This window comes from Oncorhynchus kisutch, linkage group LG10 (assembly GCF_002021735.2).
Source record: "Oncorhynchus kisutch isolate 150728-3 linkage group LG10, Okis_V2, whole genome shotgun sequence".
Lineage (NCBI taxonomy): Eukaryota > Metazoa > Chordata > Actinopteri > Salmoniformes > Salmonidae > Oncorhynchus > Oncorhynchus kisutch.
In genome coordinates this window covers 65,700,497-65,840,257 of record NC_034183.2, presented here as the reverse complement: position 1 = coordinate 65,840,257, position 139,761 = coordinate 65,700,497, and the positions used below count along the sequence as shown (strand labels likewise).

General features: G+C 42.4%; 12 protein-coding genes, 1 long non-coding RNA gene and 1 pseudogene across 22 annotated transcripts; 9 read left to right on the top strand and 5 right to left on the bottom strand.

Annotated features, from left to right (window-relative positions):
* Positions 1-7,972: 7,972 nt before the first annotated feature.
* Positions 7,973-21,736, top strand: LOC109885312 (TBC1 domain family member 10A). Of its 2 annotated transcripts, none has more exons than XM_031834801.1 (10): positions 7,973-8,441; positions 9,660-10,805; positions 15,008-15,107; positions 15,199-15,306; positions 15,976-16,082; positions 16,215-16,329; positions 16,469-16,534; positions 16,610-16,799; positions 16,879-17,033; positions 17,693-20,929. In XM_031834801.1, the coding sequence occupies exons 2-10, from the start codon at positions 9,679-9,681 to the stop codon at positions 18,575-18,577; spliced, it is 2,853 nt and encodes a 950-aa protein (XP_031690661.1). In that variant the 5' UTR covers positions 7,973-8,441; positions 9,660-9,678; the 3' UTR covers positions 18,578-20,929. The 2 variants fall into 2 exon arrangements, with proteins under 2 accessions (XP_031690661.1, XP_031690660.1); XM_031834800.1 differs by having other exon boundaries at positions 8,017-8,441; positions 9,660-10,814; positions 17,693-21,736.
* A 306-nt stretch (positions 21,737-22,042) lies between these two features.
* LOC116375923 (myosin regulatory light chain 2, skeletal muscle isoform type 2) lies at positions 22,043-26,714 on the bottom strand. Its single transcript, XM_031834802.1, has 7 exons — positions 26,499-26,714; positions 25,690-25,788; positions 24,003-24,078; positions 23,539-23,643; positions 23,253-23,331; positions 23,098-23,146; positions 22,043-23,001 (listed from the first exon to the last, which is right to left on the bottom strand). The coding sequence occupies exons 1-7, from the start codon at positions 26,499-26,501 to the stop codon at positions 22,900-22,902; spliced, it is 513 nt and encodes a 170-aa protein (XP_031690662.1). The 5' UTR covers positions 26,502-26,714; the 3' UTR covers positions 22,043-22,899.
* An 8,311-nt stretch (positions 26,715-35,025) lies between these two features.
* Positions 35,026-39,611, bottom strand: LOC109897419 (sesquipedalian-1-like; annotated as a pseudogene).
* An 86-nt stretch (positions 39,612-39,697) lies between these two features.
* LOC109898734 (CD2 antigen cytoplasmic tail-binding protein 2-like) lies at positions 39,698-42,634 on the top strand. 4 transcript variants are annotated; one of them, XM_031834799.1, is made up of 7 exons: positions 39,698-39,738; positions 40,274-40,349; positions 40,563-40,695; positions 41,042-41,199; positions 41,285-41,864; positions 41,980-42,065; positions 42,317-42,634. In XM_031834799.1, exons 2-7 carry the CDS (start codon positions 40,275-40,277, stop codon positions 42,425-42,427), a joined length of 1,143 nt encoding a protein of 380 aa, XP_031690659.1. In that variant the 5' UTR covers positions 39,698-39,738; position 40,274; the 3' UTR covers positions 42,428-42,634. The 4 variants fall into 4 exon arrangements, with proteins under 4 accessions (XP_031690659.1, XP_020349422.2, XP_020349421.2 ...); XM_020493833.2 differs by having other exon boundaries at positions 39,715-39,803; XM_020493832.2 differs by having other exon boundaries at positions 39,737-40,067.
* A 390-nt stretch (positions 42,635-43,024) lies between these two features.
* On the top strand, positions 43,025-54,582 carry prr14 (proline rich 14). Of its 2 annotated transcripts, none has more exons than XM_031834796.1 (10): positions 43,025-43,161; positions 43,907-44,076; positions 44,219-44,363; positions 44,460-44,531; positions 46,397-46,440; positions 48,313-51,672; positions 51,764-51,920; positions 52,044-52,156; positions 52,279-52,347; positions 52,475-54,582. In XM_031834796.1, exons 2-10 carry the CDS (start codon positions 43,979-43,981, stop codon positions 52,797-52,799), a joined length of 4,383 nt encoding a protein of 1,460 aa, XP_031690656.1. In that variant the 5' UTR covers positions 43,025-43,161; positions 43,907-43,978; the 3' UTR covers positions 52,800-54,582. The 2 variants fall into 2 exon arrangements, with proteins under 2 accessions (XP_031690656.1, XP_031690655.1); XM_031834795.1 differs by having other exon boundaries at positions 43,026-43,161; positions 43,971-44,076; positions 52,475-54,570.
* LOC116375922 (uncharacterized) lies at positions 54,061-57,652 on the bottom strand. Its single transcript, XR_004211337.1, has 3 exons — positions 57,309-57,652; positions 55,812-56,047; positions 54,061-55,197 (listed from the first exon to the last, which is right to left on the bottom strand). It is a non-coding gene; the product is annotated as an uncharacterized LOC116375922 (long non-coding RNA).
* Positions 57,653-57,737: 85 nt separating this feature from the next.
* Positions 57,738-70,151, top strand: rusf1 (RUS family member 1). The gene is made up of 16 exons (XM_031834797.1): positions 57,738-58,292; positions 58,784-58,980; positions 59,067-59,231; positions 63,504-63,581; positions 63,724-63,838; positions 63,919-63,964; positions 64,046-64,078; positions 64,166-64,271; positions 64,470-64,571; positions 64,701-64,771; positions 64,897-65,081; positions 65,189-65,246; positions 65,338-65,402; positions 65,555-65,701; positions 65,818-65,883; positions 69,697-70,151. The coding sequence occupies exons 3-16, from the start codon at positions 59,097-59,099 to the stop codon at positions 69,780-69,782; spliced, it is 1,293 nt and encodes a 430-aa protein (XP_031690657.1). The 5' UTR covers positions 57,738-58,292; positions 58,784-58,980; positions 59,067-59,096; the 3' UTR covers positions 69,783-70,151.
* A 6,122-nt stretch (positions 70,152-76,273) lies between these two features.
* Positions 76,274-82,964, top strand: LOC116375960 (THAP domain-containing protein 2-like). The gene is made up of 3 exons (XM_031834991.1): positions 76,274-76,374; positions 80,970-81,168; positions 82,758-82,964. Exons 1-3 carry the CDS (start codon positions 76,274-76,276, stop codon positions 82,962-82,964), a joined length of 507 nt encoding a protein of 168 aa, XP_031690851.1.
* An 18,080-nt stretch (positions 82,965-101,044) lies between these two features.
* On the top strand, positions 101,045-105,583 carry LOC109897418 (uncharacterized). Of its 2 annotated transcripts, XM_031834794.1 has the most exons (12): positions 101,045-101,253; positions 101,665-101,866; positions 102,002-102,034; positions 102,249-102,367; positions 102,506-102,614; positions 102,734-102,772; positions 102,866-102,919; positions 103,091-103,324; positions 103,476-103,582; positions 103,663-103,828; positions 103,928-104,006; positions 104,561-105,583. In XM_031834794.1, the coding sequence occupies exons 1-12, from the start codon at positions 101,186-101,188 to the stop codon at positions 105,301-105,303; spliced, it is 1,953 nt and encodes a 650-aa protein (XP_031690654.1). In that variant the 5' UTR covers positions 101,045-101,185; the 3' UTR covers positions 105,304-105,583. The 2 variants fall into 2 exon arrangements, with proteins under 2 accessions (XP_031690654.1, XP_031690653.1); XM_031834793.1 differs by having other exon boundaries at positions 101,076-101,253; positions 103,663-104,006.
* Positions 105,584-106,960: 1,377 nt separating this feature from the next.
* LOC109898730 (elongin-B) lies at positions 106,961-110,884 on the top strand. Its single transcript, XM_020493830.2, has 4 exons — positions 106,961-107,367; positions 108,767-108,901; positions 109,199-109,307; positions 109,563-110,884. Exons 1-4 carry the CDS (start codon positions 107,365-107,367, stop codon positions 109,673-109,675), a joined length of 360 nt encoding a protein of 119 aa, XP_020349419.1. The 5' UTR covers positions 106,961-107,364; the 3' UTR covers positions 109,676-110,884.
* Positions 110,885-112,194: 1,310 nt separating this feature from the next.
* On the top strand, positions 112,195-114,739 carry LOC116375921 (uncharacterized). Its single transcript, XM_031834791.1, has 3 exons — positions 112,195-112,935; positions 113,069-113,309; positions 113,761-114,739. The coding sequence occupies exons 1-3, from the start codon at positions 112,648-112,650 to the stop codon at positions 113,991-113,993; spliced, it is 762 nt and encodes a 253-aa protein (XP_031690651.1). The 5' UTR covers positions 112,195-112,647; the 3' UTR covers positions 113,994-114,739.
* LOC109898728 (uncharacterized) lies at positions 114,476-116,246 on the bottom strand. The gene is made up of 2 exons (XM_020493827.2): positions 115,738-116,246; positions 114,476-115,492 (listed from the first exon to the last, which is right to left on the bottom strand). Exons 1-2 carry the CDS (start codon positions 115,826-115,828, stop codon positions 114,891-114,893), a joined length of 693 nt encoding a protein of 230 aa, XP_020349416.1. The 5' UTR covers positions 115,829-116,246; the 3' UTR covers positions 114,476-114,890.
* Positions 116,247-116,251: 5 nt separating this feature from the next.
* On the top strand, positions 116,252-123,787 carry LOC109897417 (armadillo repeat-containing protein 5). Of its 4 annotated transcripts, none has more exons than XM_031834787.1 (8): positions 116,252-116,552; positions 116,763-117,268; positions 117,400-117,430; positions 117,518-117,628; positions 119,112-120,006; positions 120,268-121,304; positions 121,408-121,540; positions 121,634-123,787. In XM_031834787.1, the coding sequence occupies exons 2-8, from the start codon at positions 116,861-116,863 to the stop codon at positions 123,123-123,125; spliced, it is 4,107 nt and encodes a 1,368-aa protein (XP_031690647.1). In that variant the 5' UTR covers positions 116,252-116,552; positions 116,763-116,860; the 3' UTR covers positions 123,126-123,787. The 4 variants fall into 4 exon arrangements, with proteins under 4 accessions (XP_031690647.1, XP_031690648.1, XP_031690649.1 ...); XM_031834788.1 differs by having other exon boundaries at positions 116,254-116,577; XM_031834789.1 differs by having other exon boundaries at positions 116,263-116,577; positions 116,803-117,268.
* A 341-nt stretch (positions 123,788-124,128) lies between these two features.
* On the bottom strand, positions 124,129-125,870 carry LOC109898727 (cytochrome c oxidase subunit 6A, mitochondrial). Its single transcript, XM_031834792.1, has 4 exons — positions 125,739-125,870; positions 125,097-125,174; positions 124,553-124,695; positions 124,129-124,396 (listed from the first exon to the last, which is right to left on the bottom strand). The coding sequence occupies exons 2-4, from the start codon at positions 125,170-125,172 to the stop codon at positions 124,307-124,309; spliced, it is 309 nt and encodes a 102-aa protein (XP_031690652.1). The 5' UTR covers positions 125,173-125,174; positions 125,739-125,870; the 3' UTR covers positions 124,129-124,306.
* Between the last annotated feature and the right edge of the window lie 13,891 nt (positions 125,871-139,761).

The following is a 139,761-nucleotide window of genomic DNA, read 5'->3' as shown; positions in this document are numbered from 1 at the left end:
TCCTACTCTATGACATGTCTGGAAGTCCCCCGTTGGATTGGTTTCTCCATAGCAATCTTCTAAATATTTACACATGCAGTAAGAGCGGTGCTGGAGCTGGATCCATGAGGTTGGATCCATGAGGTTGGATCCATGACCGTTTTATTTTGGCAAAGCCTGGCTGGATCCATAACAATTGAGTAAGGCTTTATGACTTCCAAACCCTACCAAACACACAGTATTTGTACATTGTACCACTGTGAATATCAAATACATATATTATTACTGACTACAATGTATTTGTAGAATGATGTATCACAATAGATACTTAATTGATAATGTACATTATTTTAATACTTATGATTGGAATGTAAAAAAGGTATTTCTGTAAGTCTGTCTGTCTCTCTGTCAGTCAATTGTGTCAACCCACAGTTTCCGGGGGTTGACCAAACTGGCACACCGGGCATGTGCCCGGGGCCCCGACCTCGAGGTGTAAACCCTGGATTGATGATGCTATGTATTGGCCATTGAAAGACTTTGACGCCACCGGTTGGCCATATTGGCACTCCCCAGTAGGAGCAGTCCTCCATAGGAATGAATGAATTTGTACAGTATTTACATTCATTGTATCAAGGGCAAAATGACATGTATTTAAGTGTTTCTTTTGTAATGGAGACAGTAACAATAGTAATCTCAAAAAATGCAACTTTAAGTAAAATGTTTTTATATATACACTACATGATCAAAAGTATTTGATTGTCGAAAATCTCATTCCAAAATCATGGGCATTAAAATGGATTTGGTCCCCACATGGCTGTTATAACAGCCTCCACTCTTCTTGGAAAGGCTTTCCACTAGATGTTGGAACTTTGCTATGGGGACTTGCTTCCATTCAGCCACAAGAGCATTAGCAAGGTCGGGCACCGATGTTGGGCGATTTGGCCTGGCTCGCAGTCCGCGTTGCAATTCATCACAAAGATGTTCTATTGGTTGAGGTCAGGGATCTGTGCAGGCCAGTCAAGTTCTTCCACACCGATCTCGACAAACCATTTCTGTGTGCCACAAAGTTGGAAGCTCAAAATCATCTAGAATGTCATTGTATGCTGTAGCGTTAAGATTTTCCTTTACTGGAACTTAGGGGCGTAGGTGGAACTATGAAAAACAGCCCCAGACCATTATTCCTCCTCCACCAAACTTTACAGTTGGCACTATGCATTCAGGCAGGTAGCGTTCTCCTGGTATTCACCAAACCCAGATTCGTCTGTCGGACTGACAGATGGTGAAGCGTGATTCATCGCTCCAGAGAACGCGTTTCCACTGCTCTGGAGTCCAATGGCGGCGAGGTTTACACCACTTCAGACAACGCTGGCATTACATATGGTAATCTTAGGCTTGTGTGCGGCTGCTCGGCCATGGAAACCCATTTCATGAACTCCCAATGAACAGTTCTTGTGCTGACGTTGCTTCCAGAGGCAGTTTGGAACTTGGCAGTAAGTGCTGCAATCGAGGACAGAAGTTTTTATGTGCTGCATGATTCAGCACTCGGCGGTCCCGTTCTTTGCTAGCTTGAGTGGCCTATCACTTTGCAGCTGAGCCGTTGTTGCTCCTAGACGTTTCCACTTCACAATAACAGCAGTTACAGTTGACCAGGGCAGTTTGAGCAGGACAGACATTTGACGAACTGACTTGTTGTAAAGGTGCCTATGACGTTGCCACGTTGAAAGTAACTGAGCTCTTCAGCACGGTCCATTCAACTGACACTGTTTGTCTATGGAGATTGCATGACTGTGTGCTCAATTTTATATACCTGTCAGTAACAGGTGGGGCTGAAATATCTGAATCAACTAATTTGAAAAGGTGTCCAGTTACTTTTGGCAAGGTAGTGTATTTATTTATTTTTTAGCTCACATAATATAATTTAGAAGTATGGAATAAGGTGTCTGTAATAAAATAAATGTGGCAAAAACGAATGTAAATATTTTTTACAATGGTGAGAGGGTGCCAAGATGGAGGCAAGGTGGCTTCAACACAGCGCTCCCTATAACTCATCTAGTGTATATTTAAATCATTGTGTACAACAGCTGATGAACCTAACAGTGGAAAACTGAAAAAATGTGTTCAGGGTTATTTCCTGACAGTTTCTGGTTGAAAATACAATCTACCCAGGACCTAATCTGCAGGTCACCCAATACCTTTTTTGCACTATTGGTTAGAGCCTGTAAGTAATGATTTCATTGTAAGGTCTACTACACCTGTTGTATTCAGCGCACGTGACAAATAAACTTTGATTTGATTTTAGGTTTGAATGAGTTTCAACTTGTCTGGTGATATCACCAGTGCCAAAAGAAACTGTATTTGAATTCCATAATTTTGAACTTGAACTTACATTTGAATGTTATAGCTTAGAATTTGTAATGCACAAATGTAATCATAGAATTCATAATATGAACTGAATTGAATGAATATTGCATTACATTTTAAAATAAAATTTCAATTTTATTGAATATTCAAATTCAATATTTAGCTAGCTTTCCATTTTCCCATTTTTTTTGGGGCCCCAAATGCGTTAGTCTGGCCCTGCTCAGTTTGTTTTAGATTTTGTTAAAGGCCCAATGCAGTCGTTTTTATATCAATATCAAATCATTTCTGGGTAACGATTAAGTACCTTACTGTAATATATTTCCATAAAAATTGCGTTTAAGCAAAAAAATATTCCTCAAGCAAGAATTTAAAAGACACTACACAAGCTCTTCCCTGGAAGCTGCCTAGGTCCAGGAACACATAGCGACTATGGTGACCTCGGAAATGGCAAGAGAAACAAAATGGAGGAACACATGGAACACAATGTTTAAAACACATTAATTACACATCCTTTACATTCTCTCTAACCTCATTATGTCAATGGTGTGTCCTAGTTACAAGCCAGAGTGAGTCATTGTAGAGAAAACATGTGAAGTTACCATGGAGATTACACAGATGTTGTTTTTCAATGCAGAACTATGCAACCATGTTGTTATTATGGAAACATTTGGTCAGACTCCACAATCAAAGTAAATACTTCCAGCTCTAGTGGTGGAACCGAACACTGTGAGGGTAGAGAGCCAGAGGGACGTTACAGTTGTGTCACAACAGCGGTGTAGCCTCTTTTTTATACAATTTCAGTCGTGCAAAGAGAGAATGCTCTAAACCACATAAGCTTGAAAGGGAAGAATGAGGGGAAGACTTATGAAAGAAGGAGAGGCTACCCAGTAACCAGGGAGTTCCCTTGTAAACAGTCAGGGATTCCATCCTACTCTATGACATGTCTGGGTGTCCCCCGTTGGATTGGTTTCTCCATAGCAATCTTCTAAATATTTATACATGCAAATACTATGGCTTATTTATTGCCTTACCTCCTCACGCCATTTGCACACACTGTATATAGACTTTTTTTCTGTTGTGTTATTGACTGTACGCTTGTTTATTCCATGTGTAACTCTGTGTTGTTGTTTGTGTCGCACTGCTTTGTAGTTGTAAATGAGAACTTGTTCTCAACTGGTCTACCTGGATAAATAAAGGTGAGCTTTACTCAGAGAGTTGTAAGTGGCTGGGTTGGATCAATGACAATAACAATTGAGTAACGCTTATGACTTCCAAACCCTACCATGTACACAATAGAATGAAAGGAACATCAAACGCATGGAAACCACTTGTTTGACTCCGTTACGTTAATTTAATTTCCAGCTATTACAACGTACCCGTCCTCCTATAACTCTTCCCACCAGCCTCCTCTGTTGTGCATGGTACTACTGTGGATGTCAAATGTACAGTGCATCTGGAAAGTATTCAGATCCCTTCCCTTTTTCCACATTTTGTTACATTACAGCCTTATTCTAAAATTGATTAAATACTTTCCCACCCTCATCAATCTACACACAATACCCCATAATGACAAAGCAAAATCAGATTTTTTAAATATTGTGCACATTTATTAAAAATGAAAAATACCTTATTTACATAAGTATTCAACATTTTGTACGAGACTCGAAATTGAGCTAAGCTGCATCTTATTTCCATTGATCATCCTTGAGATGTTTCTACAACTTGATTGGAGTCCACCTGGGGTAAATTCAATTGATTGGCCATGGTTTGGAAACGCACACACCTGTCAATATAAGGTCCCACAATTCACAGTGCATGTCAGAGCAAAAACCAAGCCATGAGGTCGAAGGAATTGTCCGAGACAGGATTGTGTCAATGCACAGATCTGGGAAAGGGTACCAAAAGACTGCTGAGCCATAAGACTGCTGAACAATTAATAAAATGGCCGCCCGGACTATTTACATTGACCCCCCCATTGTTTTTACACTGCTGCTACTCGCTGTTTATTATCTATGCATAATCACTTTACCCAGTCCTACATGTACAAATGACCTCGACTAACCTGTACCCCCGCACATTGACTTGGTACCTGTGCCCGTGCCCCCTGTATATAGCCTCGTAATTGTTATGTAATCTTACTGTGTTACTTTTTATGAAAATTGTACATTAGTTTATTGAGCAAATATTTTCTTAACTCTATTTCTTGTACTGCATTGTTGGTTTGTAAGTAAGCAAGCCAATAGCGTGTAACGCTGTCATCAAGGCAAAAGGTGGCTACTTTGAAAAATCTTAAATATAACATATTTTAATTTGTTTAACACTTTTTTGGTTACTACATGATTCCATATGTGCTATTTAATAGTTTTGATATCTTCACTATTATTCTACAATGTAGAAAATAGTACAAATAAAGACAAACCCTTGAATGAGTAGGTGTGTACAAAATTTGGACTGGTACTGTATATTTACCATATCCTTGTTCAGCCACGACTCATGGAAACATAGAGTATTACAGGATAATACATTACGACAATATATTTGTAGAATGATGTATCATAATGCATACTTCGCCAATAATGTACATTATGTTCATAGTAATGATTGGAACTGAAAAGTCAGTCAATTGGCAACACGGAGTTTGTTTTACAACGTGTTACAGTTTTTCTCAATTGCTAAAACACAATTTCTGAAACCTTGCTTCATTTCCTGAAAACTTTAAACACAAAACCTCATCTTCAAGCACTATTTACATAACCTCTGACTCCTCTCGCAAAATGAAACATTCGCCTCAAAACAGTTTTACTTGTGTTCAAAATCAAACACGGCTCTCAAATCATAATCAAAGTGATCAAAATGATATACACTCACAAGCAGTCAGTAAACAATACACCGAAAAATAGAAAACACATTGTTCAAAACATACAATTCTCAGGGAGAAGTACATTTTTAATCTAAAAAAATATTCATATTTTCCGTCATTGTCTTTTGATGAACGAAAACATGTTCTATCATAGTAGCTCAAAATTGATCAAAAATTACTACTCTGCTTTGCACTTTGCAATTTTGTTTTTTGTTCTTCCTCCTCCTTGTACCCCTATTTTTACAGTACTGTACCCTGCATCTCACAAACTTGTCCTTTGTCTCTGTGATACTGTCATTCTTGTTCTTTGTTGATATGAACCTGCAACCAGTCAAAATCTATTGAGCAGTCAGTACTGTTAATAAATGGAAAGCACAATGTTCAGGGCCATACAATTTGTCCATTGTACAGTATACAGCCTACAATGCACTGTAATACAGTATACAATACTAAAAGGGACAAAAATCAAAGGAGTAAACATGTGATCAATGTGCTTCTTCTTGTCTTTGGGCTTGGTCAGGCCAGAGCACTTCGTCGACATCACAAGCAATATTGTCCCTCCTGAGGCAACGGGGGAAGAAGCCTCTTGTGTGCCGTATCCAGCCCTGACATGATTCCTCACCTATATCACCACAGGCTAAATCCATGGCTTGCAGCACATTTACTCTGGTGTAGGGTTGTCTATCATACACTTTCCATATCCAAGAGGAGAAAAACTCCTCAATCGGATTCAGGAAAGGCGAGTATGGAGGGAGGTACAAGTTCATAAACTGCTCATTGATGTTAAACCATTCCCTTACCTGAGCAGCTCGGTGAAAACTGACATTGTCCCACACTATCACATAGGTGGGAATGGGATTCTCATTTAGCTCTTGACCCTGCTGCTCTTGAACCTGCTGCTCAAATAAAATATCTCTTAGATTGGCAATAAATCTTAGAAGGTGCTGGGTGTTATATGGCCCGAGTGTAACATGGTGATGTAAAACACCATGGTTGCTGATAGCAGCACAGATTGTGACATTGCCACCTCTTTGACCAGGGACTTCAACAATGGCCCGCTGTCCAATCGTGTTTCGGCCTCTCCTTCTCCTCTTTGTTAGATTGAAGCCTGCTTCATCAACAAAGATGAACTCATGGGGTCTGTCCAAGGATTCCAAGTCAAATAGTGTCTGTGAAGAAATACAATATACTGTATGTAGGATTCGTACAGAAGTCGTACAGAGACAGTGCTATACCGTAGAGTACAACTAGGCTTCTGATTCACATACATTGTATGTACTGAAGAGTAATGTCATTCACATGGTATGTGTTAGTACTGGAGACAATCTGGATTACAGTAAATGTTTCTGAATGTACACTTACTTGCACATACTGAGCTCGCAGTTCTTTCACCCTTGGTGAGTTGCGCTCAAAAGGTACTCTGTATACTTGTTTCATTCGCATCCTGTTACGATGGAGGACACGGTCAATTGTGGAAATGCTCACACTGTCGATTCCCTGGAAGTGTGTGTTGTCTTGTATCACTCGTTCCTGGATTTCTCTGAGTCTTATTGCATTATCTTGAAGGACCATGCCAACTATAACTATAACGGCCTCTTGCTCCCGAGTGAATATAGCTGTCCTTCCACCTGCATGTGGCAGCCTTGCAATTCTACAAAAGACGTTGTGCAGAAACAAAACATATTCATGCAGTACAATAAATACAGTGATTAACTTTACAAATGTCTATTGAAACAGCTGCATATAGTGTAGTACAGTAAATTTGCAATTACAAAAATACAGTAGTATCCTGTACCTGTTCTCTTCTCTGAATGTCCTTACTATGGTGGATACAGAAAATCAGCTCAAATTGGGTTGCACTTTAAGTCCTGCTTCCCTCATTGTCAGTTCATGGACAAGAACATGGTCTAGAACTATTGCTCGAATTTCATCAGATATTTCCACTCTTTGTCTTCCTCTTCCTCTTCGTCCTCCTCGTCCTCTTTCTTGCCCTCCTCATCCTCTTCCTCCTCGTCGCCCACCTCACATACGCACTCGTCCTCGTATTTCTCCTTCCCACCTTCAACAACCTGTTTGCTTTCTGAACTGGCTTATATTGGTTGTGTCGTATAATTTGAAACAGGTTAAATCAATTTTGAGTGGTTGTGTTCAATCAATGACATGTATTCTCTATTTGTATTTGATTGTTGCCACTTGTGTTTACCAGTATGGATGACATGTGCATTAGAGTGCAGAATGTGTTTTGAGAATGAGAATGTGTTTAGAGTTTTGCTGAAAAGTCTAAGTGATATCTGCAAATTGTGTTTTACCATGTGAAATGGTTTAAGGTATTGACAACAGACTGCATAATTAGCTAAATGAGTCCAGGCAACTGAGAACTTTGTTCGGCCAATGGGTTTTAGTGTTTTAGCAATCGAGAAAACTGTAATATCTTATGCCACCTACTGGTCTCATTCTGGTCTTAAAGTCTTGTGCTACCTGCTGTTAAATCGTGGAGATGTTGGTATAATTCTAAAAAGTAATGGCCTTATACCAACAGCAGAGGGAAGCAGAGTACTGAAAGACAGCGACAATCCGGTAAATGTTTGCTACCGTGAAAAAACGGAGGTTAGTTTAGTTCAATCAAACGGTGCATATACAAATTTAACAACATATTTGAAAATGAAAGATTATTTGAGACAAATACTATCTACTTAGTTCTAGTTTAACCTGATATTATTATTTTCTTTGCCACTCGTGTTGACAGATGGTCCCGATTATGCCTATACGTGTGAGTGCCCGATCGCACTAACAGGAGCGCGCACGTGGCTGTCAGCAGAAGGAAATGCAGGCGATTTGTGCTAAATGTCTAACAGTAGTACGACCACACTGATTGTGAAGGACAGTTTGGAAGAAAGGAATACCATTTGGTCGTAAAATGATATACATTTGTAAGATTTAAACTCTCTGCAGTTATGTCAGAGAGTAACCCAAACAGACAGCTAGGTTAACAACACTCGCCTAACATCATTAGCCAGCAAGCTAACTAACTAGCTAGCTAGTTTTGGGGGACATTGCGCCTCCTAACCTGCTCAGCCGTTGTCTATTTATTTTCCCTTTGTTGCCTGGACAGTCCAGCTTCTCATTGTCGTGCTTTCATTGAACTGAGGAGCTTAGCGGACCGGAACTGTGGGGGGCCCGCGGACAAACCCCCTACCCTGGGCGTCCAGGCGGACGGATCACGTAGACACGCAGGCCGTGGGTAAGTTTACACGAGAGGGTTTATATCGAGGGAAGCGGATGGGCAAGGCCGTGGACCCAATGGTCAGGCAGGGCCCCAACGTCAGGGAGGGGAGTGGACCACTAGAAAACGAAGATGCCTGTTTGGCAACAATATAATTTTCCTGTGGTTGAATTAGGAAGTTGTGTTGCTTTGAATGAGGCCTCGAGAAGATATGAAAACACAATCGTTCGTTTTTAGGTAGCTATAGTAGCTAGGTAGTTAGCGTGTTGGCTGACGCGAGTTAGCAAACCAACCTGCTTAGATCAGCGAAATATAAATATAATATTGTCCGTAATCTTGGTAGAAGAAATAAGGTACTGTATCGGTGGTTGCTAGCGAAGGTAATTTTGTCTGACTGTTGTGTTTGTTAGTGCATGCACTTGATAGTGTTTGTGGCCACACCTGAGATGATCGTTAGGGCCAGGCAGTCTTTTGAATGAATGTATTCTACAATGTATTTGAATTGTAGACATGTCATTGTCAACATCCAGCTCTGTAGATTGTCCGTGAATGTTCAGTGTTCGATGACACTGGATAGATATTGGGCAAAAATGAAGAGGTGGGTTTGGGTATAGTAAATAACACAGGTCAAATCATCATATTGAACAACATTAAGTGAAACCTCAGATAGACATGCATAATTCTACCTGTTACTGTATTGTGGAGATGGTGCTTGTTGAAAATACCCCAATAGGCAATAATTCGAAAAATCCAAACCCATGTCCACTAACTAAATATCAAATAGAAGACAAAGAGTAGGAGGTAGGTGTGTAATGAATGGCCAATGTCCTCTTTCAGATATAGGGAACTGTGTTTGTTTAATTTTAGCTGGTTTTCATTGTCTGTTATTAGAATCTTCCCCACTGTTCAAAACTGCAATTCCACCAATATAGTAGCCAGTAAAACTTTGGGCATTAGCCTATCTTGCAAATAATGTCCATGATTTTGAAATATACAACCAACTTCTTCATTTAACATTGTGGAAGCAAAGACTTTGTTTTTTTGTGAAAAACTTGTCTGAAAAGTGTGGGGCAGGGACTGATGGCCTCAGTATTATTTATTATCACCAGTCCAACATAATTTACTCTAATACACTATGGAAATGTGGAGAGGTTGTTTCCATGTGATCATGATTAAGAGTTTTGTTAACTTTGGTTTCTCATGAAACCTTTCTGTCTTGTCTTCCCATCTGTCAAGGAGAAAATAAGGAGGCGCCATGGCCGAAATCTCCGCCCTAATCCCCTCATCTCCAGCTATAGGTGACACACATGCTGCCCCCTCCTTCCCCATACCCTCTACTGCCCCCCCTCCTCCCAGCAGCACTACTAAGGAGAACCCAATCCCCAAGTCCTCTCTGTACGGTGACAAAGCTTCTCTGACATTAACTGTACCAGGAGAGACGCTTCCTTCTCACCCTCCTTCTCCCAAGTCTCCCAAGAGAGGGGGGAGAGGACCTCCACCGAGTCCCCCCAAACGCGTCTCATCAGCGTTAACTCCAGAGACTCCAGTGCCCCCACCTCTAATACCCCCAGAGAGACCTGCCCCCTTACCTGTAATAGCCCTAGATACTCCTGCCATCCCACCGGTAGATGTAGCATTGTGGCAGAGGGAGGGAGTAAAGGAGACATACATGGGGGCAGGGGCCAGCCCAGTGTTGGCTGTAAAGCAGGAAGTGAGTAACCCAGGGGGCAAGGAGCTGTTGAATGCCCCCTCAGAGGGCCCTACACAGGCCCACAGTGAGCAAGAGGTACCAGGGGTAACACAGCAGACTACCAGCCCCTCCTCCTGTCTTAATCTCACCCCTAATCTCTACCCCAGTGTTCATGTCACTGTGAACACTAATCCTGCTACTGATTATGCTCAGCCTCAGTCTATGGTGGAATCTCCCCCTCCTCCTGCCCCCACTTACACTCCCCCTCCTCCAGACTCCACCCAAGCAGCTGCAGCCCCTGAAGCACAAAATCATCAGCCACCAGAAGAAAGCCAAAACCCTCACCCAAACCCTCCCAAACTGGACACCCCCAGCCTGTCTCCCATACCTGAGACCTCAAGCCAATCTCCCAGAAGGGCAGAGCTACCCAACACCCCCTCCAGAGCAGGGCACCCCAGCCCCCCAGTGATCCAGGAACCTGTCTCCCTCTCCCTGCCCTACCCCAGAGTCCCAGCCCCAGACACCCTCAGCTACTTGGAGTCAGCCAGCATGATGTCAGGGACCCTGGAGTCTCTGTCTGGCCTGGGGGAGGATGGAAGCTCTATCGGGTCAGACTCAGAGATCAACGGCCTGGCTGTCAGACGCACTGACAAATATGGCTTCCTCGGCGGGACCCAGTACAGCGAGGGCAGGTGGGCATGGTAAAACAAAAACACACCCTCACTCTATGCACACACCCATGTAAAATACACATCTATTGTGTCTTCACTCTGACTGTAGATGGGCAATTACACTGGTTTGTTTTTTTCTCTCTTAAAGAAAATTCTAATTGTCACATTGCCCGACTACAACAGTTGTAGTAGACCTTACCGTAAAATGCTTACTTACTAGTCCTTAACCAGTGCAGAGTAAAATTGAAAAAAAGCTAAACATTTGTTAAATAAACTATAGGAAAAATAGTAACACAATAAAATAACTATAATGAGGTTATATACAAAGGGTACCGAGTCAATTTGCAGGGGTATGAGGTAATATGTACATAGGTAGGGGTAAAGTGACTGCATAGATCTAAACAGAGGGTAGCAGAAGCATAGTGGGAGGGGATATGTGTGTGTGTTGGAATGTCAGTGTAGTATGTGTGAGTGTATGGTTGAGTCCAGTGAGTGTACATAGTCTGTGCAAAAACGTATAATTAACAAAAGGTGGTCAATGCAAATACTCTGGGTAGCCATTTGATTAACTGTTAAGCAGTCTTATGGCTTGGGGGTAGAAGCTGTTATGGAGCTTTTTGGTCCCAGACTTGGTGCTCCAGTACTGCTTGCCGTGCGGTAACAGAACTCTATGACTTAGGGGGCTGGAGTCTTTGACAATCAACCGTCTTTCCTGGCTTGGTTATCTTCTCCGAGTCACCCATCTTGCCCAAGTGATCTCTCCCTCCCCACCCTTTCTGTCCAGTCTTCCCTATATCCACTCTAAACTTATCGGTCTGTCCTTCATCTCTCCTTTGTGTGACTCAGATAGATAGTGCTGAGAGCGCTTTTGTGACACAATATGTACTGACTGTGCCTCGCCCAGCCACTAATTTCCCTCTCCTCCTGGAGAACGTATCTTGCCCCTCCCCTCGGACAGTCTCTCTAAGTGCACTTCCTCCTCTGTTTTATTGATTTAGTTTGGTATTGATTAAGCCTGTTCCCCTTCAGGGTCGTTATCAAAGGGTGTCTGTGTGTGAGAGAGTAGTGCAGGACAGAAATATTGTAAATGAGCATATAATATGAAGTATAATATAAATCTGTAGATGAGTATTCCTTTTAAAGAATCTCAGGTCGCACAGCTTCCATTTAAAACAACTCTTGCTCCTGTTTGAAATCTACTGAATGAACATGACCCTGTGGCTGCATCCAATCTTAGGATATCCGTATATAGATGAGCAGGTTTTTAAAAATCCAGAACAAAAATGTGTTAAGTGGTGGGCATGGCAGGGGTCGTGACAATGGGCACAGTCAGCCCGTCAGTGGGGCTGAATTTTAGAGGCCCCCAATTTTTTTTATATTTTTAAGACAATTTCCTGCATTTCTCCAAACTTCTCCATGGCACTGAGATACATTTTTGCTGTTTTAAATCTATTTTCCTGCAATTCTACATATTCTGCCTTGGAGCTGAGAACCTTGGAGCTGAATTACCTGCAATTCTATGCATTTTGCCATTTCTAATGCTGTGTTCTTTTGCTCAAACATAAAAACAAAGTTGATACTGTTCAATTAATTGTTTTTGTAATTTTAGCTTTTATTTAGCTAATGTTAGTTCTCAAAGATTCTATTCTAAAAAATAATATAGATAATATGAGGTCTATTATCTTTTCTACGTACTTTGTAGAGGAATGTTTAGAGAGGGGTAAAGAAAGATTTTGTTTTGGGCCCCAGGCAGGTATTAACCATGCTGAAAGGAAAAGAGTAGGATAGAGTACCACTACCAGATCCACACACATCAGCAGAAGAGACTGCCTAGAGTGTAGCCTGTTTTCCAGATAGCCAGTGGAGAGAAAAGATAAGACACCATATAAAACACATGTCACAGCACAGGGGTAACACAACCAATAATAATGGCAGAGCAATTTAAAGACAACTTCATAGAAACAATTGACAAATAAGAGCCCAGTCATCAACATTAGATGATTTGCAATATTCTGCATTACCTCAGAGGGGGGCGGTATGAATGGGTGTGTGGAGTGTGTGTTCATAGACAATACAAAGAAGGCCTTAAAATGCCTAAAAATCTTCTTGGCCAAATGTAAATGGTCCCACACAAAATCAATACAGTTCAAACTACAATAAACAATAACTCTCACGCAAACTCCCTTTAACTAAAATGTCACACCAAATATGACTGGCAGGGGACTAATAGTCCAACGACACTGAACATCTCAAGGAGCATCTAAAAAGAGATTCTGCTGCAGTAAAAGGCACAGGAGCGATAGAGGGGGTGGGGGTGGGGGTGCTTGCAGTTACACTGTCTGTCTGATACACATAATGGTTTGTTTTTCAAAGCTTCGCAAACAATGTTGTTACTACTCCATGCGAACAATGACAGGAGCGGTCCCAAAAGATTACAGCCACGACCTAGAGCGGTAACACCAGTGATCGACTTAAACACTTTACAACTAAGCATGCTGAAAATGAACAATACTTCTGCAGAGTTGCACACACTGTCAAACTTCCGCGCCAACTGAGAACTCTTCACAGAGAGCCGGAAGAGCTATCGTTATTTTCTCCTTCCTGACTGCTGATGCGCTCTTAAAGTTGCAGGGTATGGTGAAGGCTCCGTGCAGGATTTTGCCAAAGCCTGTAGAAACAGAGAGGATGCAGGTTTTGGCAGGTTCAGATTTCTCCTACACTAAACCAGGGAAGTCCCCCTCCAAGAAGAGCTCCTGCAGGTGTTGTTTTTGCCTCCTCTGCAGTAGGGTAGCAGGGCTTTAGGTCAACAACATGCACTGTCCTGACATCTTCCCAAGTGTCCTCCAAACAGACTAAGTAGTTCACCGGCCCCAACTGCTGCACCACACAGTATGGATCTTTCCATCTTGAAACTAGCTTGACAATGGACTGTTTGGAAGCCTTTGACAGATGATAACAGACCCAGACATGAGACTGTGGTGGGAAACTCTCGTCTATGTTTGTCATAGTTTCTGACCTGTCGTTGTTTGGCTTTGATTCTGCTGGCCTCCACTCTGGCTAGCAATGTGTGGTGCTGTTGGACTGCATCAAATGCTGGGCAGTCAGGTGAAATGTTGGAACTTTGCAAGATTCAGTCCATCTGACACCAGAAATCTACTGGACTACGGATTTCAGTGCAAAGCAAAACTCAGGAAGATGCTGATCCCACCTTGTGTGCTGACCCCCCCCCCCCCTCGAATGAGGCAATCATCTCCTTCAAGGTGCGGTTTACCCTCTCGGTCAGGTTGGTCTGAGGATGGTAGGCTGTGGTCAGTTGCCAGCTACACCCCAGTAGGTACTGAGCTCTTTGTAGATTCCTGATATGAACTGCGGACCTCGGTCAGAGAATTTGGTCTGGAATCCGGAATCTGGTAAAGACCCCTCTTCGAGGAATTAGAGCAATGGCGGATGCAGTGGCTTTGCGGAGGGGAAACGACTCCAACCAATGTGTGTGGTAGTCCACTACCACCAATAAAAATTCATTCCCAGTTGGGAGGAAAAGGTCCCATGAGGTAAATTCCCAGCACTCCATTGGGATGGTTCACCATGTCTGCTGCAGTTTCCAGGTATGTCTGCCAATGTCTGGTTTGTATTTCTGGCAGACTTCCCACTGTGTACGAACTTCTTGGTATCAACCCGTAAGCCTGGCCAGTAAGCCACCTCCTGTAATCTTCGGTAGGTCTTGTAAACTCCAAGATGGCCACACATGGGGTTGGCATGATAAGCTTGGATCATTTGGTCAGTCAATGTAGAGGGGATGAAGACGTGGTAATGGGTGCTATGTATTCCATCTCCTCTTGGAGTCTTCTTCAGACAGACTTGTGGATCACCATGAGGGCGGCATCATTCTGCTGTGCTCTCCACACACTCTGATCATCCAGAGGAAAGGAATCATCCAGACACTTAGCACCAGTGGAAGTGCTGCCCAATGGAGGACAAACATTGGCAGTCTCAGTAATCTGATCTGGTTTAAGTCCTTTACGTTGACAGTGGAAACGTTTTTCCATCCTGAAAATATATTTCAATTATATATAAAAAATAATAATTAGGTGCCCTGCCCAAGGATTTCAATGGCAGAAAAATCCCTGGAAAGCAATAAATACACTGTCTTACATGCCCAGTGTGGTTGACATGCATGTGTGTCTTGGTGTTTATGTTGTTAACTCTTTCTCCATGTGTTACAGTGATAAGGACATCAGAGTTGATGTAGCACGGCAGAGAGAGCTGAAATGGCTGGACATGTTCAACAATTGGGACAAATGGGTCTCAAGACGCTTCCAAAAGGTACTTACATCTGGCTATGTATGGTATGAGATTGTATATCTATTACATACATTGTATGTGAGTATAACATAAGTGTATGTGTGTGTTCCAGGTGAAGTTGCGCTGTAGGAAGGGGATCCCCTCTTCTCTCAGGGCTAAAGCCTGGCAGCTGCTCTCCAACAGCAAGGAGCTCCTGGACTCCAACCCCGGCAAGTTTGAGGTACTGCCACTAACCCACACCCTTTCTGTCTTCATACTCACACTTCCACTATGCAAAACATGTCTATTGTGAAGCAGACACTCAAAGACTAACTCTGCCTATGTACTCTTCACCCATTCAAATCCGAGGCCATCATTCCTACAGCCTCTATTTAGGGTCATTGTAGTCCAACTGTATTTAGGGTCATTGTAGTCCAACTGTATTTAGGGTCATTGTAGTCCAACTGTATTTAGGGTCATTGTAGTCCAAATGTCACTAATCAAAAGAACATATTTGAGTACAGAAGTTCTTCAGTGACCTCTAGGTAGACAGACTAACTGGAACAGAAGTTAATGCGATGGGGAGGAGTTGTGGCTCGTTCGACCAGTTAGATCTCCAGGGGTGTTTATTAGGGGGCGCAGAGACCTCCCCAGCTCTAAGCCTCTTATCCTGGGCAGTAATCCAGCCTGACTGGGTCTACCTCCACAGACCTGGGGGTCTGGACAGATCATATCAGATAAACCCTTTTTCCTTCCCTTTCTCTGCTTTCACTCTGACACAGACATGCTTTGTTAAAGGCCTAGTTATACTCAGTCCTGTTCCATATTATGCTGCTCCAACTAGATATGTTGCTTTAAAGTTGCTCAATTAGAAATGATCTGAACATTTCTTTCTCCTTAATCTCTGTAGGAGTTGGAGAGGGAGCAGGGAGACCCTAAATGGTTGGACATTATAGAGAAGGACCTGCATAGACAGTTCCCCTTCCATGAGATGTTTGCTGCTCGCGGTGGACACGGGTAAATGACCATGCTTTACTGATGTATAATAGGATTTGTTCAGTCCATGTAGAGCACACTGACATGTACAATAAAAATGTACTTTGAGTGCATGTGTGCTAACTGTCTGTTCTCTTCTGGTGTGGCCTCCAGGCAGCAGGATCTGTACCGGGTGCTGAAAGCCTACACAGTGTACAGACCTGAAGAGGGATACTGCCAGGCCCAGGCCCCGGTGGCTGCTGTCCTGCTCATGCACATGCCTGCAGAGGTGAGGGGCTGCTGAGGGACACAGAGAGGGAGGGGGACTGTGGAGGAAACTGGGAATGGGAACAATGTTCTAGAATGATGAAGTAGTGGGATGGGGCTAGGTGTTCATAATGTGGTATGTGTATATTCCCAACTTGCAGCATGCCTTCTGGTGTCTGGTGCAGATCTGTGAGACGTACCTGCCTGGATATTATAGTGCTGGATTGGTGAGTAAATGAACAAACACACACACACACTGTATCTTCTTCGGTGTACACTGAGCCGACTCATCATTCTTTTAGGAAGCAATCCAGTTGGATGGAGAGATCTTCTTCTCTCTGCTACGTCGTGTCTGTCCCATGGCCTACCGTCACCTGAAGAAGTTTAAGATAGACCCCATTCTCTACATGACCGAGTGGTTCATGTGTGTCTTTTCACGCACCCTGCCGTGGTCCTGTGTGCTACGTGTGTGGGACATGTTCTTCTGTGAGGGTAAGACACATAGACACACACACACACACAGTGCACATGATGCTGTGGCTAACTATTAGCTAACTGTGCTGTTTTCTAGGAGTGAAGATAGTGTTCCGTGTGGGTCTTGTGCTGCTCAAGCAGATGCTTGGCTCGGTGGATAAACTGCGGGAGGTCCAGGGCATGTACGAAACCATGGAGCGCCTCCGGAACATCCCACCTGAGTCTGTCAGAGAGGACCTATTGGTGCAGGAGGTGAGACTGTAAACAGTCTCATAAAGTAAAAGATTGCCCGTCTCCTCGGTCCTCCTTCACCTGATGTCAGCGTTTTTTATTTATTTATTTATTTTACCTTTATTTAACCAGGTAGGCAAGTTGAGAACAAGTTCTCATTTACAATTGCGACCTGGCCAAGATAAAGCAAAGCAGTTCGACAGATAAAACGACACAGAGTTGCACATGGAGTAAAAACAAACATACAGTCAATAATGCAGTATAAACAAGTCTATATACAATGTGAGCAAATGAGGTGAGAAGGGAGGTAAAGGCAAAAAAGGCCATGATGGCAAAGTAAATACAATATAGCAAGTAAAATACTGGAATGGTAGTTTTGCAATGGAAGAATGTGCAAAGTAGAAATAAAAAAATAATGGGGCGCAAAGGAGCAAAATAAATAAATAAATTAATTAAAATTAAATTGGTTGGTGTGTGGGTGGTGATAACGAAGGGCTGGAGATAAAGCAGGGGAGTCTGACCGCGAGCCTGCCCAGCCTCCAACAGACATACATGTGTTCTCTAAACATACTCCTACTCTGACTCATTGACACGAGTCAAATGAGTCAACTGACGTTTCACTGTCTGTGTGTCTAAATCTGGTTTGATGACTTCCTCTGTATGTCTCTGTCTGTGTGTAGGTGGTGTCCCTGGCGGTGACCGAGGCTCTGATCGAGAGGGAGTGCAGTATTCAGGTAAGGAAGTGGAGGGAGTCCAGGGGCGAACTGACCCACCAGCCTGTCCGACGGCTCCACGGGACACGGGACATCCACGAGCACAAGCGTCGGGCCTCCGCCATCAGCTCCGGGGGTAGCTTCTCCTTCCTGGGGTCCATCCCCCCTCCAGGGCCCCTCAGGGCCTCCTCCAGCCTGCTCTCCCTCCCCGGCTTCCGCAAGTCCAAAACCCCCTTCCGTTCTCAGAAGATGGGCTCCTTCTCTGGGGCCTCTGGGATGGAGGCCATGCAGCGACAGAACCCCTCAGCGGCAGCTTCAAGCCCACCCAGAGGCCCCGCCCACAAACCACCCATGTCTAGTGGCTCTGTAGCTAGGGCGCCTGCCTCTCAGAGTCCTTTGGTTGGGTCTGGTCCAGGCCCCTCTGGCCCAGCCCAGACCTCAGCACAGAGCCAGCCTGGTGCATCAGCCCCAGTACACCATACACCACCAAACACCCTCTCCCCCAAAGTTACTTCCGAGCAGATCACACTCACCATCCCATCACCCACCGCTAACAACACACCTCTGCCCCCGTTCCCAGACGGAGGGAGAGGAGGAGCAGCAGCAGCTACAGGAGGAGAGGATGACAGGAAGAAGAAGAGGAGCAAGGAAGACAAGAAGAAAGAGAAGGAGGAGGAGAAGAGGAAAGAGAAGGAGAAGAAGAAGGACAAAGCAGACAAGGAGAGCCAGAAGAAGGAGAAGGAGCGGGCAGAGAAAGAGAAGAAAAAGGAGAAAGGGGGGAAGAAGAAGGACAGAGGGGGAGGAGAGACAGAGGAGAAGAATGGAGCCACAGCACCAAGAGATTCGGCCTAGTTTCTCCTGTTTTCCTTCAGAAAGAAAACGGAGAAGGAAAAAAAGAGGACATGGAAACAAAAGACCCCCAGAAGTAGAACGAGAGAGAGAAAAGGAGAAGGCCTCCTGTATAGTGCATCTTGAGGACTACATATAGTCAGGAGACATCTGGATCATGGTTTTATTAGCACCCCAGGGGTCATGCCCCCCCCTATACAACCCCCCCCCCATGCTTTCTTCATCAATGAGTTTGAAAAATTAAGATGGGACACGTTTCCTTTTGCAACTGGAGAATTGTCTGTGTGGTTCACAATGAATCTCCCAAGATCACACAACTGTTTTCTCATTTAGTTTATTATTTTATTTAGTTTTTATCAGACTATAGCTGGTGGACAGACAAGCCGTTGGACATAGAGTAGGTGGGAGTTATAGATTGGGTGTAAATAGAACATCCTAAATCCATGTAGGACCCTTGAGTCGTTCCCCATAATGCCCTGTCATGTCCAGTTTGTGGTCAGATGTCCAACCGGAATGCCTGCAGATAAAAGTAAACAATTTAAAAAATATCTCAAACCCAGGCACTGAAGACTGTGATTGCTGGTAGTACTATGGTATTTGGATGTCTGGGAGGACCTATTTATTGTAGTGTTAAGTGTTGTGTGAGTGTGTGCCTTAGTAGCGTAGTGAGCTGAGTTACCGTTCAATATTGCCACCCAGTTTCTCTGCTCTTTCTCTCATGTCTTTGTCTTCTTTTTGAGTTGCTTGTTTTCTCCCCCCTTTCTCTCATCTCTTGATCTCTAGTCCTCTGACCAGTGACTAGAGGTAAATGGAGAGATATACACTGCGATAGGGAGGGTTGGTAAGGAGAGGGAGAAATGAACATGACATTCTGAGCCTTGACAGACAGACATGCATGGATCAGGATGGCACCTCCCTAACAACACGAAGTGATTTAATTTTAGAATGTTTTTTCCAAGTTTCTCTTGAGTATGTTTATAGTGGGAGATGATAATAGATACTGGTAGTTCAGTGAGGGAGGGTCCTTCTGCATTCAATGACAACTCTGAATCTGCCCGTCAGACCAAATGTCCATCTATTGTTTTTCTGCTTGTGATAAATTAAATAATATATATTTTATTTAGCCAAATAGTAATAAGGGTGAGGCTTTTAGTAAATTAACCCATTGGAATGTGATCTATTTAGAGTGATTTGAGAAACTTAAGTTGACCACTCCTGTTTGGTAGGTAGGTAGGTTGTTGAATCTCATCTGGATAGTTCATAGAGAATGATAGAGGCCTCTAGTGGCCAAAGGGCTGTTTTAGCATGAGCAGGGCCATGAGGGCTTCCACCATTTGAATGTAGTCAACATGGTGGGACTTCCAACTTCATTGACCGATCCCTACTGGTGACCCTGTTGAAGTCGTGCAACCAGGACATCAGGAGGGATCAGCCAATCGGGAAGAAGAAAATTGACTACTTTGAAATGGAGATTGCCTCAATGAAGCTGTCACAGATGCCATAATGGCACGGATACAATGATGAGGCCTATTTCCATCTCTATGGGATAGTTTCACCTCTTACACCTGCGCCTTTAGGACCCATAGGAAGCCACTTGGTGCTGGGCGGGTCAGGCTTGCCAATGTAGCATTAACCTCTGAACTCTGACCTTCGGGCTATGATGTATTTATGTACAAAGTTGGTTAATTTAATCAGATATTATATATGTATTCTTTATTTTGGATCTGACTGCTATTTTTCTATGCGAGTAAAGGACACCTGGTTAACTGGAAGGATGGCTGGCGATGTGAAGCCCAGTTTGAGGATAATGTTAAGTATTGTTTTTTTTAGATACTGGTATGGCTGTTTTGATTTCATTATTGCACATTTGTCCTCATCTTCTAAGATAACAAATCCTGTTTGTCATTTCATATTTCAAGTTTACTGTGGTAGCTATGGATAATGTTAGGTCCACAATTCTCCATTTACCTTATTACAGTATTAAACCTGAGAGTGATTGAAGAACAGGGGAATGACCATCAACCGATGAACTAAGATTCACATGAGTATTTTAGATATGACATAATTTGAGTGAGCCGAAGGTCATAAAGTACTGTATAAGAAACTGGGAGGCATTTAGTCAACTCTGACAAGGGTTATAAATTGAAGATCTGAAGTTGTCTGTCTTTGTCACGCTAGTATGTTGTAACCAACCACCATGATGTTTTGATAACTCCCTAACCCACTCACACACAGTGTTATGTAACGTATCTATACTGTACATTAGATGGATAGTGTCGGTTAGTTACTGTAACACCATTCCTTGGTGGAAACCGTTGATTCTCTTAACACTCATTCTCTGTACTGTTTTTGTAGGAGAGGAGGGTCTTTAGTGTAATCGTAGCCAAAATGTCCTTTTTGTTCACTATTTGTCTTTTTCCCCAACTCATGTTATTTTTTTAAGCCCATGCTTTCCCCCACTTTTTGCTTTCCGTCTTCTCAGAATCACTTGGATCAGAGTAGAGTCGGCGAAGATGACTTGAACATGTTTATGCAAACCTTACTGTTCACAAAAAATGTTGTCAAACAGCAGCACTGACGGCCAGAAATGCCACTGCTGAGATCAGTAGTTTTCATGGCAATAATTAGAAGTTGGAGAACCCTGAGAATGCTACAGAACCAATCAGGATAGAGCAATATTTCTCCAAGCAGGCCCTGGCTTCATCCAATTGGGTAGGCTCCTTAAGGTCCTCAATTCTATGTTGAGTCATCAAGAGGTTGTGACAGTCATCCTGTCATTGCTCCCAAACTGATCTTGATCTGGAATCAGTCCTCATGCCTGAAATAGCCAGGATGAGTCAACAGAGACACTTAGGTCCTGAGTGCATTTCTGCATTGGTCCTGAAATCCTTGAGCTTGATTGCTTTTAATCGAGAGTGTCCCACTGATTAGATTTTTTTAAAGGTTGTTGCTGTTATGTTTTTCTATTTTGTCATGGTTTCTCCCCAACTGTATGTCTTTTGTTGTTTTAAGTTTACATGGAATTGTTATTGGTGGAAAAATAAAATCCTAGATAATGAAATGCATTCCTTAACTGCAGAAAATCTACACATGATGTATTTCATTAATAATGATAATGACAGTTGTGATGAATAATAAACCATAATATATTAAAGAACCCTGCTCTGCCTTGCATTCTTGTTTCATATTGATTTAGCCTGCATTCTCCCAATGAGCTGTGCATGAAAATGTTATTCCATTCTGGAAAAACTTCATATTTCAGACAATCTATCGTCCAGCAGGGGGCAGTAAAGATGTATGAATGCTGTCTTTACAAATGGGCCTAGTCTGCGGATAAGATTTTGGTGGTGTCTCGGACAATTTGTATTTCTTCCCCCAATGCACACAGCACAGGAAATACACCCACACCAGCCCTGTTGTTTCTCAATCCCACTCTACCAGAACCACTCATGAACAGAGACACTAGTGTACAAAAGATAAGAGCTTTTATTCACAGTTAGTCCCTTTTATTCGTTACAGAGGAGTTTCTGGCAGACTAAAGCTAGTCCAGGTGCAGAAAACAAAGGAGCTTATAGAAAACAAAGAGGTAGAACTAAAGGAGGAAAGGGAGGAGGGAAAGGAGGTGAAGACGAGTTTTCTTTGGGTCCTTTCTCTTCTCTCGAGCAGCCTTTCACTTCTTGAGAAAAACGTAGCCGTCACTTTAAGGAGACTATGTTTTTCTCTAGCCTCATTCCTTCTTAGAATATCTCTTATTTTCCCACCTTATCTACAGGAGATAACATCTACAATATTTATAGAACGATATCCCTCTGTTTGGTTTATTTGCCCACCTGAGGGTTAAATTAAGGGGGAGTGAAAGGACTTCCAGGTCTAACCTCTGAGCTGTTGCAGCCGAGGCAAAGACTGGTGCTCCTTTTCACCTTGGGGTTTACACATCCATACCACAGCAGTGGAATACGACTTGCTGTGTGCATTTCTTCTAACAGAGAGACTGGGGAAACAACCAATGATAGGAGTAAGAGATGAAAAGGAGGAAGAGGTTTAAGGGAAGGGAAAGCGGATGAGAAAGGGTGGAGATGTTAAAAGATAATTTTTATTGAAAATAATCCCATATCCCCACGAACAAACATAGACACCCATGAGCACCCGCTCTCACACAAATGTCTTGAGTGGAGACGAGTCTTTTAGAGAATTTGTGTGAGTGAGAGACAGAGCACATGAGTACACATAAAGAGAAGGAAGGTATGAGAGAATAGAAGGAAGAAGAGAGGAGCAGGAAGGTAGAATGGCAAGGGAGGCTGTTTTCTTTTCTTCTGTCTGTTTCATTACTCCTCCTTCTCCTCTCCGTGTGTGATGACGTAGCAGATTTGCTTGTAGTCTACGTTGCCGGCCACATCTGGGGGGAAGGCAGCCCACAGGTTCTTCATCTGAGGGGAGGAGAAGGAGGGTCAGCCACTCGCCAAGTCAAGGGACAACGAGAGATCAGGATGATATTCAAACTGAATGATTAGAAATGTATTCACCTCCTCTGCAGAGAACCTGTCGCACTGAGTGGTCAGGAGCTCCTGAAGGCTAGAGAGAGAGGGAGACAAAGTCAGAAACATTCATGAAGCTGTGGATTCTGTTATGGAGTGCACTCATTACTACAACTTTAAAATAAGGAAGGAAATATTCTCACAAATCCTTCTTGATGAAACCGGTAGCATCGGGGTCCAGGACCTTGAAAGCACTAACGATGACATCCTCGGGATCAGCCCCTGAGACACACAAAGCGTCAGTCAGGCATGTTACACTGGCAGCAAGACACATGCAATGTCCTCAGATATGGAAGTGTACTTAGAAAGCCACTAACACTTTGAAGCGATTATAACAAGTTAGACAGTGAGCCTAACAGAGTCAAATGAAGAAATTAGGAGATGTGCAATAGAAATAAAGCAAGCAAGTACAGTGAGTTATAGACCCACCCTTGAGCTTCTCTCCGAACATGGTGAGGAAGACGGTGAAGTTGATGGGGCCGCTGGCCTCCTTGACCATGGCTTCCAGCTCCTCATTCTTCACATTCAACTGGCCTACAGAGCAGGGAGGCAGTGGAGGTTAGCAAGCACCATTATATATATATCTCTCTCTCTCTCTCTCTCTCTCTCTCTCTCTCTCTCTCTCTCTCTCTCTCTCTCTCTCTCTCTCTCTCTCACGCACACACACACACACACACACACACACACACACACACACACACACACACACACACACACACACACACACACACACACACACACACACACACACACACACACACACACACACACACACACACATATACAGTATATATAGGACATTGTGGACATACTAAGGGACACTTTTAATAGAGACAAGTCAGTCACATATGTCCTCAGAATCTTAAAAGGTCTTAAATGTAACCCTTGCTCACCCATTGAGGCCAGCACGTCCCTCAAGTCATCCTTGCTGATGATACCGTCTCTGTTCTGGTCAATGATTGTGAAAGCCTGAGAAGGAGGGAGGGAAGAAGTGAGGAAGACAGATAATGTCTGGCATGACATGAACACCAGTCACCAGAGTCTGCCAAGTTGTCATCCCCAGTGGGACATGGAGGAGGGGGGGTTCAGTCCTGTGTGTAATGGAACATGGAGGAGGGGGGGTTCAGTCCTGTGCGTAGTAGGACGTGGAGAAGGAGGGGTTCAGTCCTGTGTGTAGTGGGACATGGAGGAGGGGGGGTTCAGTCCTGTGCGTAGTGGGACGTGAGTAGCATGTGCACTCCATACAACTTAGAGACACCTCTGTCAACTATGGTCATTTAAGTGTCAGGTGCTGCCTATTTATGTCACGATGCTATGTAACCCTTGTTAGGCGAGACCTAAAAAGAACAGAAGAAATTTAAATTCTTACACCTTCATTTAGGGAGAGCTCATTAAGTTACACCTGTTAAATCCTTCTTCCACTGTCCCAGCCTGTCTCTGGACCTCATCTCTTACGTCTATGAAACCCAAGAGGACCCCCATGGTTGATCTTGAACTTAAAAAAGCCGCTGGTAATCCATCTTCCTGACTCACACACATGCACACACTCCCCCCATCCTTACAAAGTGTTAAGACTGTCCCAATGATGATATCAGACATTCCCCAAGTGATACTTAAGAAGTCTGTATCACTTACAGCAGCAAGAATTCCCTCCGTCAAATCTGTGCCCATATCCCTTGACAACACTTTTGAAAACACATACTATCATATACAATCTCCCACCTACTGCCAGATCCCTATTTCCTGACCTTATCCATCCTTCCATACACACAGTATCCTTCCCTACACTCCTTCCACTTTCTACCCTCCGTCTTTCATCTACACACCGTTCACCTCTCCGACCTTCCTCTCCTCATAAACAGGTACACTAACCTGCCTTCCAAACTCTAGACCTTATCAGAAGCTCAAGAAGGTGCCCCCCCCACCTCTTCTGTCCCCCTCTGTCCCCACCTGTTCTCACCCTGTCCACCCCCCATCCCCCCAAGTCACCCCCCATTCATCCCCGCCCCCCTCACTGCCCTTCCCTTCTCCTCTGTGTGCAGAGTGCCAGCCAGGGCCCAGTTGTCCTGCCAAACTTAAACATGCAGCCCTCAGCAGCAGAGGACTTAAGATGAGAGGTTGAGTAACAGCTGAAGGCTCAGACGAGAGGAAGTCCTGGAGAGCTTCAAAAGGTTACAGAAACTTCAGAGCTTCTCCTCATGACATTCTTTGCTTTTTTAAGTTGGGAGAGGGGGGGGGGGGGTTGACAAAATAGCTACTGCACTGAGAATTTACCAATCAGAGGCCAGCCACCTAAATCTAAATTGGGGTTCGCTCCTTTAATGAAACAAGGAAAACAGTACACCATGATTGACTCATGATTATAACAGTGTCAATTTAGCCGCTGTGCCTGTCTGTTTCAGTGTTAGCAACTATTTCAGCCACTCTACAGCAGAATTAGGTTACAATGAAACTGACTGGTGGCCAGACTAGAGTCACTTACTCTCAGCCCAGATAGGGAGTTGAAAGGAAATCTATCCCATTGACATTTTAAGGTGTAAAAGTGATGAGGTGTTGCATAGTGTGTTAAGAAATCCTCACCTCCTTGTACTCCTGGATCTGGCTCTGCTCAAACATGGAGAACACGTTGGAGGAACCTCCCTCTGCTGCTGCTCCCCTCCTCTTGGCCTTCTTGGGTGCCTGAAGGACAAACACATCAACTGCTTAACAACGGGACCTTCTAGGTCTGTTCATCCTGCAGCTTTAGCCCTCAGGAGGCCAATTAGTGACCTTTGACTTCAGTGTCAAGCTGTTCCTGGTCAGCGACAGGTGAAAGGATGTCCTTGTGTGTAGGTCCAGTACACTGTTCCGTCCGCCATCTAGCATCTGCTATCTAGCTTTGACTATCAGTGTGATGTGGGGTGAATATGTGTGGTCCACCATTAAATCCTGCCACTATGTCTTAAATGTAGTTTAACATCCCTTACTACCTAGCTCTTGAAATGTTCTCAAATCAGTTAAGGAACATTCTTTCTCTGGCTCAGGACAGAGGAGGATGTTTTTGAATGTGGATGTAATAAAACATTAATTTTCCTCAGGTAGCTAACCTTTTACAGCATGTTTTATATAAATGTTGTTAATAAAGTGTTAACAAAATGTTTAGATCCTGTGAATGATATTGTATATCCAGGAACAGCTTTACACAAAATGTCTAAAAATGTCACCACCCAAAAAAGTATAGTTGAGTTTTAAAAAGTTGTTCCATAATTTATTTTTAGTCTAGCAAAAAAGCTTAAAATAGAAAAACAAGAAAATCTGGGAATGCTGTGTTGTTCCTGGAGGTTCCCATCAACAGCACACAGAGTAGTGGACAGGTAAGCAGTCAGAAAGTCAGGACCGGTGTTACTCACCATCTCGAGACGGTATGTATGGAGGTTTGGATGGTCAACAAGAGAAGAGACTGATGTGAAGCCGCATTAAACCCCTATCCTCGGGGGCTTATATACCTCTGTAGACCGCGCTAACTTTAGCCACAGCCTCAAGTTTGGATTTGTAGAGGCAGAGAGAGGGAGAGAGGGAGAGAGAGGGATGAGTTTGAAGCAAAAGTTAAGCGACAGGCAGAATGAGGGACAAGCTATCACCTTACAGGAGATCAGAAATAGACCCAGGAGTCTTGGAATGAAGGGAACCCGATACAACAGGGACCAGGCCATACGTTTAGTGTCCCACGTGGACTAATATGGACATTCAGGACGTAAAAGGCTTGATGGACTGCTGGCTGGCTGGACACATCTTGGTACCGTCCCACCCCTCCATAGTCTCCATCACCATCACCCTTCAGTGTGGCACATCAACCTATCATTGACTTTAGTTTTTCCATTACAATATTAAAGGCTTAAATAAACACATTTTGTGCTCTCAGCGACTTGAAATGTACATTTTTATGCATGTGCATGCATGGGTAGATATATTTCTATGTTTCTATGTTCATATGTCCAGCGATTTCCACAGGCAATTGAAACGGCCTTCTCACATTTTGGATGGCACTGCACTGTCCAGCATGCATGTGTAATGTCATTACATAAAATACTGTCAATGCATGAATATTTTGGAAACACTCTGGTACAGTGTTTGTGTATATTAGACCATGTTAATTGGTGTCGGTAGTGGGGTCTCCCATAATCCCTCTAGAGTCTAAGGGCCCGAGATTGGTTTCTATTAGGCTAACATATGGAGTTGTAAGATGGTTATACCAAGGACCATTCGGATATTTAATTTTGAATTTAAGGACCTCTGTAGTGGTATATATCTGAGTTAATAGCAAAAGGACATATTCAATGTTTCATTAAATAACAATAATAAAACAAATAATATTTATATATATATATATATATATAGTATATATATATATACAGTGCAGTCGGAAAGTATTCAAACAGCTTTATTCTAAAATGGATTCCATTCGTATTCCCCCTTGTCAATCTACACACAATACCCCATAATGACAAAGAAAATAACAAAAATTATTGTTGAAAATTTAGCAAATGTTTTAAACATATATTTTTAAATACCTTATAAGTATTCAGACCCTTTGCTATGAGACTCAAAATTGAGCTCAGGTGCATCCTGTTTCCATTGATCATCCTTGAGATGTTTCTACATCTTGATTGGAGTCCACCTGTGGTAAATTAAATTGATTGGACAAGATTTGGAAAGCCACACATCTGTCTACAGTGCCTTGCGAAAGTATTCGGCCCCCTTGAACTTTGCGACCTTTTGCCACATTTCAGGCTTCAAACATAAAGATATAAACTGTATTTTTTTGTGAAGAATCAACAACAAGTGGGACACAATCATGAAGTGGAACGACATTTATTGGATATTTCAAACTTTTTTAACAAATCAAAAACTGAAAAATTGGGCGTGCAAAATTATTCAGCCCCTTTAAGTTAATACTTTGTAGCGCCACCTTTTCCTGCGATTACAGCTGTAAGTCGCTTGGGGTATGTCTCTATCAGTTTTGCACATCGAGAGACTGACATTTTTTCCCATTCCTCCTTGCAAAACAGCTCGAGCTCAGTGAGGTTGGATGGAGAGCATTTGTGAACAGCAGTTTTCAGTTCTTTCCACAGATTCTTGATTGGATTCAGGTCTGGACTTTGACTTGGCCATTCTATGTTTATTTTTGAACCATTCCATTGTAGATTTTGCTTTATGTTTTGGATCATTTTCTTGTTGGAAGACAAATCTCCGTCCCAGTCTCAGGTCTTTTGCAGACTCCATCAGGTTTTCTTCCAGAATGGTCCTGTATTTGGCTCCATCCATCTTCCCATCAATTTTAACCATCTTCCCTGTCCCTGCCGAAGAAAAGCAGGCCCAAACCATGATGCTGCCACCACCATGTTTGACAGTGGGGATGGTGTGTTCAGGGTGATGAGCTGTGTTGCTTTTACGCCAAACATAATGTTTTGCATTGTTGCCAAAAAGTTCAATTTTGGTTTCATCTGACCACAGCACCTTCTTCCACATGTTTGGTGTGTCTCCCAGGTGGCTTGTGGCAAACTTTAAACAACACTTTTTATGGATATCTTTAAGAAATGGCTTTCTTCTTGCCACTCTTCCATAATGGCCAGATTTGTGCAATATACGATTGATTGTTGTCCTATGGACAGAGTCTCCCACCTCAGCTGTAGATCTCTGCAGTTCATCCAGAGTGATCATGGGCCTCTTGGCTGCATCTCTGATCAGTCTTCTCCTTGTATGAGCTGAAAGTTTAGAGGGACGGCCAGGTCTTGGTAGATTTGCAGTGGTCTGATACTCCTTCCATTTCAATATTATCGCTTGCACAGTGCTCCTTGGGATGTTTAAAGCTTGGGAAATCTTTTTGTATCCACAATCCGGCTTTAAACCTCTTCACAACAGTATCTCGGACCTGCCTGGTGTGTTCCTTGTTCTTCATTATGCTCTCTGCGCTTTAACGGACCTCTGAGACTATCACAGTGCAGGTGCATTTATACGGAGACTTGATTACACACAGGTGGATTGTATTTATCATCATTAGTCATTTAGGTCAACATTGGATCATTCAGAGATCCTCACTGAACTTCTGGAGAGAGTTTGCTGCACTGAAAGTAAAGGGGCTGAATCATTTTGCACGCCCAATTTTTCCGTTTTTGATTTGTTAAAAAAGTTTGAAATATCCAATAAATGTCGTTCCACTTCATGATTGTGTCCCACTTGTTGTTGATTTTTCACAAAAAAATACAGTTTTATATCTTTATGTTTGAAGCCTGAAATGTGGCAAAAGGTCGCAAAGTTCAAGGGGGCCGAATACTTTCGCAAGGCACTGTAAGCCTGATGAATTTACTGTGTTAAATGAGGCCTCACCTCCTGGTTACACTAGTGACCATATCCCCCGTGCATCCCGCAAAGGCGGAGGTGTTGCTAACATTTACGATAGCAAATTTCAATTTACAAAAAAAAAAGACGTTTTCGTCTTTTGAGCTTCTAGTCATGGAATCTATGCAGCCTACTCAATCACTTTTTATAGCTACTGTTTACAGGCCTCCTGGGCCATATACAGCGTTCCTCATTGAGTTCCCTGAATTCCTATCGGACCTTGTAGTCATAGCAGATAATATTCCAATTTTTGGTGACTTTAACATTCACATTGGAAAAGTCCATAGACCCACTCCAAAAGGCTTTCGGAGCCATCATCGACTCAGTGGGTTTTGTACAACATGTCTCTGGACCTACTCACTGTCACAGTCATACTCTGGACCTAGTTTTGTCCCATGGAATAAATGTTGTGGATCTTAATGTTTTTCCTCATAATCCTGGACTATCGGACCACCATTTTATTATGTTTGTAATTGCAACAAATAATCTGCTCAGACGCCAACCAAGGAGCATCAAAAGTCGTGCTATAAATTCACAGACAACACAAAGATTCCTTGATGCCCTTTCAGACTCCCTCTGCCTACCCAAGGACGTCAGAGGACAAAAATCAGTTAACCACCTAACTGAGGAACTCAATTTAACCTTGCGCAATACCCTAGATGCAGTTGCACCCCTAAAAACTAAAAACATTTCTCATAAGAAACTAGCTCCCTGGTATACAGAAAATACCTGAGCTCTGAAGCTTCCAGAAAATTGGAACAGAAATGGCGCCACACCAAACTGGAAATCTTCCGACTAGCTTGGAAAGACAGTACCGTGCAGTATCGACGAGCCCTTACTGCTGCTACACCAAACTGGAAGTCTTCCGACTAGCTTGGAAAGACAGTAACATGCAGTATCGAAGAGCCCTTACTGCTGCTACACCAAACTGGAAGTCTTCCGACTAGCTTGGAAAGACAGTAACATGCAGTATCGAAGAGCCCTTACTGCTGCTCGATCATCCTATTTTTCCAACTTAATTGAGGAAAACAAGAACAATCCAAAATTGATTTTTGATACTGTTCCAAAGCTAACTAAAAAGCAGCATTCCCCAAGTGAGGATGGCTTTCACTTCAGCAGTAATAAATTCATGAACTTCTTTGAGGAAAAGATCATGAATATTAGAAAGCAAACTACGGACTCCTCTTTAAATCTGCGTATTCCTTCAAAGCTCAGTTGTCCTAAGTCTGCACAACTCTGCCAGGACCTAGGATCAAGAGAGACACTCAAGTGTTTTAGTACTATATCTCTTGACACAATGATAAAAATAATCATGGCCTCTAAACCTTCCAGCTGCATACTGGACCCTATTGCAACTAAACTACTGAAAGAGCTGCTTCCTGTGCTTGGCCCTCCTATGTTGAACATAATAAACGTCTCTCTATCCACCGGATGTGTACCAAACTCACTAAAAGTGGCAGTAATAAAGCCTCTCTTGAAAAAGCCAAACCTTGACCCAGAAAATATAAAAAACTATCGACCTATATCGAATCTTCCATTCCTCTCAAAAATTTTAGAAAAGGCTGTTGCGCAGCAACTCACTGCCTTCCTGAAGACAAACAATGTATACTAAATGCTTCAGTCTGGTTTTAGACCCCATCATAGCACTGAGACTGCACTTGTGAAGGTGGTAAATTACCTTTTAATGGATTCAGACCGAGGCTCTGCATCTGTCCTTGTGCTCCTAGACCTTAGTGCTGCTTTGATACCATCGATCACCACATTCTTTTGGAGAGATTGGAAACCCAAATTGGTCTACACGGACAAGTTCTGGCCTGGTTTAGATCTTATCTGTCGGAAGATATCAGTTTGTCTCTGTGAATGGCTTGTCCTCTGACAAATCAACTGTAAATTTCGGTGTTCCTCAAGGTTCCGTTTTAGGGCCACTATTGTTTTCACTATATATTTGACCTCTTGGGGATGTCATTCGAAAACATAATGTTAACTTTCACTGCTATGCGGATGATACACAGCTGTACATTTCAATGAAACATGGTGAAGCTCCTCGCTAGAAGCCTGTGTTTCAGAAATAAGGAAGTGGATGGCAGCAAACTTTCTACTTTTAAACTCGGACAAAACAGAGATGCTTGTTCTAGGTCCCAAGAAACAAAGAGGTCTTCTGTTGAATCTGACAATTAATCTTAATGGTTGTCCAGTCGTCTCAAATAAAACTGTGAAGGATCTCGGCGTTACTCTGGACCCTGATCTCTCTTTTGACGAACATATCAAGACTGTTTCAAGGACAGCTTTTTTCCATCTACGTAACATTGCTGTCCAAAAATAATGCAGAAAAATGTATCCATGCTTTTGTTACTTCTAGGTTAGACTACTGCAATGCTCTACTTTCTGGCTACGCGGATAAAGCACTAAATAAACTTCAGTTAGTGCTAAATACGGCTGTTGGAATCCTAATCATAATACTCCAGTGCTAGCCTCCCTACACTGGCTTCCTGTCAAGGCAAGGGCTGATTTCAAGGTTTTACTGCTAACCTACAAAGGATTACATGGGCTTGCTCCTACCTATCTCTCTGATTTGGTCCTGCCGTACATACCTACACGTACGCTACGATCACAAGACGCAGGCCTTCTAATTGTCCCTAGAATTTCTAAGCAAACAGCTGGAGGCAGGGCTTTCTCCTATAGAGCTCCATTTTTATGGAATGGTCTGCCTACCCATGTGAGAGACGCAAACTCGATCTCAACCTTTAAGTCTTTACTGAAGACTCATCTCTTCAGTGGATCATATGATTGAGTGTAGCCTGGCCCAGGAGTGTGAAGGTCAACGAAAAGGCTCTGGAGCAACGAACCGCCCTTGCTGTCTCTGCCTGTCCGGTTCCCCTCTTTCCACTTGGATTCTCTGCCTCTAACCCTATTACAGGCGCTAAGTCACTGGCTTACAGGTGCTCTGTCATGCCATCCCTAGGAGTGGTGCGTCACTTGAGTGGGTTGAGTCACTGATGTGATCTTCCTGTCTGGGTTGGCGCCCCCCCTTGGGTTGTGCCGTGGCGGAGATCTTTGTGGGCTATACTCGGCCTTGTCTCAGGATGGTAAGTCGGTGGTTGAAGATATCCCTCTAGTGGTGTAGGGGCTGTGCTTTGGCAAAGTGGGTGGAGTTATATCCTTCCTGGCCCTGTCTGGGGGTATCATCGGATGGGGCCACGGTGTCTGCTGACCCCTCCTGTCTCAGCCTCCGGTAATTTATGCTGCAGTAGTTTATGTGTCGGGGGGCTAGGGTCAGTTTGTTATATCTGGAGTACTTCTCCTGTCTTATCCGGTGTCCTGTGTGAATTTAAGTATGCTCTCTCTAATTCTCTTGTTCTCTCTTTCTTTCTCTCTCTCGGAGGACCTGAGCCCTAGGACCATGTCTCAGGACTACCTGGCATGATGACTCAAAACTTTAATTGCTGCCAAAGGTGCTTCATCAAAGTACTGAGTAAGGGTCAGAATACTTTTAAGTAAATGTTATATTTCAGTTTTTTATTTGGTATAGATTTTCAAACATTTCCAAGAATCTGTTTTTGCTTTTTCATTATGGGGTATTGTGTGTAGACTAATATAATTAAAAATATATATATATTTTAGAGTAAGGCTGTAATGTAACAGAATGTGAAAAAAGTCAAGGGGTCTGAAAACTTTCTGAATGCACTGTATATAGAGTACCAGTCAGGAGTTTGGACACACCTACTCATTCCAGTGTTATTCTTTATTTTTACTATTTTCTACATTGTAGAATAATAGTGAAGACATCAACGCTATGAAATAACACATATGGAATCATGTACTAACCAAAAAAGTGTTAAACAAATCAAAATATATTTTATATTTGTGATTCTTCAAAGTAGCCACCCTTTGCCTTGATGACAGTTTTGCACACTCTTAGCATTATAGATATAATTATGTAGAAAATAAAGGAAAAACCCTTGAATGAGTAGGTGTGTCCAAACCTTTGACTGGTTATTTTAATATATATATATATATATATATATATATATATATACACACACTGTATCACAGTTGGTTGGTGGCACCTTAATTGGGGAGGACAGGCTTGTAGTAATGGCTGGAGCTGATTTTATGGAATGGTATCTAACGTATGGTTTCCATGTGTTTGATGCCCTTCCATTTGTGCCGTTCCAGCCATTGTTATGAACCATCCAACCCTCAGCAGCCTCCTGTGTAATGTGTGTGTGTGTGTATATATACAGTATTTTATTATTTGATGGAACATTGAATTTGACCTTTTGCTATTAGCCCATAGAAACGCATTGAATAACATATTCATACATGGCAAATAAAGGAAGCATGTTTTAAAGTGTCTGTCCTATATCTGAGAGATACAAGAAAGCTCAGGAAATTACTTTTAAACTAGTAATATCAATTGGATGCTACAGACATTTTTGCAAGAAGACTGACAAACACCGCTGTGGCTCCGTCACTTTCCACTGCAGATGCAGAAGGCCGACATCGGCGAGTGTGATGTATTGGAGACGCAGCCCATCCCAAAACAATTCAGATATCTCAAGCTTAAACAGACATATTTTTACAGGGATTTTTTTTATTTAGCTAATTTGATTAGTACAAGGATCCCGTTAAGAGGTTTTACCATCAGTGGCAGGAGTGCTAAAGAAACTATACTCCCTAAAACCAACCTCATGTTGTTAACCTTTCACAAAAACCCAAGAAACTTCAGGCACTGTCAACTTCTGACCAATGCCCTTTTTTCTCCTAGGTTTTATTATTACTTTAGTGATGCACACACTTTCATTTGCTTTCATAGTGCCACACACAGAAAGTCAGACTGCCCCCCCCCCACACACATAACACAGTTTTGTATTGCTATCCTTGTGGTGACCAAAGAATTGATTCCCATCCTAAATCCTATTTACCCTAACCTTGAACCTAACCATAGCCCTAACTTTATTCCTAAACCCCATAACCTTAAACCTATATCAAACCAAAACTCCTAGCCTTAATTGTAACCCTAACCCCAATTGTAACCCTAACCCAAAACCTAACCCGTAAGCCAAAAATAGCATTTTTCCTTGTGGACTCAAACAAAAACACACACACCAGCTCTCTCTCCCTCCTCAAGTGCTCCACTCCTAATGCCATGTTGGAGGGGTTCACAGGGAGGGGGACTGAGGGTGCAGGAGGAGCTCTTAGGAGAATATATATGAGGGACAGCTGAGAAAGACCAAAATAGCAAAGGAAACTTGTCCCCCCCCCCCCCCCCCCCACTCATCATCAATTTTAAAACTGTCCATCCATAGTTCATCCACTATTCTAGTTGTTTTTATATATTCCAGTCTGGTGTCTTTGATTTTTTTAAATGTTAAACAACTTAAACCTAAAGTGCCGCCAGACAGGTGAGAAGCTTCCCCAGTGTTGGGAGACTAGGGTAGGGCCTGTAACCTGCCGTCGGTTGTCTGTGTTGTTCTATGACCTCTGATCTGCCTTGTTATTGCCATGGTAAACTGTAAAGTAAAGTCATTTTTAATGATCCTTTAGTTTATTTAACCAGGGAAGTTGCATTCAAGGATGCATGGTCATATGGTGTACCATACATTATCTACCCACAGTTCCGTAACAGGACCCCATACTTCCTTATATAGAGTGCACATAGCCTACTGTATTATAAGACAGGTTACTAGGGGTGTTCAATGTCGTTCTTGGAGGGCCGAAATACTTCTGACTTTCATCCTCTCCTTCTAATAAGGGAATAATTCAGACCTGGGACACCAGGTGAGTGCGATTAACAACCAGGTAGAAACAAAGTGTTTTGGCCCTCCAGGAAGGGAATTGAACAGCCCTGGGTTACACCTTATGGCTTGTTTATATCCTGTCACAGTGTGAGAAGGTGTTAATATACAGATGTATGTGCTTTGTGTAAGGTGACACACTTCCACACTCCCCTGGACAAATCTATCACATTCTAGATGATTGGTATGAATTTCTGCTATGTGGTGATGCCAAAGTCTCATCTTTGAGACGCACATAGAAAACCACTTTCACACTTCAACTTAAAAGGTTAAAGTTTCAACTTTTAGCTGACCCAAAGCAAATATGGATGTGAGCCTTGCTCAAAGGCACATTCACAGATTTTTCACCTAGTCAGCTCAGGGATTCGCCCCCGCAACCTTTGGGTTATTGGCCCAATGCTCTTTACCGCTAGGATACCTGCCACCGTGTGAACTTCAGTTTGATCCGTTGATCTGATATTCTTAAATATGTAACTTGTTTATTTTACCACTGGTGTCTCACTAGTGTACATTATATTAATCCTCATATATCCTTATCTCAGAACGCAGATCCAAATCTCACATCTGTCATGAGAGACTACATTGGTCCTGTTAATATTAGCTCACTTTTCATCTCTTGGTTTTTCAACTGAATGTGTTACATGTTGGCTGGTGGATGGATGTCTCATCAGGGCAATACCAGAGAGGGCTCTTTGATACTTATGTCTCTCTCTATAACAATATTATGATTGAATTAAAATGAGTCTTGTCACACTTTTTAATCAGTGGACATGAATGGTTTAATTCACAGCTAGTGTTTGTAGCACCCTCTGGTGGTACAGCATGGCTGAGCTGCATCAACCTTTGGCGCATTAAAGTTGCTTAAAAATAATGGATACATTTAACATGAAGGATATACACCTAATTATATAGTGCTGCACTGTAACTTATTATTTTGTTAAACCGGGATGTGAAGCCTTTACTTGACAGTGTGTAACAACACATCAATATATATGATGTTTAACACATCACAAGGATGTTTTTACATTTTAGTCATTCAGCAGACGCTCTTATCCAGACCAGTCGAGGTGAGGATACTGTTTATTTAAGTTACTGTTTAAGAGGTAGGGTTTCAGATTTTGTGGAAAATGGGCAGGGTCTCTGCTGTCCTAGCTTCAGGGGGAAGCTGGTTCCACCACTGTGGTGCCAGGACAGAGAAGAGCTTGGACAGGGCTGATCGGGAGCTGCCCTCCTGTAGGGGTGGGAGGGCCATGAAACCTGAGGTGGCAGAGCGGAGTGCTAGGGTTGGGGTGTAGTTTTTGAGCATAGCCTGAAGGTAGAGAGGGGCAGTTTATCTTGCTATTCCGTAGGTTAGCACCATGGTCTTGTAGTGGATGCTAGCTTCGACTGGAAGCTCTTTGCTTCAATATTGCATAACTACCCTGATTGCTGACAGAAAGTTAAGCTTCACACTTACCATCAATATTACCTAGAAAATATACCAGTGATTTTAATGATAATTTACAAACATTAACAGACAAACCAGTAGGCGTGCCAGTACTCTGAAATAAGTAAGTGACTATCATTTGAGGAACTAGAGAGTTTACGAGGAACCAGTCACCTGTGTATACAGCATGAGCTGATTATAGTCCTATAACCTAACGTAGTAGGTGCAAAAGAAACACCCGAGCAGAGTTCCCACATCAGGGCTGTATCCCTGAGAACCGGATGCATCCGGTTGTTTGCAACACCACTAAGGGTGATAGTCCTATGCGTTTGATGATGAGTCTCTGCTTTGTGACAAGACATTCTGAGGGTCATCATCAACTTCATAGGACTATAATCCCATCATGATGAACTAGGTGACTAGTTCTTCTTTAATGCTCTAGTTCCTCAAATTATAAAGTCCCTTTCTTATTTCAGATTACTGGCATTCACACCAAAGTCCTCATCAAAATAACCAGAGTGGTAACTGTCTGATCTCTGTGGGTCAGTGTTCACTCAGGTCAATGAGATCGTCCTCAAGGTGCTCCTCTTCCTCCTGCCTCCTCCTCAGCCAATCAGCTCTCAGCTGCTTCACCTCCTCTCCATAGTAATCATGTAGCTTGGTGAAATCCACTAGAGGATCAAAGTCCACTTGTGGCCATTCCCCATATGGTGGTGCTGGTCCATTTATCGGTGTGACATGTGCGTTTCTCTTGGGCCAATGCTTAGGGGACCTCTTATTGATCACGTTGCTGAGGATTGGAGGGGCTTGTAATACATTACTGGCACTGTGGCTTCCCCCTTCTCTCCTCGCTGGTCCTGGCATGAGGAAGGAGGAGGAGCATGAGTTCAGGTAAGTCATGGATTGGGTAAGGCACATTGAGCCTGGACCAGTCACAGTGGTTCGTGGATGGGATTCAGCAGGGCCAGCTTGGCGTTTAGCCTCTGCTTAGTGACAAAAGAATACAGGTTGAGAGGCAGGAAAGGAACACATATTTTTGAAGCATGAATACAACAATACACACACACACACCACACTTTCTCCACACACTCACCTTCGTACTGCTTCCCCAGGTCTCTGACCAGCAGTGAAAGGTAACAGTGGCTGGCTGTGAGCAGGGCTTTGACCCAGCTCTCCCTCAGACTCACAGCGCTGGACAGCAGAGCCCTCTAGGACAATAACCCACAGCAGGTCTCGATCTGCCAGACGCTCCTGGTAGAACAGGAGATTGGCTTTCAGGACAAACCAGCGCCTCTGGTAGGAGGAGGTCCTCTCTTTCTGATGTGGTATGTGTAAGAGGAGGATGCCAGGGTGGTGGTGTGAAAGATGGAGAACGGGAGGAATAAGTAACAATATTTTTGATGAAGGGAAGTTGTAAAGAGTCAGAATAGATACAGAGATAAATACAGAGATAATTTTACCCAAATGAGTGCCATTATACAAGCCCTCTATTTCAATGTTCTATTTATGTCAGTGATTTATAAATAGGGGGGGGGGGGTGACATTGATAATAATAAAGTAGCTTCAAATATCAAATATCAGTTGAGACATAATTATTATTAGACAGGGAAACGCAAAAGGCCAAGAGAAGACTGTGTTATAACAGAATCTCACAGCATATTGATAATGTAATTTGTCTCTTGCTTGTGTCTGTCAAGTTTTACAATACCTTTTTGTAGAGGTATCCTTCTTTATCTATCGGTGAGGTGCAGGATAGGTAATGGGTTAAAATCTTCTCATGGATCTTCATTACAATGTTCTCCAACAAAGAGAGGATCCTTTAGAGGATGAAAGGCATCCTTGATAATATCAATCCAGCACCAGTAGTACAGACACACAACCTTTGAGCCTTGTTTGTCTGTCATAATACCTCCTTTCTTTTTCACCAGTAAAGAAACATTGCCAGTAACCAGTTGCCATCATCCTGTATTCAACTAGTCCACTCTTTATGACAATGATCTTAAATCTACACACAATTTCCACCTCTATCTCTTGCCAGTCTAGCGGAGGAGTAATGTGTCATCCAAGCTTACCTCTCAGGGTCACTCTCTATCCATCCAATTGTATATGTTTTAGATTTTCTGCCATAAACCTTCACTTGTTCCTCTCAGTCTAATTCCCACAGTAGTTTGTGTTCACTGCAACACATCTAGAATAAGACATTGTTTAAGTATAAAGTTTCAGGTTACGAACACAGGTCCTCCCATGGGTACTAGAGGACAAGTGTTGAAATATAAATAACTCAACCCACTTCCTGGAAACAAAACCCTGACTCACAATATTCTCTCTCCCCTCTACGCTTAAGTCCACACCTACTACCCAGATAGTATACATTGAGAGGGTGTTCTTTCTCACTTCCCTGTTCTGTGTAAAATGTTAAGTTAATTTCCTCAGTGATGCTTTAGAAATAAGTCTTACTATATCAAATTGGATTAAATGTTCCTTACTTCCTCTGGTGATCGATTCATAACCAAGAATGAATCCTCTCATTAAGGCCTAGTTGGACCCTATAGCACCACTACATTAACATGAGTGGTAATGAGGGCCAGAGCCACATAAACAGAGCTTTATCATTGCAGTTTTTACCTAATGAAATTAAGCATTTTTATGAACAATAAAAACAAAAAAGGACTAGAGAACGATGAGAGTTATTTGACCTCGACCAAGGGAAAACTTGTGCTGGCACTGAAATCATAGTAGCCCAAAGATGATAAAAATACTATGATGCTTACCTGAACATGGTAACAACACAAGGCTCATAAGAAAAGGAGGAGTGTCATTAGCCTTCAATAAATTGGTCTCTAGGGGCAAATACCCCCCAAACACCCATGAAATGGCCTTGCATGGATACGTTACATAACATTTAAACACTTCGAAACGAATAGACTCTGAATACACCCCGTTGTGGTGCTGAACATTTTGAATTGTTCAGAGAACTTTTTGTGACCGTGACACCTCTTGAACACGCCGCAGAACTGTACGCATCAGGTTCGACATCACTTCCTGTTTAGTTGATTGGCGCTTGCAGACTTTTCGTATCGATAGCTAGCGAGGTAGTTTTTGTTTTCCTTAGCGATCTGCATTTAAATACATGTTGTATTTTTGGTATTGTTAATTATCCTTATCCATTCTCAGATACATGCAAGGTGTTGTGAAGCTAGCTAACTTACGCCCTTTAACGTTACTTACCAACTCTGCACGTGTCGTTGTTTTCTTGGTACCTGCTAGTACTGTAACGTTAGTCAGCTAGCAAAACAAAACAAATTTACCTAGCCATAGCTGTAGTAGTCACACTATTGTGGAGATAATCGTATCACGTAAGTTAACGTCACGTGGAATAGTGTATTCGCTTAAATATTGATAACAGACTTATTCAAAGGCTTCAGTAAATGGTTAGCTCGCTAACTAACCTTAGTTAGCTAAGACGATTGCTTCCATTTGATTCATTATAGTACAGTAATATATAGACATGTATACTACAAACATGTATATTTAGATTTGTTTTCTCTTCTGTCATCAACAGAATGTCAAAAAGAAAAGTCACGTTTGGGGACGGCGATGGTGGAGAGTTGTTGGATGAGGACGTTCCAAAGAAAAAGGTGCTGCCACAAACACTTGTTCTCAGATCATAAGTACAGTGTTATTTGAATTTTTTAACAGCATAGAGTGGGACATACGAATTACATCTGACCAACACAAATATGCTTTTTGATGTAAGAATCTTTCAGTTACTTGTGTTAGCTAGAGGTATTTGTTTGTGGGTTTTCTATACTGACCAGTTTGCTTTGCTATCTCACCTGGGATCTCACCAGTTATGTGAGGATGTGGTTGGGCCGGGCTCCAGGTTCAAGGGGAAACATTCTCTGGACAGTGACGAGGAGGACGAGGAAGAAGATGGAGATAAGAGCAGCAAATACAACATATTGGCCAGTGACGATGTGGAAGGTTTGTCTTACCCATTTGATTGTCTTCATAACTGAGACCCGGCACTCCAGTCATTTAAAGGTAGACTCTGAGAAATGGCATTGCCACAAGCAGCACTGCAGATATTGGGATGAGTAAGACGCAAGACTTCCCTCACACAGTCACACACAGTATCTACACATGTGCACGGGTTCGCCTTACCCATTACAACGGGGTAGCCACAGGACCAAATCAGCGGAGAAGTTGAGCGTTGCACTTCAACACTCTCAGCTGTTAGGCAATTTGATCCACTATGCTGTTTAGTTTTTGCATCTGTCATATCGCTGAGTCTACCTGTTAATGTCTAAAAGTGCATGTTTTGTTTTAGGTCAGGAGGGGGCAACAATTAACTGTGACGAGGGAGTTCCCATCACACCCTTTAACCTGGATGAGGAGATGCAAGAAGGGCACTTTGACTCTGAAGGAAACTACTATGTCAAAAAGGATGAGGAGATCAGGGACAACTGGCTTGACAACATTGACTGGGTAACTGTGTCTTTAGTTATTTGATTAGTTGTTCACTGCAGAAATGTTACACACAGTGAAGTAATGTATTTGTCTCGCTCTTTAGGTGAAAATAAGAGAGCAACCTACTAAACGAAAGAAGAAAGGTCTGGCAGCCAAGAGGAGGAGGAGAGTGGGGGATGAAGATGAGGCAGAAGAAGAGAAACAGCGAGAGGAGAAGCAGGCAGACAGTGACGAAGAGGAAGACATGGAAGAAGAAAAGGAGCCAGTTGAGGACCCCCTGGCATCCTACAGCCAGTATCAGCTCACAGAGGCTGTGTTGGAGCTGCTATTACCTGGGGAGACTGTTGCCGCAGGGCTTCGCCGGCTTGGAGGCCTAGGTGGGCGTAAGAAGGGAAAGCAGAGGGGAGAGAACGGGAAAGCAGAAGAAACAAATAGGGATACCGAAAAACTGGACAGGCTCACGGCACTGGCAGACAGACTGGTTGGGAGTGGAGTGTTTGAAATATACCAGCAGACGTATGAAAAACTGGCCTACACGCTGAAAGGGAAGAGCCAGCAGCAATCAGTGGGGAGGAGTTTAAATGGAGAGGAGGAAGAAGATGAGCTTGACATGTTTGCAGACAAAATTGACGAGAAGCACAGTGTCAAAGCTCCGGACAAAGAGGATCAGGATGATGAGACGGGTTAGTGAGAGTAAATTGGTGTGCGGTCAGCTGGTTCCAAAACATTTACACTACTATTACAGGTGCTATTTTTGTTGACTTTTGAGATGTGTAAACATATTTTGTTTGTCTTAAGTGAGTGATGAGGTGATGTGGGAGTATAAATGGGACACAGAGGAGAATTCTGAACTCTACGGCCCCTTCAGCAGTCAGCAGATGCAGGTTTGAATTGTCTCTCTATTTTCTATTACAGTATAATGGACAATAAATTAAGGGCAGTAGTATCTGTCCTTCTGCTCTATTAACTGTCCTATGGGTAGGAACATCAACAGTACCTGCCATTCTGCTACTGGTCTGTTTTCCTGGTGGTCACACCGTTTATTTTCCTTCTTCCCTTATGATCCTGTACCTGGTTATACTGGATTAGGCCAGGCCGGTTCTGCCCAGTAATCCCTATTTTCTGTCTCTTTCAGGGCTGGGTGGATGAGGGCTATTTCAAAGATGGTGTTTACTGCAGGAGGATTGAACAGGGAAGCGCTCAGTTCTACAATTCCAAGAGACTAGACTTTGATCTTTACACATGACCATGATGAGTTCTTGACTAATAATGTTATGTATTATGTTGTTTCATGTGGACCCCAGGAAGAGTAGCTGCTGCGTTAGCAGTGGCTAATGGGGACCCTAATAAATACCAATGATAGTCACACACACACACACATCCAAATTCTCTGTTATCTGAACTCTTATTGTATGTAGCCTTACTGTTTTAAAATAAACAAATTGGTATTTTATATGGTCTATTTCTTGTCTGCTGCTAAGCCCACAAGCAAGGTCTTGAAACATTGCTAAATCATTTTACTAAATATTTTTCGGGTTTCTATATAGTGTTACATTGGTTTTAAGAGCAGTTAGACAAATTTGCTTAAATAACATTTTGTATTAGACTGGCTTCTGAACCAGCTACTTTCCGTCTTTCTGATTGGTTCTAATATACATCACTCGAGGACAAAGACTGCTTTCTGACTTCTGTTGGCCGTCCTTACCTAACAAGATCCTTTTACTAGAATGCAGTTGGTTGAGAGACGTTTATAGCTTTCCTTCATTGGTTAGATTTTCTGGAGGGATTTCTTCCATGTGAAAGCTTCCCTCTGATTGGTTTCTTGGTCGGTGTGCCAGTGGAACTTTTGATCATGAATCGACATTAGTGAAATGGTTCAACTTGGGCGCCGTCCTGCGTCGTGTTTACGTTAAAGATGTCTGTACACAATTATATTATAACAAAACGTCAATTTTCTTAGCAAATAATTGGGGCGGTGCGGTAAGTTTACTACTTCAAGTTGGCTTCATAAAATATGCATATTTTTAATGTTTATGACTATAACGTTATCACAGCAGTGCATTGGCTGGCTGCGAACGTTAGCATATATATGCTAACGTTAGCTAGCTACTAATACTCACCCTACCGTCATTTTACGTTATCCTCCTTGAAATGATTGAATTCTCCCGACTTTACCAAGCCAACTTAGCTAGCTGACGACCACATAGACCGTAGCTGGCTATTGCGTTGAAGTTCACGATATGCACAACACAGATCTACTGCTAGTTAACGAATAACGAGCTCTTGTAGAAGTGGCCTCCACCGGTGTACCATCCCCATGACAACACCAATAATGTGCTTTGTTCAAAAGAGTGCACGAAAATGATATATTGTCAATAGGAGGCAAAAATGATGCATTTGATCAAATACTTGTAGCTATTAGTGGCTTATTCGCGTATTTGTTAGCTGACAAGGTAAAACGAATCAAATCACGTTTTATTGTTCATTCTGGAAAGGTTAAACTAGAAGGTGATCTATATATGTGTTAGCTGGATGAAAATAAAAACACAAGCTAGCTAACATTTTCCATTTGTGTACATTTTACAAATGTTTACTGTGCAATTGTTGAACATATACCATAAGCAAGCAAGCCAGTGCCTACTTAATTTGGAAATTAGAAAAGCATGTTTATCAAATGTTTCACTTATGTTGATGTCCAGCATGTTTATTTCTGTTGTCTTTCCAGAGAAAGACAGATAGGGGGAGAGTGAGGATGTTGATCTAGTTCCCTGACTTGCTCCCCTAAATAGTCTGTCCAATGGAGGGAGCTGCCAAGGTTCCCCCAACCCAATTCTGTAATCCCCCTCACAGCGAACCTCCACCCCACCTTCTCCCTCTTTCCTCCATCACCCCCAGGTATAGTTCCCCTGCCACCTTTTGCTTTCCTCTTCCCCCTATTTATATTCTTGCTTGTTTGAAACCCATGTTTTTAACTACCATCGCAATTACTGAGAGCTACTGGTGAAGAGTCCAAACCATAACTGTTCATCTCCCACAGCTGTGAAGATGGCAAAAAGCCTGGTGACAGGAGGAGGAGTGGGCGTATTCAGAAGACACCGAAGAAACCGAAGAAGCAGGAGCCCAAAGACACAGTGGCGGAGTCCAGACAAAATACATCCCCTGCCAAGAGGGAGAGCAGTGTGGTAGTTTCATGTTTAAGTCTTAATGGTTTCTTAGATATTATAGGCTACTTAAAAGGGTCTTGTTTGGTAATCAGTTCACTCCTCTCTGATCCTTAGATGCAAGTGTCTCAGTCCCTGTCAGTAAAGCTAATGAAAGTTGATCCCCCCTGCAAACAACCGCTAAAAAAGGTATGCAATAAATGTCTATTTGTGCATGGGCCACTTTCTACTGTATCCACTCTAGATAATCTGTCTACATCAGTGGTGGTCGGTGCTGGTTAAGATTAGGGTGGACAATTTATTACATTTTTATGAGCATGGCCTTATTTCTATGACAGCATATTGGATCACTGTCATTCATATTCCATTTAGCCAGCTCAATGTAACATCGATAGGTTTAGGCTACTACATGATACTACCACATGATTTTCCCTATACCCATCATGAGGTTGCTACAACGTAGCCTACAAATTAAAGTTTATAATGTTGGTGCGTGCACAGGCTGCGCAACTAATTGGAGTTATCAAGGTGACAGAGAGACACATTAAATACCTCCTTGCACACTTGCCTGCATCTAGCTGATCTTGGTGTAATCATTAGTCCAAACAGTTGCAAACAAGAGTTTCAATTGGACAAATTCAGGTAGGTTTATGCCTGTTTCGTTCCATTTGCTTCCGTTTAATAAAAGTTTCTCAACAGAATCGGCGGAATTAATACACCCAGTATCACCCGCACAAACGGTTCACTTTCATAGCAGCCACATACAAACAGCATCATCAATTTGCTCTATGTATAATTCCTTCTCCTTCCATCTACACACTCTCCTCTCACCTTTTCCCTTCGCTTGTGGTCTACTTTTGGAATGTAGCCTAATGGAAGAATGTCGCAAATGCTCTTACCCAGGTGATCAAGATGAAATAACAATAGCCTACGATTGGTACGGCTTTAATATTCGTTTTTTAAAAGCTAGTGTGATCAGTCCAGAGGGTTCCGATCTATGCGGTGGCATAAACAGAGGAAGAGTCAGATTTTTATGTTGCAAAAATAAGTGATGTATTTAATGTTCACAGAATGGCACTCGGCCGGTTCAAGAAAGGAAACAAAATCCTAGCTCGGTTCAGAGCACTTTACTTGCACACCAATGAGCCTTTTGACAATCAACAAATTAAATAGTCTCTTTTGTGGCTTAGCTTGACATTGGCTCGCGATTATGGGAATCACTCACGTTCTTTATCTTTTAATCTGTTCTTTGTCTTTCGATGTCCTCTTCTGTCCGTTTCCGGTTTCTTCGTTCTATATTTCTCCTTATTTCTTTGTCCGTTCCTTCCTCTCCTCCCGCGTTTCCCACTGTTCTCTTTTTTTCCCCTGTGCGTAATTGCCCCCGTGCCTTCACCTGCGCCGGTAATTATCCTGTGACGTCAGCAGGGATTCCCTGAGATGCCCCCGCCCCTCTGACTCCCATTTACCCCCACACCCCTGGATGGTTCACAGCAGGCTAATATAACTGATATCTGTGTTTTTTTTTATGTACATGAGAAACATAGCCCTACCAATTTGTAAATCATTTTGTAACCCCCCCTTCCTGAGAGAGAAAATAGACCATATGATCGTATATCAACAACGTTTGGACAGGACCATGTGTTATTCCAGACATGGCCCAACCCTAGTGCACTGTGTTTTGGTAGTACAGTGCCCTACACAATGCTGTGGTGTAAACGGTAGAAAGATGTAAATTAATCCTCTTACACGGTCTGCTGCATCTTAGAGATGCACAGCAAGGAGCAATAATTAGTGTCTGCAAACATGACTGACCTAACTAGACAGACATCCTCAGTGATGTTTACATTAACAATCCGTTTTATTGCAGATTGACGCTGTCTCTATAAAAGCCATTTTGCAACCAAACAACAACAAACTTTTTTTTTTGCATAAAATCTTTAATAACCTATTTATTTTTCATGGTCACTATGCGTGATTAAAGCAGAGGCAATTATTGGCAAAGTGATTACACTATATGGATATGTTTATGATGTAAATATTTACTTACTTTGCAGAGCGGTTTGGATCTCAATGTTGCATCAGAATGTCAAATGTCTAAGTGAGTATGATGACTTACATAGAAGTTCAATGTTTTTTTGTGTGCATATTACTTTATTTGTTCAAATGTCTAGAAACCAAGTGTTTTACCCATGGGTGGAGAAATTGATTCAGTCAGTGGCTGTTTCCATTAACCTATCAAGTGATTTTTGTCAACATTTAGCAAGTTTGCATAGAAAATAGATGCAACATTTGCCTGCTACGGTGCGTTTCCAATTAACTATCTTGTGTCGATTTAAAAACAGCTGGACGTAATTCCGTCACACCTATAAAAGAAGTGGTTGAAGTCTTTCCATGAACCATTTAGGCAAATTGCGCATTATTAAATTGGTTATTGCCTGTATGCCCTCCAACCCATCTGTTTCATGTTTTGTGTGGCCTTCAAAAGCATAGAATTCAATAATTGACTATTTGCCACATTCTTATACAGCGTTCCCCAAACTAGGGGTTGTGACCCCTTGCGGGGTCGCCTGATTTGAAAATGGGGTCGTGAGAAACTCTGAGATAAAAATAAATAAAATTGCTCTTGGTTCATAGAACCGGGGTTACATCAGTAACCTCCGATAGCTGCTAGATGCAGTTGTAATAAACAGTGGTTTCTGTATTATTATTATTTTCTACAAATATGGTGAAGTCTTTTGAAGTGTTTAAGCAACAAAATAGTAAGACCCCATCACTGAAAGATGCAACTTTGTTGCCCTCTACAATGCCCACAAGCCGCACAGGACTCATTAGAACAGAGTGGACAAGACCAGGCACTAAATAAGACTGGGAGGAAAAGAACATCACCAATGATAGTATTTTCTACAGAAAAGATCATACAAAATGATTGCCGATCTTTTGAACTTCCCAATACCTTTCTGGTGCATTTCAGTCACTTCAAACCATACTTCCGTCAGATTTAAATATTATCAAAAGCACTGTCGGACAGATTTGTAATAGACTGTCATAGTCCCAATGAAAAAAAGTGAACTTTGGCCGTTGATTCTATCACTTTATTTACATGGTGGGGTCCCTCCCCCCAAAAGTTAGGGAACCTCTCATATAATTATCATGTGCCACTGTGAAACCTGCACTCCTGTAGATCTGAAATAATTGAATGGTGAAACTTGCACCCAGCCAACCAGAAAAGCAAGGCGAAGCAATTCAGGCTTTCTTGAAAGTCAAGACCAATCTTATCCTGCAAAGAAACATTATTTTCATAGTTGAATAATACATTTAGAAAACAGTAGGCATTTAGAATTTAAATGTTGAAGAGCTTTATAGTTTGGTGATGACATCACGTGTACCTTAAGTTATTCAGCAATAATTTATTCAGAAAATTATTTCCATGATTTGTTGCAATAAAGATTAATAAAAATAATAATCCGCCCCCTGTCGAACGGATACAAATGTTGTCGATCTTTAGAAACGTTCTCCTATAGCTACTGTTTTTAATTACATGTTAATGTTTTTTTTTGCGGCATTGCTTTTGTCAAATTAACCTGGGTCAATGGAAACCTGCCTAGTGAGATCAGTGACCATGGATGGTGTTGCTCAGTTGACCAGGTTGATCTCTTTTGGGATGAAAAAGGATGGAGGAAAAATAGATGAAGTGAAATGGATGGAGTTAACATTTCAGATTAGGGGAAGGCTTGTCTGATTACGTTCAACGTCTTCATATCCCCAACTGTAGTTTAAGGTAGGGGTACTAGTCAGGGAATTCTTTGGTTAAGATTCATTCATAAGTATTCATAAAAACAAGCTGGTAGTGCCTTAGTTTGTATGAATAATACCATTCCACCAATTGTAGTTTGTTAAACATACCTGTATTTTGTACAATAGTGTTGTTTTTTCTCTGTTCATGTGTTCTTTTTGTTTCTTTCCATTGTAGGAACAAAGACACAAAAGGCTCAAATAACAAAGCGATTCCATCCTCTTCCACGTTAACTTTAGATGTAAATACTACTGGCAAGACTGAATATGATGTCAACCAATCAGACATGGAGGCGGATGAAGAGGTTGGCTGTGGAAAGTCCCCTGGAAGCCCGACCTCTGTCAAGCGATGGGTGATTGGCCCATTGTTTCAGTCATTTAAATCCAAGATTGCCAGTTTCACACAGATTGTCATGAGTCCCGTCCGACTTTTCAAACCCAATAGCTCCCCACCTGAACCAGATGTAGACGTCTCCTCTGCCTCTCATAGTTCTCACCAACAAGGACCTGGGTATGAGCTAACCTCTGGCACAGTGCAACACTTGGAAGCTGGAAGAGGAGGAAATGACCCTGCCTCTCGTAAACACTTAAAGTTCAGCATGGATCTAAAAACCCACGGCACTCCAGAAGAGGATGAGTTTTCTCTTGAGGGGAAACAAAATATGATGCCACCTGGAGATGCGCAGAGGGACACCTGTATGTCAAACAGCTCAGAAAAGAAGACCAATAATAATGATTCATTACCTTGTATGCAGCGTAGTCCTCTACTCAGAAGCAGTATCAAGTGTGGTTCTGAATCAACAGAGTCCCATTTCAACTCATGCTCTTCCACGTCCTTTCAACCCCCTGACCCCTCAAGTTCCTTATGTGGGTCCAAACTGTCTCTCATTGTTCAAATGAAGGAGCAGGTGGATTTGACAGGGGCTCACCGGAGACCATTGCGCCGAAAATGTGTTTTTCTAAATGAAGCTGCATCACAGAGCAGTCCCTCTGCTGCAATTAACGCATCTGAAGCAGACCGCATCTCTAGTTTGCCAGCTGAAGTAGGAATCTGTGAGCCCAAGGCTAAACGGCTTGCCACAAAATCGTATGTAGAGTACAAAATCTGGGACTGTATTGACAGTGAAACATCTAGTCCATTTTCCAGTATCTACAATACCACTTCTGAGAGTCTATGCCAGGCAGATGATTACAGCATAAAAACTGTTGGTCTGCCTCAAGTCCAAAACATGTTGGTATGTGGTTCCCAGTCACATATGTCTAGCCGGAAAAGCCCCAGAAAAACGGTAAACACAACACTGAACAACTGTTCCTCAGTCAGTCAGTGTCTTCAAAAGCAGATAGATGAGTGTGAAGGAAAGCAAGGCTATATCGCAGGCTCAGCAAAGGAAGTTAAGAGGAGATGCAGAGCAACTCCTTTTACAGCGATCAAGAGAGACGCAGAGAAAAAGAAAAGAGTGAAACTGATGAAAAGAGAGCGATGTGAAGAGGTCACAGAAGAAGACACGGTAGATGTTGCGTTAGAAAGTTACACATTAACATCGGTAGAGCACGCAAGTGATGTAGAACTTGTCCAGCCGGGGGCTGGATCAAAACCGTGTGCAACTTCTAAATCTCAGTCTCTTAAAAGTAGGGTGCTGCTTCGGGTTAGCCAGAGTTCTACCGTATACATTGAAACCACTCAAAAACCCTCTGAAACACATGTACCTCTGATGGAGGTGATGAAGGACAAAGGTAGAGGTCGAAGTGGGCGTATTAAGAATAATACGTCTCTCACAGTAATGGCCACTTCAAGTAATAGGAGTGTACTAGAGCACAGTAATGACAGTTTGTGTGACAACAGCATAGCAGCCAGCAATAGTAGGGGTATGACCAGTGCCTTGACTTATGGTGACACTGACTCTAGTTCAGCATGTAATATGGAAATGGTAACTACCATGACAACCGCTTTGATGAAAGAAAATCATGAACTGCCCGTCTCTGATCAGTACTTGGATATCAAGGGGAAGTGGCCTCGAACAGCATCCAAAAATCAGCAGAAATACATCTGTAAGAAGAGGAAGATTTCCCCAGTGGTTGAAGTGGCGTCATCTCAAAATCAACAAAAGTGTCTGAAGTTGAATGAGATCACTTCAGAAGAGAGTCGTCCACTAAAACCACCGAAACAAAATAAATCCAGGAGGTCTCATAACTCACGCTCAACCCAACAGCTTGGCACGTCTTCAGGGCTGACTGGTGTTGGGGCCGATCACTTGCACTCTTTGAAGCCCAGCAAAGACGACAATGTCCATGTAGCTTCTAGATCTTCAGATGTTACACAACAGACATTACAGACTACCGCAGTGGTGGCTGTCCACAAAGACACAGGTTGGGGAGCAGAAATGGGTGGGTCTGACTCTAGCAAGAGCCCAAAGAAGAGTCGGAATCGATCTAATAAAATGTCTGTCAGTGATGCGTTACTGGTGGATAAGAGGTTTGTGGAACCCCTTGGTGGACGTAAGAGAGTCAGCCGAGGTCCGTCCACAGAGGACAATGACGAGACAACTCAGTCCCTGCAACTTAATCAAATAACAGTTGAAGAAAAAAAGAGAACTGTGCCTTGGCCTGTGCGAACTTATCCCAAATGTTCAATCAAGCTGAACAAAAATATAGTGAAACATTCTATGGCTTTGCAAGGAAATGATGTGGCAATGGACTCTGATGTAGAAGTGTTTTCCACTGCCTGTGAACCAACTAACCTTGGCCAGAACAAGACTATTGACCAGGTGATGGAGGAGGAGCAGGGGAAGGAGGATGAGTGTTCTGAACTGCCTGTACCCTCTGAGACGAGGCTCAGGGGGAGGGGGCAAAAAAAGAAGCCAAAGAAAGCAGCGACTCAATGTAGGAAGCACAGGCCTGTGACTAGGAAGAGGGGGCAGGAAGAAGAGGAGGAGAGAAATACCGCGATTGGTGAGCAGATGGACTTTTCATCAGATAACAACACCACCCTTAAGAAGCGTCTGTTGCGCAGCTACTCCTGCCCAGAGATCCCTGCTCTCCTCCACCATGACAGCCACTGGACCACCTCTCTGCATGGCAGGATCCTCTCCGTACCCCGGCTCCACCCCGCCCTCTTTCCTCCTGTCCCCACTCCTCCCGCACCGTCCAGGCGTCCACGCCGTCATACTGTCTCTAGTGTGGAAATTGAGCGGGAGATAGCTCCGTTATGCCTGCGTAAGGAGGTGTTTCCCTCAAGAAGGACCTATTCATTGGGAAACCCGTCCTACCACCTGTTACCCGGTGTGCCACCCTCCACTTCCATCTCTGTCTGGGCCTCCTGCTTCCTGTCAAGCCCCCTGGCCTTCCTCTCCAGGAAATTGCGAAAAGGAAGTCTAGCTGCCACTAGTAGTGCTTGCAGTCATGATACCTCCCCTTCCCCCTCCAGTGTTTCCTCTTCCATTTCACCATCCTGCTCTTCTGTACGTCACCTGTTCTCCAGTTCCGACCCCTGTGACCTGACATCAGACATATCCTCTGCTTCAGTCTCCTCCTTTTGCAGGTAAAACACCACTTTGTCCTTTGTTCAAAAATACATATTTTCCTTTTTGATTACAGTAGTTAAAAATGATTTAATTCCACCATGTTTCCAGTGCATTTTCAAAGATTCCCTTGGAGAATGAGACAAGCCAGCAGCATGAGGAGGATGGGGAGAATGTGGAGAATTTGGAGGACAAAAACCGTTTCAGGAATGAGTTCGAAGCCATAGGGATGAGAGAGGAAAAAGCATTGTCAGATTCTGAAATTAAGGTACACTGACCACGTAATATTTAATGTGAACTATGTCATTTACATATGACATACATTATGTGATGAGTAGATAAGTGAGTCTGGCTTTAACCCACCTTCTCCACTGTGGTGGTGTTTGCACAGTTGGAAACCGGCAAACATGAGGAACGAAGGAAAGTGTCATCCATTCGAATTCGCAAAGCCTTACCCAAACCCCTCCACAACCTCACACCCATGGGCCTGCCCAAACCTATCAGGTATGTGTATTTGAAGTGTGTGATGGTGTGCCTGTGTGTATATGGTAAACTTGCTACCTGTATTCGTAAAATGTTATGACATGGATTACTAAAACCCCAACTAATCTGTTGTATTCCAACAGGGTGAAGAAGAAGGAGTTCAGTTTGGAGGAAATCTACACTAATAAAAACTTCATCAAGCCCCCTGAAAGGTTACTGTTCACTCATGCATCTTATTGTTCATCCTACAGTACAGGAAATCATCATTGTAATGACTGACTGTAACTTTCCTTTCATTAACAACTTCCTTGCTCTTGTGTTTGTTTTTATTCGTCCCAGACGGCTGGAGACCATATTTGAGGTGCCACTCAGTCGACGCGATGGGTCTCATTCCCTCCTTGGTCAGAAGCGCATGAAGCGTTTTGTGGAGTTCCCAGAGGTTGGTGTGGCCAGAAAGCCAAGGAAGCCACTTGTTGGTGTTGGGGCAGGGGGTGGTTTACCCAGGAAAGCTGGGGTTGGCTCTCCTTTTGGAAGGCCCAAGCGCGGGGGTTGCCTCTCTTCTAAAGATCACCCCACCCTCAATCTGCAGGAGCTTGATTCACTTCTTTGCTCCAAGCTTGACCAGCTGGATTCCTGGTTAGCTTTTGACCAGAATATCTGTTGACAAATGCCAATCAAAGGGGGAGACAATAGCACATTTACATTATCGAAAATATTGTTATTACAAATTGCCCAGCCCCTTTGCCTCCCATCCAACATCAAGCTCGTCCTCATCTTCTGTAATTGTTTACAATGTTTTTATTTTGTGGGAGTGTATTATTTACCTTCCATTGAGTTGTTTTAAAATGATAATTGAAGAATGTTTGTATTTTCATTGTGTACTATTTGTAGATAACGATATGGAATATACTGTTATTGTAATATTTGATTATCTATGGATGTAATGCATTTTATATCATTGGTTTAGGTCAGTGAGTGCATAAGTGTTTGTATTTAAAACTGCTACTATTTCTGCACTCAGTTTTGTTGATAATCTGCATTCTTAATATGCCAATGCCTCAGCCTTTTAATCATTATTAAACACTTTCTGATTTATTTGCTACTGAATCCTACATTTGGAAGCTCACATGCAACTCAAATCTTTGTGGATATTATCCATTGACATCAATGTGTATTTACACAGCAGTTATTGAATGCACATACTTCTCAAGTAAGGATTCTTACTAGCCAAACAATTTCCAGATGATAATTCCCAATTTAGCTGTAGGTGCAAACCTGTTATTGGCAACTAGCATCAAATGGCAGCTACTTTCAAGATATATTGAATGTTGAGAATTCTGTTTTTGGCCAAATTACAGCTGTAAGAAAATGTTTCTGGTTCTGACAATCACAGACTTCATATTTTCTTTTAGAACCGTCCTTTAATTGTTGCCTGACTATTCCTGCCAATTGTTGCCTTGTATACACATTACATTGTATTGTTTTCTTCACCTCCAGATTATAACTATAGCAAATAAAATGTATATTGTCCATTTTATACATTTTTGTAAAAATAATCTATGTAGAATTGTTACACTCCAATGAGTATTTCTATGGAAACATTAACATGAATATTTTCATCAATGCAGTTAGTTTAATGTTTTGTATCATTGTGGATTATAATATTTGTTTTAATAGCAATATTTAATTGAAAATTGCTAGTCTATACAAATTACTTTTCTATTACATCACATTTTTTGTAATTCTATTTCTGAAAATATTTGTCTTTACTGTGTGGTTTGTATTGAATAAATGTATTTGTATGCATTTTTTTGTTACAGCTGGAGAGCGACTTTATATTAAGTAAAAGGTATTTGTAGCTATATTAACTTAATGTAAATGAGGCAAATAGCCTGAAAAGGAACTTAATTCAGATCAAATTGATGTAAATGTATTTTCATTTAATTACAAAATCCTTTAAAACATGCTATGTATAAATATAAAATACAAAGTAAGGCAATGACATGAATACAGTAAATGTAGAAATGATCATGTAAACTAAATGAAGTATTGTACATTTTTGGTATTTAAAACCAAAGGCAGTTTTCACTATTACTGTAAATCAGAAACACTGCCCTGATTTAATTATACCTAGTTCACAATCTGTCCTTTATAATTAGACATTTATATTTAGTTCCTCACATATACAAATTATTTATTTCACTGATAAAAATATAACATTGTTACAAAATTTAGTTTGTGTTGCATATCATAAATGGTAAAAGTGAAACGTCGAGGCCGATAGTGGACATGGGAGTGTTTTGGAGTCAGGCCCCTGTATAGTGCCTCACAGTTTGTTTTGAATTTATACAGGATTTTAAAAAATCTGCTGTTTTATACTCATACAGTCTTGGACTCATGTATGTCAGCAAATAAACCGTGTCCATTAAATGCTATCTCAAAAACAATTGGTTATTTTGTGTCCCCTTGCTCATCTCTCGTCTCTGAACCAACCTCTTATTCAGGAAGAAGGTAGTTTAACTACAGTCCTTACTCTAAGTGCTAAAAGTCTGGTTGGGCTACTGATAAATGTCAAAATATCTTAATATTTATAATGTATTTATAGCTGTGGCATCACTTGAATGTTAACTATAAACCAGTCTTCCAGTGATAAATTCCAGATTGACACAAAAGAAAGTTAAAGGTGCCTTTGTAAATCCTTATCAGCAAGACAGCCTTATCAGAATGATACTCAGGGAGGCTGTATACAGTGGAGTCTCCCTGAGTCACCGGAGGTGCTTTTCCATCTGTTCCCACCTCACAGTGTCACGGCAGTCCAAGATCAATACTAAAGAAGTTGGACCACTGTCCTGTAGCCATCCTTATGGTACAGTACATCCACCTTGGTGGTTCCTGGGAATTGGTCAGTCTATCAGAGTGAGTATGTATGACACCAGTACCAATAGTACTGGGCTGAGTACCAGAATCGCCACCCACACCACAATAGAAATGATCCCAAACGTTTTTGCCCGTTGGGAGTATTGTTTAGCCTTCTCTGGAGTCGTCTTCCTTGCCTCTCGAGCCTGTCATAGGGGTAGAAAGAGTACATTATATTTTGATATGACTCATATCTAAGATATAGACTCTAAGTGTAGATGTGCACATTTTGAGAACCAAGATGGTCCCTAAAGGGGCAACACCTTTTATTACATTACAGAATGCGTACCTCATCCCATGGGGCATAACAGTGTTTTGTCTGTAGAAAGTACCCTGGCAGAGAATGAGCATCTCAAACCATTTTTGTTGGCATGTCAGTGAAAGACAATTACAAACAAACTAATTTAGTTTCAGTAAACTAATATCCTACATCCTTTATGACAATGTCACAACTGCAAATAATACAGTACTATCAGACTTGAATAATTGTATTCCCTTGTTCTGCATTTGATCTATCCTCTGAACTCTGCTGCATCTATTTTCTCCTCAGAAATGTCTTCCCAATCAGCAACAATGGAGGACATTCCACTGACTGCTGTCCCAGGTACAAGTGAAACGACAGATTCCCAAAATGACACCACCTGCCTTCAAGTGATCATCTGCTGTGGTCGTGACCATACTGTTCCCTCCTGTGCCAAGGACAGGGACTATAGGAGACTGGTTTTAAAAACAGGTTTTAAAAAAATAAGCTTGAAATTACCTTGACTGAGTTGACCAAAGCTAAAATTCCAATGCAGGAGAGTCCACAGATGATGCTGCTAATGGCCAGTCTCCTATAGTCCCTGTCCTTGGCACAGGAGGGAACAGTATGGTCACGACCACAGCAGATGATCACTTGAAGGCAGGTGGTGTCATTTTGGGAATCTGTCGTTTCACTTGTACCTGGGACAGCAGTCAGTGGAATGTCCTCCATTGTTGCTGATTGGGAAGACATTTCTGAGGAGAAAATAGATGCAGCAGAGTTCAGAGGATAGATCAAATGCAGAACAAGGGAATACAATTATTCAAGTCTGATAGTACTGTATTATTTGCAGTTGTGACATTGTCATAAAGGATGTAGGATATTAGTTTACTGAAACTAAATTAGTTTGTTTGTAATTGTCTTTCACTGACATGCCAACAAAAATGGTTTGAGATGCTCATTCTCTGCCAGGGTACTTTCTACAGACAAAACACTGTTATGCCCCATGGGATGAGGTACGCATTGCTATCAATCAAACAGGAGCCTGAAGAACTGGAATGATTACACTGTGCAGTGTGCAAGTTAAATCATTAGCCATAGAGAAAGAAAACAGCAAGAGGGAAATGTTATGATTGTATGTCCACTGAGTATACCAAACATTACAAACACCTTCCTTATATTGAGTTGCACCCCAACAAGTTGGCTGGATGTCCTTTGGGTGGTGGACCATTCTTGATACACACGGGAAACTGTTGAGCGTGAAAACCCAGCAGCGTAGAGGTTCTTGACACAAACCTACTACCATACCCCGTTCAAAGGCACTTCAATATTTTGTCTTGCCTATTCCCCCCCTGAATAGCAAACACCCAATCCATGTCTCAATTGTCTCAAGGCTTCTTTTTTTTTACCATGTCCTCCCCTTCATTCATCTACACTGATTGAAGTGACATCAATAAAGGATCACCTGGATTCACCTGTTCAGACTATGTCATGGAAAGAGCAGCTGTTCTTAATGTTTATGTATATCACATTTAAGTGTGTTAGATGGCATTAGATACCATCAACATTATCTTACTGCTGTAATGTTAACATGAGAAACCTTTTCCTGTCCCAGTTTCAGACTTGACCTGGTGAATTCCAGTAACTTGATATGTATTCTTACGGCAAAGATCATATCAATGAATGAAGAATAGTTACATTGTAATCGTCTCCCTTCAGCCTTTGACAACAGAACATTATTGGGGGCTTTTCTTGAGCCCTCCTCATCAACTGATCATAAAGGAGAAGTATTTTAGGGAAATAACTTGGAGTGTCTGTAAAGCCCTGATTACTCAAAGCAATGAATGAGCGATGCTAAGCTCTTTTCCCATATGGTCTCATACACTCATTCTCAAAGGGAATCACATACAGAACAACATAACAGTATTTTTGTGGATTAACAAAGCACACAGTATCTGAAATGAAACAATAGTATATGACACACCATAAAAATATCACAGATAATAATCGGCTTACTAGTCCAGGCTTGATCTTGATTGGGAAAGTACAGCTCTGTATGCCTCTGTCTACTCTCCAGTCAAACTGAAATCCTCACTTATGACGGCTGACAGAGCTGTGAAGAAGAAAGCTGATCTTTTCTTTGATTTATTTTCCTTCCTGGATTTAGTTAATGATCACAGCTGCTAGTTGGTTGTGGCTTCAGATTCGTGAAGACTTGATTTAACATATCCAAATGTTATCCAGATATTTCTTGTTTATAATATTTTCTTGAGCAATCTTTCTTTCTTTTGCAGTCTCAGTTTTGGTTGTGGTCACCATGAAAGTTAGTGGTGTCTGAAAAAGGAGAAGGCTGGGAGTGGATTATAACTCTTTCTTGTGTGAAACCTCCACGCCCCTTTACTGTTCACACTTTAACCTCCTCTGTTGTCCCACTCCCTCCCACACTCTCAGGCCCTACCTTTATCTATATCTAACTACACTCTACCTCCACTTCAACCATACTTGTTGGTTCTCCACATTCTATTATTCTATCAATCACGATGTTATGGAATACAGTGCCTCTTAGCTCATCTTCTCTCTCTCTCTCTCTTGTTCGATCTGTGCAACATTCCTGAAAACCTGCATGGGTGAGTCAAAACATGCCTTGCCTTGAGAGAAAACAAACAGCTTGGTTTCATGTACTCTGTTCTTCTTTATCCTCTTCTGTACATGTTAATAGTATCTTTATGACACTGTATTCACGTCTGTCTCCCCCTGTATCCCTCTTTTAAACTCACACCTTTCATGCACGCTTTGTTTCATACTCACACATACAATTCCCAATATTTTTGTTCCATCATAAGTGAGAATGATTTAGGTAATTGGATCACTATGTGTTGAGACATGCCCACTCTCTCAAGGTCTCTGTTATACGTCAACTGTTTTGCTACTCTAGTCTAAGTTAACGTGCACACCCTGTTTCAAGTCTTCCGCCAAACTACTCTGTTCTCTGACCCAGAGGTAAGGAATATTTATTTCACTACTTGGGGACTACCAGGGGACTACCAGACTGCATTCCTCAACAGTGATGTCACTCAAGCACACACACACTCGTCCACAGACACACATAACACTCGCACACATGCATTCTGACGCCACACACTCCCACACACACTTTCACTCACACACACACACACACACAATGCTGCTACTGTCTATTATCTATCATGTTGCCTGGTCACTTTACACCTACCTATATGTACATACCGTAGCTACCTCAATTACCTTGTGCCACTGCACATTGACTCAGTACTGGTACTTCTTGTATTTAGTTAAGTTATTGTTATTCATTATTGTTATTCTTTTTTAAATTTTACTTTTTCATTTTTGTATCTTTAACTCTGCATTGTTGGGAAATTACCCGTAAGTAAGCATTTCACTGTTAGTCTACACCTGTTTTTTACGAAACATGTGACAAATACAATTTTATTGATTTTGTTTGACACACACAGAAACACACACACAAAAATACTACAAACAAGCTAAATTCGAAGCCTGTGGAAAATTATCTGTGACTTCTGGATCAAGCTGTCCCAAAGCAATCGCGGGATTGGTCTAAACTACAGGGACAGTTTCAGTCCTTAGCCAATAGAAAATACAGAATTTGTACAGCTGACGTGGCTTCTGAAAACACGGAAGTAAAGCTTTGGTAAGTGAAAACATGCAGCAGAAAGTACTATTGCATAAAATGCATAACTAAATATATTATTTACAAACATCTGTCTAACCGTGCAGGTGGTGTTTCGTTAAATTGAGAAAGAGAAAATGCCAGTGGTGGCAACGGAGAGATATGGCTCCCTCGAGTCATGGAAATATCAGTTGAAGGATGGAGTAATGGAGAGAGAAAGAGAAAGTGGCAACGGTGGGACGACTGGAAAAACCATCATTGGCGTGTTCAAAGTGAGACATTTTTTTTTACATTATAATGCATTTTGATAAAGGCTCACTGAATATAGTCTCACAACTGCTAAGGGAGTGAACGCTATTTATAATAAAGGTTACATGGAGAAAATCGGACATCTCTGAAGTGAAAATGGTTGGCCCTCTTCAGCAAAATATATTTGACCTAAACCCTCCCTGAACGCTTGATAAAAAACAAGTGACCCTCATCTATACCCCAAATAATTAAACATAAATTGGATAACAGGGAAAATGCCTACCGTTTACCCTCACTTCTTGGGACAGACCAGGGGCCTAATTTATAAACCTTTCATAAGTACAAAATAATACCCCAAAATGTGCTTGTGCCACTTTTCACACAAAAGTTGGCATCCACATTTTTTTTTTGCTTGATTGTGAGAATGTGCTCACCTCTCCGCAAACCTTAGACCATGTGTACACACATATATTGTATTCCAAGTAAGCAGTGGCGATTTTAGCATTTAAATCTATTGGTGGGGCAAAAACAAAAATGTGGGATGCATGCCAGCAAAGCCACTACACAACACAACACTAAACAATACATGAATTGCACTATAACAGTAACAAACGGTGTCTACAAACTGTTAGGGCCTACATAAAGCTGTCCCAACAGCAGAGTCCCAACACCTTACCACTGCTACACCTGGCTATCAGCGGAGCCTTGTCTGGCAGCGAAACAGTTAATTCAGCCTAATTTACCGCCTTTAAAAAAAACATAGCTGATATGGCTGACTTGCTTAAACAAATGTGGTTTCTACTGACAATTTAGATGTACAAACTATGGTATTTAGATGTACAAACTATGGCATTTAGATGTACAAACTATGGCATTTAGATGTACAAACTATGGCATAAGTGGATGACGACTGGATAAGAGGCAATCTGTAATTTTGATTAAGACATTAATGAGCAACGACGGACGTAGCTAATATAACTATTTGTTCAGCACTTTTGACATGTACAGCGGCAGAATTCAGAACATGGGCCGTTCTTACAGTGTTCTCCCTGTACAAAAAGTCAGAACTGCAGGGTAAATAAAGGGGACATATAAACCAGACAATGAAAGCTCTTGCAATATTCAATGATTACATCTCTCCAAAACAGGTTATAGGCTACATGTGCACCACCAAGTTAGAACACTAGGCAAAATAAAGAGGTGAAAAAAGACCAAATTATTAGGGTGAGGCACATTGAACGCTGTTTGGGTCTTTGCGTGTCAAAAAAGATACACGTCATAACACTTTTCGACGCATTAAATAAGCTTTTAATTTGACATGTCAAATAACAGCATTCTATTGTAGAATGTTGTGTGTGTTGAAGTTGCACGTGCAACCCAGGCGCCACAACTACTATCAGTAGCACTGTCAAAGCTGTGCAAACAAGCACACACCGGCCACGAATGACATGGGCTACTAACAGCTTACTACACAACATACACTTAGTATTACTTTCTTAGCTACAGTGTACATATCTTCCTTGCATATTACATAATTTATGCAGCAGCATAAAATACATTTTTGGAATCACCTTGTGATGGTGGTGCGGCGGTCCTTTGTGGGCACATTTTGTCAACAAACTTTGTCATCAAAGTCTGCCATTCTCTGGATTTATGGTGGGAACTCTGAAAAAAACACACAGCCACTCCATTGAATAGCAGACTAATGTTAGTGGTTGCTTTGCAGTGCTTGCAGTTAGCCACTGATTCCTTCCAAACAACTCATTGGTGAATTTGCGATTTCCAACTTGTTGCGTAATCTTTATGTCCAATGGCCGATGAGCACCTATACATTTATCTATAATTTATCTTCATATGACAAGGATTAAAAAGGATTTGCCAGTAGATTGTCGACTTGTTTTTTTGTTGTTGCGCAAAACCGGTGGGGCTCTGCCCTGAACGACGGGTCGCCACTGCGAGGAAGTATTTTGTGCAAATGGAGGATATGATGAAAAGCTTCATAAAAAACGAAAAACAGGAAAACATATGAACAAGAATGCAACCATTTACCATTAGTTAGAAGAATGAAAATAGATGTGTTTATATTTTTAAAAATTTGACATAGAGATCTTATAATTAGATATAGGAATCTTTTTCCCTTTTTTAGGGAATATATTTGGAGAATATATTCCTCACTTTTTCTGGACGTGCTGGGTTCATATTCTCAAAGGAGCCATACAACAAATTATCATCCACATCTCTCATTTAATTGGACCTTGTGGCCTTGTATATATATAGGCTATATGTATTTCAAGTTTTGCAAAATCATAGCCAGCGCGGTTTATAATACCGGTATGCAGTTGAATTTAACAGCTGATCTTTTACATTGAAGTAGGCCTATGTATGGCGTTTCAATTTGTATTCTCATGTGCATAAGTAGCCTACTGTGAAATGCTTTTCTAGCAGTAATAAATATCAGTAGTACAATAAAACATACATTAAAAAGTGAAGTAAAACAAAAACACAGGAGAAATACAACTGTACCTACTGTAAGTACTGTAATTGCATTTTTTGTAGACTGCCCTACTATGTTTCAGAATTTACAGGTTCTGCATCATATTTAGGTTGGGGGAAAAGTCCATGTAAAACATTGTTGAATTAAAATGTTCTGCTGACAGGTCAATGAAAATGTGCCATTGTTTTCTCGTTCAGAAACTGATAGTTATTTTCCAGATACAGCATAAATGACTGCTAACACATTAAATAGGGCAGTAGTTTAGGTCAAATATTTCACAGTATGTATAGGCTATGGTATTGCTGTGCGATAGGAACACGACATCATTGCCTATTTAATCCCAGAGCCTATACCAAGGCAGGGCATATAAACCCAATAATCTATTGATAAACTAAATATTTGCATGCCGTGGCCTAATGCCAATAGTTCCAAATTATACAGCAAATAAAGGGTGTTATTGTCACCTTAAAAGGTGAATGGAGGGTGTTATTGTCACCATAAAAGGTGAATGGAGGGTGTTATTGTCACCATAAAAGGTGAATGGAGGGTGTTATTGTCACCATAAAAGGTGAATGGAGGGTGTTATTGTCACCATAAAAGATGAATGGAGGGTGTTATTGTCACCATAAAAGGTGAATGGGGGGTGTTATTGTCACCATAACAGGTGAATGGAGGGTGTTATTGTCACCATAAAAGGTGAATGGAGGGTGTTATTGTCACCATAAAAGGTGAATGGAGGGTGTTATTGTCACCATAAAAGGTGAATGGAGGGTGTTATTGTCACCATAACAGGTGAATGGAGGGTGTTATTGTCACCATAACAGGTGAATGGAGGGTGTTATTGTCACCATAACAGGTGAATGGAGGGTGTTATTGTCACCATAACAGGTGAATGGAGGGTGTTATTGCCACCATAACAGGTGAATGGAGGGTGTTTCAGGCTGAGTTGTGAAGCTTGTTCACACCAGTGGAGGCTGGTGGGAGGAGCTATAGTAGGACAAGCTCATTGTAATAGCTGGAATGGAATTAATAGAATGGAGTTGAACGTGGTTTCCATGTGTTTTATACGTTCCTTTTATTCCATTCCAGCCACTACAATGAGTCTGTCCTCCTATACCTCCTTCTCATATTCACCCTCTCCTTCTTAACCTAAACAGAACATAGGCTAGTCGGCGTGCAATCCCCCAAAAATTCAGAAGAAGCCTTTGACTCTCCTGAACTGCCACCGTAGGCCTACACAGCACAGCCATTGGTTAGGCATTGGTCAGCAAGAACAGAGCAGGCTGGGGCTCAGGGTTGGAATATCCATTGCAGTGTGTAATGCTTCCTAGTTTTATTTACCCCATCCCAACAGCTATCTTAGAAATATAACTTTGCTCTGTGCTTCTCCTAGCATGCACATATAGGCTATGGATCATTTGATTGAGACCACACTAAATAGCCTTTAAGCACACTTGATATTGCGTGCCCAGTGGAGAATCAGAAATGAGGGGAGGCATCGGGCACACATCGATATATAGCCTAGTAAGCAACTCATTCTAAAACACTGAGAAATATAGAAATGTCATCAATTACAAATTGCATGACCCTCCCCTGGAGTAGATTTAAAAAATACTAAACCCTCCCCTTGACTGAAATTGAAAAGGCATGACCCTCCCTCATTTTCCTCCAGGTACCCATACTGTAAATTTCAATCCGTTCCTAAACCCCCCCCCCCCCTCATATCTCTCTCTCTCTCATATCGTCCTCTCTCTCTCTCTCTCTCTCTCTCATATCTCATTATCTCATCTACTCTTGTTAGAGTGTCTTCTTGCCTCAAGGGTATCCAGAGAGTGTCAGTGGCGATTACCTGCAGTATCAATTTTGGGATACTCTTCAGGTAGGTCTGTGTGAGAAAGACAGAGGATGTTGTTTTGTGGATATGTGTGCCATTATTTTGAAATGTCAAATTTATTATGTACATTTTAACACTCTGTTGCACTCTCTCCCCCTCTCCCTCTCTCTGACACACACACACACAGGCCTTCGCCAGTTCTCTTTCAGGTACTCTTGCCACCCAGGCCTCTTTAAGGGGTGTTGGTGTTGGAAACCAAGAGGCAACAGTTGCTGCTGCAACAATTACCTGGTTATTACGAGGTTAGTGTTAATGACTGTGATAAGACTATTGTCTTCTTTCCTGTTAAGGGGTTTAAAAAAAAAAACGATCTACATTTTAGATGGCACAGGCATGCTGGGAAGAATCCTATTTGCCTGGCTTAAAGGGTGAGTTTTGATTTGTTTTGTAATCTACTATTAGTAATTTTCAATATTGTTTTTCAAATGTTGTCTTTCTCTGTGTTTTAGGAATAAACTGGACTCTGAGGCCAAAAAATGGAGGTAGGGATGTCAAGCATCACCAAAGTGAGTGTTCATTGTGTGTTATGGAATTATTGGGTATGTCAATGCTTGTGCTGTTTTCCTTAGGCTTGTTGCTGATGTTCTCAATGATATCGCCATGTTCATGGAAATACTGGCTCCTAACTTCCCAACATGCTTCACTCTAATTGTGTGCTCTGCTGGAATATTCAAGGTAAATCTGAATACCATATTCTCACTATCATTGATTTTGCAGATAGCAACCAGCTATTTTGAAGCTTTTACTTGCTATGTTCCTAATATGTGGTTGTTTTACCTACTTTGGTTGAATGCACTGATTGTAATTCACTCTGAATAAGAGCGTCTGTTAAATGGAAATGTACACTGTTCGATCTCTCTCTGTGTTTGTCAGTCCATTGTCGGGGTTGCAGGTGGGGCCACCAGAGCTGCTTTGACTCTTCACCAAGCTCGCAGAGACAACATGGCGGACATCTCTGCCAAAGATGGCAGCCAGGTGCTCCATATATATTTCTCTACTTGATGATACTGTAAGATACTGTAACTAACCCATGGCTTTTACTATCCTGTCTTGTACTGCTGCTTTAAGATGAGGATCTTATTGTAATTCATGTGTTCTTTACAGGAGACTTTAGTGAATCTGGCTGGACTGCTGGTCAGTCTGATCCTTATTCCTCTTGTCACTGACAATCCACTGTGAGTCCTCTATTGCACTGCTTACACGGCCACTGTATGAGATAGGACATGACAGCTCTATATAGCTAACCTATTGGTTATTCGATGGAGATTGATCTGTTTTCCATCCCTTCTCATCTCCTCAGGCTGACGTTCGTCCTCTTCTTCCTTTTCACCATCCTCCACCTTTGTGCAAATTACAAAGCAGTGCGTTCAGTTGTCATGGAGACACTCAACGAAGCTCGGCTTGCTATTGTGCTCCACCAATACCTGAGAGATGGACGGGTCCTCGGTCCACTAGAGGCCAATCATAAAGAGCCTGTATTCTTGGGTATGGCTGACATTCAGTGAATAATAAACAATGAAATGGCTTGTTGGTCATTATGGCTTTCAACTATCAATGGCTTTAACATACTTTTCTGCTGTTTATATATTTAGAGTTCAGGAGGACAGTTCCAATCAAACTGGGAGTGAGGCTAGGGGAACTTATTTATACGTAAGTTGGTGTCTGCCTGTTTGGTGTGAAAGTGGAGTGTGCTCAGATTTGGATGTTCATGATCAATGATATAATTTATTTCATTTTGTAGGTCAGAGGACCTTAATTTGGCCATGAAAAACAACCACAAGCCCTTCCTTATCGGAGTCAAACGTGGTGTGTATAACATCTTTCAGTAATCCCCCACCAACTGCTGTACTTCGTTGTGACGTGGGTTGTTTCTAGATGGGTGTACATTACATCATGTCATTTTAATAGATGGTGTATGTCATCTGAATGTTATTGAATGTGCTATTTCTATCCCTTAGGCTCTGTGTGTGTTTGTTTGGGACCAGATGCATCTGTATGTGATGAGATTAGGGCTGTGTGCCAAGCAGTGTGCCTCTGCACTGTGTTACACCCTGTCTCGCCACTAGAGGGGGCTCTCAAACAACTCTCAATGTCACACAGCAACAGTGAGCCTTTAATGATCATCTTTACATGACAGTTTAAACCAATGTATTTGTCAATGCTGTGTTATAACTCTGTTATCCCTTTTTCCTTTATGTTATCCTTTCCCCTTTCCCTCAAGATCATTGGGAGCTGGTGCATGAGAGTCATAAACTTATGGACCAAATTTTTCATCCATTCCTCAAAGGTAAGCTCAGTGTAACAAGGTGTGCTCAGCCAGTAGCTGTTTACTCCCACCGTGTATGTCGGGATGTTGTCAGTGGCGTCCGTTCAGCTAAACCTAGGGTATGCCCCTCTCCCAAGGAATTGTTTGGAAGTTGAAGCTCATTTACTGCATTTCTACACAGTTTAAAATGCTATTTAGAGAACAGCAAAAACCAATAAAAATGATCCCAGCCATTAATTATCACCTCAATATTGTGTTTAAAGGTCTGTGGAATGGTGTGTAAAATGTCAACCACTACTCAACTTCATAAATGGACTCATTTACTTGTGGAACAGCACATACAGTGAACATGAAATAGATGCATAATACAGGCTAACAAGTCACAACAAGGACGATTTTCAAATGCCGATATCAATGTTCTTTTCTTTTATTATTATTATTATTTTTATCCCAGGCCCCGTCCCCGCAGGAAGGCTTTTGACTTTTGGTAGGCCGTCATTGTAAATAAGAATTTGTTCTTAAGACTTGCCTAGTTAAATAAAGGTTAGTATCTGGTGAATAAAACAACTGGCCGCGAATGTAAACTCGGCCAGATAAATCATAAACATGCATTGAAATAAAAAGCATAGGCCTACACAAAATGACTTACTTAGGCCTACAACTGACAAGGACGCATGACTCGACCAAAGAATGTCCAAAATCACGAAATACAAATGGAAAATCTACACATGCCTTTTTAAAAAGGGAGTTAAGGCCCCTTTACATGTCACCTTATCATACCATAGAGATACAGTGGGGCAAAAAAGTATTTAGTCAGCCACCAATTGTGCAAGTTCTCCCACTTAAAAATATGAGAGAGGCCTGTAATGTTTATCATAGGTACACTTCAACTATGACAGACAAAATGAGGGAAAAAAATCCAGAAAATCACATTGTAGGATTTTGAATGAATTTATTTGCAAATTATGGTGGAAAATAAGTATTTGGTCACCTACAAACAAGCAAGATTTCTGGCTCTCACAGACCTGTAACTTCTTCTTTAAGAGGCTCCTCTGTCCTCCACTCGTTACCTGTATTAATGGCACCTGATTGAACTTGTTATCAGTATAAAAGACACCTGTCCACAACAGAAAACTTAAGAGGGCTTTCTACTGACTCTGAAAAACACCAAAAGAAAGATGCCCAGGGTCCCTGCTCATCTGCGTGAACGTGCCTTAGGCATGCTGCAAGGAGGCATGAGGACTGTAAATGTGGCCAGGGCAATAAATTGCAATGTCCGTACTGTGAGACGCCTAAGACAGCGCTACAGGGACGGACAGCTGATCGTCCTTGCAGTGGCAGACCACGTGTAACAACACCTGCACAGGACCGGTACATCCGAACATCACACCTGCGGGACAGGTACAGGATGGCAATAACAACTGCCCGAGTTACACCAGAAATGCACAATCCCTCCATCAGGGCTCAGACTGCCCGCAATAGGCTGAGAGAGGCTGGACTGAGGGCTTGTAGGCCTGTTGTAAGGCGGGTCCTCACCAGACATCACCGGCAACAACGTCGTCTATGGGCACAAACCCACCGTCGCTGGACCAGACAGGACTGGCTAAAAGTGCTCTTCACTGACGAGTCATGGTTTTGTCTCACCAGGGGTGATGGTCGGATTTGCGTTTATTGTCGAAGGAATGAGCATTACACTGAGGCCTGTACTCTAGAGAGGGATCGATTTTGAGGTGGAGGGTCCGTCATGGTCTGGGGCGGTGTGTCACAGCATCATCGGACTGAGCTTGTTGTCATTGCAGGCAATCTCAACGCTGTGCGTTACAGAGAAGACATCCTCCTCCCTCATGTGGTACCCTTTCTGCAGGCTCATCCTGACAAGACCCTCCAGCATGACAATGCCACCATGCACAGAATGAGCAGTATGGCTGATTTCCGGCAAGACAGGAATGTCAGTGTTCTGCCATGGCCAGCGAAGAGCCTGGATCTCAATCCCATTGAGCACTTCTTGAACCTGTTGGATCGGAGGGTGAGGGCTAGGGCCATTCCCCCCAGAAATGTCTGGGACCTGTTGGATCGGAGGGTGAGGGCTAGGGCCATTCCCCCCAGAAATGTCTGGGACCTGTTGGATCGGAGGGTGAGGGCTAGGGCCATTCCCCCCAGAAATGTCTGGGACCTGTTGGATCGGAGGGTGAGGGCTAGGGCCATTCCCCCCCAGAAATGTCTGGGACCTGTTGGATCAGAGGGTGAGGGCTAGGGCCATTCCCCCCAGAAATGTCTGGGACCTGTTGGATCAGAGGGTGAGGGCTAGGGCCATTCCCCCCAGAAATGTCTGGGACCTGTTGGATCGGAGGGTGAGGGCTAGGGCCACTCGCCCCAGAAATGTCTGGGACCTGTTGGATCGGAGGCTGAGGGCTAGGGCCATTCCCCCCAGAAATGTCTGGGACCTGTTGGATTGGAGGCTGAGGGCTAGGGCCATTCCCCCCAGAAATGTCTGGGACCTGTTGGGTCAGAGGCTGAGGGCTAGGGCCATTCCCCCCAGAAATGTCTGGGACCTGTTGGATCGGAGGCTGAGGGCTAGGGCCATTCCCCCCAGAAATGTCTGGGACCTGTTGGATTGGAGGCTGAGGGCTAGGGCCATTCCCCCCAGAAATGTCTGGGACCTGTTGGGTCAGAGGCTGAGGGCTAGGGCCATTCCCCCCAGAAATGTCTGGGACCTGTTGGATCGGAGGCTGAGGGCTAGGGCCATTCCCCCCAGAAATGTCCAGGAACTTGATGGACCTTGATGGAAGAGTGGGGTAACATCTCACAGCAAGAACTGGCACATCTGGTGCAGTCCATGAGGAGATGCACTGCAGTACTTAATGCAGCTGGTGGCCACACCAGATACCGACTGTTACTTTTGATTTTGCCCCCCCCCTGTTCAGGGACACATTATTCAATGAAGTTTGCTGAAAATAAACGCAGTTGAAAGTGAGATGTTTATTTTTTTGCTGAGTTCAGTAACCAGCGAAGGGGCGGCTCGCTCCATTTGTTCCCCAGGCCAGCTTGTCTCCATCTGAAAGTGCAACCTCTGTGTATGCCTACAATTGTTTGTTTTTAAGGCCAAAACCAGGAAACCAAACTTGCTCTAGCCTACTGGGTGAATGAATGAAAATATAAATTAGCTCTACAGCTTTCATAACCCATATTTTAATGGCAATAAATGCTTTTGTTTTTGAACGGCCACCAAAAAGGAGGGCTCCCCCACCTCCCCCAATGATCTCCTGGCTATCAAATAAGACAGTTCAAATGCCAACATCAAATTCAGCGCACTGCCTAAATTGCTGTCCGGCAAAGCAAACTGGCACTGTCCCTGCTTTCTAAAAGTGATAAATAAGAGTTTACTCAGGTCGTTAACCATTGAAGAAAAAATGGTCACTGTTCCTGTCTGTATAAGTGGGCATTTCCTCTCTCACATGAGCAGGCTTTACCCATGTGAGCTTGCGGTTCCTCCATAATATCTGGCATGCTCACGCAAGAGAAGGAACAGCTGTCTCTGGTCTACTTATTGTCCGCTCCCGCCCCGTCAGGGGCAATAAGTAGACAAGAGTGGCCCTGCCCCAATCAGAAAAAAATTGGGAGTAGGGTGTCTCGATTTCTCTGCTCTCTCCGAGCGATGCTCCACATGGTCCTAAAGCCAGCTCTCAATATGCTAAACAGCTGTTGCATTTTAAATCGGGATTGGAATGATTTGAGTCTAATTTAAATGTTTGGTCTTGAGCTCCATACTCAACTGATGCCCCTGGATGTTGTAACACTGGTCAGTCACCATTGTTTGTGCTTCATCTCTTCTAGCTCTGGAGGTAGCTGGATGGCAGACCAGTCGAACCCTACTGGACTGGAATGAATGGAGGGTGGAGTGGAAGAAGAAGAGCAGTTAAAGGAGTGGCAGGGTCTCTGGAGAGCAACAACTGCAAGGCAATAGGCTGAGCTCTCTGTCAAACATTCATTGTGACATGCTCAAAGATTAATATGCTCAGATTAATTTAAAGGTTTTTGTCCTTTTATGGTACATTTTATACAAACAACTTCAGAATAAACTTGACCATAACTTTAACCATCTTATGTCCAGTGTGATATTACCAGCCCCTGAAAGTAAGCCTCTGACTAGCCTGATACATCATCCAGTGATAGCCAGCAAGCTAGTCACCGTCTGACATAATGCAATACAATAAATCTTTGGAAATGGTTCTCTCATGACCTTTGGAAACCAGAATATTGAATAAAATGACATTTGAACTTTGTCTGCCCATATGTCTGGGGGATTGGTCCTTTTGAGACAAAATATTAAAACTATTGTACTGTATCTACTGGCTCCCGAGTGGCTCAGCGGTATAAGGCACTGCATCTCAGTGGAAGAAGTGTCACTACAGTCCCTGGTTTGAATCCGGCCATGATTGAGAGTCCCATAGGGTGGTGCACAATTTTCCCGGGTTTGGCTGGGGTAGACCATCATTGTAAATAATAATTTGTTCTTAACTGACTTGCCGAGTCAAATAAAGGTTCAAAATAAATTATATTAAATCAGACTTTCCAAATGTGGGTCCCACTTCTCTGCTTGCCTCATGTCAAAATAAGTCAGTGACAAGTGATCCCTTCCCACTGGGCACAGCATGTAATTTCCACGTGGATAATTGGGTAATAGTTGGTTGATATGTTGATCAATGAGATTCCAACCTATATTCACCAACTCAAAAAGACAGCCAAAAGATATGCTGTGATTTTAAAATGGTTCTTTTTTTGAAATATCTGATTTAGATCAATTGTTCATACTCAAGAGTCACGGCCCCAGCAGAAGCACCTTTGGCGTTGATTACAATTTTGAAACGTCTTGGGTGTATCTGTATCAGCATTGCACATACGGTATGGATTTGTGGATTTTTCTCCCATTCTTCCCTGCAGATTTTCTCAAGCTCTGTTAAGTTAGATGGGGAGCGGCGGTGAACTGCAATCCTCAAGAATTTCCACAAATTTAAATGGGATTCAAGGCTGGATTTCAGCTGGGTCACTCAAGGACTTTCACATTCTTGTTCTGAAGCTATTCCAGCATTGCTTTGGCTGTATGCTTGGGGTCACTGTTCTGTTAGACTGGGGCCGTGACCAAGTTAAGGTCATTTACATTCTGAAGTATGTTCTCTACAAGGATTTGCCTGTGTCCTTGCCGCTGAAAAGCATTCCCATAGCATGATGCTGCCACCACCATGCTTCACGGTAGGGATGGTGTTCAACAGGTGATGGGCTGTGTGTGCCTAGTTTTCTCCAGTCATAGCCTTATGCTCTGAGTCTTTCACATGCATTTTTGCTTACTCCAGGTGTGCTGCCATGTGCCTTTTTCTCAGGTGTGACTTCCATCTGGTTATTCTCCTATAAAACCCAGATTGGTGAAGTGCTGTAAAGACTGTCGTCCTTCTGGCAGGTTCTTCCATCTCAGCCAAGGAACTCTGTAGTTCTATCAGAGTGGGCATTTGGTTCTTGGTCACCTCGCTCAGTTTGGTCGGACAGCCAGCTCTATGCAGAGTCTGGGTAGTTCCATATTTTTTTTATTTCCCAATGATGGAGACCACTGTGCTCATGGAAACGTTCAACACTATAGAAATAGTTTTATAGCCATTCCCAGATATATTCCTCCTCACAATTGTATCTAGTCGATCACAGGACAGTTCCCTGGACTTCATGGTATAGTTTCTGCTCTGACATGCGCTATCAACAATGGGAACTTATATAGACAGGTGTGTTTCTTTCTAAATCATGTCAAAACAATTGAATTGGCCACAGGTGGACTCCAATCAAGTTCTAGTGACATCTCGAAGATGATCAGAGTATATTGGATGCACCTGAGCTCAATTTGGAGTGTCATAGAAAAGTGGTGTGAATACTTAAGTAAATAAGATATTTCTGTAAAAAAATATAGCAATTTAAATTCAGGCTTTAATTAAACAACATTTTAGGGGTATGAATAATATAATAAGGGTTATGAATTCTTTCTGAAAGCGCTATGGAGAGAATACAGTAGACGGCATGTGTGAAAAAGTGATTGATGATCTATTTTTAGTGTCACGGGTTTATGCCCTTTTATGGACATCCTGTCCGGATGTTCTCACGCTATCGAGTGAGTGCTTATGTAATATGATAGTGCAGCTGTTCCTTTGAAGTAAAGTACACTGCTCAAAAAATAAAGGGAACACTAAAATAACACATCCTAGATCTGAATGAATGAAATATTCTTATTAAATACTTTTTTTTTACAACAAAATCACACAAAAATTATCAATGGAAATCAAATTTATCAACCCATGGAGGTCTGGATTTGGAGTCACACTCAAAATTAAAGTGGAAAACCACACTACAGGCTGATCCAACTATGATGTATTGTCCTTAAAACAAGTCAAAATGAGGCTCAGTAGTGTGTGTGGCCTCCACGTGCCTGTATGACCTCCCTACAATGCCTGGGCATGCTCCTGATGAGGTGGCGGATGGTCTCCTGAGGGATCTCCTCCCAGACCTGGACTAAAGCATCTGCCAACTCCTGGACAGTCTGTGGTGCAACGTGGAGTTGGTGGATGGAGCGAGACATGATGTCCCAGATGTGCTCAATTGGATTCAGGTCTGGGGAACAAGCGGGCCAGTCCATAGCATCAATGCCTTCCTCTTGAAGGAACTGCTGACACACTCCAGCCACATGAGGTCTAGCATTGTCTTGCGTTAGGAGGAACCCAGGGCCAACCGCACCAGCATATGGTCTCACAAGGGGTCTGAGGATCTCATCTCGGTACCCAATGGCAGTCAGGCTACCTCTGGCGAGTACATGGAGGGCTGTGCGGCCCCCCAAAGAAATGCCAACCCACACCATGACTGACCCACCGCCAAACCGGCCATGCTGGAGGATGTTGCAGGCAGCAGAACGTTCTCCATGGCGTCTCCAGACTGTCACTTCTGTCACATGTGCTCAGTGTGAACCTGCTTTCATCTGTGAAGAGCACAGGGCACCAGTGGCGAATTTGCGAATCTTGGTGTTCTCTGGCAAATGCCAAACATCCTGCACGGTGTTGGGCTGTAAGCACAACCCCCACCTGTGGACGTCGGGCCCTCATACCACCCTCATGGAGTCTGTTTCTGACCGTTTGAGCAGACACGTGCACATTTGTGGCCTGCTGGAGGTCATTTTGCAGGGCTCTGGCAGTGCTCCTCCTGCTCCTCCTTGCACAAAGGCGGAGGTAGCGGTCCTGCTGCTGGGTTGTTGCCCTCCTACGGCCTCCTCCACATCTCCTGATGTACTGGCCTGTCTTCTGGTAGAGCCTCCATGCTCTGGACACTACGCTGACAGACACAGCAAACCTTCTTGCCACAGCTCGCATTGATGTGCCATCCTGGATGAGCTGCACTACCTGAGCCACTTGTGTGGGTTGTAGACTCCGTCTCATGCTACCACTAGAGTGAAAGCACCGCCAGCATTCAAAAGTGACCAAAACATCAGCCAGGAAGCATAGGAACTGAGAAGTGGTCTGTGGTCACCACCTGCAGAACCACTCCTTTATTGGGGGTGTCTTGCTAATTGCCTATAATTTCCACCTGTTGTCTATTCCATTTGCACAACAGCATGTGGAATTTATTGTCAATCAGTGTTGCTTCCTAAGTGGACAGTTTGATTTCACAGAAGTGTGATTGACTTGGAGTTACATTGTGTTGTTTAAGTGTTCCCTTTATTTTTTTGAGCAGTGTATATGTTTGCAATACAAATGTAATGTTGATTGATGTGTTGATTGATTGACCTTATTGAACTGTTGAATGTGTTTGAACATTTGAAACAGTTGGGAATTTATGTAGTGAATGGGGGAGGCCTGAGTTTGAAAAGTTTAAACAGTTGGGAATTTTTGTAGTGAATTTATGGAGTCAGCTTGTGAACACCAGTAGAATGAAAAAAGTAATTTCCAGGGTAGGTTTGCCTAAGTATAAGTAAGACCTGTGAACACCACAAGCGACAAGAAACCTTGAGAGATAAACTACATAAAACATAGCTCCTAAACCAATTATCTGTATTGTGTCCTTGTCAGGAACACAATGACAAAAACATTGATGCCATTCTTTGTGATGCACCTGATTATTTTATTGGTGTGATTGATACGAGTGAAGGACAAATTGGTTACATTTTCCAACCAGACGATTCAACAGTGAAGATTTTCACAGCTGTCTCAGCACACTTTTTCAGCCAAAAACAGGGAGTTTTTCGCCTGCGTTGCACATGAGAGAATGGCTTAAGATAAGACTTGCTCTATGTCAGATCGAACAGGCCCTGAATGGAACATCCCTGCCTGGGTAAGCATTGGAAGAGGAAGTCTGCGGTCGAGATGATTTGAAAGCCATAAGAATCTCTTCAGTGACCAATTGTCCAGACTCCAAAGTGACAATTTTAGGTTGTGCCGAATTCATTAGCTCAAATACCACCAAATCTGTTAGCACATACAATTGAAGTCATAAGTTTACATACACCTTAGCCAAATACATTTCAACTAAGTTTTTCACAATTCCTGACATTTAATCCAAGTAAAAATTCCCTGTCTTAGGTCAGTTAGGATCACCACTTTATTTTAAGAATGTGAAATGTCAGAATAATAGTAGAGAGAATGATTTCTTTCAGCTTTTATTTATTTAATCACATCCCAGTAGGTCAGAAGTTTACATACTGTGCACTCAATTAGTATTTGATAGCATTGCCTTTAAATTGTTGGGTCAAATGGGTCAGGTAGCCTTCTACAAGCTTCCCACAATAAGTTGAGTGAATTTTGGCCCATTCCTCCTGACAGAGCTGGTGTAACAGTCAGGTTTGGAGGCCTCTTTGCTCGCACATGCTTTTTCAGATCTGCCCACAAATTGTCTATGGGATTGAGGTCATGGCTTTGTGATGGCCACTCCAATACCTTGACTTCGTTGTCCTTAAGCCATTTTGCCACAACTTTGGAAGTATGCTTGGGGTCATTGTCCATTTAGAAGACCCATTTGCGACCAAGCTTTAACTTCCTGACTGATGTCTTGAGATGCTGCTTCAATATATCCACATCATTTTCCTTTCTCATGGTGCCATCTATTTTGTGAAGTGCACCAGTCCCTCCTGCAGCAAAGCACCCCCACAACATGATGCTGCCACCCCAGTGCTTCACAGTTGGGATGGTGTTCTTCGGCTTGCAAGCATTTGTCCTCCAAACATAACGATGGTCATTATGGCCAAACAGTTCTTTGCACTTTTTGCACCCAAGTACGTTCATCTCTAGGAGACAGAACGCGTCTCCTTCCTGAGCGGCATGATGGATGCGTGGTCCCATGGTGTTTATACTTGCGTACTACTGTTTGTAAAGATTAACGTGGTACCTTCAGGCGTTTGGAAATTGCTCCCAAGGATGTGGAGGTCTACAATTTTTTTTCTGAGATCTTGGCTGATGTCTTTTGATTTTCAAATGATGTCAAGCAAAGAGGCACTGAATTTGAAGGTAGGCCTTGAAATACATCCACAGACACACCTCCAATTGACTCAAATGATGTCAATTAGCCTATTAGAAGCTTCTAAAGCCATGACATAATTTTCTGGAATTTTCCAAGCTGTTTAAAGGCACAGTCAACTTAGTGTATGTAAACTTCTGACTCACTGGAATTGTGATACAGTGAATTATAAGTGAAATAATCTGTCTGTAAACAATTGTTGGAAAAATTACTTGTGTCATGCACAAAGTAGATGTCCCAACCGACTTGCCAAAACTATAGTTTGTTAACAAGAAATTTGTGGAGCGGTTGAAAAACAAGTTTTAATGACTCCAACCTAAGTGTATGTAAACTTCCGACAACTGTAGAGAGATAAATAAAAAATATGTTACCTTTATTTAACCAGGCAAGTCAGTTAAGAACAAATGAATGACGGCCTAGGAACAGTGGGTTAACAGCCTGTTCAGAGGCAGAATGACAGATTTGTACCTTGTCAGCTCAGGGGTTTGAACTTGCAACCTTCCGGTTGCTAGTCCACCACTCTAACCACCCTGCCGGCACCATCTGCACATGAAAAAACGATGCAAGGAAATACAAATATACTGACCAAAATGCATCCACCTATCTGTATGTATTTAATTATTTATTAACACATTCATTCATATATATTTACCCATTTTTTTATTTCTTCCTCCATATGATAATGAGGAGGTGTCAATCAACATCTGTGGGTGGTATCTAACACATCATTGGATGATCAATGTCACAGCACGGTGCTTGATTGCTTTTGCCTGACTCTAATGGTCCGAAAAGTAAACAATTAAACTACACACACTTGAGAGATTTACAACCGGTAAATACTGTAGCTACAGTAGACCAGTTCTTCTGGCAGTTTGTTAGTATGGCTGCAATCAGGCGAGCAACAACCAGAGACCTGGCAGTGCTGGCTAACGCCTCTGAAAACAACGCCTCTCCAGATTACCTGCTTTTCCATGTGGAGGTGTAACAGAGTTTATTTATTTTCTTTTTTATTTAACCTTAACTGACTTGCCTAGTGTTAAGGTTTGCGTCAATTCGAATCTGGTATCAGAACAAGTATGACACTGAGTCACCGATTGTATACTATGTACTTTTTATTAGCTAAGCAATAAGTGATAAATGCAATTTTCGTATATACGGGTCTGCTGTAACACCACGCAGGGTAGAACAGAGAACTGACTTGTTCCTGACAAAGTTATTATAATATACTCTGACAGAAGTAGTTCCCGCTTCTGAGCTGGCCTGTCACAGAGTAGAGACTGGGCGTGGTTTAAACTCACCCAGCCTATCGTTGATTGTTGGCGCAAGAACTGGACCCAGCCCCCAGGCGCTTCAGCGGTCAGGCGTTGTTGTGTAGAATATCTGTGCGCTCATACTCTCGATACAGTTATCACATACCTGGCTCCTGTTATCTAACAAAAGACCGTTTCTTCTCTACACTACGTTCTGTATGTGTCCCCCGCAACCCATTGCACAGTTCCTGTTTTTATGTTATTCTGTATTTTTCCATCACGAGAAAGGCCCATGGCCCTGAAGCTGTTAACAATGTCTCAAGTCAGCTATGTTGCATAACACATACACCCACACAAGCCAACAGCAGATAATATTCAATCACATATGATATGGTAACGGGCTATAGTGCATAACACAGAACCTCACACTAGTTAAATAAAGAACAAATTCCTGTTTACAATGACGGCCATACCCAGACGACGCTGGGCCAATTGTGCTCCGCCCTATTGGACTCCCATTCACGGCCGGATGTGATACAGCCTGGATAAGAACCTCTTGCACTGATATGCAGTGCCTTAAACTGCTGCACCACTTGAGAGCCTTGAGTTAAGAACATATCGTAACCTCACTCCACAGCTAGCTTGAAATGTCGCCGATGGAGCTATCCAATTGGTATCTTTTGTATAGCTCAATCTGTTTGCATGTTGTCAAGCGGGCGGTCACCTCTGTTGGCAAGGTAGAGGAACATGGTTCAAGTTCAGGGAGGCTGCGCTATATGCTAAGCTAGCACACTTGACCCTGGTTATACTTGTGCTGTGACCCAAATCCACAGTTTGGCTCAGCTCGAAGGCTGGGGTTTCTGTGGGGTGAGTTTAAAGAGGGTGAGTCTAACGGAGTTAAGAACGTATTGTAACCTCACTCCGCTGCTAGCTTAAAATATCGCCGATGGTGCTACCCAATTGGTTAACTTTGTATAGCCTAAATTGGTTTGCACGTTGTCAAGCCGTCGGTCACTTTTGTTGGCGAGGTAGAGGAACCTGGTTCAAGCCCAGTCAGAGGCAAGTTCAGGGAGGCAGTGCTATGTGCTAAGCTAGCACACAAACCCCGGTTATCGAGGCATGCCCAGCGCCGCCAGTCTGCCCAGCGTCGCCAGTCTGCCCAGCGCCGCCAGTCTGCCCAGCGCCGCCAGGCTGCCCAGCGCCGCCAGATCTGCCAGTCAGCCAGACTCTTCCAGATCTGCCAGTCAACCAGACTCTTCCAGATCTGCCAGTCAACCTGACTCTTCCAGATCTGCCAGTCAACCAGACTCTTCCAGATCTGCCAGTCAACCTGACTCTTCCAGATCTGCCAGTCAACCAGACTCTTCCAGATCTGCCAGTCAACCAGACTCTTCCAGATCTGCCAGTCAACCAGACTCTTCCAGATCTGCCAGTCAACCAGACTCTTCCAGATCTGCCAATCAGCCAGGATCTGCCAGTCAGCCAGGATCTTCCTGATCTGCCAGTCAGCCAGGATCTGCCAGTCAGCCAGGATCTGCCAGTCAGCCAGGATCTGCTGAAACCACCAGCCAGCCGGGATCTGGTAGATCTATCTACCTGCCTGAGCTTCCTCTCACTCCTGAGCTTCCTCTCACTCCTGAGCTTCCTCTCACTCCTGAGCTTCCTCTCACTCCTGAGCTTCCTCTCACTTCCGAGCTTCCTCTCACTCCCGAGCTTCCCCTCAGTCCCGAGCTGCCTCAGTCCCGAGCTGTCCTTCAGTCCCGATCTGCTCCTCAGTCCAGTGGGGTTCTGGGTGAGGACTACTAGGCCATGGTCGGCGGCGAGGGTGGACTATCCAGGGACGAAGGGAGAGGGGACTAAGACATTAAATGAGTGGAGTCCACGTCCCGCGCCGGAGCCGCCACCATGGACAGACGCCCACCCGGACCCTCCCACACCCAGGGTGTGGCATGGAGTTTTTGTATTGTGGTGTGTTTTGTCTTGGGGTTTTGGTGTGTATATATTTGGGATTGTAGCTAGTGGGGTTTTCTAGCAAAGTCTATGGCTGTCTGGAGTGATTCTCAATCAGAGGCAGGTGCTTATCGTTGTCTCTGATTGGGAACCATATTTAGGCAGCCATATTCTTTGAGTTTGTGGTGGGTGATTGTCCCTAGTGTCTTACTTGTACTCTCTGTTAGTTTGCACCAGATAGGCTGTTTCGGTTTCGTTTCTTGTTTTGTAGTGTTTTTGTAATTTCGTGGTTCTTTGTTTTGATTAAACATGGATCGCAATCGACACGCTGCAGTTTGGTCCGACTCTCCTTCACCACACCTAGAAAACCGTAACAAATATGCAGGTTTAAAAATATATACTTGTGTATTGATTTTAAGAAAGGCGTTGATGTTTATGGTTAGGTACACATTGGTGCAACGACGGCGCTTTTTTCGCGAATGCGCTTGTTAAATCACCCGTTTGGCGAAGTAGGCTGTGATTCAATGATTAACAGGCACCGCATCGATTATATGCAACGCAGGACAAGCTCGATAACTTCACGTGGTTGATGATATTACTAGTTTAACTAGTGATTATGTTAAGATTGATTGTTTTTTAAATAAGATACGTTTAATGCTAGCTAGCACCTTACCTCTGCTCCTTGCTGCACTCACATAACAGGTAGTCACCCTGTCACACAGTCTCCTCGTGGAGTGCAATGTAATCGCCATGATCGGTGTCCAAAAATGCAGATTACCGATTGTTATGAAAACTTGAAATCGGCCCTAATTAATCGGCCATCCCGATTAATCGGTCGACTTCTAATATGGAGTGCCCTCTTCAATTCAAACCACAGAGTTTTAATACGGTTCAAGTCTGGAGACTGAGATGGCCATTGCAAAATGTTGATTTTTGTGGTCAAATTACAATTTATTTGTGGATTTTGATCTGTGCTTGGGGTTCCGGATTAAGCTAGTAGTGTGTCAAGAAGCAGTGCGTAGGGGAGTTGCAGCAATGAGACAAGACTAACTACCAATTTGGATACCACGAAATTGGGGAGAAAAAAAAGAGTAGATCTGTATGTGAATTAATAACCACAGTTGTAATAGGATAAATATTTGTAGTAAAACAAAGGGGAGGAATAATAATTTTAAAAAATTATAAGACGGGTCAAAGAACACACCACACTTGTCTTTAGAGATCTATAGCTCATATGGACAGTGAGCTATTGAAAATTAGATCTACCAGAGGAAATATTCATGTGAAATCAGTGAAATGGAAAACTGAATTTCCCTCCTATGGAGGAGAGATCAGTGACCTATTATTGAGTGGTTTTAGATGTGTATGTCATGTGGACTGGAAGCTATTGAACATGTTTTCTTTATGTGGATTGATAGAGGTCAGGGAACACACCACACTTGACCATAGATCTCTAGCATGTGGATTGGAAGCCATTAAAAATTAATTATTTATAGTCAGAACTTTTTTAAAATTGGTATTCTAATCGGAGTGTTGTGTAATAGGGACGTCAGTGACTTTGCTACAAGTGATTTTAGGACTATTTATGTTTGAGCTCATATTTTTACATAAAATCCGTTAAAATAAACAATCAAAAAATGGTATGTATTTGTTGTGAGAAAAAACTGTTTGTTTAAGATCTCTAGATCATGTAATTTAGACATTTTTTCTGTTAACACCAGGTTCGACTGATTGCACTTTCAAGACAGACCTTTAGCAGAGAGTGCATAATATTCTCCCATTGAAACCAAATTTTAAGTCACATTGAAAACGGAATGGAGGGAAAAAAAAGGCTGTATCTTGGCCTCGATCGTCATCTGATTCTAAATATGTCATCCTAGGACCTTCCTTCGAATAGGTATTGACGAGAGAACTCTGAATATATTAACCAATATCCAAAGGGAAAACAAATTGAGTTGTTGTAGACTTTCGACCTGTGTGTGCCGGTAAGGAGTGGTTTACATTGAAGGTGCTTTTTTGGTTGTTTGTACATTATTATTTAGAACCTTTTTGCAAGTACACACCGGCCATAATGGGATTAAATGAAGAAAGTTGCTCAGCAAAACTCTTTGATGATCAACTAATGTATATTGATATCACGCTTGTAGAGTTTAAATCAGCTTTCTGAGTGTTAGAGGTCTGGTTCAGCTAGCTAGTACAAATGGTTTGCAGGAGAATTTAGCTAGCTGACATCAGCTAGTTTGATAGTTGTACGAAAACTCTGCAGCGTGGCAAGGCTGTTCTCTTAGAAGTCTGCATCAACCATTCATGGATTTACTCTTCATTTGATAGCTGTAATTGTGATGCCAATTTGACGTATGAATGTTTTGGTAACAGATTCCCCAAAAATGATCCTGAAAGACGCAAACAATGGATTATTAATATGAAGTGTAAAGGGTGGAATCCGCAACAAAACCACCGTGTGTGCTCTGTTCACTTTGAAGACAAGTATATTTGCGGGAGGGACATACGTCAACGCCTCACGCCAGACGCAGTCCCGACTATATTCGACTATCCAAAAAACGTTCAAAATAAGGTAGTTTTAATACAACCTCTGACTTTTTCCTCATTTGTTGCTCAACTTGGCCTTGATGTACTACGCAAACTGAGGTTCAATTGGCACATGCTCATTGGTGCTGAGTTGAGCAACGCTATTGCTTTGCCAGATGTACAGGGATTATTTACTGCCGATTTGCTCGAAGTAGACTTTTTCATATTTTCACAATATTGATCTTTGCAGAGTATTACCTGGGCAGTCAAAGATGTTTCCCCGAAGGTAAGTTGTTTACTCACAAGAACATCCAATAGCTTATGCTATATGCCAGTAACTTATGCAAAAACAAAAGATAAACGATGCACTTTATTTTCAGGTGGCATGTGAGAACATGGAGTTCCAACTTCCACCTCTCAAGCACATAATATTGGTAATGAAGTATGTGTAAACATTCAGTCTCTAATACAGAGTTGATCATTGATTCATTGGCCTGTCTTTTTCTAATGCGATTGTGACAGTCAACCTCTGGATCTAAAACCAAGAAAGGTCTGAGGAACATGTTTATAAGAACCTTTTACGACTAGGGGGCAGTATTTGAATTTTTGGATAAAAAATGTTCCCGACAAAATATTTTGTCACGAAAAGATGCTCGACTATGCATATAATTGACAGCTTTGGATAGAAAACACTCTGACATTTCCAAAACTGCAAAGATATTGTCTGTGAGTGCAACAGAACTGATGTTACAGGCGAAACCCAGATAAAAATCCAATCAGGAAGTGCCGCATTTTTTAAAACCGCCTCATGCCAATGACTCCTTATATGGCTGTGAATGAGCTACGAATGAGCTTACGTTTCCTACGTATTCCCCAAGGTGTCTACAGCATTGTGACGTCTTTTTACGCATTTATGTTGAAGAATAGCCGTAAGGGACCCAATTTAGCAAGTGGTCACATGATGTCTCCCGCAGAAAATCTTGCGTAAAGTACTGAGGTAGCCATTTTTCCAATCGCTTCTTATGAGAAACCAATTGTCTCGACGGATATATTATCGAATAGATATGTTAAAAACACCTTGAGGATTGATTCTAAACAACGTTTGCCATGTTTCTGTCGATATTATGGAGCTAATTTGGAAAAAAGTTTGGTGTTGTAGTGACTGCATTTTCCGGTCGATTTCTCAGCCAAATGTGACGAACAAACGGGAGCTATTTCGCCTACAAAAATAATATTTTGGGAAAAAAGGAACATTTGTTATCTAACTGGGAGTCTCCTGAGTGAAAACATCCGAAGTTCTTCAAAGGTAAATTATTTAATTTGATTGCTTTTCTTATTTTCGTGAAAATGTTTCCTGCTGCCAGCAGAGCCTAGCATAGCATTATGCCATGATAAACTTACACAAATGCTTGTCTAGCGTTGGCTGTAAAGCATCTTTTGAAAATCTGAGATGACAGTTTGTTTAACAAAAGGCTAAGCTGTGTCTCAATATATTTCATTTGTGATTTTCATGAATAGGAAGATTTTGTAGGAAGATTTATGTCCGCTGCGTTATGCTACTTAGTTTGAGGCTATGATTACGCTCCCGGATCCGGGATTGATAGTCGCTATACATTGTCTCCTATTCTTACCCAGATCAAAGACGCATGGGAGTGGCTGGGTATGGACATTAGAGGGCCACTGCCCCTAACACCGAACGGACACCAGCACGTTCTGACCTTGACAGACTTCTACTCCAAATGGGTGGAGGCCTTCCCCCTGAGAGGTTGTAGCTCTACTGAGGTAGCACAGCATGTAGCTGAAGTCATCTCTCACTTTGGCTTCCCTTTTGGAATTCACTAATGTTCTTGTGGCTGAATGGAAGCAAGTCCCTGCAGAAATGTTCCAACATTAGTCCGAAGCCTTCCCAGGAGAGTGGAGGCTGTTATAGCAGCAAAGAGGGACCAACTCCATATTAATGCCCATGATTTTGGAAGGAAATGTTTGATGAGCCGGTGTCCACATACTGTTGGTCATGTACTTCTGCAAGGTACACTACAACTTCGATGTTGGTTCATATATGCAGTAGAGGTCAATAGGTCAGAAGTGGTTCATTAGACAACCATGAGCTGTTTCCATTTATTCATGTTTCAGATCAACGTTGCTTTGAAGAGTCATCTAAAGCTGAGTGGGTTCTCTCTCTGATACCGTCATCGGCAAGTTGGATCACTGGATCTGACCACACAGACCCTGATCAGCAGGTTTGTGTTTTAGACATATTCCTTTCTATGACTTGGCTAGTTAAAAAAGGTCAAATTATATATATTTTTTAAATATGGTGTTTAATTTCATATTTGACCATGGTGAACTTCACCACAACAGGATGGTGTCTGATCTTGTGAAGGACCATCCATACAACTGGGATGTCTGCCTCCCTGCAAAGGTGTTCAGCCTGTGTTTCAAGGAGCACCCCAAGACCAAGCAGAGACCTTTCTCTCTGCTGTGCTGCAAAGGACCACAGCCGGTCACCACCCCTAGGGATCTGTCTGTACGTTTACTCTGTAGTTATAGCTTAACTTTTATCATAATGGATTGCAATTTCAATTGAATGGGTGTGTTTCTGCCTGTCCTTTTTATATTTCCTACAGTTCAGTCCTGCAGAGCTCAGAGAGAGTTCCTTTGCAATCCAGTCAAATCAAGAGGGTGGGTATGACACTGATCCGCAAGATGAGTGCAATTCCTGTACCATAGCAGGGAATTTTCTGCCATTGTAATCCTTTATCGGGTCACTTAAGTCCAAACAGTAAGAAATGTATTTATACAGTACCAGTCAAAAGTTTGGACACCTACTGTCACGTTCTGACCATAGTTCTGTTATTTTATTCTTTGTTTTATTACGGTCAGGATGTGAGTTGGGGTGGGCAGTCTATGTTGGTTTTTCTATGTTGGTTTTTGTGTTCGGTCTAGTATGGTTCTCAATCAGAGGCAGGTGTCATTAGTTGTCTCTGATTGAGAATCATACTTAGGTAGCCTGGGTTTCACTTTTGGTTGGTGGGTGTTTGTTTCCGTGTGAGTGTTTGGGTCACACGGTACTGTTTCGGTTTTGTAAATTCACGTCATTGTTTTGATTCAGTGTTCACTGCTTTCTTTAATTAAAATCATCATGAACACTTACGATCCTTACTCCTCCTCAGACGAAGAGGAGGAAATCCATTACACCTACTCATTCAAGGGTTTTTATTTATTTTTATTTCCTACATTGTAGAATAATAGAGAAGACATTAAAATGATGAAATAACCATATGGAATCATGTAGCTACACGTTGCCTTTGACAGCTTTGCAGACTTCTGGCATTTTCTCCACCAGCTTTACGAGGAATGCCTTTCCAACTGTCTTGAAGGAGTTCCCACATGCTGAGCACTTGTTGGCTGTTTTCTTTCACTCTGCGGAACAACTCATCCCAAACCATCTCAATTGGATTGAGGTTGGGTGATTGCCTGGAGGTGTGTTTTGGGTCATTGTCCTGTTGAAAAACAAATGAGAGTTCCACCAAGTTAAAACCAGATGGGATGTCATATCACTGCAGAGTCCTGTGGTAGCCATGAATTCTAAATAAATCACTGACAGTGTTACCAACAAAGCACCCCACACCATCACACCTCCTCCATGCTTCACAATGGGAACCACACATGCAGATATCATTCATTCACCTACTCTGCGTCTCACAAAGACATGGTGGTTGGAAAATAAAATCTCAAATTTGGACACATCAGACCAAAGGACAGATTTCCACCGGTCTAATGTCCATTGCTCGTGTTTCTTGGCCCAAGCAAATCTCTTCTTATTGGTGTCCTTTTAGTAGTGGTTTCTTCACAGCAATTCGACCTTGAAGGCTTACTTCACGCAGTCTCCTCTGAACAGTTCATGTTGATGTGTCCATTACTTGTACTCTGAAGCATTTATTTGGGCTGCAATTTCTGAGGCTGGTAACTCTAATGAACTTATCCTCTGCAGCAGAGGTAACTCTGGGTCTTCCTTTCCTATGGCGGTCCTCATGAGAGCCAGTTTCATCATAGAGCTTGATGGTTTTTGCGACTGCACTTGAATAAACTTTCAAAGTTCTTGATATTTTCCAGATTGACTGACTTTCATGTCTGAAAGTAATGATGGACTGTTTCTCTGCTTATTTGAGCTGTTCTTGCCATAATATGGACTTGGTATTTTACAGAATCTTCTGTTTACCACCCCTACAAATGATTGGCTCAAACGCAATAAGAAGGAAATTACACAAATGACATTTGAACAAGGCACACCTGTTAATTGAAATGCATTCCAGGTGACTACCTCATGAAGCTGGTTGAGAAAATGCCAAGTGTACGCAAAGCTGTCATCAAGGCGAAGGGTGGCTACTTTGAAGAATCTCAAATATAAAATATATTTGGATTTGTTTAACACTCTTTTTGTTGTTGGTTACTACATAATTCCATGTGTTATTTCATAGTTTTGATGTCTTCACTATTACTCTAGAAAGTTGTAAAAATAAAGAAAAACCCTTGAATAAGTAGGTGTGTCCAAACTTTTGACTGGTACAATGTGGGTATATATGCCAAGATGGGGCCTTTAAATGTATTTATTTTTTAACACAGATTTTTTTGGTGATTGAGAAACGCTTTCTGTGTTAACTTAAACAACTCCAAAACCAGATTCAAAGAATGTAGAAAATATAATCAATCTATATAAACTCAGCAAAAAAAGAAACATCCCTTTTTCAGGACCATGTCTTTCAAAGAATTTGTAAAAATCCAAAACTTCACATATCTTAATTGTGAAGGGTTTAAACACTGTTTCCAATGCTTGTTCAGTGAAACGTAAACAATTAACGACCGTTCCACAGGTGCATGTTCATTAAGACACTAACAGCTTACAGGGTAACCTAGTGGTTAGTGGTTACAGCGTTGGACTAGTAACCGGAAGGTTGCAAGTTCAAATCCCCGAGCTGACAAGGTACAAATCTGTCGTTCTGCCTCTGAACAGGCAGTTAACCCACCGTTCCTAGGCCGTCATTGAAAATAAGAATTTGTTCTTAACTGACTTGCCTAGTTAAATAAAGGTAAAAAAAACCACAAAAAAACAGATGGTAGGCAATTAAGGTCGCAGTTATGAAATCTTAGGACACTATAGAGGCCTTTCTACTAACGCTGAAAGACACCAAAATAAATATGCCCAGGGTCCCTGCTCATCTGCGTGAACATGCCTTAGGCATGCTGCGAGGAGGCATGAGGACTGTAGATGTGGCCAGGGCAATAAATTACAATATCCGTACTGTGAGACGCCTAAGACAGCGTTACAGGGAGATAGGACGGACAGCTGATGGTCCTCGCAGTGGCAGACCACGTGCAACAACACCTGCACAGGACCGGTACATCCGAACATCACACCTGCGGGACAGGTACAGGATGGCAACAACTGCCCGAGTTACACCAGGAACGCACAATCCCTCCATCAGTGCTCAGACTGTCCGCAATAGGCTGAGAGAGGCTGGATTGAGGGCTTGTTGGCAGGGGGCTGTTGTAAGGCAGGTCCTCACCAGACATCACCGGCAACATCGTCGCCTATGGGCACAAACCCACCGTCGCTGGACCAGACAGGACTGGCAAAAAGTGCTCTTCACTGACGAGTCATTGTTTTGTCTCATCAGGTGCGAGGGTCGGATTTGCGTTTGTTGTCGAAGAAATGAGCGTTACACCGAGGCCTGTACTCTGGAGAGGGATCGATTTGGAGGTGGAGGGTCCGTCATGGTCTGGGGTCGGTGTGTCACAGCATCATCGGACTGAGCTTGTTGTCATTGCAGGCAATCTCAGCACTGTGCGTTACAGGGAAGACATCCTCCTCCCTCATGTGGTACCCTTCCTACAGGCTCATCCTGACATGACCCTCCGGCATGACAATGCCACCAGCCATACGGCTCGTTCTGTGTGATTTCCTGCAAGACAGAAATGTCAGTGTTCTTCCATGGCCAGCAAAGAGCCCGAATCTCAATCCCATTGAGCATGCCTGGGACCTGTTGGATCGGAGGGTGAGGGCTAGGGTCACTCCCCGCAATAATGTCTGGGAACTTGCAGGGTCCTTGGTGGAAGAGTGGGGTAACATTTCACAGCAAGAACTGGCAAATCTGGTGCAGTCCATGAGGAGGAGATGCACTGCAGTACTTAATGCAGCTGGTGGCCACACCAGATGCTGAATGTTACTTGAGATTTTTTACCCCCTCCCCCCCTTAATTCAGGGACAAATTCCATTTCTGTTAATCACATGTCTGTGGAACTTGTTCAGTTTCTCAGTTGTTGAATCTTATGTTTATACAAATATTTACATATGTTAAGTTTGCTGAAAATAAACTCAGTTGATAGTGAGGACTTTTCTTTATTTTTTTGTTTATATATATTTTTGAACTACTGGGAGAATTGAAAATGCCCAAAACAATTAATTTAGCACTGCATTAGCCATGGCTAAATTCTTAGGATTGTAGGAAAATGATTTATATGCAAAGATGTATCTACACTTCCAAGATGTGGCCTTTAAAAATGCCACTAAGCACCCTTTGATCCAGAAAAAACCCTGCTTTAGTATATATCACACACTGAGTTGATGATTGATGGACAAAATTCTTGCTTCGACAGAATAGGTAGAATGGTATGGTTCCCAGCCAAGGTTGAGTTTGTGCCGTTCCCAGCTATCCCTTCAGTTCGCTAGCTACAGTTTTACCTCTTCAGACTTTTCGATAGATGTTTGAGAATAACATATCGTTTAAATTAAGTGAATACTTAGTGTATTACATAGTGTGTTAACTATTCTACATTTTATTGTAATTATGTTATGTTGCAATTTGTTGGTCATATTGTGTTTATGTGCATTTGTTATTACAGGCATGGTTGGCACTGAATCTGGGAAGGAAACGGCTGGGAAGAGCACAGTTACAAGGGTCTCCTTTTTTAGGAGCAACACAGAGTAACATGGACGGTAACCCCAACAGTGAACCATCCTCTGAAGATCATCATGCATCATGGAAACCTGAATCATTTATTGGATGAGCGCTCTATCAGTCATGCTGCCATATTTTTGGGGAGTAGGTTATTTTGGTTTTCTAAGGTGTGATCATTTTGTTGAAAACACTTTGGTACAATGTTTGGCTGGTGTACTGTTTCAAGATTATTAGCAGAGACATCAGTGGGTCAGGGATTGATGTACCACCTGCATGAATTCAATCAGCCAAAACATCATACATAGATTGATTAATGATAAGGTTATCCCTAAAAGCAATTGCTTTATTTTGAAATCAAATTATATTTGTCAAGTGCTGAATTCAACAGGTGTAGGGTGTACTGTGAAATGCTTGCTTAAGAAAGGAAACGATAACAATAAAATAACAACAACCAGGATCTATACAAGGGGGAACAGTACTGAGTTCAATGTGTAGGGTACGTGGTAGTTGAGGTAATATGTGGGGGTAAAAATGACTAGGCAATAAGGATAGATCATTAACAGAGTGGCAGCTGTGTGTGTGTGTGTGTGTGTGTGTGTGTGTGTGTGTGTGTGTGTGTGTGTGTGTGTGTGTGTGTGTGTGTGTGTGTGTGTGTGTGTGTGTGTGTGTGTGTGTGTGTGTGTGTGTGTGTGTTGGAGTGTCAGTGTAGCCAGTGCAAAAAAGGGGGGTCAATGTAAATAGCCGGGGTAGCAATTTGATTAGCTGTTCAGCAGTCTTATGGTTTGAGGGTAGAAGCTGTTAAGGAGCTTTTTGGTCCCAGGCTTGCCGCGCGGTAGCAGAGCATTTTTAAGGCCTTCCTCTTACATCATCTGGTGTAGAGGTTCTGTATAGCAGGGAGCTTGGCCCCAGTGATGTACTGGGCTGTACACACTACCCTCTGTAGCGCCTTGTTGTCGGATGCCAAGCAGTTGCCATACCAAGAGCTGATGCAGCCAGTCAAGATGCTCTCAATGGTGCAGCTGTAGAACTTTTTAAAGATCTGATCGCCCATGCCAAGCTTCCGTAGGGGGGAGAGGCGTTATCATGCCCTCTTCACAACTGTGATGTGTTTGGACCGTGATCGGTCGCTAGTGATGTGTACAATGAAGAACTTTGAAGCTCTCGACCTGTTCCACTTGATGTGAATGGGGGTGTGCTCAGCCCACTGTTTCCTGTAGTCCACTATCATCTAATTTTGTCTTGCTGACGTTGAGGGAGAGGTTGTCCTGGCACCACACTGCCAGGTCTCTGACCTTCCTGTAGGATGTCTCATCATCGGTGATCAGACCTTACTTGATCTTGATTTCAAAGGACATGAAGACAAATACATTTCTAGCTATTTTAATCATATGTACCATATTAAATCAAATCAAATCAAATTTATTTATATAGCCCTTCGTACATCAGCTGATATCTCAAAGTGCTGTACAGAAACCCAGCCTAAAACCCCAAACAGCAAGCAATGCAGGTGTAGAAGCACGGTGGCAAGGAAAAACTCCCTAGAAAGGCCAATACCTAGGAAGAAACCTAGAGAGGAACCAGGCTATGTGGGGTGGCCAGTCCTCTTCTGGCTGTGCCGGGTGGAGATTATAACAGAACATGGCCAAGATGTTCAAATGTTCATAAATGACCAGCATGGTCGAATAATAATAAGGCAGAACAGTTGAAACTAGAGCAGCAGCACAGTCAGGTGGAAGTTGAAACTGGAGCAGCAGCATGGCCAGGTGGACTGGGGACAGCAAGGAGTCATCATGTCAGGTAGTCCTGGGGCATGGTCCTAGGGCTCAGGTCCTCCGAGAGAGAGAAAGAAAGAGAGAAGGAGAGAATTAGAGAACGCACACTTAGATTCACACAGGACACCGAATAGGACAGGAGAAGTACTCCAGATATAACAAACTGACCCCAGCCCCCCGACACATAAACTACTGCAGCATAAATACTGGAGGCTGAGACAGGAGGGGTCAGGAGACACTGTGGCCCCATCCGAGGACACCCCCGGTGTTAAAGACACCCCCGGTATTAAAGGCTGTTGAGGCCTCCCAATTCCAGTTGGGAGCATGGGCGCTGCCATGCTGGTGGGAGCACAGTCACTGATGTCTGACATGGGTAAATCCATTTGAATTGAATTACTTATTAACCTCAACCCTTTTGATTTGAACAAAACCTCACATACACATACTGAACCAAAATATAAACGCAACATACAAGAATTTCAAAGATTTTACTGAGTTACAGTTAATATAAGGACATCAATCCATTTTTAAATAAATTATTTAGGCCTAATCTATGGATTTCACTTGACTGGGCAGGGGTGCAGCCATTGGTCAGAATGAGTTTTTACCCACAAAAGGCCTTTATTACAGACATACTGTTAACATGTGGTCTACAGTTGTAAGGCCGGTTGGACATAGTGCCAAAATATCTAAAACGACGTTGGAAGCAGGTTATGGCAGAGCAATGTACTTTCAATTATCTGGCAACAGCTCTGGTAGACATTCCTGCAGTCAGCATGCCAATTGCACGCTCCCTCAACTTGAGACATCTGTGGCATTGTGTTGTGTGACAAAATTGCATACAATTCTAGGATCTTATATTTCAGCTCTTGAGAAATGGGACCAACACTTTACATGTTGCGTTTTCATATTTTTGTTCAGTATATTTTATAATTTCGTGAAAGAAAAAAATGAAATGGGGTATCTAGTGCAAGCAACTCGTGCTTGTCTTTTACTTTCAGTTTATCCACCAGCTGAAAATACTTTCTTTTTGTTTATTGAAAAGCAATGATTTTGAGCACTATGGCTTGTCACAAATGAAAACAATTAAACTTAGTGTTTCACAATCATTCAACTACTACTGCAGCTATATAAAGGACATTTTCTGAATTACAATGCAAAAATATTACGTATAGCTTCTTTAACCTTCTAATGTAAATTATTTAACGTGTACAATTCGGTTCAACTTTGATCTCTTTGGCATTCAGGTCCAAAAAGTAACTTTCCTACTACTTATTCCATGATCAAACATGTAGGAATGTTTTTGTTTACATCAAAAGGGATGCTTTAAAGTGATCGAATTCAAATATTTTTACCCACTTGCAAATATTTCTCTCATGGCTCTCATCAAAGGCTGGAATACGAACCACATGGAATTGAGTTATTTGTTAAATGTAAAGATTCTTGTATGCTTTATAATGTATTTATTATGGATGTCTCTTGTTATTGTGGAGCATGCAGGTGATGGAGTTTTAACCAAATGTACAATTTAAGAAATATTCTCAAAACAAAGTTGTTACTACAATTTGTGTACCTAAGAAGGCAAGTGCTGTGTGCCCCATTCTGGCATATTGCACACACACACACTGCTTTTGGACCGCTGTTGTGTGAGGGGTTTTACTAGGATGTATACAGCTACTACCAGAAGTGACTTTTTCGTAGCAGGTTAGGAGAATTGGGTTAAGGTTAGGGTTAGCTAAAATGCTGTCCTAAACTGCTACGAAAAGTCACTACCGGTTCTAGCTGTACTCCATAAAGTCCCAACCGGATGAGGGTTTTGTGATTCTCGCAGTGCAGCATGGGATAACGGTGGCGCTAGTTCAAACCACTGAATTAGCATAAGAAGCATCCGAGAGAGATAGTGAGTGAAGAAGAGAAAAATATATTTATTTAAAACTAGCTTTAGCTTGACGTCCGTTATGCCATTTTGCAACTTTGGAAGCTGGGGAACAATAGTCTGTCAAGGGAGAGGGGGTGAGAGAAAGGGGAGAAGGAAAAGAGAAGACAAAAGGTAGAAAAGAGGAAGAAAATGGTATTTGAAGGAGAAAAATAGTGAAATTCCACTTAAGAAATCAAATGTTTTTGATAGACAAAATACATCTGAGGCTTAAATTTACTGGGATTGATTCCCCATCTGTATTATGCTTTTACATTTTTTTTAAACACTTAAGAGCATGATGTGAACAAAATATAGACCAACAATTTTAGCAACATTGCAGTTTATTACCAAAACAAATATATAACAGAAGGGCAAAGTAAACAATATGCAATGCACAAAATAACAGTGTATAAATAATGTAAGTGTTTGAGGGGAAACGGATGGTGATGCAGCTAGAGTGTAGGTGGAAAGAGGGTTTAGTTTGTGGATAGGTGGGAAGAGAACATTATGCAATTATTGAAGTTTAAAAACCCAGCAAAAAGCTACAATAAACAAACCCATGCCATGGCCAACACAATAGTTAAAACATGCATGGAATTGTTGAGAGTACTATATTGTTGAGAGTACTTTATAAAGGCAGTGCCTGTCTGCTTGTTATTGAACTGCCCATGTTTTATATATATATATTGCCTATATATAAGTCCTTTTGTAAGCTTGTTTTGTGTGGGGAGTAGGGTTACGGATGAAGCTGCTGTGGGTGCCGGTGTTGTCTGGAACGTCACATGGGAAACAAATGGCACAAAGCACTGTCCAGGGAAGTTCAGGACTGGACCTGTCACGAATCCGCTTCCTGAGTCTGTGTTTGCCTGTGTTTCTGTCCTGGAGTGTGTTTCCGGTGTCCTGGAACACACCCTGTCTGGTTGCCGGGCGAATTAGCTTGTTGGGAGATCGATGTTCACCCGCACCTGTATCCCATCAGTAATCTGCACACCTGTCCTGATCATCACCTCTCCCCTTCAAAAGCTCTGACCTGACATCCATTCCCTGCCGGATCGTTAGCCATGAACAGTATGTTGTGCCATAGTATCAGCCTCAAGTTGGATAGAATTTGTTTTGTTGTTTTTTACGTATTGCTTGCCTTAAACTTACCTCCGTTTGTTCTGTCTTCAGTTACTCACCCGGATCATTTACCCCATTCCCGCCTGGTCGTCGGAGGATTCCGCTACCCCATTGGATCCACCTATTTACTCCCATCAACTCACCACCGCTGCCCGCTACGCCACCTGGATATATCTACCCATTCACATTCACTTGTAAATAAATACTCACCTTCTTCCTACTCTCCTTGTCCTGGTCTGCTTCTGGGTTCGATTTTGAAAGAACGTGACAGGACAAGTCCACCACTACTGGTGCCACAGATATTCGGGGCTACAGACAGCTGGCGCTTCGGTGAATAGCTGCATCTGTGCATGATTGAAAGTGGTCCAACCGGGGCTGCGCGTTTTTAGTTTTGGCCTGCCCTGCTGTTTTTTGGAGGTAAATGTTATACATGTTCTTCTTGGTTGTACTGAGGGGCAGCAGGGCAGGTTTTTGCAGGCTGCAGAGGCTCTGTGGCTTGTGGGCATGGGTGAGGGAGCTGAATGCCCTGGAGGAGCACTGACACGTCCTGGTTCACTTCATACAGCTGCAGTGTGCTATTGGTCACCACCCGCTGCCTTCTTGTAGTCCCACGGAATGACGGTCCACCTTGTCCGAGCTGCCTTACCCTTCTTCTGAGGACTAGGGTAGAAGCCACACAGTCAGGTGAACCCGGTCTCTACCTGATAAGGGAATTTATATGTTTAAGTAATGACTAAAGGATTCCACCCTGAAATCATATAATTGTGTGAAATGTTAGTAGTCAGTGCGGCTTGGTTGGGTTGTGTTTCGGAGGACGCATGGCTTTCGACCTTCGTCTCTCCCGAGCCCGTATGGGAGTTGTAGCGATGAGACAAGATAGTAACTACTAACAATTGGTTACCACGAAAAGGGGGTACAATTTTTTATTTAAAAAAATAATGTTAGTAGTCATAATTCCATAATATGTGTGACTAGATTATTGTGTGGTGGTGTGAGAGTTGAGAGAACAAAGGACAACAGGAAAGAGGCTCCTTCCAAGGTCCCTCTTATCTGGGGAGGAAAGGAATGGCGAAAAACTGCCAAGGCGGGTAGAAAAGTGATAAACTGTGTGTAAGTAGGTGGGGGTGAGAGTTATAAAATGACATGTCTTTGCATTTTGGACTTTAGAACGTTCTCTGAAAAAACCTTACGGACATTTTGCAGAAGCTGAGTCTTTGCCAAATGATTATTAAACTCAGGTTCTTACAAACATCGGGGATTGGTCAAGCTTAAATAATTGTTTAGTTATCATCATTGGGATTGAACATTTTGGTTACACTACCACATGGCAGCGGTCAGGCCACTGGCAGATTTACCCCCACTTCCCCGAATGCATCTCCTTGTGATCTCCACTCCAGGGATACAGGTATTGTTTTTTTGTGACCGGATGCAATCAATCACCAGCCTGTCTTGGTGAGGGACAGCATAAACAATCTGGTCCTTCTTCCACAAGGATATTATAGTGACAGCTGGCTGGTTTGACCGAGTGGGGCCAGAGGAACTATGTGGCTCTATCAGGTACTCTGCCAGCTTGTCATTGTTGGCCATGTCAGTGAAGCCATCCTGATCCACAGCCTGTAATTACATACGTTTTGAGTGCTGTGATAAAATGTAAATCATGTCTTCAACCCGATCAACAACACAACCCCTGAAATGGTGAACTAGCATTTCCAACTACCTCACCAGGGACTTCTGTAGTGTCACCAGGGATGGACTCAAGCATCTCTGCTGTGATGTCATCAAATACTATCTCCGGGATGTCAGAGAGCCGCAGAGCATCAACAGTTCATCCTCTGTTCCATCCCTGAAGTCATCTTCTTCGAGTGATGTGCTCCAGCATCTTATTGGCTGCATCTGAATGCATATTCTGGAGGGGCTGGTCGGTCTGGTTTTACAGGTACTGAATACCTATGAGTTCTCCTGGAAGGAAATGTATATTTAGAACATTCAAAACTTTACAGAAGGCAGAAATAATTTGTTCCACTGGCTGTCCTTCAAGGAGGTAGAGCTGGAAATTGAGTTTATTGGGCACTGGTTCCTATAGATAAACTCTTTAATATAAGTATCCACAAAAACACTCAATCTGAATGTGGTTATAATAATAAGGTCAATGTAATTAACATTTTATTAGGCAAAACTGGGATAAATCTATTCAGATGAAGATGGAAGGACTCCAGAGATGTGGCGCTCCTGGCACACACATTTTGACATGAGGTGAAGTTGAGAAGAAGTGGGTCTACAGTAGACTGCTGTGAGTCTTTCTGGGTAGGTCTCTAAAAGCTTTCCACACCTGGATTGTGCAACATTTGCCTATTTATTATTATCAAAATTCTTTCAAATTTCAAATGGTTTTTTGAACATTGCTGGACAACCATTTTCAGGTCTTGCCCTAGAATTTCAAGCAGATTTTTAAGTCAACTAACTTGGCCACTCACCGTCTTCTTGGTAAGCAACTCTAGTGTAGATTTGGCCCTGTGTTTTAGGTTATTGTCCTGCTGAAAGGTGAATTAATCTCCCAGTGTCTGGCGGAAAGTAGGCTGAACCAGGTCCTCTAGGATTTTGCCTGTGCTTAGCTCCATTCACTTTCTTTTTTTTACCCTGACCCCCCCCAAGTTCTTAATAATTACAAGCATACCCATAACATGATGCAGCCACCACTATGCTTGAAAATATAGACACCACTATGCTTGCAGTATTACTTGAGTGCCTTGTTGGAAGCAGGATGCATGTTTTGGAATTTGTATTCTGTACAGGCTTCCTTTTTACTGTCTTCTAGGATAGTATTGTGGAGTAACTATGTTGTTGAGCCATCCTCAGTTTTCTCCTATTACAGCCATTAAACTCTATAACTGTTTTTTTAAATCGCTCATAGTGAAATTCCTGAGCGGTTCCCTTCCTCTCCGGCAACTGAGTTCGGAAGGACATCTGTAGCTTGTTGAGGGGAGAATGGTTCATAACAATGGCCAGAACAGAGCAAATGGAAGGGTATCAAACACTTGGAACATTTGTTTGATGTATTTGATAACATTCTGCATCAGTCATTACCACGAGCCCCTTATCCCCCAATTAAGGTGCCACCAACCTCCTGTGCTTTGTATTGACTGGGTGTATTTATACACTATCAAAAGTGTAATTAATAATTTCACTATGCTCAAAGGGATATTCAATGTCTGCTTTTAGTATTTTTACCCATCTACCAATTTTTAGTTTTCACTTTTTTTAACCAGGTAGGCCAGTTGAGAACAAGTTCTCATTTTCTACTGCGACCTGGCCAAGATTAAGCAAAGCAGTGCGACACAAACAACAACACAGAGTTACACATGGAATAAACAAACATACAGTCAATAACACAATAGAAAAGTCTATATAGTGTGTGCAAATGAGGTAAGATTAGGGAGGTAAGGCAATAAATTGGCCGTAGTGGCAACGTAATTACAATTTAGCAACTAAACACTGGAGTGACAGATTTGTAGAATGTGCAAGTAAAGATACTGGGGTGCAAAGGAGCAAAAAAAAAAAAAAAAAAAAAATTAATAACAATATGGGGATGAGGTAGTTGGATGGGCTATTTACAGATGCGCTATGTACAGGTGCAATGATCTGTAAGCTGCTCTGATAGCTGATGCTTAAAGTTAGTGAGGGAGATATGAGTCTCCAGCTTCAGTGATTTTTGCAATTCGTTCCAATCATTGGCAGCAGAGAACATAAGGAAAGGTGTCCAAAGGAGGGGAGACCAGGGAAATATACCTGCTGGAGCGTGTGTTACGGGTGGGTGCTGCTATGGTGACCAGTGAGCTGAGATAAGGCGGGCTTTACCTCGCAAAGACTTATAGATGACCTGGAGCCAGTGGGTTTGGCGACGAATATGAAGTGAAGGCCAGCCAACGAGAGCATACAGGTCGCAGTGGTGGGTAGTATATGGGGCTTTTGTTACAAAACGGATGGCACTGTGATAGACTACATCCAATTTGCCGAGTAAAGTGTTGGAGGCTATTTTGTAAATGACATCGCCGAAGTCAAGGATCGGTAGGATAGTCAATTTTAATAGGGTATGTTTGGCAGTATGAGTGAAGGATGCTTTGTTTGCGAAATAGGAAGATGATTCTAGATTTAATTTTGGATTGGAGATGCTTAAAAAAGTCTGGAAGGAGAGTCTGGAAGGAAAGTTTACAGTCTAACCAGACACCTAGAATATGTGGACAACTACAAATACCTAAGTCCGAACCGTCCAGAGCTGTGATGCTGGATGGGTGGGCAGGTGCGGGCAGCGATCGGTTGAAGAGCATGCATTTAGTTTTGCTTGCATTTAAGAGCAGTTGGAGGCCACGGAAGGAGAGTTGTATGGCATTGAAACTCGTCTGGAGGTTAGTTAACACAGTGTCCAAAGAAGGGCCAGAAGTATACAGAATGGTGTCGTCTGCGTAGAGGTGGATCAGAGAATCACCAGCAGCAAGAGTGACATCATTGATGTATACAGAGAAAAGAGTAGGTCCGAGAATTGAACCCTGTGTCACCCCCATAGAGACTGTCAGAGGTCCGGACAACAGGCCCTCCGATTTGACACACTGAACTCCGTCTGAGAAGTAGTTGGTAAACCAGGCGAGGCAGTCATTTGAGAAACCAAGGCTGTTGAGTCTGCCGATAAGAATACGGTGATTTACAGAGTCGAAAGCCTTGGCCAGGTCGATGAATACAGCTGCACAGTATTGTCTCTCATCGATTGCGGTTATGATATCATTTAGGATCTTGAGCGTGGCTGAGGTGTACCCATGACCAGCTCGGAAACCAGATTGCATAGCGGAGAAGGTAAGGTGGGTTTCGAAATGGTCGGTGATCTGTTTGTTAACTTGGCTTTCAAAGACCTTAGAAAGGCAGGGTAGGATAGATATAGGTCTGTAACAGTTTGGGTCTGGATTGTCTCCCCCTTTGAAGAGGGGGATGACCGCGGCAGCTTTCCAATCTTTGGGGATCTCAGACGATACGAAAGAGAGGTTGAACAGGCTAGTAATAGGGGTTGCAACAATTGTGGCGGATAATTGTAGAAAGTGAGGGTCCAGATTGTCTAGCCCAGCTGATTTGTATGGATCCAGATTTTTCAGCTCTTTCAGAACATCAGCTATCTGGATTTGGGTGAAGGAGAAATGGGGAGGCTTGGGCAAGTTGCCGTGGGGGGTGCAGAGCTGTTGACAGGGGTAGGGGTAGCCAGGTGGAAAACAAGGCCACCGTAGAAAAATGCTTATTGAAATTCTCAATTATAGTGGATTTATCGGTGGTGACAGTGTTTCCTAACCTCAGTGCAGTGGGCAGCTGGGAGGAGGTGCTCTTATTCTCCATGGACTTCAGTGTCCCAGAACTTTTTGGAGTTTGTGCTACAGGATGTAAATTTCTGTTTGAAAAAGCTAGCCTTTGCTTTCCTAACTGCTGGTGTATATAGGTTCCTAACTTCCCTGAAAAGTTGCATATCGCGGGGGCTATTCGATGCTAATGCAGTATGCCACGGAATGTTTTTCTGTTGGTCGAGGGTAGTCAGATCTGGAGTGAACCAAGGGCTATATCTGTTCCTGGTTCTAAATGTTTTGAATGGGTCATGCTTATTTAAGATGGTGAGGAAAGAACATTTAAAGAATAACCAGGCATCCTCTTCTGACGGAATGAGGTCAATATCCTTCCAGGATACCCGGCCATGTCGATTAGAAAGGCCTGCTCGCTGAAGTGTTTTAGGGAGCGTTTGACAGTGATGAGGGGTGGTCGTTTGACCGCAGACCCATTACGGACCCAGGGAATGAGGCAGTGATCGCTGAGATCCTGGTTGATGACAGCAGAGGTGTATTTAGAGGGAAGGTTGGTCAGGATGGTATCTATGAGGGTGCCCGTGTTTACGGATTTGGGTTTGTACCTGGTACGTTCATAGATAATTTGTGTGAGATTGAGGGTTTCTAGCTTAGATTGTAGGACGGCCGGGGTGTTAAGCATGTCCCAGTTTAGGTCACCTAACAGTATGAACTGAAGATGGATGGGGGGCAATCAATTCACACATGGTGTCCAGGGCACAGCTGGGGGCTGAGGGTGGTCTATAACAAGCGGCAACAGTGAGAGACTTGTTTCTGGAAAGGTGGATTTTTGAAAGTAGACGCTCAAATTGTTTGGGTACAGACCTGGATAGCGTGAGAGAACTCTGCAGACTATCTCTGCAGTAGATTGTAACTCCGCCCCCTTTGGCAGTTCTATCTTGTCGAAATATTTTATAACATTTAGTTAAATAAGCTTTTATGCGCAGTATAATTTTGAAATGGAAGTTATAGAACTCCCTCACATGCTTCTGTTATGGGGAAAAAGTCCACAATAAAACTGACATTAAATGTGTTTAGAGCATTGAGCCAGGAACTAGAGCTGACAGTAAAAATCTGTTGTTCTGCCCCTGAACAATGCAGTTCCCCGGTAGGCCGTACTGGTAAATAGGAATTTGTTCTTAACTGACTTGTCTAGTTAAATAAATCAAGTAGCCTATTAATTTATATGCCTATGTAGGCTACTGTAGCCTACCATTTGATACAATAACTATGTTGAAATGATATCACTGGAGTCATTGCAAATCAATTTGTGCCACTTGTGTAGTCTACCTGGAGCTGGCAAACTGATGTAATAAATAGCCTATAACTTCAGTTTATTGTTGTTGTTGCCTTGTATTATTAATCTCCATGTTTGGTGAATGAAATTGGAAGTTATCAATTGTGTGTCATCGTCACAGTTCTATCGCAATTGCCGATCAGCTGTTATTAGAATGCATTAGATTGAGGGTAATAGTCTGTCAGATTAGATTACAGATAAAATATATATAAAACCCACTGACTGTTGTTGACAAGCATAGGCCTATTCAATTCATATCCATGTTATTAATATTTGATTCAGTGATTGAAATTATAACCCCATCCTCAGTAGCCTATTCCAGAAGGGAAACAGTTCCTACATCGAAATCACCTCCCTGTGCATGTTGAATAAATTAGTCTGACAATTTGAACTAAGCAAGCTGCTAAATCGTTCATTTTACATCTTGCCTAGGTTACTGTAGGCGATCTGAAATTAGATGTAGGCATATCAGGGGCTGTAGTCTATCTGCATCTATTTCACCAAACTATGACAAAGTTAAATTACAATCATAAACACATATTTTAGTTAATAGGTCTAGCCTATGCCTATTGAAATGACTAGTCAATCTCCCAAATAGACCATTTATAACGGTTTTTAGTCTTAACATCTGGCACATAATGTCACAATTGCCAGAAAATTGCCTAACATTACATTTATTAATTCATCCGAGAGTTTCTAGCATAGAGATTTCGAGATCCTCTGTCCAACTTTCATCCCTCAAACTCTCCTGTTGGATGTATCTATAGTTATGCATATGGTTGGTTCAAGCCCTGAATGCTGATTGGCTGAACATGTGGCATATCAGACCATATACCACAGGTATGACCAAATAATTGTTACGGTTCTAATTGCGTTGGTAACCCGTTTATAATATCAATAAGGCACCTCTGGGGTTTGTGGTATATAGCCGATATACCACGGCTAATTGCTGTATCCAGGCACTCCACGGTGTGTCGTGCGTAAAGAACAGCATTTAGCCGTGGTATATTCGCCATATAGCCTTCCTCACCTCCCCGGGCCGTATTGTTTAATCATAGCAGTCAAATTTGTTAAATCGTCATCCATTGATGGACAATTATTTTAATGAGGGCGAATTATAATTTCTCTTGCGATATTTAAATTCCTTTATTAGTCACTTTAGCTCTCAAGAATTTTGATGGCAACCCGAATTGTTATTTTTACGTCGTTACAAATTATGTCGATAATTCTTCTTTAATTTGCTCGATAATGTTACGCAAAAGTTTTTTGGGGCCTAAATGTGGCAACTCCCCTTTGCTGCAGAAAAAAAACCATGTTGGGCTAGTTGTGTGCGGTTTATGAATACCTGGCAACCGTGAAAAGTGGCGTTTATGTAGACGTCGTAGATGGACGTAGATGGTGCATTTTATGTTTGCCCAATTTGTGAAGAACATTTGCAATTCACACTCCGACCTGTGAAAGGCAGCAATACGCAACCAAGCGTGTAGTCTGCCAGAAAACTACACGAAGAAGAACAAGAGCAGCCCGTGTAAAAACATTAACATCCGGCGGCATCATCACCTCGGAGAACGTTTAGCTAGGTAGTTGTGCCTCGTATTTTATATTTGTTCATTTCACACAGCGACAAAAATGCCAACACTGTGTTCAGCATACAACTGCAAAAATCGCGGTCCCAAAGCTGATGTAGGATTTTTTAGGTACGTTTTACCGTCTTGCTCGAGAGAGACACGTTAACTCTATTAGCCGTGGTACATCAGCTATATACCACATACCCCAGAGGTGCCTTATTGATATTATAAACTGGTTACCAACGTAATTGAAACAGTAACAATTATTTGGTCATAACTGTGACGCCTACTATGGGGTACGGTAGCTAGCTATGGTATTGTTAGCTAAAGTAAAAGTTAAAGCTAGCTAGTACAAATAACGTAAGTGTGCAGGAGGAAACCTATGACAAAAAAACTTAATTAGCTGGATTATATGTTATGTTCTCTTATAAACCATACTGTTCTCTTATAAATCTACATAAATCATTTATGGATTTACTATTCATCATTTGATACTTTTGTGATACCAATTTGCTGGTGTATTAATGTTTCTGGTAACAGCTTCCCCAAAAATGACCCTGAAAGACGCAAGCGATGGATTATTAATATGAAGTGGAAAGACTGGAATCCGCAACACCACCACCGTGTGTGCTCCATTCACTTTGAAGACAAGTACATTTGCCGGATGGACAAACGTCAACGTCTCACGCCAGACGCAGTCCCGACCATTTTTGACTTCCCAGAGAATTTTCAAAAGAAGAAGGTACGCTGAAACCAAAAATGTATCTATCGAGATACATCCCAAAGTCAGAACTAACTACACAAATAATATGGTTTATGATAACTATATGTACAATATTGTAAAGTGTGATTTAAATGAAATGTGTTCCTTCTACAGGCATCCATCCACCCACAGAGTAGAAGAGCCAGGGTAAGGCACTGGAAGAGGCTAACTCCGTGGCTGTATTTTGCATCACACATTGCACATTAGTGTCCATCTTGGTATTGCATTTGATGTAACTCAGCTATGTTTTCACTTGGTAAGTGAAGCATTGATATGTAAATGAATAGCCTACACACGGTACGTTTAAAGTACAATCGTCCACGCAGTAATGGTGGTCATTATCTTTGTTTTTGGCATGCAGAGTGATGGGTTGCCAGAGAAGTATACTGCTGCCCATGCTGTTACAGTGGCTGAACCAGTCACAACACCAAGCCCCACCATCACATCAGAGACAAGCAAGTCGGCTAAAGACAATGCTAAGTAAATAACCTCATGAATTTAAGTGAAAGTTACATTTGCTCTTTTTGGAATGCACAACGTCACTGTAGAGCAGTATGGTTTCTACCTGTTTTCTAGTTCTTGCTTTTTCAATTGTCAACTTCTATTTTGACGGATCAGAGCTCCAGAAAAAGTTACCTCTTCAAGTTGGTATATCCATGTAGATGAAGAAATCCAAATGGCTGAATCCCTCCCAGGTTTCTTCCACAGTGATTACTGTCTACCACACGTGAGTGGCTCTAGGTGGTCTGATTGGACTGCTGCTTTGCCAGATATACAGGGATTATTTACTGGGTTTTTGCATTATGTAGACATTTAATAACATTTCCCTCATATTATTCTTTGCAGAGTATTCGCTGGGGATTCAAAGATGATGTTGCCCCGAAGGTAAGTTGTTTGCTCACTGGAATAACCTGTAGCTTATGCTATATACCAATAGCTTATGGTAAGAATTTGATAAACAATGCACTTTATTTTCAGGTGGCATGTGAGAACATGGAGTTCCAACTTCCACCTCTCAAGCACATAATAGAGGTAATGAAGGATGTGTAAACATTCAGTCTCTAATACAGGGTTAGGGATAGAGCCTCCAAGTTGATCATTGATTCATTGGCCTGTCTTTTTCTAATATGTCTCACTCTGGATCGAAAACCAATAAGAGTGTCATTAAAACAGTACTATACATTGTCTCCCATTCTTACCCAGATCACAGAGGCATGGGAGTGGCTGGGTATGGACATTAGAGGGCCACTGCCCCTAACACCGAACGGACACCAGTACGTTCTGACCTTGACAGACTTCTACTCCAAATGGGTGGAGGCCTTCCCCCTGAGAGGTTGTAGCTCTACTGAGGTAGCACAGCATGTAGCTGAAGTCATCTCTCACTTTGGATTCCCTTTTGGAATCCTTGTTCGACTAAAGAGGAAGTTTACCAGTAAGGTGAGGCAAAATATATTTTGTCACATACTTACTGTTACACATACCATACAACAATCTTGAGGTTGGTTCATATATGCACTAGCGGTCAATAGGTCCAGAGTGGTTCATTAGACAATCGTATGAGGTGTTTTTACATTTATTCATGTTTTAGATCAACCTTGCCTTAAACAGTCATCTGAAGCTGAGGGGGTTCTCTCTCTTATACCGTCATCGGCAAGTTGGATCACTGGATCTGGCCACACAGACCCTGATCAGCAGGTTTGTGTTTTAGACTCATTCCTTTGGTTGGTTTTTAATTTCATACTCAACTTTGACCATGGTGGCCTTCACCCCAACAGGATGGTGTCTGATCTTGTGAAGGACCATCCAGACAACTGGGATGTCTGCCTCCCTGCAAAGGTGTTCAGCCTGTGTTTCAAGGAGCACCCCAAGACCAAGCAGAGACCTTTCTCTCTGCTGTGCTGCAAAGGACCACAGCCGGTCACCACCCCTAGGGATCTGTCTGTACGTTTACTCTGTAGTTATAGCTTAACTTTTATCATAATGGATTGCATTTCAATTGAATGGGTGTGTTTCTGCCTGTCCTTTTTATATTTCCTACAGTTCAGTCCTGCAGAGCTCAGAGAGAGTTCCTTTGCAATCCAGTCAAATCAAGAGGGTGGGCATGACACTGATCCGCAAGGTGAGCACAATCCCTGTACAATACGACATATCTCACACTGTGGTGATGGTTAAAGGGATACTTCAGGGTTTCGGGAACTTCCGCTGCTTCAGATGAACTTCTGGATATAATTTGTATGTCTCTGTGTCCAGTATGAAGGAAGTTAGAGGCAGTTTTGTGAGCCAATGCTAATTAAGTAAAAATGGAAATTGTAATGAGATTAAAAACCATAACGATGCTGTTTATAAGGAGTACAAGTAACGAATCAATGTGCAGGGGTACAGGGTAGTTGAGGTAATACAATATGTATTATACAGGTAAACACTCTTGGTAAATAGTATGCTCTACAGCTTATCGTGAGGCATAACTCAGGTGAGCAGAACCTCGAGACTTACTTAATATTAGAGATTGCGCACCAGCTGTTCACTTTCCTAAAGAGGTTTGAGAATAACTTTGTCAACATATCTATTGTTCAAGTGAGTATTTGGTGTGTTAACTGTTCTAAATTGTAATTGTCTTATGTTACTAGCATAATTGTAATTTGTTGATCATAATGTGTTTATCTGTTATTACAGACATCGTTGGCATTGAATCTGGAAAGGAAACAGCTGGAAAGAGCACTGTTACAAGAGTCTCCTTTTTAAGAAGCAACACCGAGAGTAACAACAACACTGACGGTAACACATATGGTAACCCGGACATTCGCACGGAGGGTAACCCCGACGGTATCACGGAGGGTAACCCCGACGGTATCACGGAGGGTAACCCCGACGGTATCACGGAGGGTAACCCCGGCGGTATCACGGAGGGTAACCCCGGCGGTATCACGGAGGGTAACGCCGGCGGTTGCACGGAGGGTAACGCCGGCGGTTGCACGGAGGGTAACGCCGGCGGTTGCACGGAGGGTAACGCCGGCGGTAGCACGGAGGGTAACGCCGGCGGTAGCACGGAGGGTAACGCCGGCGGTAGCACGGAGGGTAACGCCGGCGGTAGCACGGAGGGTAACGCCGGCGGGAGCACGGAGGGTAACGCCGGCGGGAGCACGGAGGGTAACGCCGGCGGTAGCACGGAGGGTAACGCCGGCGGTAGCACGGAGGGTAACGCCGGCGGTAGCACGGAGGGTAACGCCGGCGGTAGCACGGAGGGTAACGCCGGCGGTAGCACGGAGGGTAACGCCGGCGGTAGCACGGAGGGTAACGCCGGCGGTTGCACGGAGGGTAACGCCGGCGGTTGCACGGAGGGTAACGCCGGCGGTTGCACGGAGGGTAACGCCAACAGTGAGCGATCCTCTGAAGAACATCATGCCATGGAAAACTGAATAATTGATTGGATGAGCGCTCTATCGGGGGTGTAGTTTTTATTTTTATCATTTTGATTAGAAACACTTGTCTTATGGTTGTTTGGCTGGTGTACTGGGTCATGATTGTTACACAGGCGGATGATAGGAGTTTATGAACCAACTGGATCAATTCATAATCAGTCAAAACATAATGCATAGCAGCATAGATGATGGAATAGTGATAAGCTTATCCTAAAAGCAATGTCTTTATTTTTCACTGTAAACTTTTTTTTTCTTCCAGTAAATGAATCCAAACATGCGTTATTGTAGTACATTATTGTAGTATAGACATTTTCACCTTACATTATTGTAGCATATAATGTAGATATTTTCACCTTACCTGATCTTGGAAAAATCCACTTGAATGCTCCTCCAACTGGTAATTAGTAGTAGGAAACTTATCCATCATCCCTGAGCTCTGACTTCTCCCACATGCTGACCTCTGACATCACATACTAAGGAAATTACTTCCATAACAGCATTTTTGGCAGTTAAATGTAACAACATTATTTATAAAAAGCAATCTTGTTATTGTTTTTGAACACTTATTTGTTTACAATCATGATAGCTGTACTTTGTTTATGGTTGACCTAGTTTGTTGGCCATTAGCCAATCGGCGAGTTCAAAGCTTGTGAATGTATCTAACTGGGATTTACAACTTCACAACTGGTAAATACTACCTTCCCCAATTGGTTATGAACGCAGGATTATTGAAGGAATGTTTTTTTATGCCTTGAATAAGAGACTGAACAATCCAAAAAAAAGCATTTGTTTTTACAAAGATACTTACATTATGAAGCATGCATTTATTATGGGTCCCTTCATTGTAGAGCATGCCGGTGTTGGAGCTTAACAAAATGTACAATTATGAAATATTCTCAAAACAAAGCTTGAGTTTTTACTTCACTGCACGGACAGCTGGGGTGTATTCAGTCCGCCGATTCTGTTGCAAAACGTTTTTTAAACGAAACAGAATTTACCTCAATTTTCCAATAGAATTTACCCGAATATGACCAATGAACTCTTGGTTCAGTACTCTTTGATACTTAAATGGTAAACATCTCGCCAACTTGTAGTTCTAAAACCCGGTAATGAGTTACCTCTAGTTGGGGAAATAATAGGGGTTTGGAATAACTGCCTAAAATAAGCTCTGAGTAGGTCTTATATATTTTGTAATATGAGATATCAGTCAGTTAACATGACCTTTATGAATTCATAAATGCACAGAAAGTGACGTAAACTGATGAAGATTATCTCAGAACAAAACGTTAGATTTCCTAAACCTGTGTTAACCACATACTTTATTATCGGCGTTTATTCAAAACCGCAAAACCATTAATTTCCCAATAGGCTTTTGCTAACGAACCATGGCGGAGTTCGCAAAGATGGTTACCCCTTCTGCCTGTGGAGTGAGTTAATGCCTACAAAAATACGCCATTACTAGTTCTCTGAATACCCTCCGCTGTGGTATGATCAGAGATATTAGAGAAAGGAGATAGGAATCCTATTGTGCAATGAATGAGGCACGTATAACGGCCCACCCAAGCAGACTGTTGACCAATCGCGTTGACGTTGTCTTGTTTCGTCACGTTGTTGCTAAAATAATCGTCACGAAATCCCTTCCCAAAGTCAGGGTATGAGTAGAGAAACGTGCATTTTTTTCTCAAAAGAACGCGATGTCACGATTCCGAAAGGTATACATTACAGATAGCAAGTGAATTATCGCACATATCGGAAAATATTTGTAATGTACTTCTTGTTGACAAAATGCAAGCTAATGTTGAGTTTTTAGTTAGCGGCCAATTGACTCCCATTCACTCATTGAAGGAGAGCTCTCCTTGTCCAAGAATCGCCCAGAAGGCACCGCGCTGTCCATTGACGTAGCATGGGCAACGTACACAATGGTCGTTAATACGATTTCAATGGAGTTTCCTAGCTCATAAAAAGTATCTCTGGTGTTATACACCACTGTTGGATGAGAGCGTTTTGTGATTCTCGCAGTGCAGCGTGGGATAGCGGAGGCGCAACCGACCGAGAGAAATGGTGAGTGAGGAAGCGATAAATAATCTATTTTAAAACTGTGACTTGACATTCTTATGGCATTTTGCTACTATGGTGAAGTAAATGTTGACATGTAGAAACCGTTAATTCCCTCCATTAAGACATATGGTGGGAAACGCTTGATATGGACTCCTTTTGTTTCGCAGCATATTAAGCTAACGGTAACTAGCAAGTCAACAGTAGCTGTTTAACTGCAATCAGCATTTTGTTTTAGTCTAACTAGACGAGCTAATTATAGCTAAACGTTCACTGCCTGACTTGTTAAAAAGAAAGGAAACTTAACTTATCCTAGACCTGTCTCATTTAGCTAGTTATCTAGCCTTGGTGACACTCGAACATACTTTCCATGTCCATAGAAACTAGGTTACGTTAGCTAGCTAGGTAACGTTAGCTACTGCCCAGATGGCTTGCTATTCGTTTGGTGTCAAGCGTATATTACCACACGTCAGTGAAGCATTGAGTGAATGGGCTCGCTAGCTAACGTTGTCTGGCATCTACTACTGTTAGCTAACTGAGCAAGTAATGCAATATTACCTAGCTATCTTGCTATTTTTTGCTGACTAGTTAGCTATTTAATTAGTTAGCAAGCTAACGTTATACATTTGCCAGCTTGGTAATTAGTCATTTGGACATTTTGTATCCAGCATCGTTATGTAGCTAGCTAACAGTTAGCTAGCTACTAGCGTTGGAAGACAATGTTAACCAGCAAATGTTAATCAACTAGCTATTAACTGGTGGCAAGTTTAGGTAAAATGTGCTCAGTCAACCGTCATTTTGTCAGTCAAGAAATGTAGCATTTTCCTCTTCAAGTTAAGCCTAGTCTTTTCAAACATGGGTGGAACTGGGATTTACAGTTGGTGGTGCGGTCTATACCAATTTACTTTGCATGATCCCCAACCTTAAATGATGAAACCCTGTTCTCCCAAATATTGAAGCCCATAATTTAACTGTACTTTACCCACTATCCTCCAACCCTACATGTTGTCGACATTATTGGGTCCGGCCCAGGCTTGAGGCCTTTAATTAGAAAGATGGCTCTCTAGCACTTCTAATGATGAACGAGCACATGTGGGGCTGTCACCCGGCTGAAGCCTATGTGGCAGATTTGGCTGCTGTTTGCTCAGTTTTCCCCTCTAGTGAGATTGTTTAACATCAAACAGTTACATTGGTTCAATGTACAAATCATAGGCCATTGACTACTAGACAATTAATGAAATGTCAAAGGCAGCAGCACGTTTCAGTCCTATTCCAGTGTTTCTTATTGTTCACTGGTCTGTTAGTTAGCTAGCAAACAGAGCAACGGCATAGTGGTCCCTGGTACTAAAAGTTTGGGAAACGTATTTTTATTATGTCTTAACTCCCTAACTTGCTGTTGTCTTAGGATGTGTTTCTGATGATCCGGCGTCACAAGACGACCATCTTCACTGATGCCAAAGAGTCCACTACGGTCTACGAGCTGAAGCGCATAGTGGAGGGTATCCTAAAGAGGGCACCGGAGGAACAGAGGCTGTACAAGGTATATACAGTGCATACCCCTTGTGGAGGACAATTACAAAGTGGGGGAGTAAGATATGGCCAGGCCAATGAGTCATTTATTCTATTTGTGTATATATAAAGATATTTGTGATGTAGGAACTCCCCAAGTCTAAGAGGAAGTTGATTTTATTAAACCCAAACAATACCCCAAAGTCTGTTCTTCTCTTTTTCTCTCTCCTGCCCTCATTTGTGGTGTGTGTGTGTATATTGATTAAATGGTTAAATTGATGGTGGTGTTACATATCTACCCTCTGCTCTGACATCTCTCTTGTATCAGGATGACATGTTGCTGGAGGATAGTAAGACTCTTGGAGACTGTGGCTTCACAAATCAGACAGCCAGACCTCAGGCCCCAGGGACTGTTGGATTAGCTTTCCGTCTCGGTGGTGAGTGTTAATTTTTATGTTATGTAGTATCTGCCCAGTGTTTCAAAACATTAACTCTGTTTTATTCTGATGTTGAGCTGCAAGATGTCTGTCAGAATGGCTGTGAAATAGTTTGTTTGATAGTTTAACAGAAACAAATTACAACTTCCTTTCACCCCCTAAGTTTATCCCTCTAATAATGCCTCTTGCTTCCTCTGTTTCCCTTTGATACTCTTCACTCTCTCCTTATCAAACACATCTCTCCCTCTCTTTCAGATGATGCATTTGAGCAGCTGAGGGTTGAGCCCTTCTCCAGCCCCCCAGAGCTTCCTGATGTCATGAAACCTCAGGACTCTGGCAGCACAGCCAATGAGCAGGCTGTGCAGTGAAGGAAGCAGGGAGGGGGGGGGGAATCTGGGAAGTGGTGCTTTGGATTAGGTAGGCTGGCTTTACAGACTGCTTTAGGGTAACATGCGAGTGTACCGGTGAGATCTTTAACTTTGCAGGAAGAACATGAATTCCTTCTCACACAGAGGGGAGACTTTTCATGTTATTCCTGAACTATGCTCACGCATGTTTAGATTCACTCACAAGATCCCTCAACAAAAAATTCTAATTTGTCAGGCCACTGTCAGTAAGGGGGTTGGGAAAAAATGAAAAGTACCTCCTAATTTAATTCATACTAGGCTTTTGGGGAGGGTGTGGCCTGTGTTTTGGCTTAGTGGGGATTTGAGAAGGGAGTGGCTATTACATTTTTAGAATGCCCTCTTGCTGATTGCTTTTTTCTTTATTCAATATTAATATTACAATTTAGCGTTTTTTAATTACTCCTTGGGGTGGTAGTATGTGGAGCAACAAAGGGTTTGTGAGTTTGTTATTAGCTTATCTAGATAACATGCGCATGAATGGATTTGAAATAAACACATGTTGATGCCATGACATAAAATGTATAGCAGAACACATGTACTTGCACACACGGATGGACACACACACACACACACACACACACACAGAATGGTGTGAAGATTTACAATCGTCAGTTTTTATTTCAGTGTAAAGGTATTAAGCTTTCCCACTATCTGGTTTTTGTTTGCTTGTTTCTTTACCTTTGAACCTTTGCACTGGAGTTCCTGTGTAATTTTCCCCCCCCTTGATTCTCTATACAAAACTGTACCAATTTGACCCCCCCCCCCCCCTTTTTTTTGGGCTGAAGTGTAAATGGAAACCTTCAGGGGAAAGAGACAGGAATCACTAATCTTTTGTGATAAACAAGCATGAAGGTACAAATTACTGGTGTTGAATTGAAATAGGTGTAAACTGTCTCAATTAGATTCAACAACCTGACTAAAGTGGTTGTCATGCCCTTTTTTTAAGATATGATGGAAATGGTTCACCAACAAGCTCTTTTAAAACAGGACTTTATGAAACAAGCAACACCTGTAATTGTCTTGAGTTGACATAAAAAAAAAAAACTTTTTCTTTGTCACCTCCTGTGTGGTATATTGCTAATGGACTCTGTGAAAGATTTTGTGCCATTCACTTTACTTGGTATTTGTCATTCATATGGTGAAATAAAATCAGTTCAGTGAAATTTGAAATTGCCAAGATTGTATGGTAGTATTATACTACAGCCAGGAAGCGGTGAGCACTTGCTTAATCTATTAAACTAGCTACAACAGGAGAATGTGTTTGTAGCAGGCTGGATGAGAGCCAGTCAAAAATGTAACTAGCTAATTTATTTAGATAAAGGGTCAGGTAGGTAACTTTATTAATTTACACAATTGAGGATGAAGTGGATTAGCGAGTTAGCTATAACACAATAATAGCCTATTTATTAGTTACCTTAATATTTGTTAAATTACCTTGGTAAAATGTTTAATGGCTAGCTAGCATGTAATTTAGTGTGTTGGCTGAACAAGCATGTCCTTTTGCATCAACTATATTTAAATGAATGAACTCAACATCAGTAAATACGGTATTTAGCATATTTTCGGTGGTCCTCGATCGTTTCGTTGGTCCACTCACGTTCGTGATAAACAAAGGTACAAATTACTGTCTCAGAGTCAACAATCTGTTGTGGTTATCATTATCTTATTAAGATATGATGGAAATAGTTCGCCAACATGCTCTTTTAAAAACAGGACAACCACAAAGTCCTTTTGTTGACATACAAACAGTGCATTCGTCAGCCCCTGTGTGGTATATTGTTATTGCTTTCGTTAATGCACACTATTCTGTGAAATGCTTTTGTGACATTCACTCTCTCATTCATATGGTGAAATAAAATCCGTTAAGCAGTAAAATTAGGAAATGTTCAGGATTTTATGATAGTGTATTATACCACCGCCAAAAGAGGGTGATGTACTTTTTTACTGTATTACGCTAGCTACAGCAGAAGATATTTCCCAGTACTCTACATTTTGATGGGAAAATGGTCCAATTCACACACTTATTATCAAGGGAACATCCTTGGTCATTCCTACTGCCTCTGATCTGGCGGACTCACTAAACACAAATGATTCGTTTGTAAATTGTGTGTTGGAGTGTGCCCCTGGCTATCTGCCAATAAAAATGGTGCCATCTGGTTTTCTTAATATAAGGAAGTTTCATTCATTTTCTATTAAGATATCTTTACTTTAATTGATACTTTTATGATACTTAAGTACATTTTATAAATTCCATTTACTTTTGATACTTAAGTATATTAACTAAATACTTTTGTAGTATTTTACTGGGTGACTTTCACTTTTAGTCATTTTCTATTAAGATATCTTTACTTTTACTTAAGTATGACAATTGAGTACTTTTCCACCACCGCAATAGTTCGTACTGCAATAATATCAAAGACGACACCGTACAGTAGATGGCGACAATACACCAATAGGTGTAGTCTGCCATAAAACTTTAAAGAAGAAGATTCTATTTTTGTTTTTAGCAGGATGGATGAGAGCTAGCTAGCTAGACAGAACAAATATTCCGCTATCTAATTTATTTGCATCTCAGGTATCTAATTTAAGCAATCTACACAATTACTGAGGTGGACATAGTGGATTAGCAAGCTAGTTCGATATAACGCAATAATAGCCACTTTACTAAATTAGCTAGTTTTAGTTACCAGTATCTGTGATAATAAATGACCCTGTATTATACATTTTAGATCGCCAGCTAGCCTGTAATTTAGTGTGTTGGCAGACCAAGTTCTGAACAATCATGGCATTATCCAAAAACTATTTAAAGGAGTGAATCAGCAAAACAAATAAAATATTAAATACGGTATTCAGGATAACGTTACCGTTTCGGTGGTCCTCTATCAAACATTTTCCACTGCGCTCAGCACCACGCACACACATGGATAATAATTATGTTGAGTCGGCTGGTCGAAATGATGCAGCGTGAATGGGAGCCTCTTTCTCAAGACGAACTGGAGCAACGATTGGACCGAACAGTGGAAGAAATTCTGGAAGCTGACCTCCTAGCAAAGGTTCAGGACCAGCCTGGACCAATCTACCTACAACTGTCTCACCTGGTGGAAGAACCTCAACAGCAAAACCAAATTCGGTCAACAACAGAACTTACAACACTTTCTCATGTAGAAGAGGAGTCTGAATCTCAACAGTTAACTGATGCTGAGGAAAACGCTGCAGTTCAGGTAGCCTTCAGTAGGCCTACTTTTCTTCATTGTTGTGTCTTGATCTAATTTTTACTTCCCCACACTAATGCAGATTTGAGATGACACCATTTGCTGTGCACAGATCTGATTTATGTTTCTTTTCATCTCTCAGTACATTACAGATTTCCTAAAGAATTCAAACTCAAGATACAATCAGAGCCGTATGGCAGGACGTGCCCGCTTATCCCTGTCCCACACTGTTCTCCTGTCCCTCACCCTCCTCTCCAAGCGCCTCAGCTATCGCTCTGTGTCTACCAGTTTCCACCTGGAAAAAGGAAACATTCATAGGATCTTCTTTTCCTTTTGTGAGCGTGTGAACACACTTGAGGACCAACAAATTAGATGGCCGACTGGTATGTTGACTGCTGTTCAATGTGGATCAATTCAAAGTGTTATACAAACGTTTTCAGCAGGGACCCCATTTTATCCGCCAGTATTTCTGGGGACCCCATTTTCCCCCCAATCATTTCTTGCCACCCCAAATCAGATGACACAACCTTAAAATCAGTCAATTTAGATTTTTACATCAACAAATAACCTTCAATTAATTGCATTAATTTCAAAATGAAAAGGCATCAATACATTTACTCAAATGTTTTCCAATTATCTTTCACAAAAACGTTTGTATATTGTCCTATACAATTTTTTGTGGGGGGGCGACCTCACTGCAGCCCCCCCCCCCCCCCCCCCCCCACCGACGTAGAATATCACTGAATTACAATATCCTGAAATGTTCACCTTCAAACAATTTACACACTATTTACTCCATCACCCATGTTTGTTTCTGGTCCTTCTCTCTTCCAGGCATTGAGGCTGTTGAAACCCCCCCCCCCCCCCCCCCCCCTCTCCAGCCTGCTGGGGAAAGCCAAGGGCTTGGAAGAGAAGGGCGTCCCCAGGGTCCTGGGAGTCTTGGGGCACACCCGCATCCCCATCCATCTGCCCATTGGCAAACAGGATGTGGAGAGCATGATGCCAGAGGTAAAGAGGATGAAGGAGGCCCATCCCGACTCCTGGCTGAACCTGGAGCTGGTGTGTAACCATACAGGCAGGTTGATACACTGCAGAATCAGCAAGGGATCAGACCTGGATAGAGCCAGTGCTCTGAGGGACAAACTCAAACAGCTCCCTGAGATGATGCCCCCAGGGACCTGCCTAGTGGCTCGAGTTGGATATCCAGCCTCGCCCAGATATTGACCCCGTACGTAGTGGGTCGTAGCCTCAGGGGAAATCTTTACAACAGGTCCCTGGAAGCCCATTTTTACCTCCTGGACCAGGCTGTGGCTGACCTGAAAGCCAGATTTGAAAGGCTCAGGTATTTGGACATGGGGAACTATGAAAGAGCCAAAGCAGTTGTCCTTACTGCTTGCATACTCCACAATGTATTTCTGGACATGGGGAAAGTGGTCAACGGACAGGTTGAGAGGGAGGCAGGGACACAGGAGGGAGAGGGGGAGTGTGATGAGGAGGGTGTGAGGAGAAGGGAAGCCATCGCAGATTTGCTGTACAAAGAGTTGGATTCTGAAAGTACATAAAGTGATTTATAATTTTTGTGTTTGTATTGAGATAAAATATACAATATAAATTCTGTTAAAAAGGAAGAGTATCACAGCAATATCTTGTATTTTATACATATGTAGGATTATTTGTATCCTATGGCAGATCTATGTACAATATTCCCTGTGTAGCCTTCTTCTCATTCACAGGTATTACAGGGAATTCCTGCAGTGAACTCCTTTGTCAAATGGTGTTATTACAGCATAATAAAAACATATACAATGACAAATCATGACAACACAAAGTAGCTGAATGGTTGAATGCTTAAGAAACATTTGCATGATGCAGTCTTTCATTCTATGCACAAGCTTCTATATATTACACAAAATCCAAAAGTTTTTAGTTCAGTGAGAACTCCTTTCCTCGGGTGTACTGTACTGCTACTCTGGCAGCTGGAAACTGTTGTTTTGACTGTGAGACAAACTGGAGATTGCACGGGCTAGATTATTAATGGCCTCTATCTTCCTCTCCTCCAGGGCCTTCTGCTGGGCCCACATGTTCATCTTCCTCTCCTGCAGCTCCATGTACAGCTGCAGAACATCCTGGGGGGGCCTGGAAGCAAAGGGGGCAGCTGTCAGGGAGGGTGTAGGAAGGATGGGGGTAAACCGCTTGCTAGCAATAGCCTTGCCCAGCTTGGTCCCGTTGAGTTTGGACCTGCGCTGTGCCTCGATCTCCTCTCGACTCTTCCCCAGGACCACATGCATGGCCTTGAAGAACTCCCAGTGGACACTCTGGGCCCCCAGTCTCTTGGACCTCTCAGCGTTTTTCCTGTATGTGGCCAACATGTTACGCCACTTCAGATCACACTCATAGGCCTTGACTGTGACATCTGTGCTCCCAGCTGCTCTTAGCTTGGCAGTCACTCTCTCAGCCACTGTCTCCCACAGTTTCTTTTTCTTGCACACTGGCTGGTCAAAATCCTGGTCCATTTCAAGGCGGGTTTGGACAAGTTGCCATGTGGCTTGTAAAGTCCATACAAACTCTGGAGAAGGGAAGTTGATAAATGTGTATATATAAAAACAATATGATACAAATACATTTGTTAAATGTTGTTTATTAATTTGTCATGTGTTTTCCTCGTAGCCCGTGTGTTTACAGAATCTTGCCCTATTGAGAAACTTTGAGAGCCAATTCAATTTATTCTGATAAATATCAGTGATAAACCACAAACTCATCGAGCTCCTCGCAAATAACGATGAATGCAATCTGCTGACAAGTTGCACTGACCTGCTTTCGATTTATCTGGATCCAAACTGGACGCCGTTGGAGTTTCATCTCCTTCAATACTCTCTGTTACAACCGTCTCAATAACATCCATTGTGTTACTCAGTGACAATGAAATTTGTTTGAAGTAGGATATGACAAGCAATTCAAACCAATAATTTAACAACTCTGCTATGGCATGCGATTATTTTTCCCCCCGCATCAACTAAAACGATGAATATAACAACAACCCCATACTTGTTTCCAGCACCTCCCAGTGAGCGGAGCAATTGCATCGCAGAGCAATATGGAAAATGTAGTTTTTACAGTTCTAACGAAACAATATGTATTTTGCTTACATAACAACCATCACCAGTTGCTATAGATATGGCTTGAAACGAGGAGTCATTTATACATGTTTTGGGAAATGTTATTTTACATAGAGAAATATGACTTAATTCTGATAGTTGTAAAACAGCTGAGACTACAAGGCCCATGATTAAATAGAACGACCCACCCCTTCACACATCCCTCCCCCCTTTTCGTGGCGCCTCCTGTTTATCGTCCAGCTAAAAGATGGCGTTAGCAGCTAGCTAAAACGATTATTCTTCGTTTGATTGAATTAATTATGTCGGTGGGAATAATTAGTCATTGCAAATACTTTATTACTCTTGAGATGGGACTTAAAAACATAGATTATAGCACTTGTGTTCGCACAATAACGCACCGTGATTGTTTGTTGGGCCTTCTCGCATACAGAGGCCTGTTTTTTTAGGGAGTGGACGAGAGGTTGACAAACTTCAACTCCCAGCAACATTGCTGAGAAGTTGGGTCAAAGGGTAATTTCTTCCACTTGTCATGCCGGTATTTGTAGTATTTTTGTTCTTTTCCAGACATTTTTGACAAACTTTGGAAATGGATTAAGATGAAAATACACTAGAGGAGATAATTTGTTAACCATGTTTAATACTGTATAACTTTATGATGTAGCCTAAGAAAATTGAAAAGTAAAATGCACAAAAATAATGATCCACATTTCTGCCCCTCAGTCCCCCTGTCATCATCCATGTCATCACTTTCTGTCTGAAGTGACTTGTTAGTGAGGATAAGCAGAAGAGCAGGTGGGTTGGAGACAATTAGTGGCATCATGGCGTCAAAGCCAGTGCCAGGGATCCAGAAACATGGGACATGGGCAGGCAACCCCAGAGAAGTGTCCTCAGCCTCCCCAGAGACCTCTCTGACCTGGTGCCTGTCACAGCTCTCTAAACCTGAGAGAGCAGCAGCCGAGGACCACAAGCCAGGCACTGCAGGGCCGGACACCAGTGGACACAGACAGCTGGCCAAGAGGGTCAAAGCTGGGCAGTGGCGAGCACTGGTGGCCATCCGCACACAGCACATTAAAGGAGGAAGCAGTGGGATAACTCGATTCCGAGGCCAGGGTGGACTGCGCACTCTCCTGGACCTGCTAAAGCACCCTGAGTGTTCCAGGAAGACTCTGGACCTGGCTCTCAGCATCCTGGCTAACTGCTGCACTGAGAGACAGACACGAGTTGAGGTGAGACAGAAGGGTGTAGGACAAATCAGGGCTGCTACACATTTACATTGATTGAATATGAATGTTTAGTGTGAAAAGTTGGACAGTTGTGACTTACATTATGATATTTAATGTTTTTCTCCCCTCTAAAGGTTAGGAAGCTTGATGGAATATCTATTGTGGGCAAGTGACAATCACAATAAGTTTAAATCATTCATTTCACATGATGGTGAGAATTTCAGAAATGTAAGTTTGTTCTTCCTTTCTTAGTGGGTATTTTGAAGAAGAATGTAGCCATGGAGACGATCCAGAACAGAGCAGCCCGGGCCTTGGGGAACTTGGCCATGGACCCAGAGAGTTCCACACTTATCCACTCTGCCGGTAAGTTAAAAAAAAAATGTTGTAATGATTTTGGCTGCCTGTGTCTGTTTGTACATCACTTTCTGATGGTATTTTTGTTTTGTAGTACAGTACCAGTCAAAAGTTTGGAAACGGTTTCTCTTTATTTGTACTATTATCTACATTGTAGAATAAGAGGGAAGACATCAAACTATGAAATAACACATGGAATCATGGAGTAACCATAAGTGTTAAACAAATCAAAATATATTTTGTTTTTTTTATTCTTCAAATTAGCTGCCTTAATGACAGTTTTGCACACTCTTTGCATTCTCTCAACCAGCTTCACCTGTCCTGTTGATAAACAAATGATAGTCCCACTAAGCACAAACCAGATGGGATGGTGTATTGCTGCAGAATGCTGTGGTAGCTATGCTGGTTAAGTGTGCCTTGAATTCTAAATAAATCACTGACCGTGTCACCAGCAAAGCACCCCCACACCATCCTCCTCCATGCTTCACAGTGGGAACCACACATGCGGAGATCATCTGTTCACCTACTTTGTGTCTCACAAAGACATGGCGGTTGGAACCAAAAATCTCACATTTGGACTCATCAGGCCAAAGGACAGATTTCCACCGGCCTAATGTCCATTGCTCGTGTTTCTTTGCCCAAGTCTCATCTTATTGGTGTCCTTTAGTAGTGGTTTCTTTGCAGCAATTTGACCATGAAGGCCTGATTTCATGCAGTCTCCTCTGAACAGTTAATGTTGAGATGTGTCTTACTTGTACTCTGAAGCATTTATTTGGGCTGCGATTTCTGAGGCTGGTGATTCTTAATGAACTTATCCTCTGCAGCAGAGGTAACTCTGGGTCTTCCTTTCCTGTGGTGGTCCTCATGAGAGCCAGTTTCATCATAGCGCTTGATGGTTTTTGCGACTGCACTTGAAGAAACTTTTAAAGTTCTTGAAATTATCCGGATTGACTGACCCTCATGTCTTAAAGTTCTATTAAAGACTGTCATTTCTCTTTGCTTATTTAAGCTGTTCTTGCCATATATGGACTTTTTATTTTTTTTACCAAATAGGGGTATCTTCTGCATACACCACTACTTTGTCACAACACAACTGATTGGCTCAAACGCATTAAGAAGGAAAGAAATTCCACAAATAAACTTTAACAACTCACATCTGTTAATTGAAATGCCTTGCAGGAGACTACCTCATGAAGCTGGTTGAGAGAATGCCTTGACAGCTTTGCACACACTTGGCAAAGGGTGGCTATTTTGAAGAATCTCAAATATAAAATATATTTTGATTTGTTTAACACTTTTATGGTTACTACATGATTCCATATGTGTTCTTTCATAGTTTTGATGTCTTTACTATTATTCTACAATGTCGAAAATAGTAAAAATAAAGAAACCCTTGCATGAGTAGGTGTGTCCGAACTTTTGACTGGTACTGTATAAGTTGAACATTAGATTTTGTCCCTGAAAAATAATTGCTTTTCTCTTTTCGACACAGGTGGTGTTCCACTCCTGCTCCTCTGCGTCTCTCTTGCCTCTGCCCCATCCCCTCCCTCTGATGACCCACTGGAAGCCCCTTCCTCTAAACTAGAGTGTGCTCAGTCGGCTGCCCGTGCCCTCCTCTACCTTGCAGACACCCCCTCAAACCGCCTTTTACTGCTCACCCAGGGTACTCTGACTGCTCTCGCCCCGCTCATTGCTCCAGAGTACCCTCTGGGGCTGAGGAGAGCATCACTCCGGACCCTCCATGAGCTCACCAGGAGCTGTGGTGTAGAGTGTGCTAGAGAGGTGTCCCGATCTGGGGTTCTAGCTCAGCTAGGTGTCATGGCTTCGGGAGAGGCCGCTAAACCTTTTGAGGAGCTTGCGTTGAAAACCCTGGCCAACATGTGCACTCAAGGCTGCTTACGTCCTCTGGTGGGTTCCCTGGGGGTAATCCAGAAGTTTACGGAGGAGGTCAAGAAGGACGGCCTGAAGTCTGGAGTGTTCCTCAAGGCTCTCTGCTTATGCTGCAAAGAGGCAGTGAACCGGGCCAAAGTGAAGGAGAGCGGTGGTCTGGAGGTGTTAATTGGCTTCCTTGGTGTCAATCGGAGCCACCCCCTCGACCGGTTGGTCATTCTGGCCTGTGTTGACTTTGTCTATGATGAAGCTGCCCTGGAACAGTTACAAGAATTGGGAATAGTCCCCCTGCTAGTTGCTCGGTTAGTGGAGCTGGCTAAAGGTGAGGAGCCATCTGCTGGGAAGATGGATGTGAGCCTCACCTCTACCATGTTTGCTTCAGAGCTGCTGTCTACGTCATGTTTCGACTCATTTGACTTCCCTCCCCCAGAGGGGAACAGGAAAGAGGAGATGGGGAAGGAGCATGTCCTTGGGTCATCCAGCTTTCTTAGCCTGAGGTGAGTGAACAAATCAAATCAAATGTATTTATATAGCCCTTCGTACATCAGCTGATATCTCAAAGTGCTGTACAGAAACCCAGCCTAAAACCCCAAACAGCAAGCAATGCAGGTGTAGAAGCACGGTGGCTAGGAAAAACTCCCTAGAAAGGCCAATACCTGAACAGACTCACCTTTGCCCCCATCTGAATTTGTGCACCTGTGATTTATTTGAGTTTTGTAAAAATGGTTATCTGACCTGTCCTATTGCTGCTCCTCCAGGTCCTGGTTGGTGTCTGAAGGTTTGATCTCCTCTGAGGGGGATCTTCTTGACTCTCCTGGAGGCACGGAGGGAGATTGGGGGAGTCTTCATATCCCTTCTTCTTCTCCCCAAACCTCTTCAACTGACTGTCATTCCCCTTTAAAATGCTTATCTCCTACCTGCTCACTACCTTCCTCCACTCCCTTATCCGCACCCAAATCTCTGAGTCAATCCACCCCCTCTACCTCAATGAGTTCTCCAGCTCAGGTCCACATGTCATCTCCCTCAAAAACCGCTGATCTGTCTCCCTGTGTCCCTCTGCCCTCCTCTACCTCCACCCCCCGAGCCCAGCCCAGCTCCTCTACCTCCACCCCCCGAGCCCAGCCCAGCTCCTCTACCTCCACCCCCCGAGCCCAGCCCAGCTCCTCTACCTCCACCCCCCGAGCCCAGCCCGGCTCCTCTACCTCCACCCCCCGAGCCCAGCCCGGCTCCTCTACCTCCACCCCCCTAGCCCAGCCCGGCTCCTCTACCTCCACCCCCCGAGCCCAGCCTGGCTCCTCTACCTCTGCTCTCCCTTCCTCAACTATCCCACCCCTCACTTCCGTCTCCCCATCCAAGTTCTCCTCCCCTCCACGGAAAAGGCCACGTGTCCCCTCAACTACCCGCTCCAGTGTGGTGCCCCTCGACACCCCTCCCACAGTGTCCCGGCCCCAGGCCTATCACCACCCCTACCACCCTGAGCCTTGGGCCCCAGAGTCTCCCATCCTGCTGCTGCTCTCACGCTTCTCTCACGCCACGGACCCCAGCGCTGCTCTGGTCAACTCAGGCATCATCTCTGGCCTACTGTTCTACCTCAGCCAGCATCAGGACCCCAGCGGCAGGTGCTTCCGCATGCTGTGCCGGCTGAGCTGCAACCCCAACTGTCTGCAGGCGCTGGTCAGGACTGGCTCAGTGGCTCTGATCCGCCATCACCTGGTCCAGAGAGGGAGTGACCCTGAGAGTTGGGGAGCTGGAGAGAGGCAGACTGATAGGGTCAAGGCCAAAGTGAAACAGCTTGGTAAGTTTAATTGATGTACTTGGTCATAAAGTTTGGTTTTTAGTTTTATGTAATAGTACTGCTGTAAATTTTGGGGTATAATTTCTTGTGCATTTGTGTTTAGGTCTTGCTCTGCTTAGTAATCTACGTGTTCAGTGTGAGTCTGGATTTGGTTCTGGAGTCCTGAGCCATGTGATTCTGTCAGGCTCAGAGTCAGACAAGCTGAACTGTGCTCTGTCTCTACCACTAGTAAATGGGTAAGTCAAATTGTCTTGTGTGAAATGGCACTGGTGGAATGTTATGAAATGTATACCAACTGTAATCTGACATCAACTTGTGTTCCCTAACAGTAACAAGGTTCTCTTGAAGAAACTTCTTCTAGACAACGGTGGTCTACTCTTGGCTCTGGAGCCCCTTGGATGTAATGAGGACGAGGAAGAGGAAGACCATCACACCAGTGAATGCCGACAACTCCTCTCAGATTGTCTCAACTCACCGCAACATGTCTCCGCCCCCCAGCTACACTCTCTATATTTCTCCCTGCTGATTGGATGCCTCTCTAGTCTGATGGGTTGCCCCAAAACAGTACGGGCTAAAAGAAGGTGCAGGGTACTCAGTCCTATCAAACCACTGTCAGTCTCACAAACCGGTAAAGCTTCACCCCCTCCCCTAAAAAAGCCTCGTCTGGTCAATATCTGTGCTTACAATGACTCAACCTTTGACCTCCTCTTCCTGCTGGACGATGGGAGCCAGGTGTCAGCCAATAGGGAAGCAGTGGCTGGGGCCGAGGGAACCGAGGTGGTGGGGTCAGAGTACTTCAGGGCCCTGTTGAGGGGGAGCTTTGGAGAGGCTCAAGGGAGAACTGGGGAGGCCATCCCCATCAGGGATGTGAGCCAAGGCATGCTGCTACCTGTACTGCACTATCTGCATGGCTGTCGCCTGAACAAGGACGGAGAGACTGCAGAGGAACAGGGGGATGAGACGGAGAGAGAAGGCAGAGGAGAGTGTCAGATTTTGGGATCCTTGGCCTCTGAGGGGCTGGGTGTCTGGAGAGACTGGGCAGAAGAACCCTCACCAGAGGCACAGAGCTTCCAGAAGACCCCCCTAGCTGAGACGATGATGGGGGCCTGTAGGTTTTTGGTGACAGAGTTGCAGAGGGAGGTGGAGGATCTATGTGTGTCTTTGCTGTCCTGCTCTGCCAAGAATGCTGGTCGAATTGCAGATGTTGGCAAAAAGCCTCCATCTAACATGGACCAATATGGATCAGAGGGAGAGTCTGCTGACGAGAGCCTGGCAAACCGCACATCTGGACTAGAGTTGAGTGGTTCTGAGGCCCAGACAGACTCCTTGGCCCCCACAGTGACAGCAGGCCAGGCTGAGTCACTACATGGCTCTGGACTCCAACGCTGTCAGCAGACAGAGGGTAGACAGCACTCTGCCCCTGGACCAGGCCAGAAGGGCATTAGTGCACCAAAGACAACCTCAGGACTGGAGATTTGTGTCAATCCGCTGAAATCAAGTTCTGCCTCAAAGTGCTGCAAAAGACGTTCTAAACTGCGGAGTGTTTCAAACACACAGAAGGTTGCGGATTCTGTACAGGACTCTAAAGTTGGTCCTGGTAGATGGACCCTCCTACCACAAGTGTATTGGTTTTCCCAACGGTACAGCTATCCTGGACTGGGCAGGGCCTGCCTGTCCCTACTGCTGGGCTCTCAGGGATTCTCCCAGCCCTGCCCTTCTTCCCTGGCTGCAGACTGCCTGTGCAGACTGGCTAGAGAGGCAGACTGTACAGAGACTCTGAAACGTGACCTAGTGAGTCTGGCCACCATGGCCCTGAGCTGAGAGGGGGAGGGCTAGGAGGAAAGAGGGGTGTTGGGTAGGGATGGAGGAGAGGAGAAACAGGATCAAATAGATTATTAGGTATGAGATCATGTGATTGTCTCTCCAATGACACTGAAGTTTACGTATGTCATTGTGAGAAGTCTTCACAACATGATTAGCCTTCCTTCCTTGTGAATATCTGTCTTTGTCTCACAACAAATAACCTTTTATATTCCAATATTGGTGTTTACAAAGTAATTGAAGTTTGAATGATTTTCTTCAGAATAGTACATTTATATTTAAAGGAGTCATGCTGCCATTTAACAGGATGGGTTCTCAGACAGTGAATCATGAGGAAAATAATTAATTATCTCATGGTGCACTGTAAAGTTGTATTATAATGAAAACATATTAGCATAATGTAATATGCTAAATACTTTTGTTGCATGTAATGTTAACTTTTTTTTATATTTTCAGTTTGATTTTGAAATATACACAGCTGTCCTGTAAATGTCCTGTATTGACTTGGATCACTCCAATAATCAGGTGGGACTGGGTGCCATGTTGTATATGCTGTAAATAAAGTGAACTTTAGGAGTAGCTACAAGGTGACGATAACAGAGATCAGCTTTCACTCGCCTCATGTGAATCCACGCTCCTCAATAAATCTGTTTAGACTTCTTTCTCTTTTGTCCTGTCTGAAAAGGCATACTGTATCTAAAGGACAAGACAGATCAACACGAATGTTGGCTATGTGCAGTAGATCACCTGCTCGGTGCTCAGACGAACAGTGATGATTCAACATGGAGAATTGTCGGGAAATGAACAGAAAATGATAGCCAATGTTCTGTGGTAAGAGCAAGGCCACACCCACTATGCACAGCCATCGTCTCTGTTGGTCTGTCTTGTCCTCAATGTATGTTTGGCATTCAGAACTGGAATATATGTATGTTTACATACTAGTTCCATTCATCTTACACATAATATCAGACAGTTGGAGGTAAACAAATGAGAAGCCACTGTGTGTGTGTGTGATACAGTAAAAGTAGTATTTTTTTTATTTCTATCTGACTGGGAGCACCACAGTCAGTAGTGTTGCTAATTGGCCCCTTGGTCAGTAGCATAATGCCAGGTTCATTAGAGCTATTCAGCACGTAGTAATCAGGGAAGGTGGATGATCAGCATAGAGTTAGGAGGTTTCCTTAGTGGCGGGGGCCCTCATAACCCTCAGGAAGAGCATTTTCATGAGGGTTGTGGAAAAGAGAGTGGTTGCCATCACCCCAGGGCCATTTCTGAAAGAGAAAGTTGTTTTCGTCATTCAGGATAGATTGGATAAAACTAGACCTATGTTCAGAAAGACATCCCACTACTACTACCAATCCTAACATGTAGATGATGAACTGTGAGTGAAGTTAGTCTGTTGGTTAACAGAGTGCCTCCTGTACCACCTTGGTGCGGATGCGAAGGTGTGAGTAGGCCACAAACTCAGGGGTTTCATGGGAGTGCTGCTGCATCTTCATGTAGGCGTTGGCGATGCAGACGGCCACACCAGGTAGGGCCAAAACAAACGACAGGATCTTCCAGGTCCTAGCTGTGGAGGTCAAACCATTTCCGCTAGATCAGACTCAACGGTTCTGTGTGACCCTGAGTTATCAAGGCTTGGGTACATCACAACACCAGCATAACTAAGTAACAGAGCAGCTCCAAAACACTGATGATCCAGTTCAGATTTCAGTGACTCAGCCTTGGTTCCTTGTCTCAGGCTCTGTGACATGCAGGACAGAAGCGCCTCAATTACAAGATGATACATTTGTAAGTCACCTGACAGGCCTAAATACAGCAGAGCACAAACATTTAATGAATGTAAGAGGAAGACTGGAAAACCTCTGTTAATATTAAACCCAGAAGCCCAACTCAACACAAAAGGTGCAGGCAGTAGAGCAGAGAGAGAATATAACACAATATGAGAAGAGTTAAGTACATTACACACACCTGATCCTCCCTCATGGCCTGCGTGTGATGCAGCAGATAATACCCTGCGGGCCGCCATCGATGCAGGAGACGCCATTCCTGTGGAGTACAGACAGACAACTCTTAAACCAATGGACAGAGGATAGAACTGGGAATTAGTTTCTATGTGTGTGTAGACAGAGAGGCAGTAGGCTATGTTCAGATGAGTAGATTTATTCCTTTTAGAAAAGTGCTATTATATTTAAAGGTAATTTATTACACCCTATAGACAAGATGAAATCATCCAGGTCTAGGCCCACATGTTATCCATGTTAAAGGTTTGTATTGTGGCTCCTCTACCCCAGCAACAGTAAGTAGGTCAAGCTGAAGCTCTCAATAAACCTTCATAGATAAGATACCCCATTAAAATGGCTCACAATACATGTTAACTGACAGTAAATTTCGAACCTAGTCATTTTCAAATGAAGTCAAATACATTTGATAAATATTGGGTTTTAAATACCTAAATGAAAAGTAATGTTTTTAAACAGACAGAAGCCATGCCATAGGCCTGTTGATATTACTGGTGATCTGAAATGATAAACACTTGGGAAGCAAAAATTAAACAAATACCATAAAATCTGTAAAAACTTTCTGTTCTTTATCCCAAAAAGTTTAACTCACCTTTAATTTTGTTGGTCAGTCTTTTGTCCCTTTCTCTTTCTGCAACTTTGTGTCTATTTGTCCTTCAACCTGTCCTGGACTGAACAGAACTGTGAGACTCCTCCCCGTTGCAACCTGTCAGTCTGCCAAGAAATATCAAGTTTATATTTGGTCAAGTGCAAAAGGCAGGCCGGAAGATCTGTGATAGAGAGGAAGAAGGAATGGGATGGGTGTTTTGACATTGTCTGTTGTGTTTTTGTTTTGAATTCAATGGTTTTTACTAGATTACTTGTACTTTTTAATGTTGTCTGTCTGTAATTTTTTTGTAATGACTTGGTGCTGCCTATCTTGGCCAGGGCGCTCTTGAAAAAGAGATTTTAATCTCAATGAGCCCTTCCTGGTTAAATAAATAAATACAATTAGTCTCTTTGTTAACTGCACAAGAGATGTGTGTGTGCTGAAAAATTCATTAAAATCTGCGGTAGACCTATCAAACCAGCGCGGTGTACAGGAGTAGTAGGATCACACTGTTTGAGGAGATCTTTCCTGCAATGCTGGAAAAAAACTTCTGAATTTTGTAATTTGCACTTTGAAATTTCAGACTTGATTTTCCGTTTCGGAAAATATACATTAGGCTAATTATAATCCACATAATAATTCACAGTTTCTGTTGCTGCAGGATTATTTTCCTGCTGTGTAAATGCTAGGCACTTTTGCACTTGACCAAATAAAAACTTGATATGCTAGGCATTTACACTAAAGCCGGCTACAATTAAGATCCTACACCTGTAATAGCCATAGGTCCCAGTTTTGTTCAATTTAATTCTGCGCATGACCACATCCACGTGAGATTGAGATTACCATGAATGACATCACATATTGATCAGATGGCGGGAAAGGGTCTGAAGTGGGAAAATAGCGCCTGATGAAGCTTTGAAATAGATGGTCTGTATTTCCTTTATGTTTTGTTAAGAGTTCACAAGAAGGCTAATGTGTCAAGCAATTCAGCACGCCTAATTTCATAGGGTTGGCATTTGTAGATAAATGTATTTTCATCAACTGTACTTCAGTTACATAGAGAATGATCCGTGTCTGCCTGTACAATCGGAAGTTGTGAATATGACTGATAGGTGTGTCTGCTCATCATGGTGCAGCTGACCTGTCCCTTTAATTTATACTGAAGTCTGACTTGGATCTGGTCCAGCTGGAATTTGTACAAGTTCAGAAATAGCTTCCACTGTGTGTCACAGGGTAACAGTATGCCCTGATCTGTGGTTCGTCGTGGCAGTCACAGTGCAGCACCCATACCTCTTCCTAGACAGTGAGCGTTCTATACCTACAGACTGCAGCCTGAACTTTGTATTGCTTAATGTTGAGCTATCTCTCTCATAGTTGGGCTGGACGCGTGTGTGTGTGTCAGATAATAGTGTCCGTGGTGTAGGCCTACCGTATTGAAGCTGACAGAACCATGGGTTTAATGCTGGGTTTGAAATTAAATACTGAATATTGACATTCAAAGAAGAGATAGCAAATACATCTAGAAGTGTAGTATTACTTCACTATAGATAATTATCATATCAGAACAGTAGCGGTGGGTGGGTAAGAAAAGGCATATTACAACCTATGTGTAATAATTGCGTTGTTTGCTCTATAACCTGTTAGTTCATGTGCCTTGCGGCCTTGATATATAGACCTAAAGGCTGAGACAATAAGAGGACACAGTGGCAGAATAAATTCAACTACAGCTTTGTTTCATCACAAAAGCGACAAGCAACCTCTGTCCAGTGAAGTCCACAAAGCATATTGCATGTAGCAAACAGTTGCATGATCAAGCAAGTTACTGTTTCCGACATTTTCGGCCCACTAAACAACTATGGATTTAGAACCACGGAGAGTTACCGAAAGTCGCAAAGGAAACAGGAGCTGCCTACACTATTCCAGCACCATTTCAATTTCAACATTTCAACATCATCAATTCACCTATGCTTAGTCTAATACAGTGACAACTAAAATATACCAACAACATTTACTCCAATCGACGTAAGCAAAATATGATGTGGCTGTTGATGTTTCTGAATGATGTGTGCGTGGGTGCTCGTTCATGCAAGAGGAATAAACATGTTGACTCACCCTCCTCTCTTTCATGTTGACGAAACGATCTATCACTTTGTCATACAGTACACAAATGTATTGTTGTTGTCTTAGGTTACCTGGCTAAAATGCTTGCTCGCTAGCCTAAGTTCCTTTCATGGACCATGTTAGCAAGTTAACATTAACCTTCTACATCTAGCTACATATTGAATGTCCATCCTCTCAGGCCAGGGGCACAATGTACGAATTAATGGTTGGATCAGAATCGGAGTAATAATCATTGGCCAGTACGGAGAATTAAGTAAAACCACAAGTCCAAATCCATATCTCCATCCATGGCTAATTTAGGAAAGGGACAATTTTAGCTAGCTAAGTTAGCCACCGGAGGACAACAACACAATGAGATGCAACAATTCAAGTTGCTTCTGCCGATGACTTATGCTCTCTATACGATTTGATAGGAGTCACACCAAATCCAAGTTGGCTACTTTTGACACTTTGTTTTGGTGCACCAGGACCATTAACAGTTGAGCTCACTCAGTTTAGCTCAACGCTGATTGGCTATTATTTTATACTTTTTTCATCATGGGAGGTCAAATGCTCACTGGCTTCCTTTGCATTCAATGCTACAGGTGGCTACAATGTCATACTCTTTTGGAACTACACATACAGTGACAGAGGGGCGCTGTTTCACTTGCTCGAATGCTTTCTCCTGTGAGATACAGTACAGTCGTGCCCAAATGTTTTGAATGACACAAATATTAATTTCCACAAAGTCTGCTGCCTCAGTGTCTTTAGATAAAAGTCAGATGTTACTATGGAATACTGAAGTATAATTACAAGCATTTCATAAGTGTCAAAGGCTTTTATTGACAATTACCTGACCCTTCTTTTTCAAGACCTCTGCAATCCGCCCTGGCATGCTGTCAATGAACTTCTGGGCCACACTGATGGCAACCCATTCTTGTATAATCAATGCTTGGACTTTGTCAGAATTTGTGGGTTTTTGTTTGTCTACCTGCCTCTTGAGGATTGACCACAAGTTCTCATTGGGATTAAGGTCTGGGGAGTTTCCTGGCCATGGACCCAAAATATCAATGTTTTGTTCCCCGAGCCACTTAGTTATCACGTTTGCCTTATGGAAAGGTGCTCCATCATGCTGGAAAAAGGCATTGTTCGTCACCAAACTGTTCCTGGATGGTTGGGAGAAGTTGATCTCGGAGGATGTGTTGGTACCATTCTTTATTCATGTTCTTAGGCAAAATTGTGAGTGAGCCCACTCCCTTAACCGAGAAGCAACCCCACACATGAGTGGTCTCAGGATGCTTTACTGTTGGCATGACACAGGACGGATGGTAGAGCTCACCTTGTCTTCTCCGGACAAGCTTTTTTCCGGATGCCCCAAACAATCGGAGAGAGGATTCATCAGAGAAAATGACTTTACCCCAGTCCACAGCAGTCCAATCCCTGTACCTTTTGCAGAATATCTGTCTCACCCTGATATTTTTCCTGGAGAGAAGCGGCTTCTTTGCTGCCCTTCTTGACACCAGGCCATCCTCCAAAAATCTTGGCCTCTCTGTGTGTGCAGATGCATTCACTCACACCTGCCTGCTGCCATTCCTGAGCAGGCTCTGTACTGGTGGTGCCCCAATCCCGCAGCTGAATCAACTTTAGGAGACGGTCCTGGTGCTTGCTGGACTTTCTTGGGCGCCCTGAAGCCTTCTTCACAACAATTGAACCGCTCTCCTTGAAGTTCTTGATGATCCGATAAATGGTTGATTTAGGTGCAATCTTACTGGCAGCAATATCCTTGCCTGTGAAGCCCTTTTTGTGCAAAGCAATGATGACGGCACGTGTTTCCTTGTAGGTAACCATGGTTGACAGAGGAGGAACAATGATTCCCTCCTTTTGAAGCTTCCAGTCTGTTATTCGAACTCAATCATGAACTCAATCACTCAATCATGAGCATGACAGAGGGATCTCCAGCCATGTCCTCGTCAACACTCACACCTGTGTTAACGAGAGAATCACTGACCTGATGTCAGCTGGTCCTTTTGTGGCAGGGCTGAAATGCAGTGGATTTTTTTTTTTGTGGATTCAGTTAATTTGTATGGCAAAGAGGGACTTTGCAATTAATTGCAATTCATCTGATCACTCTTCATAACATTCTGGAGTATATGCAAATTGCCATCATACATACTGAGGCAGCAGACTTTGTGAAAATTAATATTTGTGTCATTCTCAAAACTTTTTGCCACGACTGTACATTCAGCCTCTTGTGATTTGAAGGAAAAGGATTAAACACAAAAGATACATTATTTTATATGTTTTTAAAATATTTTTTTATTGGTGAGTTTTGTGGGGAAGCCTGGCCTCTCTTGGCATCCATGAATGCACGCCAACCAACCAACTCAATGTTTTTTTACGGTCTGGGTACAGTATTTTTACTGACCACCAGATGGGGCATTGTGTGGCTATGGCAGGATATCCAATTGACAAAGATTTTCACCCTCCTGTTTGGTGTTTCTCTAACTTGCCTAGATGCCTATTACTTCTCCCTCAACATCCATATGTGATCCTAGAGAAAATTATGCCTCACTTTATTTTTCCAAATATTTTTTAACCTACTTTCAGTAGGCTATTAGTTCCCTGAAATCAGTTCAACTCCTCTTCAGCCTACAAGACTGTCTTTTTGTGTGTTTATGATGTGTGTGTAACCTTGTGAGTTTCCTCTGTGTCTCTGTGTGTAATGTGTGTGTAACCATGTGAGTTTCTTCTGTGTCTGTGTGTATATGATGTGTGTAACCATGTGAGTTTCCTCTGTGTCTGTGTGTATATGATGTGTGTAACCATGTGAGTTTCTTCTGTGTCTGTGTGTATATGATGTGTGTAACCATGTGAGTTTCCTCTGTGTCTGTGTGTATATGATGTGTGTAACCATGTGAGTTTCCTCTGTGTCTGTGTGTATATGATGTGTGTAACCATGTGAGTTTCCTCTGTGTCTGTGTATATGATGTGTGTAACCATGTCTGTGTGTATATGATGTGTGTAACCATGTGAGTTTCCTCTGTCTCTGTGTATATGATATGTGTAACCATGTGAGTTTCCTCTGTGTCTGTGTGTATATGATGTGTGTAACCATGTGAGTTTCCTCTGTGTCTGTGTGTATATGATGTATGTAACCATGTGAGTTTCCTCTGTCTCTGTGTATATGATATGTGTAACCATGTGAGTTTCCTCTGTGTCTGTGTGTATATGACGTGTGTAACCATGTGAGTTTCCTCTGTGTCTGTGTGTATATGATGTGTGTAACCATGTGAGTTTCCTGTGTGTCTGTGTGTATATGATGTGTGTAACCATGTGAGTTTCCTCTGTGTCTGTGTGTATATGATGTGTGTAACCATGTCTGTGTGTATATGATGTGTGTAACCATGTGAGTTTCCTCTGTGTCTGTGTGTATATGTTGTATGTAACCATGTCTGTGTGTATATGATGTGTGTAACCATGTGAGTTTCCTCTGTGTCTGTGTGTATATGATGTGTGTAACCATGTGAGTTTCCTCTGTGTCTGTGTGTATATGATGTGTGTAACCATGTGAGTTTCCTCTGTGTCTGTGTGTAACCATGTGAGTTTCCTCTGTGTCTGTGTGTGAGCCAGCCTGTCCTTTTATAAGTGTGAATCCTTTATTTTCACACTATTTGTTGAGTGTTCCCGTCTCTGTCTGAGGCGCTTCCAGCTCCAATGCAAACAGCAGTGAGAGCCAGGCGTGAAGTCAGCCTGTCAGGGTTAGGGTTAGCTAGTCATGCAGGCAAGCAGTCTGGTCGTCTGGCCCTGTGTTATTGTAGGCACATGTTATGTTTTACTGTGCGTGTGCATACGCACTCATCAAGGCTTACATTGATACACACACATTCACTCACACACACAAGTGTGTACACACACACACACACACACACACACACACACACACACACACACACACACACATACACACACACATACACATGCAAAGCTCGCACACTTTGACTGTATGCTTTCAAAATGCCAAGATAAAGATTGAGATGGCGTGAGCGGTTAGTGCCACCCTGGCATAGCGTTGACAATAAGTTGAGAGCATGTGCCCTGTTAGACGAGTCGAATCAGGCCATGCCAGCTCCAGAGGGGCTCCTGGGTCTGATATAGACCATTCAGTACTCCTGCCCCAATAAAGTCACTTCACACTTACACCAGACAAAAAGAACTCAACCAAATTCTTTCTAGTTATTTTCTTTCTTTGTCTTGGTTTAGTCACAGAAATGACATGGTCAACCATGGTCACATCCATGTTGTCTGTATCAGATGTATTGTGAGGGGTGAGCCATTATTGTTTAAAGTCATTTTGCAGAGGTACAGAGTTGCATATCCAAACATTACGACATGGGTCTTGAAAACATAGTAAACTGAGCATTTGATGAGGGCACTTCGAACAGCTAGTCCGTCAATTCGTGTCTGTATTTTTTATGACCCTGAACTGAATTTAAACATTGTTCTGCATCACTGTCTGGGACAGTACCAGGGCTCATTTGTATTTTTCACACACTGTCTGGTGGGTAGCAAATGAGGTTGGGACTAGGCAAGTCATGATCAGATGAAGTAGAAACGTTTCAAATCAAGACCTGTGACTATTACCTTGTTGGAAAGCTTTTCAGCTCTGCCGATTGCACGAAGGGCTTGAATATTTCCTTTGGAGGTTTTGACTGTCGTTCAGTAGGAAGAGAGGGAAGAGGTGAGGGATGGAAGATAAAGAAGCTCTGTAAGGACACACCTTCATGTGAAATTCTATGAAAGTGGAAATTGCAAACAGCATAGACAGGGTAGATATACTGCCTTGGATGTGGAGAGATAGAGATGCAGGGAGAAAGTGAATATTGAGAGTTAGAGGACATGTAGAAATTCAGGGGAATGAGATGGGCAGTAGAGATGTGAAGATACTGACGCAGAGGGGTCAGCGAGAGGGTGCTTAGGAGTGGGTGTAAAGTGGGAGGGGTCTGGTCAAGACACAGGGCAAAAGGTTCAGAGGTTTAATTCCCTGTGGGGACAGTCAATCTCTCACTATGTTCACTAATGCAAACATGTGCACCCAACAGTACTGTGTTTACTTATACACTGAACAAAACTATAAACGCAACATGCAACAATTTCAAAGATTTGACAGAGTTACAGTTCATATAAGGAAATCAGTCAATTGAAGTAAATTCATTAGGCCCTAATTTATGGATTTCACATGACTGGGAAAACAGATATACATCTGTTGGTCACAGATACCTTAAAAAAAAGGAAGGGGTCGTGGATCAGTCATTATCTTGTGTGGCCACCATTTTCCTCATGCAGCACAACACATCTTCTTCGCATAGAGTTGATCAGGCTGTTGATTGGGGCCTGTGGAATGTTGTCCCACTCCTCTTCAATGGTTGTGCGAAGTTGCTGGATATTGTCGGGAACTGGAACTGTCGACCCAGAGCATCCCAAACATGCTCAATGGGTGACATGTCTGGTGAGTATGCAGACCATGGAAGAACTGGGACATTTTCAGCTTCCAGGAATTGTGTACAGATGCTTGTGGCATGGGGCTGTGCATTGTCATGCTGAAACATGAGATGGTGGCGACGGATGAATGTCACAACAATGGGCCTCAGGATCTTGTCACGCTATTTCGCTACATTCAAATTGCCATTGATAAAATGTAATTGTGTTTCTTGTCCGTAGCTTATGCCTACGCATACCATAACCCCAGTGCCACCATGGGGCACTCAGTTCACAGTGTTGACATCAGCAAACCGCTCGCCCACATGACGCCATAAACGCTGTCTACCATCTGCCCGGTACTGTTAAAACCGGGATTTATCTGTGAAGAGCACACTTCTCCATTGTGCCAGTGACCATCAAAGGTGAGCGTTTGCCCACTGAAGTCAGTTCTGAAAACGAACTGCAGTCAGGTCAAGACCCTGGTCAGGACAACAAGCATGTAGAGGAACTTCCCTGAGACGGTTTCTGACATTTTGTGCAGAAATTCTTCAGTTGTGCAAACACACAGTTTCATCAACTGTTCGTGTGACTGGTCTCAGACCATCCCACAGGTGAAGAAGCCCGGATGTGGAGGTCCTGGACTGGTGTGGTTACACGTGGTTTGCGGTTGTGAGGCCGGTTGGATGTACTGCTAAATTTCTCTCTATGGTAGAGAAATTAACATTAAATTATCTGGCAACAGCTCTGGTGGACATTCCTGCAGTTAGCATGCCAATTGCACACTTCTTCAAAACTTGAGATATCTGTTGCATTGTGTTGTGTGACAAAACTGCACATTTTGGAGTGGCCTTTTATTGTCCCCAGCACAAGGTGCACCTGTGTTATGACCATGCTTTTTAATCAGCTTCTTGATATGCCACACATGTGAGGTGGATGAATAATTTTGGCAAAGGAGAAATGCTTACTAACAGAGATGTAAACTTATTTGTGCACAAAATTTGAGCAAAATAAGGTTTTTGTGTTAATATTGAAAAATTCTGGGTGACTTTTAATTCAGCTCATGAAACATGTTACCGACACTACATGTTGCATTTATATTTTTGTTCAGTGTAATTCAATACACAAAATAAGGACAATGCACTACCAGCTGATGCAAAAGGATGCAAGTTTCAAGTTTTATTTGTCACGAGTATAGTGAAATGCTTAACTTGCAAGCTCTTCCCAACAGTGCAGTAGTCAATATCAAAATAGTATATACAAAAAAACATGAGAAATAACAAAGAAAGAAAAATGCATAGAGTTGCTAAAGCATAAACACGTATCCATCAGACTATCTCACTCTGTTTTCTAAGTGGCTGGACAGAGACCCTGCCTGTCTGTTTTGGTGGGGTAACCCTGGCTGTAGACACTAAAACAAACCTTTAATACTGAGAATACACCATCAATATTGTCACTGTCTGACTCAGTCAGCAGGGGATTTGGAATGGAGACGGAGACGGGGAGCGATGTGAGGGCTTTATAGTGGAATCTTCCATATGCCGTCACTGAGAGTCAACAGGGAAATGGAGGTGTCTGTGGACAGAAAGGCGGTTAAGTGTCTATTATATGATCTTTCTTTCACATTGAGTGAATTCATCTGACAGAGCTTGATAATCTTGATAACTGAACGTCAGGAGCAAGATTAAAATTTAATTATGGTCTTAAAATCGAGTATGGTGGACTTCAGTTCGGTCTTAAGGTGTCAAATATACTCAGTAATATACTGAGTAATTGTAACCAGTGGTTAAATAGCTGGGAAACAGTGGAAGGGTTGAGTTCTATTGGACTGATTGGACTGGTCATTTTATGGATATGTAGGGGCTGAAAAGTGTTAATTATGAGATGATTTTAGCATGCCAAGTTGCCAACAGACTCATTTAAATGCAACAGTATAGGCTAACCCCCTTGGCCCTTGTCTCAATATGTAATGGATTACCGCTGGGCACAAACTAGTTGAATCAACATAATTTGTCAATTTATTGTGATGTGGAAATATATGGATTTGTTGTTTTTATGTCATTATGGTAACCAAATTTCAACATAGGCCAACCTTGTATAAAATATGTTGAATTTGTACCATTAAAAAAACGTAATTTTCAACGTTACAGTGTTCATACCCCTTGACTTATTCCACATTTTGTTGTGTTACAGGCTTCATTCAAAATGGATTAAATGTATTTTACTGCACACAATACCCGATAATAACAAAGTGAAAACATGCTTTGACAAAGTTTAGAAAATTATATTGAAAAATGAAATACAGGAATATGACATTTACGTAACTGTTTATGTAGGGTAACTTTGGCAGCGATTACAGCTGTGAGTCTTTCTGGGTCAGTCTCTGAGAGTGTACCACACCTGGATTGTGCAACATTTTCCCATTATTCTTTTATAAATTATTTAAGCTTTGTCAAATTGCTTGTTCATCATTGCTAGACAACCATTTTCAGATCTTGCCATAGATTTTCAGATAGATTTCAGACAGAACTGTAACTCGGCCACTCAGAAACATTCACTGTATTCTTGGTAAACAACTCCAGTGTTAATTTTGCCTTGTATTTTAGGTTATTGTCCTGCTGAAAGGAGAATTTCATCTTCCAGTGTCTGGTGGAAAGCAGCATGAACCAGGTTTTCCTGTAGGATTTTGCCTGTGCTTAGCACCATTTTGTTTATTTTTTTTATCCTAAAAAACTCCCTAGTCCTTATCGATTACAAGCATACCCATAACATGATGCAGCTACCACTATGCTTGAAAATATGGAGAGTGGTACTTAGTGATGTGTTGTGTGGGATTTGCCTCTGTCACACTCTGACCATTATTTGAGTTGTTTGTTTCTATGTTTTGTTTGGTCAGGGTGTGATATGAGTGGGCATTCTATGTTGCATGTCTAGTTAGTCTGTTTCTATGTGTTTTGGCCTGATATGGCTCTCAATCAGTGGCAGGTGTTTGTCATTGTCTCTGATTGGGAACCATATTTAGGTAGCCTGTTTTGTATTGTGGTTCATGGGTTATTGTTATGTTGCACGTTAGCACAGTGTTTTGATAGCAGTCACGTTTGTCTTGTTCGTTTGTTTGTTTGTTAGTATACTTCGTGTTTCTTTTTCATCTTTCATTAAAATCATGCATTCACACCACGCTGCGCTTTGGTCTACTCAATACGATGATCGTGACAGCCTCAAACAAAACTATTTGTATTCAGGACAAAAAGTTAATGTGGTTTTGCCACATTATTAAAAGTATTACTTGAGTGCCTTGTTGCAAACAGGATGCAGATTTTGGAATATTTGTATTCTGTACAGGTTTCCTTATTTTCACTATGTAATTTAGGATAGTATTGTGGAGTAACTACAATGTTGTTGATCCATCCTCCGTTTTCTCCTATTACAGCCATTAAACTCTTTAACTTTTTTTAAAAAATCAAGCAGATTTTTGCTCCTGAACTTATTTAGGCTTACCATAACAAAGGGGTTGAATTCCTATTGACTCAATACTTTTCAGCTGTTCATTTTTAATACATTTGGTACAATTTCGAAAAACAAAATGTAGAAAAAGAAGGTGTATGAATACTTTCTGAAGGAACTGTCAGAAAAACAAAACAATAGGCTCGGCAGCACCTCCTACTGGAGATTTGATCCATTTACAGTTATCCTTTGGTCTCCCATCACAAGGTTTTAAGTAAGCCCTACTTAGCCACGAAATGTGTCACCAACTGTTACCAATGTGCTATCGTGAGAATTATTGTTAAGAGATCTCCACTTAAAACCAAAAATATATTCTGTGTCACTATCGAAGTCATTCCAAAGTGTAGGTTTAATAGAGCAAATGAAATGTGACCATACTTTATCAATCATTAATGATGCTACTTAGGCCTGCAAAGTAATCAACAGAAATGGTTTAAATTCAACTCATAATTAATAAAAAATAAATAAATAGTCCTATGGTTTCAAGCTCTGGTTGATTTAAAATGTAATGATATTTAGTTATATTGAATTGTGTCTGGTTGTCAACGCAACCAAATATCAACATTTGAAGGAGATCCAAACATCTCCAGCTCAACCAAAAATGAAATTTAAAGAATAGGACTAAATTAAATCAAACTTTATTTAAAGTGCATTTGAAGTTTGATTTGATTTTGTCCTATTCTATAACTTGATTTTTGGTTGAGATGGAGACGTGAGTCCAACATATCAATGATTAATTTGAAGACAAACTGAGTCAGTTGCACAGATGGAACTATCCAATCAGAAGAGAAATCTCCTTATAATATAGATTTTTATTTGTGTTGACAACCAAACACAATTCAATATCACTTTTGAAATACATTACATAGCCTATTAACTTAGCCCAAGTTAGCAAATGATATGTTGGATTCATTTCTTCAACTCAACCAAAAATAAAAGTTAAAGAATGGGATAAGCCAGTAGCTCAGGTGGAACTACCCAAGCAGTACGTACATATCCTTTAAATGTTGATATTTGGTTGTGTTGTCAACCACATTTACTTTTGTAATTTCGTAAATAGCCTAAAGTTAAAGCTATTTTACAAACAAATGTAACATTCAACCTTAAAATTAGTAATAGATCCATGGCCACATTTTGAGGTTACTGTAACTATATATTTTTATGTAATCATATAGAGTGCACGATCATGATAGCATGCATAGGTCATCGCAGGTCTGTGGAGATCTTCTCAATTGCTGTAATAATCTGTGCAGAATCTCGAACGACATTGATCACTTGCACCATGTAATTTTAATGTAATCTCAACTGCAATCCAGGTCATGTGGTTGTGCTATTAGATGAAACACAGTGATATCACATTCATCTGTTGTATAAATAAATGTCTGACATTTGAACTTTGCTGTGCTTTTAAATGATTGAAAGTGCAGTGATAGACATTTGGGTGACAACTAAACCAAAACTTTTTCCATGGGAATTTGGTTGTGCTTTTAGACGTTTGAAAGCATAGTAATAACACAATGCAAATCCAACTAACTTTTGTCTGTCTTTTTGAGTGGGTGAATATAGGTTGTAACCTCATTGGTCTATGTCTCAACCAAATATTACCCAATTATCCATGTTGAAATGACGTAGTGTGCCCAGTGGGTTATCTCAGTCTGAATAAAAGGCAGTAATTATTACAGTGTTAATGGAGCTGTCCATTACTGCGTGCCTGGCCTATGGAGCAGGAAACTGTAGATCACCCAACTGGGCCGGCAGCTAGACTCTTGTCCATTCTCTCTCACTGAGAGCTTGGCAGAGTCATGATGTTTTGACAGGCCGGCCCGTCTGTATGTGACCCTCTCCCTCTCCTGTCTGTTTCATCGGTCTGGATTCTATAGGACTGTTTAAACAGCCCCACTCACCACCTCCTCCTCCTGGCACCCCTGCTCCTGCTGCCCCCGGCCTGCATTTCTTTAAGCTAATTTCCTGCAATTCTCCGAATTTCTCCATGGAGCCGAGATGCATTTTGCAGTTTTAAAGTACATTTCCTGCATTTCTACACATTTTGCCATGAAGTTGAAAGATATAGATGCAGTTTTTTTTAAGCAATTCTACCACAGGAGGTTGGTGGCACCTTAATTGGGGAGGACAACCATGTGTTTGATGCCATTCCATTTGCTGCGTTCCAACCATTATGTGCCGTCCTCCCCTCAGCAGCCTCCACTAGATTATACATATTCTGCCATGTAGCTGAGAGAACATTTAGCAGTTTAAAGATAAATTCCTGCAATTCTATGCATTTTGCCATGGCTGGTTCTTTTGCTCAAATTTATTAACAACATCAATACTGTTAAATGCATTATTTGGGGAATTTTCTATTCCCCTGAGTGTTTCGCTTTTATATTGGTGATTGTTAGTTCTCAAAGATTATATAATAAAAACATATATAGGTCTATTATTTTTTCTACATATTTGATTTTTGGTTTCAGTTGTTTGAGTTTACACTGAAATAATTGTTCGTTTTTTTTTACAGAGGGTCTACTTGGAAACCAAAAGGGTTCTATGGCGACAGCCGAAGAACCCATTTGGAACCCTTTTTTTCTTACAGTATAGGTAATAGCGCAGCTTATGTTGGATTCCATACTCCCCCTGTCCATACCCCTGCTGCTGGTCAGCTTTTGGTCTTTGATTTGTGTGTCCTGGAGGATCCAGCTCGGGCAACCTGAGTCGTGTATCTACACAAACGCTTCCCTTGCATCTCTCTGTTCCGCTACTGTTGTCAAGGTTTTTATATCCATTACTACTGCAGTGATTGAATTTGACTGCAAATATTGACTGTTTGAGTTGTCCATCTGTGAGAGGGTGCAGGTGGTCTGTCAGAGGGATATTTTTATTGCAAACAGATTTGTCATCAGACACAACCACCACCTGTTGGTTCAGCCACATCCTCTGGTATGTCCGTTGC

What these genes read in the sequence shown, in the direction of transcription:
- LOC109898727 (XM_031834792.1), bottom strand. Translation starts at nt 125,172, where the DNA reads ATGGCGTCTCCTGCATCGATGGCGGCCCGCAGGGTATTATCTGCTGCA. An exon ending in AGGCCATGAGGGAGGATCAG is followed by an intron (nt 124,696 to 125,096) that starts GTGTGTGTAATG and finishes TGACCTCCACAG; the next exon opens with CTAGGACCTGGAAGATCCTG. An exon ending in ACCTTCGCATCCGCACCAAG is followed by an intron (nt 124,397 to 124,552) that starts GTGGTACAGGAG and finishes TTTCTCTTTCAG; the next exon opens with AAATGGCCCTGGGGTGATGG.
- LOC109897418 (XM_031834793.1), top strand. Translation starts at nt 101,186, where the DNA reads ATGCCAACACTGTGTTCAGCATACAACTGCAAAAATCGCGGTCCCAAA. An exon ending in AAGATGATGTTGCCCCGAAG is followed by an intron (nt 102,773 to 102,865) that starts GTAAGTTGTTTG and finishes CTTTATTTTCAG; the next exon opens with GTGGCATGTGAGAACATGGA. An exon ending in CTCTCAAGCACATAATAGAG is followed by an intron (nt 102,920 to 103,090) that starts GTAATGAAGGAT and finishes ATTCTTACCCAG; the next exon opens with ATCACAGAGGCATGGGAGTG.
- LOC109898728 (XM_020493827.2), bottom strand. Translation starts at nt 115,828, where the DNA reads ATGGATGTTATTGAGACGGTTGTAACAGAGAGTATTGAAGGAGATGAA. An exon ending in TCCAGATAAATCGAAAGCAG is followed by an intron (nt 115,493 to 115,737) that starts GTCAGTGCAACT and finishes TCCCTTCTCCAG; the next exon opens with AGTTTGTATGGACTTTACAA.
- rusf1 (XM_031834797.1), top strand. Translation starts at nt 59,097, where the DNA reads ATGCCAGTGGTGGCAACGGAGAGATATGGCTCCCTCGAGTCATGGAAA. An exon ending in CTTGTCACTGACAATCCACT is followed by an intron (nt 64,772 to 64,896) that starts GTGAGTCCTCTA and finishes TCATCTCCTCAG; the next exon opens with GCTGACGTTCGTCCTCTTCT. An exon ending in TAAAGAGCCTGTATTCTTGG is followed by an intron (nt 65,082 to 65,188) that starts GTATGGCTGACA and finishes TTATATATTTAG; the next exon opens with AGTTCAGGAGGACAGTTCCA.
- LOC109885312 (XM_031834800.1), top strand. Translation starts at nt 9,679, where the DNA reads ATGGCCGAAATCTCCGCCCTAATCCCCTCATCTCCAGCTATAGGTGAC. An exon ending in TCATGCACATGCCTGCAGAG is followed by an intron (nt 16,330 to 16,468) that starts GTGAGGGGCTGC and finishes CCCAACTTGCAG; the next exon opens with CATGCCTTCTGGTGTCTGGT. An exon ending in GGACATGTTCTTCTGTGAGG is followed by an intron (nt 16,800 to 16,878) that starts GTAAGACACATA and finishes GCTGTTTTCTAG; the next exon opens with GAGTGAAGATAGTGTTCCGT.
- LOC116375923 (XM_031834802.1), bottom strand. An exon ending in AGATCCAGGAGTACAAGGAG is followed by an intron (nt 24,079 to 25,689) that starts GTGAGGATTTCT and finishes CCTCCTTCTCAG; the next exon opens with GCTTTCACAATCATTGACCA. An exon ending in GTTCGGAGAGAAGCTCAAGG is followed by an intron (nt 23,332 to 23,538) that starts GTGGGTCTATAA and finishes TGTGTGTCTCAG; the next exon opens with GGGCTGATCCCGAGGATGTC.
- LOC116375921 (XM_031834791.1), top strand. Translation starts at nt 112,648, where the DNA reads ATGTTGAGTCGGCTGGTCGAAATGATGCAGCGTGAATGGGAGCCTCTT. An exon ending in AGGAAAACGCTGCAGTTCAG is followed by an intron (nt 112,936 to 113,068) that starts GTAGCCTTCAGT and finishes TTCATCTCTCAG; the next exon opens with TACATTACAGATTTCCTAAA. An exon ending in ACAAATTAGATGGCCGACTG is followed by an intron (nt 113,310 to 113,760) that starts GTATGTTGACTG and finishes TCTCTCTTCCAG; the next exon opens with GCATTGAGGCTGTTGAAACC.
- LOC109898730 (XM_020493830.2), top strand. An exon ending in AGGAACAGAGGCTGTACAAG is followed by an intron (nt 108,902 to 109,198) that starts GTATATACAGTG and finishes CTCTTGTATCAG; the next exon opens with GATGACATGTTGCTGGAGGA. An exon ending in ATTAGCTTTCCGTCTCGGTG is followed by an intron (nt 109,308 to 109,562) that starts GTGAGTGTTAAT and finishes CCTCTCTTTCAG; the next exon opens with ATGATGCATTTGAGCAGCTG.
- LOC109897417 (XM_031834787.1), top strand. Translation starts at nt 116,861, where the DNA reads ATGGCGTCAAAGCCAGTGCCAGGGATCCAGAAACATGGGACATGGGCA. An exon ending in AGAGACAGACACGAGTTGAG is followed by an intron (nt 117,269 to 117,399) that starts GTGAGACAGAAG and finishes TCCCCTCTAAAG; the next exon opens with GTTAGGAAGCTTGATGGAAT. An exon ending in TCCAGCTTTCTTAGCCTGAG is followed by an intron (nt 120,007 to 120,267) that starts GTGAGTGAACAA and finishes CTGCTCCTCCAG; the next exon opens with GTCCTGGTTGGTGTCTGAAG.
- LOC109898734 (XM_031834798.1), top strand. Translation starts at nt 40,452, where the DNA reads ATGCTTTTTGATGTAAGAATCTTTCAGTTACTTGTGTTAGCTAGAGGT. An exon ending in GGATCAGGATGATGAGACGG is followed by an intron (nt 41,865 to 41,979) that starts GTTAGTGAGAGT and finishes GTTTGTCTTAAG; the next exon opens with TGAGTGATGAGGTGATGTGG. An exon ending in TCAGCAGTCAGCAGATGCAG is followed by an intron (nt 42,066 to 42,316) that starts GTTTGAATTGTC and finishes TGTCTCTTTCAG; the next exon opens with GGCTGGGTGGATGAGGGCTA.
- prr14 (XM_031834796.1), top strand. Translation starts at nt 43,979, where the DNA reads ATGGAGGGAGCTGCCAAGGTTCCCCCAACCCAATTCTGTAATCCCCCT. An exon ending in TCAGTCTCCTCCTTTTGCAG is followed by an intron (nt 51,673 to 51,763) that starts GTAAAACACCAC and finishes CCATGTTTCCAG; the next exon opens with TGCATTTTCAAAGATTCCCT. An exon ending in GGCCTGCCCAAACCTATCAG is followed by an intron (nt 52,157 to 52,278) that starts GTATGTGTATTT and finishes GTATTCCAACAG; the next exon opens with GGTGAAGAAGAAGGAGTTCA.
- LOC116375960 (XM_031834991.1), top strand. Translation starts at nt 76,274, where the DNA reads ATGGCTGCAATCAGGCGAGCAACAACCAGAGACCTGGCAGTGCTGGCT. An exon ending in CTGCTTTTCCATGTGGAGGT is followed by an intron (nt 76,375 to 80,969) that starts GTAACAGAGTTT and finishes TTTTGGTAACAG; the next exon opens with ATTCCCCAAAAATGATCCTG. An exon ending in CAAAAAACGTTCAAAATAAG is followed by an intron (nt 81,169 to 82,757) that starts GTAGTTTTAATA and finishes ATTCTTACCCAG; the next exon opens with ATCAAAGACGCATGGGAGTG.